At 49.1% G+C, this 142990-nt stretch overlaps 1 protein-coding gene and 1 long non-coding RNA gene across 5 annotated transcripts; both read right to left on the reverse strand.

Annotated features, from left to right (window-relative positions):
* Positions 1–16247: 16247 nt before the first annotated feature.
* CSF1 (colony stimulating factor 1) lies at positions 16248–64019 on the reverse strand. Of its 4 annotated transcripts, XM_012468086.3 has the most exons (10): positions 36514–38631; positions 36083–36309; positions 32765–32887; positions 31470–31532; positions 29728–29898; positions 25163–25310; positions 23003–24006; positions 22361–22413; positions 21978–22036; positions 16248–18377 (listed from the first exon to the last, which is right to left on the reverse strand). In XM_012468086.3, the coding sequence occupies exons 2-9, from the start codon at positions 36119–36121 to the stop codon at positions 21991–21993; spliced, it is 1647 nt and encodes a 548-aa protein (XP_012323509.2). In that variant the 5' UTR covers positions 36122–36309; positions 36514–38631; the 3' UTR covers positions 16248–18377; positions 21978–21990. The 4 variants fall into 4 exon arrangements, with proteins under 4 accessions (XP_012323509.2, XP_012323507.2, XP_012323508.2 ...); XM_012468084.2 differs by lacking the exons at positions 36083–36309; positions 36514–38631 and adding an exon at positions 63711–64019; XM_012468085.2 differs by lacking the exon at positions 36514–38631 and having other exon boundaries at positions 36083–36443.
* Positions 64020–80784: 16765 nt separating this feature from the next.
* Positions 80785–85574, reverse strand: LOC105727870 (uncharacterized). Its single transcript, XR_001109876.2, has 3 exons — positions 85477–85574; positions 83521–83824; positions 80785–83059 (listed from the first exon to the last, which is right to left on the reverse strand). It is a non-coding gene; the product is annotated as an uncharacterized LOC105727870 (long non-coding RNA).
* Positions 85575–142990: the final 57416 nt, after the last annotated feature.

Consider the following 142990-nt stretch of genomic DNA (forward strand, 5'->3'; position numbering starts at 1 on the left):
GCCACAGGATGCCTGAAAGTTCTAAACATGACACATGGCCAGACGAAAAGGAGCTATAATTTATTTGTCCAACTTATAATGCAGGTAAACAGGAAGATGAGATGTTTTCACCTACCTGCATACCAGTCTGCCTGGCTTTGTATTCTTTTTTGGGGAGGTGGGGGATGAAGTCTCACTCTGTCACCCAGGTTCAAGTGCAGTGGCACAATCTTGGCTGACTGCAACCTCCATCTCCTGGGTTCAAGCAATTCTCCTGGTCAGCCTCTCAAGTGGCTGGGATTACAGGTGTGCACCACTATGCCCAGCTAATTTTGTATTTTTAGTAGAGATGGGGTTTCTCCATGTTGGTCAGGCTGGTCTCAAATTCCTGACCTCAAGTGATCCTCCTGCCTCGGCCTCCCAAAATGCTGGGATTACAGGCATGAGCCACCACACCCAGCCCTGGCTTTGAATTCTGACTCCACCATTTATTAGCTGTGTGACCTCAGGCAAGTCACTTACACACCTGAGGCTCAGTTTAACAACAGCACCTTCCTGTTAGGGGTGCAGTGAAGTTTAGGTGCGACAAAGCAGGGAAAGCTCCCACACTGGGACTCTCATTAACTGCAAGCTCCTGTCATTATTTTGCACTCGGCGTATCTTGCCACGCAGCAAAGTGCCTGGGAGCGCAGCTAAGAGAATAAGAAAGCTTGGATCAGGTCGGAGCGTCAGGAATTTATAACCAAGAGTTACTGAACCCTGTGAGTATCCGGGAGGAGGAAGAAAGAAAGCCTTCTAGTCATTTACACTGGAGATGCTGGGTTGGCGTGGGGAGGTCGGATGCTCTAAGCCATCAGGTCTCAGATGGGCTACCAGCCAGGTTTCTCCCCTCACCAGAGGCCCTCTCACAATCAGTCTCAGGGCCCTGGCTAGAGGCAGTTCTCCTTGAATTGCTTCGAGTGAGGCAGGACTGGTCACTGGGATCACTTGGCACTAGACCACAGGTGCCTTAAAGACCCCACTGTGTGGAGATAGATTCCACATCCAAGAATTTAGGAAATAGTGCTTTCTTCTTCTTCTTCCTTCTTCTCAACTAATTGCCTGCCCGTTAGTTGAGAGTGGGTAGTATCAAAATTAAATCCTGATGTATGTGCATTTTTCCTGGGAAAAGTGATGGCCTTAGCTGGCTGAGGCAGCGGATGGACAGGCAAGTGCAGGGACTAAGTGAAGGGGTCTGGAGGAGGGAAGAAATGTCTTCAGGGCATTTTTAGGAAGCTTTGCTGTACAATGTGTTGGGTAACCTTCTCCTCTATGTCCCAAGATAATTTTGCTGAAGACTGACATTTATTGTGAGGCTTTTTAAAAAGCGTTAACTTTAGACTTCTTTGGAATGTTGTATTGTGATGTGTCTTAAGGCAGAAGCAATAGAAGTCCATATGTATGGGATTGTTTATTCACACAATCTTTTTTTTTTTTTTTTTTTTTTTTTTGAGATGGAGTTTCGCTCTTGTTACCCAGGCTGGAGTGCAATGGCGCAATCTCAGCTCACCGCAACCTCTGCCTCCTGAGTTCAGGCAATTCTCCTGCCTCAGCCTCCTGAGTAGCTGGGATTACAGGCACGCACCACCATGCCCAGCTAATTTTTAGTATTTTTAGTAGAGACGGGGTTTCACCATGTTGACCAGGATGGTCTCGATCTCTTGACCTCGTGATCCACCCGCCTCGGCCTCCCAAACACAATCATTTTTATTAAGCACCTACTGTATCTGAGGAGTCATGTCAGGAGATGGGAATATAGAGGTCGATAAGGCACAGTCTTTGTCCTCAAGTTGCTCACAGTGTCCTGGAGATGCAGATAAATATACAAATAATAGGTAAACTGTGGGTATAATGATAATTGCGGTGGGCTGAATAATGTCTCTCCCAAAGAGTTCCAGGTCCTCGTCTCTGGAACCTGGAAATGCCATCTTACCCAGGTGGGCCCTAAATGTGATCAGAAGAGTCCTCATAACAGGAAAGCAGAGGGAGATCTGCCCGCAGAAGAGAAGATGATGTGGTGACGGAAGCTGCCATTGGTGTGATGGGTATTGAAGATGGAGGAAGCTGGCACACCCCAAGGAATGCAGAGAGCCGCTAGAAGCTGAAAGTCAAGGAAACGGATTCTCCTTGGGAAAGTCTGGAAGGAACCAGCCCCACCCACACCTTGGCTCTGGCCCACTGAGACTGATTTCAGACTTCTGGCCTCCAGATCTTTAACAGAATACATTGAATAAATTTGTGGGTGGTTTTTTGGTTTGTTTTTGTGACAGAGTCTTGCTCTGTCACCCAGGCTGGAGTGCAGTGGTGCCATCTCGGCTCACTACACCCTCTGCCTCCCAGGTTCAAGCGATTCTTCTGCCTCAGTCTCCCAAGTAGCTGGGATTACAGGTGTGAGTCACCACGCCTGACTAATTTTTGGTAGAGACAAGGTTTCACTATGTTGGCCGGGCTGTTCTCTAACGGCTGACCTCAAGTGATCCACCCATCTTGGCTCACAGAGTGCTGGGATTACAGGCATGAGTCACCACACCTGACCAAATTTGTGTGTGTGTGTTTTTGTTTTTTTTTTTCTGAGACAGAGTTTTGCTCTATCTCCCAGGCTGGAGTGTAATGGTACAATCTCAGCTCACTGCAACCTCCACCTCCTGTGTTCAAGCGATTTTCCTGCCTCAGCCTCCCAAGTAGCTGGGATTACAGGCACCTGCCACCTCACCCAGCTAATTTTTGTATTATTTAGTAGAGATGGGGTTTTGCCATGTTGGCCAGGCTGGTCTTGAACTCCTGACCTCAGGCGATCCACCCTCCTCAGCCTCCCAAAGCACTAGGATTACAGGAGTGAGCCACCACACCCGGCCAATTTGTGTTGTTTTAAGTGACTGAGTTTGCAGCAATTAGTTACACTGGCAATAGGAAACTAATACATCAGTGTTTCATGAAATAAGAGGCACAGAATGGAATGGACATCCTAATTGCCGTGTTGATGTGCAGCTCATCCAGGTGTCAGAAGGTGTCAGAAGGGAATTCAGAGAAGTGGTGTATTGACTCCTGCCATGAGGGAAGTTGAGAAGGACGTTAAGACCATCTTCACCTAGCACTGTGAGGTGTGGAGATGTAAAGGGATTGTCTGGGGTCATACATGTTCATTTACTGAGCATCTGCTCTGAACCTGTGTTGGTTTTGATGGGATGGGAAAATAATTAAGGCAGGGTTCTTGCCCTCAGGGAACTTACAGTTGAGCAGGGGAGACTTGGCATAAAAGCTCTGGGTTGTCATGACTTTGGGCCAGTTATTTAACCTCTTTAGGTTTAGGGCCTTCTGTGCAAACCATAGAAAGAGCTGCTTCACCAGATGTGAGGACCAAGCAATAAAATATATGCCAACTTTCTTTGTAATCTTTAAGGCATTACAGAAATAAAAGGCGTTATTGTAATTAGGTATAACAAGACACACACCTAAGTAGCTTGAGGCACATGAGAAAGACATAAATGCCATAGTGGAGATTCAGATGGAATGACACAGAAGAGATTAACTCAGCCAGCAGGATCAGGACAGCTTTCTAGAGGAAAATCGTTTTAGCAGGTTGTGGTGGGACAGGAAGTAGACGCATCTCAAGGGGAGCAAGAGTCCAAGGAAGGGCAAGGAGGGAACATTTACAAGGTGTGAATGTGAGTGGCTGGAGATGAGGTTAAATGGTTAAATGGTAGATTGGGCCTTGATTGTGAAGGGATTACCTGCGTCCTTTGTGGGTGACTTGAACCTCTGAATGATGAGGGATTACAGTGGTGTGGAAGTTGGCACCTTCATAGGGCTAAATCTTAACTTCTCCATAAGCCCTTCTTAATCCTGCTTCCACCACCTCATCCCAGCTCCTCATTAAGGTGCCCAGAACAGAACCCGGGTTGTGTGGTTCCGGTCAGTACTCCTTTCTCCATCAATTCTGTTTCAACACCAGGCAGAGATAGGAGCTCAAACTTATTCATGTTTTTCCCTTTAAAAAATACTGTTGAAGTTTTTTGTTTTGTTGTTGTTGTTGTTGTTTAGAAAATTGCTCATTGTTGGCCAGGTGTAGTGGCTCACACCTGCAATACCAGCACTTTGGGAGGCCGAGGCAGGTGAATCATCTGAGGTCAGGAGTTCAAGACCAGCCTGGCCAACATGGTGAAACCCTGTCTCTACTAAAAATACAAAAATTAGCCAGGTGTGGTGGTGAGCACCTGTAATCTCAGCTACTTTGGAGGCTGAGGCAGGAGAATCGCTTGAACCCAGGAGGTGAAGGTTGCAGTGAGCCAAGACCACACCATTGCACTCAAGCATGGGCAACAAGAGTGAAACTCCATCTCAAAAAAAAGAAAAAGAAAATTGCTCATTGTTAAATCATGCAAAGGATGAAGACAAAAGTCTCTGGGAGAGATGAACATTCATTGTGAGTCAAAAAGCCAAATGCTGTTTAAAGTACGTTGTACTTGGACCTCTGCTGATATTCTCATATCAAATAACATTGTGCTGAAAAATTGGTGGAGAATATTTGCACTAGAACAAAAATTCTGGTTCAGAGTTTGGTTCCCGGTTAAAAAATAAAAAAGGGAAATAATCGGTCTGGAAGTTGTATTCGTCTTCTCCTTTCATTCTGTTCTTTCGAGCTCCACAGACATTAACTGAGCGACTTCTCTCCGCTGGTCTGTGTGCTGGGTCGTGGGTAGGCCCTGTGAATGGAGTTCAAGTCTGGTGATGACGGGGTGTCACAGGACATTCATCTACTTCAGTATTTGAACTTAATTCAAAGAGCTATGACTTTTAAGGAAGACTCTAAAGCCCATTTAAAATTTTTCCTCCTCTGAGTATTCTTTCCTGATAATTTGCTAGACAGACTGTCTCTCTCTTTTCCCGTCCCTCGGCCTCTCTCCCTTCTCCATGCCCTTTCTTATAGGTAGGAGTGATCTTTTATTTTACATCTCCCAGGACAGTTAAGATTTCAAATATCCTACCCCACAATCCCTACATTACAATGAAATGCAAATATTTTGACAACCAAGCAACAGCTTCTGAAATACCTGTGTCCCCTAAATAAAAAAAACAACAACTTGCATGGTGCTATTTTCCAGGACAGTTTAGAGGTAAGAACTATATTATCATCATCCCCAATTTACAGATGAGGAAACTGAGTCACAGAGAGATTAAATTATTTACCCAAGGTCACTTTGGTCAGATCTTGTGGCTCAATTTTTGGCTCAGAAAATATGGTCCACAGGGCCGGGCATGGTGGCTCATGCCTGTAATCCCAGCACTTTGGAAGGCCAAGATGGGTGGTTCATGAAGTCAAGAGATAGAGACCATCTTGGCCAACATGTTGAAACCCCAACTCTACTAAAAATGCAAAAATTAGCTGGACATGGTGGCACGCACCGGTAGTCCCAGCTACTTGGGAGGCTGAGGCCGGAGAATCGCTTGAACCCAGGAGGCAGAGGTTGCAGCGAACCGAGATAGCACCATTGCACTCCAGCCTGGTGACAGAGCAAGACTCCGTCTCAAAAAATATATGGTCCACAGAACTGCCTATCGTCTCTCTTTCAGTCCTGAGGCATACAAACTTTCTTTCTTCCCTGGACTTGTCTGAAAGCTTTGAATGTACAGAACATAGAAGGTAAAAGCTGTCTACAAAAAATTGTAGTGACATGGAAAAATGTTCATGATTATGACATTATGTAAAAAATCAACATAATACTATACATTAATTATGACATCAACTATGTAAAAATGTAAATATACTATTAAAATACTGGAAGGAAATACCACAGAATGCTGACAGTAGTTATCCCTGGGTGGTCGGTTAAGAGTGATTTTATTTTTTTGAGCCAGAGTCTGGCTCTGTCACCCAGGCTGGAGAGCAGTGGCACAATCTTGGTTCACTGCAACTTCCACCTCCTGGGTTCAAATGATTCCTGTGCCTCAGCCTCCCAAGAAGTAGTTGGGATTATAGGTGTGCACCACCACACCCAGCTTATTTTTGTATTTTTAGTAGAGACAGGGTTTCACCACGTTGGCCAGGCTGGTCTCCAATTCCTGACCTCAGGTGATCCACCTGCCTTGGCCTCCCAAAGTGCTGGGATTACAGGTATGAGCCTCCAAACCCAGCCAAGAGTGATTTCTATATTCCTATTCCAAGAGTGATTGTATTTTCCTATTTATCTATTATCAGCTCATGGTACTTTATAAAAGGAAAAAAATGTTTTAAAATAAATCATCCACTTAAAGGAAGACATGAACACCATAGAAGAGACTGGCTGACTGAATGGTCGTCCTCGTGATCTGTGTTCTCCCAAGGGTGGAGCTGCATGATGAGTAGATTTGTGTATGTGACACATTGCTGCATTTAGATGGTCTATATGTGGGGATGTAGATTTAAATTATGACTTATGAATGAGGAAACAAAAAATGTCTCTTCTTCATAGAGTTTAAATGGTCTATGGACTTTGGAGGAAACCAGTCTGGGAAAGATTCAAGTATTAGAGCTGGAAAGGGGCTTCAGAGACCCTAAAATCTAATCGTATTTTCTTACAGATCAGTATCTGATGCCTGCTTTGTTCAGGGTATTGATGTAAGTTAACACAGACCAGGAAGGAGAAGAAGTTTGAAAGCAGAAATGGAAACCTTGTATCTTCCTCTGTCCTGGTCAAATTTCAAGCTGGCCTTGCTGTCCTGGTGGAAGGACCCTTGGACATGCCTCCCATGGCTGCTACACTAGTCTAGCCCTCCCAGAGATCTTTGCTGCTGGAGAGATCACGCCTCTGTGGCTGTGTGAGTGATTTGGTCTAATGGTGAATGATTTGATGGAGGGTACAGGGCAGTGAGACTGGGCTTTCTGAAGACTCAAACCTACCGGCCAGACCAGCTAAACCAAAGGATCTTCTTTCCTGGCCTTCCTAATGAACTCTTCTCCACTCTCGCCAGGCTCCCATGACAGCACACTAATTTTTGTGACCAAAAAAACCATTCAGAGTCATCAAACAACCAGTGACCACTCAGCAACAGACTAGCAATTTCTTCTATGGCCACACTGTTTAGTATGTTTAGATCTTGCCTCAAGGTAGCATTTTGCCATTCTGTGGGTCAGCAGTCCCCAGCCTTTTTGGCACCAGGGACTAGTTTTGCAGAAGACAATTTTTCCGTGAACCAGGGAGTGGGGGATGGTTTCAGGATGATTCAAGTGCATTACATGTATTGTGCATTTTATTTATATTATTATTAAATTGTAATATATAATTGTACAACTCACCATAATGTAGAAGGAGTGGGAGCCCTGAGCTTGTTTTCCTGCAACTAGACAGTCCCATCCGGGGGTGATGGGAGACAGTGACTGATCATCAGGCATTAGATTTTCATAAGAAGTGTACAACCTAGATCCCTCACATGTGCAATTCACAATAGGGTTCATGCTTCCATGAGAATTTAATGCCACTGCTGGATCCGACAGGAGACAGAGCTCAGGTGGTAATGCCAGCAATAGGGAACAGCTGTAAATAGAGATGAGGCTTTGTTCGCTGGCCGACCACTCACTTCCTGCTGTGTGGCCTGGTTCCTAACAGTCTATGGACTGGTACCAGTTCCTGGCCTTGCTGTGGATGACTTCAGAAAAATCACAACTTCATTACAAAAATACAAACTTTATAAAATAATTTTTCATATTACAAAAGTAATATAAATGTATTATTAAAAATTGGAAAATGTAGAAGGAATAAAGAAATTAAATCACCCATAATTCCAATCCTTTGTAATAGCCTCCATTAACACAGTTGTTTTTCCTTGCAATGAATGGTTCCTTCTAATCTGTTTTCTATGTGCAGATAAAATGATTTATCTTTTTTTTTTTAAACAGTCTTGCTCTGTTGCCTAGATTGGAGTGCAGTGGTGTGATGTTGGCTCACTGCAGCCTCCACCTCACAGGTTCAAGTGATTCTGATGCCTCAGCCTCCCAAATAGCTGGGATTACAGATGTGCACCACCATGCCTGGCTAATTTTTGTATTTTTAGTAGAGACTGGGTTTCGCCATGTTGGCCAAGCTGGTCTCAAACTTGTGGTCTCAAGTAATCTACCCACCTTGGCCTCCCAAAGTGCTGGAATTACAGGCATGAGTCACTGCGCCCAGCCCCATATGTATTTTTTATTCTCATTTATTCCTTAATATTAGATGATTAGCATTTCCTATATCACTCAATATTCTTTAAAAACTGTGACCAGTAATGATTGCATAAAATTCCACTGTAAATGATAAACTATCATTATGTGACTGTTCTCCTAGTATCACACATTTAAGCTGTTTCCAAGTTCAAAGGTAAAGATACCATGAGGGCAAAAGGAGACAACTGGTTCTAGATACCTTCTGACCAAAGTATACAGCAGCACCTATGAAGTATTCTTATAAAAAAAACTGATCCACAACCTGATTAAATCGAGATTGAACTTCCAAATTTGTAGAAAATATAGGTGACAGAGGAACATGTTAGTGACACTTTGATGCTGCAACCAGAAAAATTTAGATTCTGGGAAACTCTATAGGACAAATAAACAAGTTTTTCATCAGATAAACTGCTGAGGGAAAGAGATGAGGAGAGAGGGACCTATAGAGGAAAAGCATTAAGAGACATATTGACTAATTGCAATGTATGAATATTGGGTCCATATTCAAATAAAGCTCTAAAAAAAATGGAGACAAATTAGAGAAATCGAAGTACTAACTCAGATATTTGATGACATTAAGAGATTATTACTTTTTAGTAATGAGTATTGCAGTTATGTTTTTAAAAACAAATATTTGACTTTTAAAGATTCATACTGAAAATGTTATGTTTGAAAAAGCATACGTGGGATTTGTTTTAAAATAATGGAGTAGGGGCAGGGAATAGTGTGTGGTAATACAGATGGATGAATATTGGCTGTAATTGTTCAATACAGTTGAACAGTTGATGAGTACATGGGGTTTCATTTTACTATCTGTTTACTTTGGTGCTTTTTTAAATTGAGACAGGATCTTGCTTTGTTGCCCAAGCTGAAGTGCAGTAGCATGGTCTCAGCTCACTCCTGGGCTCAAACGATCCTCCTGCCTCAGCCCCCCGAGTTGCTGGTACTACAGGCACACACCACTACACCCGGATAATTTTGGTATATTTTGTAGAGGGACACTTCATCATGTCACCCAGGCTGGTCTCGAACTCCTGGACTCAAGCAGTCTACCTGCCTAAGCCTCCCAAAGTGCTGGGATTACAGGCATGAGCCACTGTGCCCAGCCGGTACACATTTTATATTTGCCATAATTAAAACTTAGAAAAGAAACAAAGGAAAAGCAAGTCAGCATCTCTGACAGCATGTGCTGAGCTGAGCTGTGGAAGAAAGAGTCCTGAGTAAAATAGACCTCACTTTAATCCCAACTCTCACACTGGCTGTGTGCCCTTGAGCTATTTACCTAACCTCTTAGAGCCTCAGAGCCCTCACTTCTAAAACTGATCATAAAGCCTGCCTCACCAGGTCCTTGTGAGGAGAAAACATGACACTTTCTGGGAAAGGGCGTGGAAAACTAAGGAATGCTGGATATTTTATGTTAAAGTGTGAGCAGCGCGTAGGCCTGAGGAACCAAGAGGATGCGCACACTTCCCCTCCTCAGGGAGTTCAGGCGCCCCATTTTTTTTGCTGGTTGCTTGAGAGTGAAGTTTTCATTGAAAAATACTCTGGTGCACCATTTTAATTTTCTTATCGTTTCTGTCATTTCTTTTATTGTATATTTTTGAGTTGTTTTCCCAGTGGTCGCCCTGAGGATTACCATTAAAAACAATCTAGTTCAAATTAATAGCAATTTAATTGTGATGGTACACAAAACTTTGCTCCTATTCATCTCTGACCTCCCCCTCCTTTATGCTGCTACTATCACAAATTATATCTTTATACATTTCTCCCATTGACATAGATTTATCATTAATGCTTTATGATTTTTTAAAAAAAATCAAATAGGAAAAAATACATTTATACTGTCTTTTATGTTCACCTACATAGTTACCTTTACTGGTGGTTTTATTTCTTTGTGTGGATTCAAGTTACCATCTAGTGTATTTTCAAGTTCTCCAGAAGGACCTCCTTGGTATTTCTTTTAGATTAAATTTGCTTGGTGACAAACTCTCTCAATTTTTGTTTATCCAGAAATGTCTTAATTCCTCCAACATTTTTGAAGAATAGTTTTGCCGGATGTAGAATTTTTGATTGGTATTTTTTCCTTCAACGCTTTGCCTATGCCATCTCACTGTCTTCTAGCCTCTCTGGTCTCTGAAGGAAAATCAGCTGCGAGCCTTATTGAGCATTCTTTACACTGGATGAATTAATTTTATCTGGCTGCTTTCAAGAATCCCTCTTTGATGATGGTCACCAGAGGCTGTGAAGGGTAGTCAGGACAGGAGTGAACAGGGATGGGTAGTGGGTACAAAAATGTAGTTAGACATAGAATCAATAAGATCTAGTATTTGACAGCACAAAGGGATGACTGCAGTCAGCAATATATAGTACATTAAAAAATAACAAAAAGAGTATAATTGGAATGTTTGTAACAAAAAGAAATGATAAACACTTGAGGTGATGGATATCCCATTTACTCTGATGTGATCATTATGCATTGTGTTCCTGTTTCAAAATATCTCATGTATCCCATAAATATATACACTTACTATGTATCCATACACATTAAAAATGTTTTTTAAAGTCCCTCTTTGTCTTTTGAAAGTTTGATTATTATGTGTCTGTGTTTCTCTTTGAGTTGATCCCACTTAGAGTACATGGAGCTTCTAGGATGTGTAGATTAATATCTTTCATTAAATTTGGAATGTTTTCTTCAAATATCCTTTTTTTTTTTTTTTTTTTGAGATGGAGTTTTGCTCTTTCCCCCAGGCTGGAGTGCAGTAGAGCTCACTGCAACCTCCGCCCTTCAGGTTCAAGCGATTCTTCTGCCTTAGCCTCCCAAGTAGCTAGAATTTTATCACAGCCCAGGTGAGGGCCCTGCTTCCACCGCTGAGATTCTTCAGCCCCTAGTCTTGGGTCTGTCTCCCCAGAATCACTAGAGCATATTAAGCTGCAGATGTCACACTTGGTGGTCCTGATCCAGCCTTGTCGATGCAACCCCAGCCCAGGCCTGGACAACCTCCCCTAGAGATCTGGCTAGCTGTGGGAAAGCAAATTTCTAGCCCTTTCTTCTGGGAAAGTCATAATCAGGCAAAATAAGAATGATGCAGCTGGGCACAGTGGCTCACACCTGTAATCCCAGAACTTTGGGAGGCCGAGATGGGGGGATCACCTGAGGTCTGGAGTTCGAGACCAGGCTGGCCAACATGGTGAAACCCTGTCTCTACTAAAAATACAAAAATTAGCCAGATGTGGTGGCACGCACCTGTAATCCCAACTACTCAGGAGGCTGAGGCGGGACATAGCTTGAACTCAGGAGGCAGAAGTTACAGTGAGCCAAGATCATGCCACTGCTCTCCAGCCTGGGTGACAGAGTGAGATTCCATCTCAAAAAAAAAAGAAAGAAATAAAGAAAAGAAAAAGAATGATGTCAAAGCCTGCTGCCAGCTGGAGTGATCAATGCTCAGATGTTACCTGGGCCAATAATTAACCAGGGGCTTGGGATATGCCCAAAGAGTGAGCAGGAAGAAAACACATGGGTCACAAAGAACTCAAGCCAAGAGAAACCAGAAGGAGGGACTGACAGTCAAGTGAGGCCTTTCTCAGAGGCCCGGGCAGTGGACACACCACCCAGGAGAGGTTCATCTTTCTTTCCTGCTGGATTTAGGCAGAGCAGCAAGACTGAGAAAATAGGAGTCTGTCATAGGCACCTTTTGCCCAGTTTCAGACTACACAATCCATTTGAGGGGAAGAAGAAGGAGAATTCTAAGGCCCTGGGGACAAAGCCCACCAAGCTGGCACAAGCTATCCACTTGTGCAAGAAGCATTTGTTAAATGTCTGCTAGAGTGTGATATTATGATGTTGTATTTGAAAACAGCCAGATCTGGCTTTAAATTCAGGCATTGCTACTTGCCAGAAGTCGTGGCCTTGGCTGAGTTAAGTTTCTCTAAGCCTTAGTTTCTACATCTATAGACGAGGATATTAGCACCTAGCTTACAGGGCTATGTGGACTAGAATAAGACTGCATTTGTATAGAGTGCCTCACACATACCAGTAAATAGTAAATAGCCTTCCATTCGATCTTGTTGACAGTGCTGGACAAGGAAGAGAAACAGACCGTGCCTCACTGCTTGTAACCCTTACATCACTTCCTTTGTCTTAATCTCCCTGAAGGCCTGCAGAGTCCAGCGTCCCTGGGTCAGCTTCCCTATCAGGTAGCTTCCTAATTCTGTTCATACTTTATGACTAGATATTTATTTGTGTGATTGTTTTACTAATACCCGTCTCTTTCACTGACTTTGATTTACCATTTTGTCCTCAGTGTGTAGCGATCAATGGGGAAACAAATGAATAAATAAGGATGAGGCTCCTGGCTTCACAGACCGCACTAGATGCACACACATGAAGAGGACACAATAGCAGAGTGGCTGGGGGAAGGTGTCCAAGACCTCAGAGCAGGGGCGGGGCCTGTGGACCAGAGAGGTTCGAGTCCAAGTAGCCCTCCTCCAGGAATTCACTCGCCAACTCCCTGACCCAGCCTTCTCCACTGCCCCAATCCATAACTTCTGACTCAGCCGCCCAGTCGGTGAGCTGAGGCAGTGTGGACTCTAGATGGGGCCATAGGGGTCCACCTGTTGGCTTTCCTGTGGTGCAGCCGCTTCACCATGGGGCTTTCCAAGCTGGTGTGGTCCACCTTGCTCCCTCAGCAGTCCCAGCATTCAGGAGCAGAGGCTGGTCACCCCCGTACTCCTCCTAGAGCCTGAAAAGGGAAACCAGCAAACAAAAGTGCCGCTCTGGCAGAGGAGGCCTTCACTGGCACAGGGGACACGCGCTCACTGGGAAATGTGGCCTTTTTCCTTCAGGGCTGCCTGGTCACTGCCCTCACCAAATGACTTTAGTGCCTTATTCAAGGGGTCTTTGGACACTCACCCCGGACCCACATCTAGTCCTCCCACCAACCCCTTTCTTGCCACGGGCCACAGTCTGCACAAGGTTAACCTCAGGCTTCTTCCTGGTCGCCTCTGATTCACTTTCCTGTCTCTGGCCGGATAGTGGTTTGGGGGTTGGCTGTGGCCTCTGCTTATACAGTCCAAGCCAGAGTTCCTGACCCTGCTCACCGGTACCCGTAGCAACCCAAGGCCGCTTTCCACTCCAGTATTCTACCTGACTCTTCTCGTCGGCCAGAAATCCCTGAGCCACAGGATCTCTAACTCCTCATCCCTGTGGGAAGCACCCAGCTCTGCCACCTTCCTCTGAGAACAGTCAGGCCCTGGCAGCATGCTGGCCCCACAAGGCTTGCCCAGAGGGGAGCGATCTGTTTGGCTTAGGCACTGTGGGACCAGCTGGCAGGCACAGCCTCAGTACACACTTTATTCAGGGGCAGCCTTTTAGAGCCCACAAAGTGCTTTTGGGTTTGTCATTTCACTTGAACTGCAGTCTAGGTATACCTGGACTAGTTCTACAGATGAGGAGAAAGGTGAGGCTCAGAGACGTTAAATACTCAAGGTCAAACAGTAAGAGCCAATGAGAGATTCAAGCCAAGAACCTAAGTTCTGCTGTTTTTTGGTTTTTGGTTTTTTAGAGACAGGGTCTTGCTTCCTTTCCCAGGCTGGAGTGCAGTGGCACGATCAGGGCTGACTACAGCCTCAGCCTCCTGGCTCCAGCTCTCTTCCCACCTCAGTCTCCCACGTAGCTGGGACTACTGGTGTGTGCCACTGCATCTGGCTAATTATTTGTTTGTAGAAATGGGTCTCATTATGTTGGTCACGCTGATCTCAAACTCCCGCGCTCAAGTGATCCTCCCACCCCGGCCCCCTCAAAATGCTGGGGTTACAGGTGTGAGACACCATGCCCAACCAGTTCTGTGGTTCTCAATTCAAAGTGAATATTGCTCTCTAGGTATGATGCTTCCCAAGCAGCCCCTGCAACACATGAAGCCCAGGAAGGGCCTGCTGAGATTCTCAGGCCTTTCTGGGGGTTCTGGAAGGGCAGCTAAGGGGAAGGGGTTTTTTGCTCTCCCCATCACCAATCCTTGCTTAGAGACTTTGAAATGTACATTCCATTTACCATGGCCCAGTGATCAGATAGGGCTCTAACCTAGCGCCATCTCCGTCAGAAGCCAGGAAGACTCTTCTGCTGAGACTCCTTCTGCATGGCCATTGAACGGTAGTTTTTAGATACTAATCTCATTTGGTAACACCACTAGAAAAGGCAGCCCATTACGTCTGGTCAGAATTTGCATTACAATGCCTTTGTTCATGCTTTCAGTACTAACCTTTGGCACATAATTACTGAGCCCTACCATGTGCCAGATACTCTTAGGCACAAGGGCACTAGGCGCACATCCCCCTTGAATAAAAGGAGGGATGTAGCAGTGTCTGCCACTGACCATGGGCTGGTGGGACAGACAGACACACAGGCCCCAAATTCCAAATCTGTAGGAGCACAGGGGAGGAAGGAACTGAACCTGGGGAGGCCTCAGCAGCTCGAATCAGGCTGGGAAGGCTTCTCAGAGGAGGACTGTGTTTAGTTGGGCCTTGAAGGATAAAATGTAAGTTTCTTCAAAAATCTTTTCTGGGCTCTTTTGATAGAAAGGGAAGAGCCATCTTAAGGGATATGACAAGGGACAGGGTGGCAGGGGTGAGGCCACAGAAAGGGGTGACTGAGACACCTGAACACTTAGCCTCGGCCAGATTTGCTTGATGCCAATCTTGGCCCTGTAACCTTGGTTCCTAAGTCCAGGGACCTAATCTTTAGGACAGCGCTGTCCAGTAGCATTTCTGGGGTGATGCAAATGTTGCATTTCTATGCCGTCTAGCATGGGAGCCACATGTAGTTACTGAGGCCTCGAAATGTGGATAGTAGAGCTAAGGAACTGAATGTTTACTTTTACTTCATTCTAATTAATTTAAACTTAAATAGCCGCCCTACCTGACAGTGCAGTTATAGATACTTCTTACCCTGGATCACATTTGAATCACTTGAGATGTCTTTTAAAAGTTCTGGGTTGGGCGCGGTGGCTCATGGCTGTAATCTCAACACTTTGGGAGGCTGAGGCAGGCTGATCATGAGGTCAGGAGATTCAGACCATCCTGGCCAACATGCTGAAACCCCATCTCTACTAAAAAACAAAAAAGTTAGCAGGGCATGGTGGCACGTGCCTATAGTCCCAGCTACTCAGGAGGCTGAGGCAGGGAATCACTTGAACCTGGGAGGTGGAAGTTCCAGTGAGCCGAGATCACGCCACTGCACTCCAGCCTGGTGACAGAGCAAGATTCTGTCTCAAAATAGCCTGGCGCCTGAATCTCACTCCTAGGAGTCTGATTTTGTTGATCTAGGATGGGGCTTGGGGATCAGTATTTTTTTTTAAATAACCCAGGTGATGCTCCGGTAAGCCAGTATTGGGAAGCACTGATCTGAAGCTGTCCACCACACCCTCAGGGATGGGGAGGCCCCGTTGTCATAGCTTTGCCCCGATGTGTGTTCGGGCCTTCAACTGCTCTGGCCGGTCCTAACACCCCTCTCCCCATGGAAAGCCACATCCTCAGTCTCCTCTCCAGCTCCAGTAGGAAGGTCGAGCCCTAATGAGGGCCCTCACACAGACTCCTGGCTAGCACGGGAGAGCCCTGCTAGACACATTCACTTCCCAGCCTGGAGACAGGACTCATTCATCTGAGAGCCTGCAAGGACCTAGCCAGCTCCCTCTGCCCTGGCCAGCAGGGCTCAGCAGTCAAGGACCCTTATCCTCACAGGACCTGGGGTCCCTTGGGCAGAGCCCAACCAGTCATTTGCCCAGGCTGGGCTAGGCTGGGCTAGAGCAGGGGCTGGCGACCAGACCTGAGGTTTGGCCGCTTTCTTCCCGTTTTCCTGGGAGCAGATATGCAGATGGATGTGTTTGGGACAGCAATAATACAGGAGGTTTTGGTAACAAGACTGAAATTTGGAGATAATCCTCCTCCCCTGTGCACCGTGGAGTAAGGCTCTCTGAGCTGGGGTTCATCCAGCAACTGCTGCCTACCCACCCTGATTTTTGCCACCCACACCCCAAAAACAACTTTTCCAATGACTCACATGGCAGCTTGTGCACTTCTTTTATTATTAAATATATAAGCAGCTTTCTATTTTTTTAAATAGATATTTAAATGACTTTATATAAAATAATTCACCACTTCCAAGTATAAAAACAAAATCTCACAGTACGTGAGCCAATGTCCCCTCTTGGCTTCTCAGAGAACAGAAGGGGTTCCTGAGCAGGTAGCCTGGGGAGACACCAGAGGTGGCTATGGGGCTCCTCGTTCTCTGATGCCACCAAGAGCAAACAAAGAGCTTCTGCAGTGGGTTGGATTGCTTTTTTGGCCTTTAAAATATTGTATGTTTAAGGTAGAGGGATGAGGGAGGAGTGCCTTTTTTTGTTTTTTTCTTCCATTTAAAAATATGTGTTTTCTAGCATCAAATATAGAGGCTGTGACAAGAAGGCTATGTCCCATGTGCAAGTTCACTGCCTTCCCTCAGTTGTCAGCATCAGGGCAGGGGAGGTGGGGCCAGAAGACCCTCACCTTCCTGGGCAGGAAGGGAAGGTCATGGGCCCGGTGGAATGCCCAGGTAGGGCAGGGTCTCTCAGTGGAGGGCCCAGGGCAGCGGGAGAGAAGGCACACAGCAGTACAAAGGAACCAAGGGGCAACTGGCAGCCCTGTCACCCGTTGGCTAGATCTCAGAGCCACCACCATGGGCTGGCCACAAAGTGGAGGCTCTCCAAGCACAGGAAGCTGAGGCCTGGATCTCCTGGTTCCTCTCCCACCCTGGCTTTCCCCGTTAGACGTGACGGTAGAGGGGCTGGATGGGGGCTGAAGGTCATCACTGCCCACCGAGGTCAGGAAGCAAGAAGGGCGAGAAGAGGATGGGAGCTGGGTGCCATGCAGGTAGGGCCAGGATGCAGCCCAGCCCAGGGCTCCTGACAGGGACAACTTGCTCGGCCCCAGGCTCCTGTCGGCAGCAGGAAAGGACGCTGGGCTGGGAGTGCAGACCCTCCCCCAGCCTCAGGGGTATACCTATATTTCAAAGGCCATCTTTAGTCAGCACTCACCCTGCAGCCTCTCTGTCGGTGCCCTCCCCTCCCCGGCTCTCTCCCACCAGTCCCTTCCCTCTTGGGAATGTCAAAGTGCAAGATGCAGAATCCTGGGCAAACAACACAGCCTAAAGACCGGCTCTGGCTGGCAGCCCAGGGAGCTGTCCCACCCCACTCCACCCCGAGGAGTCAAAGGCCAGGTCAGGAGAAGGTCAGGGCGGAGGGGCTCCCCCAGTCGACTGGTGAGACCAGCTCAGTGCCGGAGACTGGGAAGAGGCTGGGGAGTGGAGGATGGATGGATGCTGGCTCATGGATAGATGGGGGCAGGCTTCAGCAGGCAGGTTCAGTGTTCACAGTGCAATGGCTTCCTTCATGAGGGGAGCCTCTGCTTGGCCTCCCAGAGAAGCTCTGGCAGGTGCTGGAGGGAGGAGATGCAGAGGCCAGGGCTTGATCCCCTCTTGGCATCTTTGGCAGGTCAGGCAGGTCCTGAGGGCAGGGCTGGCCTCCCCCTGCGCCTGGCAACCAATACAGGGCACTTAGGTGAGCTGAGGGTGTAGACCCCTCAGGCTGTCAGTGCAGACCGGCAGGTCCAGAGGCCTCCTCTTCCCGTCTCTCAGGCTGCACACCTTTACGGGAAATCAGGCTGACATGTCCCGCCCCGCGAACTTCAGAATCCTCTCTCTGGAGACAGGTTCCTGCCTGTCCAGGCCAGGATCCCTTGGCACTAGGCAGGCCCTCTGGGTGCAGGGTTCTTCCACTCCTCAGCGTCCACCATGCTGTCCCACAAGCCACAGGCTGGTGGGTCCCTGGCCCGGGTGCTGGCCTAGAGGGGAGTGAGGGGAGGGTGCAACCCCTGAGAGGAGAGGGTCCTGAGCTGGACCCGCCGGCTCAAGCCCATGGGAGCCTCCAGGGCCCACAATAAATAGTGGCAGCATGGGGAGCACCCTCTGGCCTCTCTCACTCAGTCAAGGGTCTGTGGGTTGAGGCAGAGGGGCCTCAGCCTGGCCACTCTGGTCCAGTCCTGGCAGGCAGGAGCTCTGATGGAGGGCAGACCACATTCCAGGAGGATGGCCAGGGAGAGGTGGTGGTGGATGCCCTGTAATGTCTCCTCCCATGGAGAGACTGTCCTGTGTGTGCAGCTGTGGGAGAGAAAGAAAGGCTAGTCAGCAGAGTGGGAGTGCGGGGAGGGTCACTGAGGACATGGGTTGGGAGGTGTGGCATTCCTGTGGGCTCCTGGCGGTGCTGCAGGCAGGACTTCCTTTCCTCCCTTCCCTGGCCTTTCCAGACGCCACAGACAGACCAGGCGGCTTTCTCTGGCACCAGCCCAGGCCTCTGGCCAGACTGGCCTCACCTCCTACCTCCTCTTGGGGAACCAGGGACCCCAGCGGAAGATAACAGAGCCCTGGGAGAGGTCTGGGCAGGGCTGGGAAGAGGGTTACTGCTCAAGAAGAGAGCTGTGACAAGGAGGGATGGGGCACTTGGACCCTCCTCAGGCAGAGTCATCTCATTGGCCTTGGTCCAGTGAGCGAAGGGTGATTCCTGCTAACACTAGCAAAGAAGAATCTTTCATTTCTACCTCCACACCATTCGTCAGAGAGGAGCATCACAGATGATGTCCAAGACAATAGGACGGAGCTAGTTGAAGAGGAAGAACAGGCCCAGAAGGAAAAGTCTAGAGATAGTGCTGGGACAAGGAAATCCCCACACTGCTGTTTGGCATGCTGACCCCTAAGCAACCCAGCCCCTCCTGGATGGGCCGAGGGCTTTGCCTCCTGCATCACCCATGGGAGTCAGGGCCTTGTCCTCTCCCCCTCCACACCCATCCTTGTCCTCTTGCCCAGCATCCTCAGGACGCTTTGTTCCCAGAGCAGAAATCCCCTGGATCCCGTCCAACAGTTTTTGACTTTGGACCTTGTGTGGAGCCTCCCTCCCAACATCCATAGGCCATACTGGGTAAGGAGGAAAGATGGAACCACAGCCTCTGGCTCCCTGCCCATTCCCATGCTCTGGAAGGAAAGAAGGGGAACCATAAACTGGACATGAGCCATTCTGGGTACAATCAGGACACAGGCCCTGCTAAGGCCCAGGAGGAGAGAAGGACCTGGTGGGCGAGTTCCAGCCTGTTGCCCCGTCTCCTAGCTGCTTAGGGATGAGGGGCTGCTGTCTGCAATTTCTGTGGCTCCAAGTCCCTATCTCAGTCTCTGCCTCTATGCTTCCCTCTCTCACTTCTCTCATCAGGGCAGCAGTCAGTCTAGGGGCTGGCACTCAATCTCTCCAAGACCACTGGTGCCTGGCCTGGAGACCACCTCAGGGCTGGACCTGCTGGGCCAAGTGGGGTCTGGATGTAGCCCCTGCCCTGGGTTCCCTCTCCAAGTGAAATATTGAGGAGAAGAAGAGGAAAACTTGGGACAGGCCTGAGAATAAGCAAGTGGGGAAAGGAGGGTGGGTGTGTAGAGGGATGGGACGGAGAGCCAAGACCATGGCGGGGGTCTGGGGGGATGGCGACCAGTGGGGAGGGTAGTGTGGCACTGAGCCACCAGCCACCAGTTCTGAGGAGGCCTGGGTCATTTCACAGTCTTTCCAGTGCCCCAGCTGACCCATTCACCCATCTTAGCCCACCCCACTGACAAGGCAGACCCCAGGATTCCAGATATGTTGTTACTGCTGGCTCTTGTCTAAATAGGTTCCCTGGTTTTGAGCATTTGCCAAATTCCCTGTCTCTCTAGAAGGGGCCCAGACCTGTCACTCCACACATGGGAGAGCCCTGTGGCACTGGCTTGCACTTGGTAAAGGTTGTGACTGGAAACTGGGCACCCCAGCTAGTCGGCCAACCAACCAGCCAGTCAGGCAATCAGCCGGTCAGTTGGTCAATGGGCTCCCCAAGCAACAGCTGGGCAGTTAGGCAGTTACCAGATAGTTGGTTGGTTAGTCAATCACCCAGCCAGCTGGTCAACCAGTCAGTCAGAGTCAGTCAGTTAGCTGGTTAACTGGTCAGCTAGAGACAGCTGGCTAGGGTCAGTCCGTGAGTCAGCCCTGAAGCACTCAGTCAATATTTATTGCTTGTTTGGCAAATATGGAAAGGGCTTCTCTGTAGTAGAACCCAGGATGGACAAAGAAACACAAAAAAAGTGGAAGATGGTCCCTGCCCTCAAGGGGCTTACAATCTTAGGGATGTGGAATGTACATACACACATAAAATAAGATTTAAAAAAATATGAACACAACATCCAAATAAGTGCAAATTAATATACTATTAGCCAAATACAAAAGGGCAGGAGGGGCATGACTTTTGAAAGGAGCAGTCACAAGTTGTGGAGAAGCCAGGAAGGCTTCCTGTTGGGTGGCTGTGGGCTTGGGTGGGAGGGGGAAGATGTGGGCCGGCTAGGGTTGGGGGCCAGGGGTGAAGAACAGTAGGGTCACAGCTACATCAACAACATGGGCAAGGAGAACGGCAGGCACTCATCAATGTGCAGGAGCCACAGTTGGGATGGCTATGAAGATGACAGAATTAGGATTTCAAACAGCTTCAATAGGCTAGGGTGATGGCAGAAGCCAACAAGGTGGCTTTAACAAAGGTGAAATAAACTGCACTTTGGTTAAAAAAGTTAAGTTGTCCAAGTACAGGGTAGAGAAGGTCTGGCTTGACAGAGGTTTATGGGACATGAAACTAGGGGTTTTAATAGACTACAAGCTCATCATATGACAACAGTACGATGCAGTTGTTAAGAAAAAAACTAACGCAATGTTAATCTGCACGAATAGAAGAATACTGTCCGTATCAAGGAAGGTAAGAGTCCCACTGTACTCTGAGCTGGTCAGACAACATCTGGAGTACTGTGTCCAGGGCTGGGCGCCACATTTTCAGAGGGACATTGACAAACGAGTGTGTCCAGGATGGTGAGGGGTCTGAAAACCATATCATATAAGGAACGTTTGAGGGACTTGGCTACACTTAGCTTAGAGAATTCTCAAAGGGGACACGGATACCTGACTTGAAATATCTGAGGGCTTTCATGAGAAAGGAGGGAAGACCAGTGTGGAGGGGGCAGAGAAGCCAGTTTTGCCTCGAATGAGGAAGGTGTTTCTCCCAGTCTGACTGGAAGATGGCATGGGCTGTGGCTAGCACGGAGTTGGTCTGGAACTGGGAGAGTGTGACAGGCAGCTGGCTGGCTCCCTGTCGGGAGAGGGGCAGCCCCTTTGGGGTGACCCAGGGCCAAATGACCCGAGAGCCCTTCCAAGATTCAGGTTCTATGTCAACATGATCCTAAAAGCAAGGAAGCAGGACTGACCTTGGCTTGGGAGGAGGACCAGATGGGGGAGTGATCTGGCAAGCCGCTGCTGTCAGAGGGACTTGGCAGCCAAGCTAAGAACATAGGGCTTGCAGTGGCTGCCATGCAGAGCTACTGAAGATTCCCCAGGAGGGTAAATACCTCATAAAGGCCACATTTGAAGAGGGAGGTGTGGTTGCTCTGGGGTTAACGGTGGCAGCAACACCAGAAACCCAGTGCAGAGGTAACAGTCTCTGGCCTCAGCGGGGTGGATGGAATGGAGGGGCAGAGGAATAGCTGAGGACCTGGAAAGGAGAGGTGGCTGGACCTAGCTGGAAAGGGAAGTGGATCGCCCAGAGGAAAGGGAGTCAATGTAGGGGCCTCAGGGGAATTGGTGTCACCAACAGGTGAGGGTGACTGGAAAAGGGTATAGCTAAGTTTTAGGAGTGGAGATCAAAATCAGAATCTTACCTTAGAGTTCCCTCTACACTGGCAGTTCCACCTGTCTGTCTTCATCCTGAGTCAGGGGGCTGCAGGCAGAGCACAGGTCTGGCATTAGACATCAGCAGAAGCAGGGGAGTAAGGGCACCCGGGACCCTATAGTTTACCCCTAAGCCCCACACATGCTCTAGGCCCTCTCAGATTGAAAAGACCCAGAACTGCCTAACTCTAAGGAGAAATCAGGAAAAAGCCCAGATATCTGGGAAAGGAGGGAGCCCTTCTTCTCTACCCAAATCCTGTTCCGGAGCTCCGTTTCCTCAGAGCCAGTGGGAGAGCCCCACCACCACCAAGAGGGGAAACAGATCCCAAGCCAGGTCCCCAGTGCCTTCCAGAGTCCCACTGCAAGCTCTCACCTGCCCTCTGGCTGCTCCAAGGGAGAATCCACTCTCTGAGACTCTAGACGGCTCTGAGGACAGCAAAGAGCACCTCACTGAGGAGTTGGGGAAGGATGGAGATGGGGGTGGCCCCATCCCCAGTAAGGGCTGCCCCAGGTATTAATGAGAGAGTTGCAAGAGTCCTCCCAGCTACCTGAAAGTGGGGACCAGTCAGAGGCCCTAGGGAGATCTCTGAGGTCTCTCTGCTGACGGTGCCCCTCTCCTCTCCCCATGCCCTTGCAGGCTGTTTCCTCTGGGTCCTCCTGCCCCAGGCTCTGCAGAACTCCCACTGTGGGCCCACCCTGACACATTCACACAGCATTGCTCTCCTCCTCCAGCTCCCTGACTGTCTGGTTGTCATCCTGCTGTCCGCCCAAGAATATTCCCTCCCACTCCCTGCTGCTCCAGCCCCTTCCCGTTGACCTTATAGCTTAGCCTTCCCAATTCTCAAAGCAGCCCTCTGTTCCCACCTCTCATCCTCTCTGCTGAGCCAGGCCCTATCTCGCTGCATCTGAAGAGCCCAGGCCACACCCGAGCTGTCCCCCCCCCGACCAGCACCCCCACCAGGCTCTGCCCCTGCCCTAAGGGACCACCTCTTCTTCCTCATGGAGATCTGCTCACCCGCCACCTCCGCCTGTAGAACAAGAGGCCGCCGACAGCCAGCAAGACCAAGGTGACGCTGGGCACCAGCGGGCCGCAGACAGACTTCAGGAGCTGCAGGCTGGAGGATTCCTCATCGCCTGTGTCAGTCAAAGGAACGGAGTTAAAACGGGCCAGGGACCTGGCTGCCCCGTCACTTGCTGGTCCTCCTTCCAGCTCTGCCGGGCTCCTCCGATCCCTGGTGCTCCTCCTGCTCTCCAGCCCCTTAAGGGACAGCACGCTGCCCCAGGGGTGTTTTCTGGAAAGCTGTGGCTGAGCAGAAAGGGTAGAGGGGTTGCTGGAGCCTTGGGGGCGTGGTGATGAAATCCTGGGAGAGCCTGGCTCCGGGGGGTCTCTGAGCAGGGAAGATGGACGGTCTGTCTTCTGGGGGGTGTGATTCCAGTCCTGGTCAGTGGGCCTCACAGGGTTCACTCTGGGCAAGGCGGTACCAGTTACGTCTGCCAGCTGTTGGCCGTTTGCTGATGCAGGGAGTGGAGAAGATGCTGAGAAGAAGTTGCTGGGTCTGGAGGGCTCTGCCTGCATGCTGCCCCCTACTGGCCTGGAGGGGGAAAGCTCTGTCCCTTGGGGGACGGGACTCTCACTGGCCTCTCCAGAGGCTTCTTCTGGGGCCCAGTTAGTACCCAATGCAGAGTCAAGAATATCCTCCATCCCGGGGTTGAAGGCCCCGACAGAGGGGTCAGGCTGTGGTGAACCACTGATGGTCCCGTCCTTGACAACTGGGGTCTCTGGCGGCTCAAGGCTCTGGCAGGTGTTCCTGGGTGGTCGCTCCTTGGCACTGTCTGGGTCCACTGTGTGCAGGGGCTGCTTGCCAGGCAAGTGGGAGCTGCCCTCAGAGTCATCCCAGGTCAAGCCAGCCATAGGGGCCGTGGAGGGGGCGAGGGGCTGATGAGGGGAGACAGAGGTCGGGTCACTGCTAGGGATGGCTTTGGGGTACAGGCAGTTGCAATCAGGCTTGGTCACCACATCTGAAAGAACCATAGAGAGGGAGAGAGAAAGATGGGGAGAAGATAGAGTCACTAGCATCCAGCACAGCTTTCCCAGAGAGGGGCAAGAGGGGGATATGAGTCTGGGGAGCCTCATCTCCTAGCTCAGCCCTTGGGCTGAGAAGTGGATGGGACTAGAGTGGGTGCTCATGACACAGGGAAGGTGCCGTATGCAGGGTCTCATGGGCAGAGACAAAGAGCAAGGTTGAGATGCACACACTGGGGGTGGGGGAGAAGGAAGACAAGAGAACAGACCACGCCGGGGTTCCCGCCGGCCACAGGCCAAGCTAGGAGTGAGCAGCAGCCCGGCCAGGAGGCTGAACAGTTGCCTTCCTGACCAACATAAGACAACCTCAAGCCCCAAAGACACTGGTGTCATGCATAGCCAGGAGCCACACAGCCACAGCCACAGGCAGGAACGTGATAGGGCTAGAATGCAGCCAAGGCTTGAGGCCTTGGAATTGAAGCAACGAGACTGGACTTGGCCACTGGCAAGTTGCAGGGCGCTAGACCCTGCCTTGGGAAGCAAGGTTGAAGGTAGAAGGGCACATGTGTTGCGGGACGCAGAGACGAGGACATGCAGTGTACACATGTATGCAGCTGAGCCAGCCCTGGGAGTTCGAATGATGCTCAGACTTCAAATCCAGCCTTGTCCCTTGAGGGAACGCCCAAGGCATCCTGGGGACTTCTGGAGCCAGGGTGTCCCGGTGATTCTCAGCAGAGCTCCTGGTGCAAGGGCCCTGACTCCCAGATGGGTGTCAGCTGTCTCCACAGAACCCCCCACACGTTCAGCCAGCCTGCAGAACCAGTGGGGAAAGCTTCCATACCGACAGGGCTCCCAAGACAGGTTCCCATTTCCACTCCCTAATCTCAAGGCACCAGCATGCTCCTTCTTGACACCGCCACATGCAGACATATTGTAGGTGTACATGCACACACATGCCAGAAAACACATGTGCCCAGGACCAGAGGTACATGAAGCCACATATGTACACGGAACAAGCACATTCATGCACACAGGGACACGAGTAGAAGCCAGGCTGCCTCCCCAGGGGTCCCTCCAACTTCACATCTCGCCTCCCAGTCCCCGTCCTATATGCACCACCCCCACACACTTGCCGGCGCCTTCCATGCTTACCTTGGTTGAAGCATTCAGCAAAGCTATCATTGCAGTTCTTGCTGAAAATATTCCAGTCCTCATCAAGAAGATTCTTTATTTCATTAAAGACATTCCTGACCTTCTCCAGCAACTGGAGAGGTGTCTCATAGAAAGTTCGGACGCAGGCCTGGAAGGAGATCAGGGCCCCCTTTCGTGAGCATGACCATTGGCCCCACGTCTCCATCTTGTCTGCCAAATTCCCTTGGCCTTTCTCACATCCGTCTTCTTTTTCCCTTCTGTTTCCTCCCTCCCCTTTCCCGTTTGCAGCAGATCGAGTACTGAGGTTATGAGATATGTCGTTCATTCACAGACCCATTCAACACATGTTTATGTGCCAGGCATATGGTAATTACCTGGGAATCATGCAATTAACAAGAGAGAGGTGGTTCCTGGCTGAGTTGGACACTGAGTCCAGCAGGGACTAAACACATTCTTACAAGTGCAGTGAGTCCTATGAAAAAGTACTGGGCCGTCCGATGGTGTGCAACAAGGGGAACTAAACAGGTCCAGGGAGAATTTCCCCCAGGAATCAACTAAAAGATGAGCGAGAAAGAGATGGGATTGGAGAGAGCTGTCCAGCCTGCAAGAGCTGAACGTGCAAAAGTCCTGAGGCAAGAAAGTGCAGGAAAAGTCCACAGACTAAGAGAAAGCTGTCATGACTGCAGCACTGCTCCACCAAGGAGGAGCGTGACAAGAGATTTAAGTGGAGAGAAGTTAGCAAGGGCAGGTCTTGAGGGCCTCATGGGCCAAGCCCAGGTATTTTAGTATTGTCCACAGAGCAAAGGGAAAACACCTGAAGGGGTGTTAGGGAGGTGGGCAGTGGCATGATAAGAGTTAAGTTTGAGAAAAATCATCTAGCTGTAGCGTGGCAAAGGAAACAGGGCAGCCGCCAGGGATGTGGGTCCTTTGCTGGCCTTGGTGTGTCTTGGAGGGAGGGCTGAGGAGGTCCCAGCCCTGTCTTCTGTGCTGCGCAAGAGACCCAGGCTTCCTACACTCGCCAGAGCTCTGAGAAGCTGCACCATCCTGGGTCTTCTCCCACCTCTCAAGCTGCCCCTTTTGTCTCCTTACCAAGCTCCCCTTCTCCTGATGTCCAAATGCTGCCATCCCTCAGGGCTCACTCCCAGGCCCACCTCTCCTTTCATACCAGGCCATGCCACCCATGCCCACAGCTTCATCCAGGGCCTAACTGCCACAGAATCACAAATACCAAGTTTTCCCTTAAACTGAGCTTCACAGGGGAGAACCATGGGCTTCACTAGGCTGTGAAGTCCTTGAAGGCATCACTGCATACCCCTGACCTGTGCAGTCGGTCCTTAAGAAATGTTCACCAGATAGATGTATGAATGACAAGACTGGGCTCAGCTCCATCACTCACCAGCTAGGTGCCAGTGACCAAATAAGCTAGCCAGTTTGGGCTAATTTTCTCATCTGTAAATTCAAAACAATAACTTCTGCCAGGCTCTCCCCAGGGCTGCCGTAAGGAAGGTGAGTTGGCTCTCTTGCCTCTTCCGTCATAAACCTGCCTCCCTCCCAGCTCACCTCATACTTCACAGAGAACACAGGAGTCCTCCGACAGAAAGCCCTCCCTCATACCCACCTGTCTCAAGGGAGGATGTGCCTTTCATCCTCAGGAGCTCCAAATCCCTCCCTCCGTCTTCTAGGGAGACTTCCTGGGGGCTAGCTCCTCCAGCTTCACCTGCCTCTCCCTCCTGGAGCCTGTCCCTCAGCATTCACACCTGCCCTCCCTCCTGGAGCCTGCACCTCAGCATTCACACCTGTCTACGGGTGAATATCCAAGTGGACAGCTGCTTAAGATGCAGATTCCTGGGGTCACTCTGTTTTGTTTTGTTTTGTTTTGTCTTGTTTTGTTTTTGAGACAGAGCCTCCCTCTTGTTGGCTAGGCTGGAGTGTAGCGGCACAATCTCAGCTCACTGCAAACTCCACTTCCTGGGTTCAAGCGATTCTCCTGCCTCAGCCTCCTGAGTAGCTGGGATTACAGGCATGTGCCACCATGCCCGGCTAATTTTAGTATTTTTAATAGAGACGGGGTTTCACCATGTTGACCAGACTGGTTTTAAACTCGACCTCAGGTGATCCACCTGCCTCGGCCTCCCAAAGTGCTGGAATTACAGGCGTGAGCCACCGTGGCCAGCCCTACAGCCTCTCTTAATTCAGTGCACCAGACTCTCTAGGGTTGTGTACTGGGAATATGTATTTCAACATATTCCCCAAGTGATTCTTAGGAATCCTAATGTTGGAAAACTGCAGATTTAATATCTCTCTTATTAAAATTTTTTACCTGGCCAGGCACAGTAACTCACATCAGTAATCCCAGCGCTTTGGCAAAGGCAGAGAGATTACTTGAGCCTGGGAGTTTGAGACCAGCCTGGGCAACATGGCAAAACACTATCTCTACAAAAAATAGCTAGACATAGTGGGGTGTGCCTGTTGTCCCAGCTACTAAGGAGACTGAGGTCAGAGGATCAATTGAGCCTGGGAGGTTGAGACTGCAGTGAGTCATGATTGTGCCTCTGAACTTCAGCCTGGGTGACAGAATGAGACCCTGTCTCAAAAAAAAATTCTTCAATCACACACTCCCTTTAGCTGCATCTTGTTTTCTGCCCCCATTCAGATTCAAGTTCTTCCACAGCGGTGCCTCTACTTCCTCTCTTTCTATTCAAGATGATCCGGCACCTGTGACACATTGCCAAGTCCGATGGTCAATTCCAGCCCTCACCTTGCTTGAGTTCTCAGCCCTTCTTTATGAAGTCCCATCACTCTTTCCATGCCGGAACCCAGTGTCCCGACTCTGCACTCTCCTTCTTTCCCTCCCAACTTTAGGCTGCTCCTTGCCGGGTCCCCATCCTCCGCCTGCCCTCCAAATGCTGGGTTCCTGGGCCTGCTTCTCTTCTCACAGCGGGCAGTGCTGTCCAGCCCCATGGCTTCACAGAGGAGCCACACGCCCATGCCTCGGAGATCTGTGCATCGCCAGTCACACTCAAGGCCCACATGTCTGGCAGCCTGCTCGATGTCTTCACTCACCATCTCATGAGCACCTCACGTCTGCTGTGCCCCAGACTGAACTCCCGTCTTGCCTCAAATCTGCTCTGCCCACGGATCGTCCCCATGTCAGCATCATTGGAATATTCAGGTGCTCAAGACAAAAACCATCCTTGGCTCTTCCTTTCCCTCAGCCTCTCACATCCACTGCACATACCAAGTCTTGTTGATTCTGCCTCCAAACGCATGTCCAGTCCATTTGCCTCCACCTTCGCTGTATCACCCTGGTCCAAGTCGCCAATATGTCTGGCCTAGACTCCCACCTTCTGCTGGTCTCCCAGCCTCCCTTCCTGCCATGGTTTATCCTCCACACAGCAACCAGGTCAGTCTTATAACCTGAAATTAAGCCACGTGCCTGTTCACAATGGCTTCCCTCACACTTAAGACAAAACCCCACACCTCTAAGACCACAAATGATCTGGCTCCTGCCTTCTCTCCTCTCCCTCCTTCACTTCCCACACTCTGGCCATGCTGATAACCCTTTGGGTCCCTGAATGTGCACTTTCCTGTTTGATCATCTTAGGGTTTTGTGCATAGCTTTTCCTGTTCCAGAATGTTCTTCTAGCCTTGTTGCTTTCAACTCTTACTCATCTTTGGAGCTCAGATTAATATTTGCTGACTCAGAAGCCTTCCTTGTCTGTTTCCCCAACTCCGTGGAAGTCCGTCTTCTTGGGAGACTTGCTGGAGGTTAGCTCCTCCAGCTTCACCCGCCCTCCCTCCTGGAGCCTGCCCCTCAGCATTCACATCTGTCTACGGGTCAATATCCAAGGAGGTCATAACCATCAGTGGGACAGCTGTTTAAGATGCAGATTCCCCGTTGCTTTCCCTGAACCCTGCAAAGCCTTCCTTGTCTCTTCTTCCTCAACTCCATGGAAGTCCGAGTTCCCGTTGCGCTCCCTGAGCCCTACAAGGTTCTTGTTCCCAGCTCGCTCCTCCACCTCCTTCCGGTCGTCTCATCCCTGGTTTACTCTTCTCCAACGCGGTTACTGCCATGCTACATATTGTATATTTTACTTACATATTTTGTTAACTGTCTCACCAGCACTACCACCACCCCCAAATGTAAGCTCCAGGAATGTAGGGATTTTTGTCTGTTTTGATCACAGCTGTTTCCTGGTGTCTAGAACAGTATCTGGTACACGATAGGCACTCAATAACTGCTTGCTGTTGGAATGAACAGTCCTTACAGTTTGCAATTCTATTTACTGGTGTCATGGTTTGTTTAACAGCTGCCAACCTCACTTGACTACAAGCTACATGAGGCGACACCATGTATTTGTTGCTCACGATGACATCGTCAGGATCCAGCATGATGCCTCGTGCCTCCTGCCCGGTAAAGGTTGGTGGGATGACACATGAATGAGAGTGAGCAAGCAATGGTGTGAGGCGAGGTGAGCAAACGTACTCTGTGCCTGTGGATGGAGCGGTGCCTCCACAGCCGCCTTTGCCCTCACTCAGTGCTCTTGGCCCCAGGGCTCTCCTACCTTGTCATGCTCCTCATAATCCGTGGTAAAGCAGCTGTTCAGCCTCAAAGAGAGTTCCTGCAGCTGCACGACGGCGATGGCATTGGGGGTGTTGTCTCTGAAGCGCATGGTGTCCTCCATTATGTCTTGTATCAGGAGAAATGCCTTCTTAAGGTAGCATACCTGATCTTTCTGAAAAACAGCAAGCTGGGCTTATGGCCTGGCCACTGTGGCCTGGGAACCCCCAACCCCAGGTAGATGGAAGGCTGCAGCTTGCCTTCCTCCTGCCCCCAGGGGCGGGACCTCACCACACCAGCAACAAGGAGAATGCCGCCCTCGGCTTGCCCATCCCTCTGTCTTTGGGATCTAGCACTGTTGAAGATTGGGCTAGAGTGAAGGAAATGTGGACTCTGATTACAGAGTTCTCTGGGTTTCTAGAATATGAGGCTTTAATCAGAATGGATGTACATAGGGAAGGTGGACTCCAGGGAACCCCCCCACCCCACATTTTTTTTGTCCCCTCTTGGCTTGCTTTCACAAGTCTTTTACCATATGGCCCCTTCAAATCCTCTGGGGCAGAGGGGTGCTGAAGATTATCTCATGGTCCAAAGAATAACCTCTGTGTTTTGTCTCCCTAAAGAGCTGGTGATTGCCTTGAAGACAGACTCTGCTTTGGCTCTCTACCCCCAGCACCCAGTCCAGTAGGTTCCCAGAGAATGCTAGTCTTAACTAGCATTATGAGTGTTAGAGCAAGCGAGTGAGTGAATAAAATACTGAGGTTATTGTTTGGACCATGAGGTGTTCTCCAGTCCTAACAGAAGTGCATGTGGGTCTGGTGTGTGGAAGCTCAGAGACAGGGGCAACTTCTGGGTACCACAGCAGTTTTGTATGAGGCATAAAGATGAATAGATGTGGAATAACGATGAGGGGGCAGTTGGAAAGGCATAAGTCTTTGGGAAGAGCTTGTGCAAAGGATGCGAGGCAGGAAGGAGCAGGGAATGGGGAGGTGGTGGACAGGTTTGTGTGGTGGAGAATGGCTAGGCCTGGTGTAACCCAGACTAGACAACCTTGGCTTTCTTCTGGAGTGATGGGGGCCCTGATGTTTTTGGGAGAGGGAGGTAAAGGCAGCAGGTTGTGGTTTCAGAAAATTCCCCCTAGTGGTGAGATGAGGAGTGAACTGGAAGCAGGGAGACCAGTTAAGAGGCTCCTGAAATTGTCTAATCAACTGATTGAGGGGTGAAGGTGGGGACGGAGGAGGCAGAACCACCAACACTTGGTGGCTGGTTAGGTGTGGGGCAAGTCCAGGAAGGGCTGGACTACCTCCCTGCCTGCTGATTGGCCTGGCGAAGAGAAGTGACATCCTTAAGTGAAGCATGAGACCTGGAAGAAGTATTGATTTGCCTCAGGCCCTACAGCCAACCTGTCTCGATTCACATCAGGCCTCTACCACCTGCTAGCTATGCTCTTTCACCTCTCTGTGGGTAATAAACGGTATTTGTGTACCGCATCGTGGCACTGTCAGGACTAAATCAGAAAAGTGCTTGGCATCTAGTGAGCACTTGTTATGTATCAGGCCAGGAGAAGGGAATGGCAGGGGACTTGAGCCCTGGATCCCGGCACCCCAGAACTGAACACCCACAGATCCTCACACTCTCACCCTTTCCAGCTCTAGGCATTCTGCTGCTTTCATGCTCCCACACACACCACACCCTGAGAGGTACATGCAGGCTGGTGCATGGATTCTGTAAACAGCCATCACTTACCAACTGTTCCTGGTCTACAAACTGAAAGACAATTTGGCATGAGGTCTCCATCTGACTGTCAATCTGCAAGAGAGAGCAGGCCAGCGATTGCAGGATGTCTATAGCTTGACTCAGCTTTCGTCAGAATGGGACCTTAGCTTCTGGGTGGATTAGGGTTTCAACACCATCCCTGCTAACCACATGTGGAAAGACAGAGACAAGTCTAGAAGACCAGTGCCTTCCAGAAGCCCGGGGGAAGGCTGTAGAAAAACAAGTCTCCTCCTTCCACCTATCACCCCAGGAAATCTGACAAATGCCAGTTTGTTTTAAGAAAGAAATGTCTATAGGAGAATACAGGATATAATCTTCCCTGGGAGGTAGTGAGCTCCCTGTCATGGCAGGAATTCAAGCAGAGGCTGGATAAGCTCTGGGGGCTGAACAGCTGTAGGGGTTGGAGCTGGATGCCCTTAAAGCCCTCTTTAGCCCCAGAGCAGTAGTTCTGTGTTTTAAGCCTCAGAGAATGCGGGGCTCTTGGTCTCCCTTAGGTTGCTATAGCAACTACGTGCAGGAGAAGTAGTGCTGGGGCAAGAGAGGCAGAAGGCACAGCCCACAGAAGCTCAGGCCCTGGAGCTGGCCTTAGCCAGTGATGCCCCACCCTGCCTGCCTGGCCAGAGGGATAGTAAATTCCCACTGAGCAGGACAGCAGCCATGACAGCAACCTCTGTCTGCCTGGCTGGACCATGTATGAGCCTGATTAGAATGAGATATGGGCTCCTTCATGGCCCAGATGAGCAGACCATCCCAGCCTCAGGGCATGGGCAAGAGCCAGGGAAGTGAGGGTGGAAGACTGGGAGTTAGGCGAGAGACTCTTCTCCAAATCTGGGTGGGGCTCTGATGCCAGACTGGCGCCACATATGAGCGTCCAGGAGCTGGATGCAACATCTGGACACAGCAGGCTGACTGGGCTAGCTTCCCAGAGGAGGCATCCCATTGAGGGACAGCAGACCTCAGAAGCCTTTTCAGAGTCAGCGGTTGATGTTCCTGGGCAATAACTAATCCAGGCAAGCAGATGGAAGCCCACCCCATTCACTGCCTGCAGGGGAGTCAGAGAGGGCTTCAGGGGTGGGGAGACCAGAGGTCCTAACTTTGGGAAGGTTAGTGGAAGGTATCACCAGTGGAGCTAGTGGGAACCACAAGCAATGTCCTGCACTGGCCTACGTTCCTGCCTGCAACCCCTCTCTTTGACCTGCTCCCTGGCTCCTGCCTCCATTTCCCCAGTGGGGAGATGGTAGAATAAAGCATGGCCACACACTCACCAGCTGCTGCAGAGACTGCAGGTGTCCACTCCCAATCATGTGGCTACAGTACTCCGACACCTCCTCGGTGATACTCCTGCTCGCCAGGAGGCAGACCAACAACAGCAGGGAGCCCAGCCATGTCTATGACAGAGAGGGTATCATTTCTCCCCAGCTCTCACTCTCCCCAGTTAAGCCCCATGCCCTGCTCAGAGCAGAAAAAACAAAGGCCTCATACCTACAATGCTACAAGCTCTGCCCCTCACCCCAGGATAGAGCATCCCCCAAATCCAGCTTTCCCAGGATTTCTAACAGTCACAGCACAACCTTGTTCTCCCATGAGAACAACCCAAATGTCATCTTCTCCAAGAAGCCTTCCCGGATTAAACCAAACCTAACTACACGTTGAACTAATAGTGACACAGATGGTGTGCCTACCAGTTTAAATTTTAATTACACAGGAAGCTCGAGGGGAGGACTTGCATCTACCCATTTTTTCCGTCTCTGCAACATCAACACTGAGCCAAGCACTTTTTGAACTGCCCTCAAGTTCACGTTCAGGTACCCGCTTTCAGATGGCAAGCCAGAGACAGCTCCCCTGGGCTCAGTACTTCCTTCCACCTGGTTTCATGCAGATCTGGCTTTGCCACTGGAAAAACTGTGGGATCAAACTCAGTCTCACTGGGATCAAACTGATCTCTTGTCAGAGACCTCTTGGAGCCCTGGGTGTGTGTTTCAAAAGGAGCCCAACTGATTAATCAGAGGCACCAGTGCCAGTTCTGGGCCATCCCTTGCTTGGCACCCTGTTTGAGCACCATCAGGCTTTTCCTCCAGCCAGCTACCTCTTATGATGGCAGGGAAGTTTTCTGAGACCCCTCTCCTCTCCAAGGACCCACCTGGCCCAGTAGTTGCTCATCCCCAGAGTGATGGGACTGGCTCCTGACGCTCTGTCTTTTCCCTTCCTTCTTCTCTTCCTCCTCTTAAATGAGGTCTCCTCATCCCTATCCCTGGCCCTACATCTCTCCTTCTTCAGCCAAAAGCAGAGGGACTCGGGCTTTCTTTCTTCAGCTTGAGGTTGCCTCCTGAGAGCTCTCAAGCCTCCTGGAAGCTAATGCCCCCAGATTCAGGGAAATGATGGCGGGGTGGGGTGAGGCTTGACACTTTCCTGGACTATGGGCTTTGCCTCAATAATCCAGATGATGAGACAAATACTGCAGATTAGTAGCTCACTGGAAAAACACAAGAACGCTATGAAACAGCCCACAACAATGTGCTAAGCTACGTATCACTAAAAGTCCAAATGCTGGCCAGCTGTTATGAGGAGGAGAGCCCAGCTCTGGCTGGGCTATCAGGGAGACTGCAGAGAGCAGGGACCTCAGTGAGGCCTTGAAAGATGGGGAGAAGCTGATGGCAGGAGAGGGGTGGGAGGCATGGAAGGAAGAGGCACAGGTTGGTTTAATACCAGTCAACACAGGGACTGTGAGGTCCTGGCTGATCTGAGGGAGGGAAAGTGTGGAAGAGGGGGAGGACAGTCATGGGGGCTGGGGGACTTCAGGCTCAGTTGGGGAGGTTGCCCTGGGTGGGAACAATGGCCCAGGTTCTCAGAAACCTTAGGTTCGGGAATGATTGGATGAAACTGGGCCACTAGGGTACATCTGCCCCAGGCTGGCTGCCACTGAGGCTCTGGAGTGAATGGTATGGACGAAAGGGACTGCTTGGGAAGACAGTCTCCCTGGAGGCACTTCCAGACACTGATGCTTGAGGATAGCAAGGTGAGGGCAATGCTTAACCCCAAGGGCTGTCTGGTTTTGGTGATATTTCAGGCGTCAGTGTGGGGAGAGCGCAGCCACCACATGAGAGGCTGACTTTGAGGGTGGTCAGTGGGGATCCCCCTGGACCTGGGGCCTCCACTCTGCCTCCAGAGGATCTGGACAGGCAGCGGGGGAGTTAAAATTTGGCTTGCATCTGGCTGAGCAGGCTGTCCTCTGACTGCCTCTTCCTCCCATCCCTAGCCCTGGCCTCTGCCTGGGGAGCAGCCCTCTAAAGGAATCTCTGCTGCAGGTTCAGAGTTGCTAGGACACCTCAGCCCAGCTGTCCAGCCTCCTCTGCCACCCATCCTGTTCCATTGCATCTTACCCCGAAGCAAGGCCTCTGGAGAGACCTGGCAGGACCCAGCCCTTGGACCTCCCCTGTCTAAACACAGCCCCCTTGTCTTCCTCTTCTTTCCTCATGGTCTCCCCTTCAGCCCTGAAGCTTTGCTTTGCTGCCTATGGCTAACCCTTCTCCTTCCCCTCTCAGCCCTGTCTCCCCTCTCTCAGTGGGGCGCAGTCCCCTGTGGACCCACTCTTCCCTTTCTCACCTCACCTGCAACACTTTCTCCTCTACCCGCAAATAATTCTCTGCTCTTTCCCCCCCCAGGTTTCTCCTCTCATTTTCTTCCAGGGCTCCCCAGAAGCAAACCCATTTTGAGCCCGCTGGCTGGTCTTTCACAGTGCCACCCTCACTTTCTATGGCTGTAGCTGCTACTGACACAGTTGGGACAGGGCATCCCCTGTGCAGTCAGGAGCAGACCCCACCCCTGGCCACAGCTCTGCAGCACCAAACCCTCTCTCCACCTTCCTCCAGCACAACAGACCACCACAAAGCCCAGGATCTCCCCAGCCTGCTGAAACCAGAATTTGCAAGAAAAAGGGATTCTGAGCTAGCCCCAAGTAACCCCAGGGGGGCTGTTTGCCGGCTGTTGCAGCAGCCCCCTCACCAACCTCCAAACAGCCACCCAGGTCACCTGCCTGTGGGCTGGAACAAGCAGTGGTTTGCCCCTCTCCATCCCTCTGCCAGCAAGGCCCTGACATTCTGTAAGCTGGTTGACCCCTTGAACTTTCCCCGTCCAGAATTACCCACTCCCCAGCAGGGGCTTGGAAGCACGTGTGTGGCCGATGAGGAAGGTGCCCACGGAGGAAGGCACACACTCAGTGCACAGCCACTCCGCCCCCGCCTTGGTGGTGGTGGGTAGGGAGAGAGGCAGGACATCCTGGCTGAGTGAGGCCTCCTGCCTGCGGGTGGCTCAGTGTTCCCCTCCATGCAATGAGGGTGAGCAGCCCTCCCTTTCCCGGGGAAGTAGTCCAGCAGTCCCGGGTGCAGCTGCCGGGACGCCACGAGCCTCCGCCCAGGCGCCAGGGGCCCAGTCCGTGCGCATAGGCGGTTCGTCCGCGGCAGGAACGCTGAGCCAGTGTAGCCGGTGAGCCCAGGCTCTCAGCTCCAAGATGCCGCTCCCCGCCACCCGGCCGCCAAGCCCCCGCCCCAGCCTGTCCAGGGCCCTGCGCCGCAGCAGCCGCTTACCGTGGGAGGGCAGTGCCCGGCGGCACCCGGCGCGGTCATACGGACAGCTGGGTCCCGGCCGGGCACCTCGTTGCCCTCGCTCGCTCGCTGGCCGCTGCCGAGTGGGCGCCCCGGCCGAGGGCCGCGCCGCTGTCCAGGGATGCGGAGAGAGGCTGCCGCGTGGAGAGGACCCAGGCAAACTTTCACTTTCCTCGGGCCGAACTTTACTAGCCAGCTCTCGGCACAGCCTTTTAAGTCAGCCGTGGGGGCATGTGGTTTATGGGAAATCACCCTGGTCAGGCGCCAGCGCACACACACACACGGACCGACACAGACACACACACGCACTGACACAGACACACATACTCCAGAGGCCCACTCAGCAGCCACCCCCACCTTCCCCCCTTCCCCCCACCCGCCGGCCAGGCCGGCTCGCGAGTCTCCCCAGTCACCGTCTGTCTTCTGCGCTGCCTTTCCGAGCCTTCAGCAAAAGAGCGCGGGCTCCACCGCGTCCCCACCCTGCCTTCCCCGCGCCTTCCGCGGACCCAGCGTTTCCTTCCGCGCTCTCCAGGAGACCCGGTGCTGGCGCGCTATGACTGTCCCGAGGGACTTTCCCTCCAGGCCTGAAAATCCCTAAATCTTAGCAGAAAATGGACTGAGAGCAGGGAAAAGAACTGGGAAGGGAAGGAAATCCTTCGAAGACGCCCTCACCCCATTCTTGGAGCGCCGAAAGAAGTCCAGCGTTACTAGCTCCTTCGTGGAGCCTGACTCAGCAGGTTTGCAGGCAGACCCCATCTTCCTCTGCGAGCAGCCTGCCCAGCATCCCCCAAGCAGCCTGCCCAGCCTCTAGTCCCATTATGAGAGGGAGGCCAGCTACCTGGCCAGGAAGGGAGCAGCTGTGTCCTGTGACAGCAAGCTGGGGGGTGCTTCCCTGAGTGCCACCAGACACTTCAAGGCACCTGACCTGTGGATAATGAAAATGCTGGCTGGTACCCATACTCCCTCCCGAAGGCAAAATCCAACTTAGATTGGAAAAGTCCTGCACCTGGGCCCTGGACTTCCCTGGATGTGGTTTGGAAATGCACTTGCTGAGGTGATTAATCACGTTTTGTCTCTGCATGAGAATGAGTCTAAGTGAGGACTAGTGGGATGAGCCAATTAATTATAATGTCAACTTCAGGAGCTTTTTCTTTCTTCAATTCATTATGACTCAATTCCTCTGTGAGGCTGCCCCCTTCCACCCCCTGGGAAATAAAGAATATGTGGCCTGCTCTTGAAGAGGGGTCTTTTGTCGGTCACACTACACATCCCTCACTCCAGTCCTAGGCAATAATTTTACACCCGAATGCCTTTGCTCACACTGGTCCCTCTGTTTGGAATAGTCCTTTCTCCATATGGCTGAAGACAAACTCCTCATCCTTTAAGACTGAAATTGCATCTCATCCTCCAACCGCCTTCCCCGGGTGCCAGAAGCCCAGTCCATGCGCAAAGGCAGTTCGTCCATGGCGGGGACGAACCTTAAAGGAGAGGTTGTGGCTCTGCGTGATGTGGACATGTTTTGTCACCAGACACAGGGAAATTGAGGCTGGAAAAGCTGATGGCTAGCCTGAGGTGACTCACCTGAGTCTCCTCTGCTTGCTCCTGCCCTGGGGCTGATGTTCTTCCCTCCACTCTCCTCAAGCCCCCAGCCCCACTGCGACTCGCCTAGCAGAGCAAAGGGTCCTTTTCCTGTGTTCCCACTGGAGTTGGCTCATTCTTCAGTGGTGGCTCTGATAAGTCATTCTCCACAGTACTTTTTGAAGTGTTTAAGGTGGTATGGTACCAGTGGTTACATTCTATACCCACCCTCGACTGAGACTTCCTCCAGGTGGTACCCATGCTCAGTCACCTCTGGATCAGTGGTACCTAGCACATAATAGGTACCCAGTTAATGATGATTGAGTTGAATGAGGCTATTAGAGAATATTTAGTTCATTTGACAAATATGTGCTAAGTGCCTACCAGATGCTAGGCAGTGTGCTGAGCCCTGGTGCTGACATGGTCACTGTACAATAATGATTTAAGATAACATGTTGACACTGCAGTTCTTAAGACTGATAAAAGGTTAGAGGAAGTAACCTGAGAAAGATACACCGCAGACTTGTTGAGAAAGGAGTCCGGTTTTACTTGCTCCCTCCTTCACCAACACAGCCCTGGCCCAGGCTCACTGAGGCTGGCATTTGAACTTCACTCAGCCTCTGGAGGAGCACAATCATTCTCCGCACTGGTGCAAGGCTTGAGGTCCTCAGTCCCTCCACTGATATTCTTTGCATACCCTGGTTTAAACCTGACTCCACTACTTACAAGTGATTTGACCTTGGTAGCTCTGCCAAGTCATTTGCTGTGTGACACTGAACAAACTTCTCTCAGTTCCCATGTCTATAAAACGGAGATGTAAATTTCTCTCTCTCACCAAGGTGTGATGAGTATTGAATAAGACAATGCCTGTGAAGTATTCAGCACAGGGCCTGAAGACAGTAAGGGCTATTGCTGTTACTATCTGTTTACTCACATGGGTTCTAAAGCAGTGACACCACAATGGTGCAGTGAACTTGGTAGTCCCAAGGCCAGATTTTAGTCCCAGCTCTGCCATTCATTTGCTGTGTGACTTTGGACAAATCCCTGAGCCTTTTGAGCCTCTCTTTCCTCATTTGTACAGTGGCAATTTTAAGACCTTCCCCAAGGAGTGGTCCTGAGGTCAAATGGGCTGACATATGGGAATCCCTAAGGCAATGAGCAACGCAGAGTAGGGATTCAGCTATGAAAGAGCTCTTTGGAAGTGTAGGCTGTGGGGCTCGGGAAGGCTCTGCCTTCACCTTGTTGCAGAGGGATGCGCAAGATCCTTGAAAACCACAACTCCGCAGTGAGACTTGCAGCTGTCTCTTCTCTGTTACCTTAAAGCTTAAAAGGAGAGATTGTGGATCTGCTTGATGTGGACACATTTCCAACACAGGGAAACTGAGGCTGGAAAAGCTGATGGCTAGCCTGAGGTGACTCACCTGAGTCTCCTCTGCTCGCTCCTGCCCTGGGGCTGATGTTCTTCCCTCCACACTCAGCAATCCCCCAGCCCCACTGCGTCTGCCTGGCCAGCTGGGAGACTTGTGGCTGGCAGGTCCTGGCTGCATGTTAGGGCCAAGCCAGCAGGATGGTTTCTGTCTGCACATGGTATCTGAAGAGCACATATCATCTTAGCTCTTCACATCCATGGGCAAGAAGTGATGGGACCACAGAAATAGATATTTCACCACATGTTACCTCAGATGAAGAAATGGAGACCCAGACATGATAAGCCACCTCCTCCAGAGTCACACGTGAATTGGCAGAGTTGAGGGTGGGGACCTCCAGAACGAGTCCTGGAGTGAGAGGACTCGGCTCTGCGTGCTCACCCCGGGCAGCTTAGCTGCTGGCCTCCCTGCTGACTACCAGTGGAGTCATGTCCCAGGCCACCTTCTGGGGCAGGAATTGGAAGGAAGCATCTGAGATTTGGGGTTTCGATTTCTTAATGTAGCATCATCAAGAAAGTGGTGCTCAGCTGACCCCTGGGGAGGGTGGAAGGGAGCATGAGAGAGACGCTATTTGCCAGAGGAGTGAACCACTGGAGGAGGAGAGAGACTGAACAGAGGGAAATGGAGATGGATGGCAGGAAGTGGGAGGAAGCCTCATTTGCTGGTTGTCCAAATATTATTTCCTTCAAACTATTTGACAGCCAATTTCCCCTGAGATCTTCTCTAGGAAATTGCCTGTTATCACAAATAGCTTGCTCTCTTCCTTTCTCTTGCTTTCCTTGTTTCTGTTTCCCTTTATGCATGCATTCCTCCCTTCCTCCTTCCTTTCTGTTTTCTTTTGTTCTCCCTTTCATTCTTCATTTCTTTGTCTTTCTCCTTCCTTCTTTCTCTCTTCCTTTCTTTCTCCCTTCCTTTTCTCCTTTCTTCCCTCCTGTCTCTCTTTCTTCCACCTAAGTGACCTTGTGACTCTTTAGGAAGTAGACTGGGGGTGGACAGCAGCTACTTTGGAAACTGGGGCTGCTTTCTTGTCCCGGTGCTACAGAAAGGGTCAGATTGTAGGACTCCTGGCTGGCCAGGTTTGGGAATGGGACATCAGACCAGAGGGTCCCATCTCCCAGCCACGCATCTATGTCCTTCGCACTGCAGCCTGCCCGTTCAGTCATGTCTCCTCCCACTTTCAAGGTGAGGGGTGCAGCATGAAGGGTGGTCAAGCAGCCACCACGGAGGGATCTTAGACTGACTGTCCCATCAATTAAATGGGAACAGCAGCTCCGACCTGCCAGCTTCCTAGGGCTGTTATGAAGCCTTTGTGTTTGGCAAACTACCGAGAGCCGAGCTTCGGTACTTTGGAACTATTGATATTTGTTGAGACCACCACCCCATCCTATGGCCGGAGGAAAGTCAGTCCCCCTTGTCCCAGAGTCACAGAAGTACATGCTGGCTTCAGGACTTGTGCCACCCTGGAGGGCAGGCACTGCTGCAATGCAAGACTGTATCAGCAGCCTGTCCACTTTCCTCTCCCGGAGCTGCCTGCCACAGCCAGGCCTGGCACCGTCTCCTGGACCTCAGCAGGAGCGGTTCTTAGGATGCTCTCATGAACTCCTCAGAGCTGATAAATCGAACCCAGAAATTGACAATTTATCCATTGTGAATTCTGGCTTCGCAAGTGCCCTCCCTAACCTCTAAAGTCACAACCCCTGAGCTGAGGACCCTTCTAGAATGAAAGTTTCCAACCTTCATCGGAAAAAGAGAATCACAAAAAGGATGATGTGTCAGCTGGTGCCCAAGCAACACAGTAAGCCCACTTCCTATCTTCACCCTGTGTGACTTCAGAGCAAGCAAGGGAGAGAATTACCTAGAAACAGGAAGTGAGAACCTACACCATCTGTAGTCAGCTGTTAGTGCAATAGACATTTTTAGTGCCAGCTGCATGCCAGGCCTATGCTTGTCCATACTTTGTTGAATTACATGGCCTCCCTCCTCACAGACTGCCAGGGACAGACACATCAAGGAGCAGTGAGTGTGACAGTGAAGAAATGTTCCAGTGCCCCAAAGGCCCAGATTAGCTTGACTTCAGAAGTCACCTGAAGGAAATCAGAAACCTGGAGTGGAGAAGAGATTGGGAATTAGAAGAAATCAGGTCCCAGATACAGCCAGAGAGACAGACCCTCTATTCCATGTGTGTATGTGATTTAAGGCTGCTCCTTGTCTTAGTTCTCTATGTTGGTTTGCCCAGTGTCAGCTGGGAGGTCCAAGGTGATGCTTGGATGCTCTGTATGGAGGCCAGGCTGGGCAGAGATGGGGGAGGCCCAGAGCAGGAGAGTAAGAGGGGAGAGGACACCTTCCTAAGGTTGCCGCATGTGAGGGAAGGAAAGGCATGGGTGACTCCAACTACAACCTACAATACTCACTCATTTCTGTGGCTGCCCTGAGCCCCAGGCCAGGAGCTCAGCCCCTGTACCTAACCTTTTTGTGCCTCAGTTTCCTCATAATGGTGCCTTAATCACAGGGTTGGTATAAGGATCTGTTAGGTGATTATGTATAAAATGCATAGAACATTGCTTAGAGTATAGCAGGTGCTAGATAAGGGGTAGAGTGGTCATTGTTGAAGGGCGAGTGAAGCCGGGAGAGCGCTGCATTCATTGTTCTGTCAATGGCACCTCAGGTGTCATTAAAGGCCGACTCCAGAGTGGCTGTGCTAATGCCTCAGTCAGGGAACAGTGGCAGTATGGGGTGGGGGTGGCGGGTGGCATATGACCAAGGCTGGTTCCACTCAGGAAAGCCCCTTCTGGATCTTGTCATGGGGAGAGCCCCTGCCCTGGGGCTGGGAGGATGTGGGGGTGGGCTTAATTCCAGAGCCCAGAGGAGTGGGCAGGGCTTGTGCTCCCACTTCTTGGTCCAGAACTCTCTCAGAGTCACTGACAGGAGCAGGAATGCAGTGTTCCTCCAGGAGCTCCTCCCTTCCCCTGACCACGATTGGCTCACATAACCCGCAACCGCCAATTGGTCCGTTCACTAGAAAGCCTGTTTGCTGGAGCCCAGGCAGAGCGCTCTGCCCCTCCCACTCCCCCCACCCGCCAGCACCAGCGCTGGGCTGTGGGTCCCCAGAGCAGATGGTCACTTGGCCTGGAGCAGCCTCCTCTTCTGTCCTCCATGGGCAGGCATGTGGGGAAGAGTCAAGGCAGGGCCATCCATGGCAGGGCGCCCGGGTGCTCTATGGGGCTGTTAGTCGAGAATTCTGCCTGTCAGTGTGCAGCTCTTTGCTAGAAGCAGCTGAGGGGCCAACACTAGATGATCCAGTCCTTGCCAAAGTGTAGCAGAAGAAATGCAGAATTTGGCTTCAGCTCAGATCTTTTTTGGATATATCATTTACCAACAGGGACCTTTGGCAATTTGCTTGAACCCTCCAAGCCTCAGTTCTCTCATCTGTAAAATGGGGATTATCATAATTTTGGCCTCTCATGAGTAGTGACAGAATCAAATTAGACATTTACTAGAAAATGCTCTGAATCTAAGAAGTAATCTTAGAAGACTCATGCAGTGTTGGCTATCGTTAGTGAAGGACTTTGGGGCTGAAATCGGATCATCTACATTCAGTTATCAGATCGCTACTTTCTAGCTTCGTGACCAGGGGCAATGTAGGAACCTTTTATGAGCCTCAATTTCCTCATCTACTAAATGGAAATCATAGTACCGTCTCAGAGTGTTACAAAAAGTCAACAGAGTATATAACCAGGCCCTTGTATATAACCAGAGTGGGTGCTGAGTGACTATTAGCTACAATTACTTATAGAAGTAACAGGAATGATATGACCAGAAGGAGCTCACCATAGAAAGCAAACCAGGTTCACATGCATCTTATTTTCTGCTCAGCTGTAGCTCCCCATGCTGTAACCACTCAATAAATATTTGCTGATTGATTGAGGATGATTGATCCTGGACTCCAGTCCCAACATTCCTGAAAACTGCCTGGCCCTGGGCCTTTTGGAATAGAGATGGAACAGCCTGGCATAGAGTCTCTCTCTCTCCTCCCTTCACCCCTGATTAGGTCAAATATTTGCTTCCCTTGAAGCTCATAAAGTTATTTCATTAAATTGTGTTTTTAGTTATGCAAAAACAGGGTCACGCCAAGGCTATTTTACTGCGAAGAAAGCAGAGAACCATAGAAAATATATTTTTAGATCATGACAATAGAAGTCATACTCCAGTTCTTCCCTGAATTAAAAAGAAATCATGGAGCACACGCCTAATTCTTTAAGCCAACTTAAAAGAAGGATTGGCCGGGCGCAGTGGCTCACGCCTGTGATCAGCACTGTGAGGGGCCGAGGCGGATGGATCACCTGAGGTCGGGAGTTCGAGACCAGCCTGATCAACATGGAGAAACCCTGTCTCTACTAAAAATACAAAAAGTAGCTGGGCTTGGTGGCACATGCCTGTAATCCCAGCTACTCGGGAGGCTGAGGCAGGAGAAACACTTGAACCCAGGATGCAGAGGTTGCAGTGAGCCGAGATCGCACCATTGTACTCCAGCCTGGGCAACAAGAGCAAAAATCCGTCTCAAAAAAAAAAAAAAAAGGCTCTTCCAAGAGCTGAGTTTGGGGGAAACTGGACTATGGGCTCACATCTTCTTGGACACTGTGCCCCTAAGGAGTTTTACTGCTTTTTGCAGGTGGGAGCCAGAGGAAAATTGAGCATATGCCTCTGGAATCACTAGCACTTCTCCCTGCATTCCTTAACTTGCTCATTTAATGAACATCTACTGAGCACCTACCTAGGCACTAGGGCTAAAATTATTGACCAGGACCACCTTTTACTCCCAGGAAGGTCACAGTCTCTTGGGAGGAGGAGACCCTTGCGTTGCATTGAGAGCAAAAGTGCACCTCATGCAGAAGTGGGGAAGGAGCATTCCAGAGAGAGGGAACAGCATGCACAAAGCTCAGGAGAGGTGAGGGCAGGGTAGTGGTTTCTGGGTAGTATAATTACTCAGGAATGATTGGAGCTGGGGAGGAAGACTAGAGGAAGTGAGAGAGAGGCCAGACCGATCTCATTTACTGGGTGTCTGTAGGTCATACACGTGACAATTTGCCCTTACATTGAGGACCACTGAGGATGCTAGGAGATGATAGCATTAGATCCATCCATTCAGTGAATGTTTTCCAAGCCTAGGACACTGTCTGATGGGGTCCGTGAAGAGGCACATCCGGTGCCACCTGGACTTGTCCTTAGCAAATGCAGCATCTCATTAGGAAGTGAGGGCTTGGGGGAGTGCCAGAGACTTACACAGGTTTATCAGCTAAAGGGAAGGAACCCACAGAGGAGAAGCTAAGGAGATGGAGATACAGGGCCACTGAAGGAGCAGGGTCCTGTGGATAGGTAGGGGCGAGATCAAGGACGTGAGGAGAGGGTCTGTGCGGTCAGAGAAAGGGACATTTTGCCTTTGAGGTCCAAGATGTGGGTTTGGCAGAAGGAACAGACCTCAGGAGACTAAGTGCTGTAGAGAGAGAGAAGTTCAGGTGATCAGTGGTGGGTCCAGGTGAAGAAAGAAGGAGGGGCCAGGAAACACTCACTGTCTCATTCAACAAACAAGATAAATGCTCACTGAGCACCCAGCGGGGAGCAGGGGCAATTAGGAACCAGACTGCCATGGTTCCCACCCCCAGGAGCTCATGATCTCCTGCCATCTCTGCTTGCCCCTCCCATGTCTTCTTGTTGGAATCCCCCTGTACTCATCTTTAGGGCCCATCTGAAATGTCCTCACACCTTGGGAAGCCTTCCCTCTTGCTCTCAACAGGAAGGCTTCCTCCCTTCTCTGGCCCCATGGTACTTTGGTCTCTGTGTCTCTCTTGTGTTGATGTGCATTTCTCACCCTTGATCCTACTAAACTGTGAGAGTAGAGACAGCTTTTATCTCCCACAGAACCCATGTATACTAGGTGCTCAAGGAAGCTTTGTTGAATGGATGAATGAATGAGTGAATGAATGGATTTTAGGGAATCCAGGTCATTCCCCCTGTTGGAGGTCACCTTTTTCCCACCCCTGTTTCTGAGCTAAGCATCACCCCTTCATCCCGCTGTGCCCTGTCCCAGTGCTGGCTGCTGGGTCACATGCTTGTCATGGGCCCTCTGCACTCGGGTGAGGTCATGGGTTCTGGCAGGATGCCAGAGTTCCTGCAGGTCAGAACTCGCTCTGTCAGTGTAACCCAGGTGCTAGCAGAACCTGGGGTGTTTGTCCAGGCTCTCCAAAGGCTGCAGAGACCTGCGCGCATACAGTTTGCTGGGGCACCTGTCAGGCCTTCCTCGCTGTCCGTCTGTCCTTGCTCTGCTCCAGCCCTTGTGTGGCATAGCAGTCCTGCCGGTGAACATTGTCCTCCCAGGTATGGCCTCACCTAGTGCTGACAGTGCTCCACACACACAGCGTAAATGCTAGCACCCTTGACTGATGCCAAGGCCTTCCTCAGGTTGGTCCCAACCTTCTGCTTCCGTCTTGTATTCCATTATACACCCCTATGCCTAACAAAAATGGGATAGCCATCTACCAGATAAATCCTTGTTAAATGTTTTCTATGCACCTGGCTCAAGGTTAAGTGCTGGGATTTCCGAAGTAGAAGATGGCCTACTGTCAGTGAGCTCACGGTCCAGCAGGCTGGAGGGGTGAGGCTGGAAGCAGCCGGTGACAGCATCCCATTGTTAAGACTATCGGGAAGGAAGCCCAGATTGCTGTGGGAGCCTCATGGAGAAGGTCCAGGGTCAGGTGCAGTTTTCAGGCGTGACGACAGGTGAGCCAAGAAAAGGAGAGAAGGGCGGGTCAGGGAAGGAGGTCCCAGGCAGAGGGAGCAGCAAGGGCAAAGGGGAGAGGGGGGTCTGGCTCAATGTGGTGAGTGTGAGTGGCAGAGACTTGGAGGGGAAGAAGGCTGGCAAGGCTGGCAGAGGCAGAGCCACAGAGGTGTCACTGTGCCTCCATCCCCACCTGTGGAAATAAACCCCCTCAACGGCCTCTCAGCTGCTCTCTCCACCAAAAAGAGTTCCATTTCCCCAACCCACATGGTCTCATCCTCCTCAGAACCCCGATGGCCCTTTACATCCATCTCCTAACCCTTGTCCCTGTGCCAGCTTATTTTCAGCTTCCATCTGTGCCTGCCCTACACCTGTACCTGCCTAGAGCAGAGACATGGCATTTCAATATCCTGCACAAATACTGAGTCAGCATCTACCCTGGGCTAGGTCTTGGTCCTGGAACAGAGCAGAGAGTGAGACAGGCGAATTGAAGTACCTCAGTCCCCACCCAGATGACCCTGTTCCTCTCAGGCTCCCCAGTGAATCATCAGGCAGTTGCTCCATAAGCAAGGAATCTGGTCAAAAGGAGGGCCATCGTGTCGTGACACTTACTGTGTGACTTTTGGCAAACTGTAGAACCTGTCTGATGGGGATAGAAGTAACCCCTCCCTCAGGGCCTTGTCATGAGTAAATGTGATAGCAAATGTGAAGGCTTGGTAAACTTTAGAGCAGCCTCCAAAGGCCAGAAGCTTCGGGGCGGGGATGCCTTTCTACTGCTTCTCACCAGCGCACACCTCCCAGGACCTGCCTCCATGGCGGAGCATCTCAGACCAGGCCTCTGCACCAGGACGGGGCTGACCTGCTCAGCTCAGTTCACTGCACCTTCTAGCTGCTTGTCCCATCCTCCCCAACACCTACCTTCTTTTTTTTATTTTTCTTTCTACATTTCTTATCAGTAAGGAAAAGCTTATAGCACTTCTAGGAGGCCTCATGTGTACAGCTGTGATTTTCAAGACTGCAATTTTTCTTCTGATTCTAGAGGATTTATTTCTTGTTATTTTTTTTAACCTCTGAGTTGAACTGCATCCAAATTTCAACATCAGAGGAATGGGAAGTTCTCAAACATGTTTAAACTGTGGAGCCCATAGAAGCCAGATCATTCTTTTCTGGAACTACAAAAAAAAAAACTTTGTTTTTTGAGATGGAGTCTTGCTCTGTTGCCCAGGGTGCAGTGCAGTAGCACGATCTCAGCTCACTACAACCTCTGCCTCTGGGGTTCAAGCAATTATCCTGCCTCAGCCTCTGGAGTTGCTGGGACTACAGGCGTGAGCCAACACTCCCAGCTAATTTTTGTATTTTTAGTAGGGATGGGGTTTCACCATGTTGGCCAGGATGATCTTGAACTCCTGACCTCGTGATCCACCCACCTCAGGCTCCCAAAGTGCTGGGATTACAGATGTGAGCCACCTCACCCGACCTCTTGTTAAATAACAGTGTGTTCAACCTTTAATTAACCTTACCTGTGCTAAATTGGAGCCACTGGATCCTTGTGCTTGCTATGGTTTTAACATGTCCCTCAAAAGTTCATGTGTTAGAAACTTAATCCCCAATATGACCATGCTGGGAGGTGGGGCCTACTAAAAGGTGATTGGGACATGAGGGGCAGTCCTCATGAATGGATTAATGCTATCATGAGAGTGTGCTGTCACCCATCAAGTCTGGCCCCTGATGCTTCTCTGTGTGTGTCTCACGTGCTTGCTTGCCCTTCTACTGCATTATAACACAGCAAGAAGACCCTAGCCAGATGCCAGGCAGATACTGGGGCCATGCCTTGGACTTCCCTGCTTCCAGAAATGGGGAAATAAATTTCTTCTCTTTATAAATTACCCAGTCTCAAGTGTTCTGTTAGAGCCACAGAAAATAGACTAAGACAATTCTCATGTAGACAACTCGTAGCAGGGCTCAAAGGTTTAAGGAAAATGTTGAGACCTCAAATCCTAAGTAAGGAATAGTCTACACTCAATCTTCAGACTGCGAAGGTTGGGGATGTTTATGTATATTTGGGGGTAGGACTCCAGCTCTAGGAAACAGAACTTGAGAGCTCTGGCTCCTGGAATCAGGCCAAGCCTCAAAAACAATAACCTGTCCCTCAGGGCTCTGCTGGGCTCCCAGCTTTCCTTTCTGCTGTGCTGCTCCCCGATGCTGATGGCCAGCCCATCCCTCTCGCCCCACCTACCACCCCCTGATCACTCTTAGAAAGGGAACGAAGCTGGTAACTGACTAGTAACATGGGCTGGAGCAAGACTGCCTGGATTCAACTCTAGCCGCTGTACTTACTAGCTGTGTAACCTTGGACAAGCCCTCTGTGCCTCAGTTGCCTTATCTGTAAAATGGAGATAATAACAGCACTGACCTTGATGGTACTGGTGAGGATTAACTAAGTTACAACAGGGGTCTACAGATCTTTCCTGCAAAGGGCCAGATAGTAAATATTTTTAGTGTGCACCATTACGTACCCCTATGCCTGACAAAAATCGGATAGTCATCCACTGGATAGATCTTTTTTTTTTCTTTTTTTTTTTTTGAGGCAGAGTCTTGCTCTGTTGCCCAGACTGGAGTGAAGCGGCACGATCTCTGCTCACTTCAGCCTCCACCTCCCAGGTTCAAGCAATTCTCACAGCTCAGTTTCCCAGGTAGCTGGGACTACAGGCACCCGCATCATACCCAGCTACTTTTTGTATTTTTAGTAGAGATGGGGTTTCACCATGTTGGCCAGGCTGGTCACGAACTCCTGACCTCAAATGATCCTCGTGACTCAGCCTCCCAAAGTGCTGGGATTACAGGCATGAGCCACTGTGCCTGGCCGATAAGTCTTTATTTAATGCTTACTATGTGCCTGGCTCAAGGTTAAGTGCTGGGATTTCCAAAGTAGAAGACAGCCTACTGTCAGTGAGCTCACAGTCTAGCAGAGCTGGAAGGGGTGAGCCTGGTAAGCAGCAAGTGACGGCATCTCAATGTTAGTGCTACGGGGGAGAAAGTCCAGGTCGCTCTGGGAACCTCATGGAGAAGGTCCAAGGTCAGGCGCAGTTTTCAGGGCCGATGGCAGCTGAGCTGAAAGGAGAGAAGAGCAGGGCAGGGAAGGGGGTCCCAGGCAGAGGGAGCAGCAAGGGCAAAGCGGAGAGCGGAGACAGGCTCCGTATGGTGAGTGTGAGTGGCAGAGGGTTGGCGGGTAAGAAAAAGCTTCTAGCACTTCTAGGAGGCCTCAGACTCTGTCACAACTACTCTGCTATTGTACCATGAAAGCAGCCATGGACAATACATATGCGATGGGCATGTGTTCCGATAAAATGTATTTATAAAAACAGATAGGGAGCTGGATTTGCCCTGAGGCCTATAATTCACTGACCCATGAGTTAATATGTGAAATAAGTGCTTGTCATGCAGTAACACTCAACAAATGTTAGCAATTACTATTCATTCGTGAATCAACTAAATATTTGAGCACCTACTCTATGCCAGGCCCTGTTGTGAGTGCTGGGGCCATAGCCAGGAACACAGACAAGGTTCCTGCCCTCGAGGAGCTTCCATTCTAGATGGGGGAGACAAAAATAAACAAGGAAACGAGAAAAGACCAGGTCGTGGTAAGTGCTCTCTCAAAACTAAAGCAGGGACTGTCATAGTGATGTCAGGATGAACTACATCAGTGTGGTGGCCAGCAAAGGCCTCTTGGAGGATGTAACCTTCAAGCCAAGACCAGCATGATGAGGCGCCAGCTCTGAAGCAACGGAAAGAGCAGGACAAACAGCCCAGGCGCCCACTTCTGCTCTGTCCTTAGCCCGGAGAACCAGAGGCAGTGTCTGCCATGCTGGGAGGGCCAGGAGGAGAGGGGGACAGCAAAGAGAGGACAGAAAGGAACACCTCGTGGGATCTGGCGACTCTGGGTGCTGCGCCGGCTGTGGGAGGGGGTGTTTCTCCTCATCCTTTTGATCCTCAGCCCATCTCCCAGGATACATCCCTTTTCTCAACATCCCGACCCTCAGCCTGGCACCCCTCTCTCCTTTCTGCTGCATTCCCCTCACTGACTGGCTGAAAGCCCTCAGCCTAGGCATGGCAACACCTCTGCTTCTCACATCTGTCTCTGAGTCCCGGGTTTGTTCGAGCCGGTTTACCCACTACTTAAAGCCAGAGGTGCCACCCAGCAGGTGAGTAGGAGGCTCTGCAGCTACTTCCTCCTGTACAGGGGGTGTTTGGAATCCCATACACAGAGAATGAGGCGGGCTTCACCGGAGCAACTCCCAGACACAGGTTTGCTTCCCTTGTTCTCCGATTCAATGCTTCCTAAGCTCTTTTTTGACTGAGCAAGCACCTTTGTGCATTTGGTTTCTGGTCCCTGCAGATATTGCAAGCCCCTCTCTTTCCTGCCCTCCACCCCCAGTCTCAGCCTTCTCTTATTAGTTGAACATTCTGGCTCACACAGAATTCTGCAGGATGGCCTAACCTGGGAACCGGACCGCACTGGTGATGTTGCTCTTCTACAGAGAACAAATCCTCAACTCCAGCAGCTTCTGGAGCTGGAGGCAGCCTGCCGACCTTCCTACCGCAGCAGTTTCCCACTCGAAGCTTCTACACCAGAGGGCCACCTTTCCTGACCTGGCCCCAGGCTCTAGTTATACCCTTCTGGGTAGCGCTTCATCCCTCCTTCAAATCTCACTTCCTTTAGACACCTTCCCAGACTGTGTCCCCAACTCAGATGCCCCCTGGTTCCAGCATCTCCCTCCAGATGCGAACCTCAGAACCAGCTCTGATTGGCAGGTCCTTCTCACCCCGACCTGTGTGGCACAGGGCGCTGAAATGGCACCTCCTCGCTCTGTGTCCCTCACATCTCCTCAGCTGGCTGTGAGAGGGTTTCCAGGGCTGCCTGACTCATCAACGACTGACATTGTCAGGCTGGCTGTCACGTGGCTAGGTGGGTCCCATGGGTGGGTGGGCAGCATGGAGGGGCCAGTGTGTCCTCCAGCCCATTTGGGAGGCCTCCCCCGCCCCAACTCTTTGTTGTCCTGCGTTGCTATCTTGGTACCCAGGAAGCCTGCTGAAGAAGGGAAAGTCTGACCCTTCTTCCTGTCAACAATGACTTTCTGCTTGGAGCTGACCCCTTTGGGGTGAGTCACCAGGAAGGGCAATCCGCCTCTGCTGATGGGAGGAGGAAGCCGGGGAGGGGAGGCTCAGTGTCTGGGGTCACTGAAGTTTGTGGCTACACCAGGGTCTTCCTGCAGAAGGGGCTCAGAATAGGCTGCCTGCTGACCCCAAAAGTGGGGGATGGTCTCCAAATCCCTCCCCTCACCCTCCCATCCTGCTGTTTCACCTGCAGTCACATCAGATTGATGTCCTTAAACACAGCTGTGACCATGTCACATCTCAATTATAATCTTCAGAGGCTCCTTGTTTCCTCCAGAATAAAGTCCAAATGCCCTTGCTCGGCCCCAAGCTCCTCTCTGACCTCATCACCCTTCTGCTCTGTCAGGCTGGCGTCCTTTGCTCCTGAATGTGACACAGCACACACGGCCATCTCCACACTTCTGCCTTCGCCACGCCTTTCTCCATCGTCCCCCTCCCCTTGCCCTTTCTTTTCCAGATGTACCATTTCCATTTTCGTTCCCACATCACCCTTCCATCTATTCAAAAAGTATTTATTGAGCACCTTCTGTGTGCCAAATTTAATGCTCTGAACTGAAGTTTCTACCTCCAATGAGCTAGACAAGTACTCATAGGCCTGCCAGGCTTGCAGAAGGTAAGAGACATACTCAGACACTTGCAAAGTAGCACCTGGGAGGGACATCTCACCCATGTTGAGATCACAGATGGCTGGAGGAGGTTGCACCCCTGATGATTTCCTGGGGAGTGAGCAGGAGGTAGGTGGGTAAGGTAACCAGGTCTGGAAGCTGGAGGTAAGAATGTGTGGACCAGAGGAACCAGAAAATAGGAAGGCCTCAGTCAAAAGTCAGTGCATTCTAGGAACTGAAAATTGGTCACAAGATTTGGAGTAGAGGGTGTGAGGTGGGTGGTGAGAGGAGGCGGGGAGTGACCCAGTGGCCCCTCACAGTTTGGTCTTTATCCTAAGAGCCGTCAGAAGCCAGTGAACGGTTTATAGCAAAAGTTCGCACTGTGCGAATTTATACCTTGGAAAGTCCAGTGTGACTGGAATGGGGACCGCAGATTGGAGGAGGTGAGCTGCAGGTGGGGAGACTTTAGATGGGGACAGTTTCCACAGTCTGGGCCGAGATCATAGTGGCGTGAGTCGTGTCCCCCTCACCCTGCAGCCACATTCCCCTTCTTTACAAGCTCACTTCCCACCCGGGGCCTTTGCTTTTGCTCTTTCCTCTGCCTGAAACACTCTGTCCCCTGACACTCACATGGTTTGTGCATCCAAATAATCCAGGCTTTTGTCTGGAGCAGTCCCTGACCCCTGTCACTCTCACTGTGCTTACTTTGCTTTAATTTCCATCTTGGCCTATATCACTCCCCAGCGGATATGTCATAGGTTGTGCATGTGTTTTTCTATCTCCATCACTAGCATGAGACCTCCTTCAGGGGAGGGGTTTGGTCTGCCTGCTTCGCCTTCACTTTGGAGGTGCCTGAGGCATGCCCAGAGTAGACACCCAGTCGACACTGGTGACAGGATGCAGCTGGGAGCATCTGACTCACCTGAAGCACCATGGTTGCCCCTGGGACAGGGAACAGGTTGGTGGGGGCAACAGCAGAACCGCAGGCAGAGTGGGAGGGGTGTGGGACAGAGCCCAAGGTCTGCAACACCTCTGCCTCAGGTAGAGGAGAGGAGCCCCCAGAGGAGGAAAGAAAGGATGGTCAAAGAGTGGACCTTATATGGGTGTTCGTGCTTTGTGCCCCGATGGGAGCTTTAGGCTGTGTGGTGCAGCACTGCGGTGCCAGGGAGTGGAGATTCCCAACAGGAGCAGCGGGCCAAGAGCAGGTAAGCTTCAGAAAGCTCGGGGCTGCCAAAGACCCTGGGGTAGGCAGCTTTCGGAGGGAGGGAGTGCAGGGACAGGAGCTTGGCGGAGGAGAGACAGAAGAGGGGGAGCGCTGTCGCGAATGATGACCATGGCCTCTTCACTGCTCTCCTGGCCCTGCTTTGGCAGCACACTCTCCATGCAGAGTCATCTTTTAAAAGCATAAATCAGATCATCTCACTCTCTTGTTCAAAACCATTACTTCGAATAAAACGCAAGCTCCCTAAAGTGGCAAACAAGACCCTGGGGGACCTGGCCCTACCTTGTCCTCTGACCTCATCTCCCCAGAACCACATCCTGCTCACTCTGCTCCTGCTCCTCGGACTCCCTGCCAGTCCCTGAGCAAGTGGGTCCCTGTTCCCAGCACTGGCTCATGTTGCTCCCTCTGCCTGGAAGTTCCTCCCTTCCAGGACGTTGCCACCTGGCCCTCCCCCTCACCACATTCAGGCCTCTGTTCAAATGTCACCTCCTCAGATGCTTCTCCACCTGGAGGATCTTAAGATGGAACTCTCCACCTTCTGCCGCCTTAGTTTATTTTTCTGCATGGCAGACATTTATATTTATCATGTATTACATGTTTGCTTATTTGCTGGCTTACTTCTTGTTCATCTTCCCTACTTAAGTGTGAGCTCCAGGAGGACGGGGGTTTTGTCTGCTTTGTTCATTCTCCATTCTTAGCCCACAGCCCAGCCCACAGCACATGCTGAGCACACAGTAAATGTGCTCAATGGATGTTTGCCTAATGAACAACACTCTCTGAAGCAAATGTGCAGAGCCTAACATACAATGGCTCAGCACCACAGCTCTGCAAAGGGACATCCCCGTTTTACAGAGGAGCAAGCCTGGACTTGGAGCAGCTGAGTAACTGGGCCACAGACAGAGCTCACTGGACTGCAGGCTATGAGCACAGACCAGCTTTTCTCATCCAACTCAGGCACCCCCTCAGAAAGGAACAGTCTAGGCCCTCCTTCCACCTTCTCCTAGACTCGGTGGGGAGACAGAAGACAATGAGGGGAACAAAGAAGTGCAGGGAGGAACGCTGGGAGGAGAGGGGGAGGAGGAGCCCCGAGGAAGAGCCGGCTGCCGGAGGACAGGATGTCTGTCTTGGATCCTGCCGAGGCCTGAGGGAAGAGGCTGCTCAGTGAGTGAGACCTGAGTGCCCTACATCCCGAGCTAAAGGGCACCTTGGATGCCAAAGCCCACTTCTACCTTCAGGGGCCGAGCAGGGACTTGCCTCAGGACGGGAGGGCCATGGCTAAGGGAGTCCTGACCCTCTGGAAACTTCCCCCTTTCCACCTCCCCACCACCCACTGCAAGCTGCTGGGAATTCCCCACTTCCTGGTGGGAACTGCAAGGCCCTGGGGAGACTTGCCTTAGCCCTGGAATTTAGGACACTTTCCTGCTTTTATGAAAATATCTTCACCCTCTGCATACCAACCCCTCCCAAACACAAATTGGTGGGGGTGGGGCGGAGGAAGGGGGTTCCATTGGAGAACCCTCCCTTACCACCCAGCCCAGGCGCAAACTAGTTTTTCCCAGGGCTCAGAAGCTGCCTGTCAGCTTCTTGTTTAGGGATTACACTGAGGGAATAGGGTCCCCCCGTCCTTTATTTGAGATGAGTGTCTTCATGGCTGACACCACGACTGCTGAATCCGCAGCCTCCAAACCCATGCTGGGGTCCAATCCCCAGCCAGGGCAGGAGGCGTTCTGCTGGTGCCTCTCCGCGTGGCTCTACGCTGTCCTGGTGAGTCACTCCAGCCTGGTCCCTAGAGCTCTTGCCCCTGTCTCTTCTTGCTGGAAGTGTCCCTTCCCTGTCCCTTTCCTGGCAGTGTGTAGGAAAGAATGATGGACAACAGACCTAGGCTGGGAGGTCTTGTCGATCAGCCAGCCTCAGAGAGCCCAGCCGGGATGAGCATCGACTTGCTGGCATCTGGGGTCAAGACAGCAGTCACATGAGTCGTGCGCACTTGTCTAGTCTGGGACACATCCCAGCCAACTGTTTGCTCATGGGTCCCCAGAGCACCTGCTACTTCCAGGAAGCTCTCTCTTAACTCATTTCAGCAAACGCCCAACCTGCCAAGGCTTCACTACAAGGCACTGGAAGGGAGAGATTAAAAGAATGGAGAAGACACAGCTCCTCCCTTCCAGGAGTCTGGAGACCCATCCTAACAATCATCACATACTGTGCTTTAAGACGTGCTAGGCTCTGGACTAAGGTGCGGGGACTCAGCGATAAGTAAAACACTTCTCTGAACTCCAGAAATTTAGATTGTACCTGGGAAGAGACAGCTACAATAAACTGGTAATTCACTGGTAATTCCACTATGTGGTGGAATTACCTGAAAAGCCAGGCAGCTCCTCCCTCCAGCCTCAGCTGAGATGTCACCTTCCCCTAGGAAGTCTTGCCTAACCCTCATCTGGGTAGACGTCCTCCAAGCATCACCGCATGTACCACTGAGCTGTGTCATTGCCCGGAGCCTAGCAGCAGCCCCCGTGCCCCCATCCCGCTGCCACCAGAACATGAGCACCTTGAAGGCAGGGATTGGCCTTCTGCTTTGTGTCCTCCGAGTCTCACACAACTAAATATATTTATAGATAAGCGCTACACGAATGACTTCTAAACAGTTGACTCCGATACAAGGCTGACAATGTATGCTAAATAGAGATTTGACAACATGCTGGCTTTCTTGTAGAGAAAGGGCTGATGAATTCTGAAGAATGAGGATAGAAAAGGCCCCAGAGAGGTGTGATTGCGGCTAAGCCCTACGGGATGAACAGGCTCTTGGCAGCAAGAGAAACAGGAGGGCATGAGTCAGGAACATACATGGCTTGTTACAGCTAACATACAAAAGCCTGTAGGGACTGGGAGTGTCTGGAGGAGATGTGGGTGGCCGGTGAGGAGGAGTCTTGGTACCGTGCTAAGCAAGGAGTCTCGTCTGTTCTGTAGACACAGAGACCCTCGGAGAAAGTTCCAGGCCGGGAGTCATCTAACCTGAACCGCATTTTGCAGAGGCTCTGCTGATGGCTGTGGGAAGGGTATATTTTGGAGAGTGCATTTCTAGGAGTGTCCTCTCCTTGGCCTCTGTCCCCAGGAAGTGGGAGCTGGGGAAAGTTGGGGGGAAAGGGTGGAGCGGATAAATCAGTTAGGAAGAATGGAATGTTAGGAGACTGATGGCAATAGCATGGATCAGAACAGGCACAGTGGGAAGAGAAAGAGGCAGAGTTGGTGACCAAATGGACATGGGAGTAAGACTGAATTATCCATGCAGAGTGTCTGAGAAGAGCAGGCTCCAGGAGTCGGGGAAGGGGAGGAGGGTTTCCATTCTGGGCTGCCACTGGCATGTGAGTAGGGGAAGAATCTTACATTTTCTCAATCCTGATTCATCTTGATAACAAGCAATGAGAGGATTCTGAGGAATCCATTTTGTTCAAAGCTTATACCAGTGACAAAACCTCTTCCTATTATGGAAATATCTCACAGAGCCCTCCTGGTTTTAACTACAACCACCCCACACACACCCACCATCATAGCAACCAATGTGACTGAGACACAGTGGGGTGTTGCCAGGAGAGGTAAGATGTGGAGGGCACAGGGAGCCCCTGCCATCATCGGGATGACTTTATGTCCGTGAGAGTGGCAGCCCACACCCTAGCCTCTGAGCTGCTGGCTTTCCCCATCTCTGACAACCTTCTGTCCCACTGTGACTTGGCCACCCACTCCAATCACCACTCCCTGGACTTAGTCACCGTCCAGAACTCCCTCACCACTGAAATCACTAATCCTGATGCCTTCTCTATCCTCTCAGCTTCTCCACTCAATCTCTTTGTCTACACCTGACCTCTGCCCCCATCAGGTGCCCCGTCCACAGACCCCTTTGTTTTCTTTCAGTTCAGCAGCCCGCTTCTTCCTGCACTCTCTTTTCTCACAGCTAAGAGGCACAGCTCAGAGTTTTATTCATTCTCCCCTATAACATAAACTCCCCCTTGTTGCACCACGTGCCAAAATTCCACCGGTTGATGAAGCAGCTGTCCTTTCCTCTGAACTGTGCTGGCATGACAGGTGATTCTGCAGGACGAGACCACGGCAGCAAGCTGGCCAGGTCCTCCAGCGCTATGACCACCAAGCGCAGCTGGGTCGTCAGCGCTACCTGCTGTGCATTTTCTAGTCCTGGAAAAACCACCGTAGTAGACTGCATCCCTGTCCTCAAACCTTCCACATGTTTACTTCCATCTGAATTCTCAGCAGATGTTATCACTCACTCCTTCCAAAGATGAAACAGAAGGCGTGAGGCAGTGGGTCTTGGGCCATCCTGCCGCTTCTCCTATTCGCCGGCGACACTGGTCCCCTCCACTTTGCCTCCTGATTTAATTGGAAGGCATGCAGTCCTCTAACCTGGCCACTTAGCTTTTGGATCCCAACCCTTGCTGCCATCTCAAGGATGTTGCCTATCCCCTCTTTTCCTTTATCTTCAACCTCTCCCCGTTTACTCTCAGCTCCCCATCATTTAAACACATTCAAGTCTCTAATGTTAAATCAGATCCTCCCTTGATTCTATCTCTTCCTCCAAGGATTACCCTCCCCTTCCTAGGAAAACATCTCAAATACTTTCCGCTTCCTCAACTCGCTGTGATAGATTTTTCCTCCCTCACAAAACATAAATTAACTGCACCCAAACCTCTAATGACCTTCTCCATACATTCAGTGAACACTTCAGCCCTGGTGTGTCTGATTTTTCCACTGAGAGTCACTTCTTCTTTCTCCTACCCTTGGCTTCCGTGACACTTTCCTGTTTGTCCTCCTCTACCCAAACTCTAAGTATTGGAGTTACCGAGACCTCCCTAGGCCTGTCTCCTCTATGTATTGCCCCTAAGCCACGCCCTGCACTCCCAATGCTTCAAGTGCTGCTCTAGGCTGGCAGCTGTGAAGCACACCCGTCTGTCTGGACTGCTCCAGAGCTTCAAATCCATGGGTTCAATTGCCCATAGGGTTGTCAGATTTAGTGAATAAAAACACAGGATGCCCAGATAAATTTAATTTTGGATAAACAATAGATGCTTTTTTTTTTTTTTTTTTTCTGAGACAGAGTCTTGCTCTGTCACCCAGGCTGGAGTACAGTGGTGTGATCTCGGCTCACTGCAACCTCCGCCTCCCAGGTTCAAGTGGTTCTCTTGCCAAAGCCTCCTGAGTAGCTGGGATTACAGTCACCTGCCACTGCGCCTGGCTATTTTTTGTATTTTTAGTAGAGATGGAGTTTCACCATCTTGGCCAGGCTGGTCTCGAACTCCTGACCTCATGATCCACCCCAACCTCGGCCTCCCAAAGTGCTGGGATTACAGGCGTGAGCCACCATGCCTGGCCACAATAGATGCTTTTTTAGTATGAATATGCCCCATGTAATAGGACAGATTTATACTAAAACATGATCTGTTGTTTATCTAAAATTCAGATGTAACTGAGAATCCTTGTTTGATCTGGCAATGCTGCATGACTTGACGCCTTTATTTGAGGCCCCACCAGCAGCTCCACTCAGTATATCCACAGCTGACTTCCCATGGGACAAACTCAATCATCCATTTCATTTGCGTTGGACAAATGAAAAATGCTGGGTTGACCTTGACTCCTCTGCTCTTCTTTAGCTCCCAAATCCTCTAAAATATCCCTAAAATCTGACCTCTTCTCTCCAGCAACTGCCATCATTCTAGTCAAGACCACCCCATCTTTTACCTGTCACAGAGTCCTTGCTGGTCTCTAGTACATGATTGCCACAAACAGCCCAATGGTCTTATTTAAATTCATATTTTAGCATGGCTGCTACTGGTTTAAATTCGGAAATCCGAAATCCTTACGAGGGTCCCAATATCCTGCCTAATGCAGCCCTTGCTCACCTCTCCCTCCTGTTTCTGGGCCATTCTTCCCCTTTCTCAATGCTGCACAGCCACACTGAGCTTCTTTCAGTTCCTCGAAAGTGCCGCCCTGGCCCTGGGTCTTCCTGCATGCTGCTCCCGCTGCCTGGAACAATCCTCTCCTCCTCTCCCTCCTTTCCTCTTAGCTGATGATAATCCTTTAGGTCTCAGGCCCTGTCCTTTGCTCTCCTCCAATCCTATTTTTCCCTTGTGGAACACTTGTCACCTTCTCATGGCCTGGCCAACCCCTGGTTCTCTGTTAGACTGTGGGGCTCACAAGAGCAGGACTTTGTTTTCTCCCTGGTTTCCTCAGCCCCTAGCATAGTCACTGGCACAGACAAGGAGCTCAATTCACACTTCAAGGATAAATAAGGGAGTAGCCTTTCTCCTCATGCAGCCGTGGAGGTCCCCTCTTATCTTCCTGTGAACTCTCAGTGCAGAGCATTCGTCAAAACTGAACATTTTCAAATAGATTTAGAATTTACGCATCAAATGATGTGCCCAAGTTGGGTGTCAATCCTACAGGCCCAACACCAATCATTCAGCCAGGGTTATCTGAATCCCAAATGTCAACAGGGGAGAGCAGAAGGCGGAGTGGCCAGAGACAAGAGGGAGGGATGGCAGCCTCCTGCGGGGAGATGGCAGGGCTGAAGCTGGGGAGCAGAAGTGAAGGTACAGCAACCCAGACAGCTGCATCTCCAGGCCTGGCTACTGAAGAGTGGCCTCCAGCTAGGCTCTCCCATGTCCCGTGGAAGGCACCTCCACAATGGGTGTATTGAGCTTAGGGATGGTGGAGAGCGACAAGTTGCACCTATTCAGCAGGCTGTTACAAACGAGGGCCTGGAATTGAAGGACTGATCAGGCTGAAGGTGTAGATTTGGGATTCGCCATCAAGCAAGTGACCATCAGAGCTGCGTGAGCGGTGAGAGTCCCTAAGGAGAGCATGGGGTTATCCCAGCAGAAGGTACTCATGATAAAACTTTGGGGACCTGATTTAAGGGGTTTAGGAAGAAGAATAAACTAAAACAGAAGTGAGGAAAGGAGAACTGGAGCCCTTGAGGGAGAACCATGAAGGTGCAAAGGCCGGAAGTCAAGGGAGTAACGTTTAAAGAAGTGAAGGTTGAGCAACAGGGTCAGCTGCCCCAGAGGGGGTGAACGCTGAGAAGTAGTGCCCGGGGTTGGAAAACAGGACGTCAGTCATGACCTTTGAAGAGAAAAATTAGCTCATCTCTCCAGTCCAGCTCCTTCTACCTTCCCTCTGATAGCCCCTCTGTGGGCAGGGGCCGTGCATCCCCTCCCTGCCCATTTCTACAAGTGGAAGAACTGTTTCTGATTTGGGGAATAGTCAGGAAGACAAAGTCAATTCCATTCAAGCAAGGTCATGGCCTATATATCCAGTTTCCAGAACCCAAGACTGTGATGAGGACGGCGGGTCTGGTCCCCACCCTTCGGAGGCTTACGGGCTACTGGGGTCTCCAGGCACTGCTGCTGCTCAGTCTTGCCCTTCTTAGACCAGGGTTCTTCCTAGCTGATCCCTGGGTCCTGAGGGCTCCTGCAGGCTGCATCCTTCTCTGTGCCCCTCTTGCCATCACCCACACTTCTGCCTGGAGTTTGCTTCCCACCTCTTCCTGCTTTGATCCCTAGATCCTGCCTTCAGAGAGGTCCCCCAGTCTCTCCAAATTCATTCTACCTCCCAGGTCAAGCCTAGAACGTGCTTTACTCACATCTTCTTCAGGGAAACACACAGCAAAACAAGCAGAACATGCCCACCCCAGAGAGGTAGCGATGAAGCCTGACACCCATCCAAAGCTCCTGCAGCTAGATACAGCTCGCGGCCCTGATCCTGACACCTCCCAGGGGCCTCAGTGACCCATGGATTTGTTCCTGAGGGTAAAGCCCCTTTCTCTTCTCCACTGTAACTCAACTCCTCCGAGTGGCCCCCTCATCTCCAGTGGGTACCCTGTTCCTTGGAGTCCTCATGCATAGGGGAACCCCATTCCTCAGAGCTTCAGAGTCATCCAGGAATGTCCCACAGGAGGTATTTTCTCCTAAAAGGATGCAAGACAGATTAATCTTTTATCATACTATTTTGTAAATATCACTTTATCTTAACACTTTCATGCTCAAAGCCTGTGGCCTGGAAACTGGTGAGGGGAGAGCCTTCTTCACTGGTGCTTCAGTCCCTCGGTGTAGGCTCAGAGGGAGAAAGTGCCTTCCTTTGAGAGGAGAGTCTACCTGTCTATCTGCCTCGGTGCTCCCAGGACACCCTCCTGGACTCTCAGCATAGGAAGAATGAGAGTTTGGACAGCAAGGAGAGAGGGTGTCAGGAAGTAAAGAATGAGCTTAGAAGATCTTTCCGTCCTGCCTTAGCTCCTGCGTGGCCAACTCCAGACTGCACAAGATTAGATATTAACTCAGCGGCTGAATGCTCAAGGCCCTTCTGAATGCCTGGCCCCAACCTGTTGCTCAGGGGTCAGGAGGCTTGAGTTCCCATACTCCTGCCAATAACTTGACATACCTGGGGCAAGTTCTTTTCTCCCTAGCGTTAGACTCCTCGAGTTGAAACAAGGAAACTAGATTCCACAGCCCATTCCTGCTCGGTCATCCTGCAACTCGATGAGTTTGCTTTTCTCCTTTCCTCCATGGCACAAACGTTCTTTCTCCTTTCCCCCGTGGCCTGATCCATTTTCCTATGCATTCTCAACGCTCTGGACCACCGGGACAGATAGCCTGATTCCCACTCGTCAGTTCTGATGGATTGGCAATGGCTACAGTGAGTCAGAGGGAAAAAGTGCATCCACAGTGTCTGCCATGCACAGGAGCTAGAAGAGGGCTGGCGCGTGCCATAGATATGCCCGCATCTTACAGCCCCCACCCTTGGACTCAGGCAATTTCCCCCTTCTGGAATGCTATTCTTTCTTCTCCACCTGTCCACATCCTTTCACAGTTCAGACTCTTCAAGAAGCTGAGGTATCTCCCAGCACTCGGAAGCATCTTTCTCCCCTGAACTTTTTAAAGGTAGTGACTTTTGAAGGACGTGGTTTGTTTCTAGTTTGAGAGATTGTGACTAGAACTGCTATAAACAAACAGAATAAATAATAAACAAAGCAAAACAAAGAAGGCCATGATGCTTCTGCTCATTGGACTTTGACCCCAGGCTGCCTTGTGGGGTTAAGCTTGTTCAGGTGAGGATCTGTATTCCCTCCCTAACGAGACAGTGAACTTGCAGGCAGCAAGGCCTGGCTTGCCCCACTATCTCCCATTGATGTAGCCCGGGGCTAGGCACGGAGCTGGCACTCAGAAGGGATGACTTAATAGAAAACTTGTGTAGACACACGAAGGCCCCCCGAGTCCGATCCTGGCCCCTAGAGACTGACCGTTGGGCTGCCTGAGCTCAATCGACAGAGCAGAGAAGGTCCAACGGGCTTGGTCAGGCGTGAGATCTAGAGCTGCTGGTTTCCCTAGAAGTCAGTTTCAAAATTGGGGAGGAGCTTTTGGATGAGAAGAGGTGGGGAAGTTCCAACTGTGGGGAAAGTGTGAAGGTTCAGAAGTGGGAACCAAAGAATCTGCTCTGGGAAAGTCACTGGAGAGCTGTTCTAACGCTTTCCCTTCTTCCTACAGGAGGCTGCTTGTTGCATTTCGCCAAGTTGCTCTCTGCTTTTTCCTGCCTGCGTGCCATCTTTCTACAAACCACCAGCGCTGGCCGCCCCGCACAGCGGTAATCAGCCTGTCAGTCAATAAACTTAAGACACTGGTGGCGTGCTGGGGTTGGTGGCCAGCAGTGAGGGCTATAAATTCAAGATGAGAATTGAGATGTTGCCAAAGCTTCATAGAGTCCCTGATTTACTAGGAAATTGTTCCCTAGCCTCCACTGCTGGCCCTGTTATGCAAGGGGCTCTGTGCGGGCTGGTGGGGACGGTTGAAGGAAAGACAAAAAATAAAAGACCAGAAGCCGGTGTTTCGGCACAGTGGATAGGACATCCCCACCCCATTGCCTTTGGTCACCTGTGGGCTGCTATTTAGCCTGTCTTAACCACGGTCCGATTCGCATGTGCTTGCTTACTTTCTCCAACTATTTTACAGACCCCTTGAAGGCAGACACTGGCTCATATTTCTGGTGTCTGCCTCCACCACCCCATTCCAGGGCTCTAGCACCACGTTGGGCTCAGGGGAAAGCTGACTGATTAACTGGCTGAATGGGGAGGAGGAGGGGTTAATTAATCCTAGAAAGAAGGCCTCCCAGAAAAGTACCCCCTGCCTGCTCCCTGAGAGCGGAGAACCTCCCCTTGGCACCCTCTGCCAGCCCAGGGCCTCCTGAGCCTGATCCTGCCACTGTGGGCTCTAGGCTGGGCCTTCCTCCTTCAGCCTCTGGGGAGAGGTTGCTGGCCTGCAGTTCTGAATATTTCAGTTGGCTCCGTGTGCGGGGCCTGCTCCAAGGCCAATCTGAATGAATTTGGCTACCTCCCTGTTTTACAAGTCCCGTTCCTAAGCTGGAGCCTACAAACATCTCCCCGCCTTCCTGCACAACGCGTGGCTCTATTTCCTCGGAGACAAGAGAGTCTGAACCGTCCTGAGCCCGTTTCTTCTTCAGGCCTTGGCTCGTCTCTTCTCTCGCTAAGGATTTGCTGGGCCCTGCCCCTGGGCGTGGGTGGGGCAGCAGTAAGAGAACAGCAAAGGAGGACCTCTGCTCTCCTGGAGCTCCCAGCTCATTATGGGGACCAGAACACAAGGCTCATTGCGAAACCCGTCGAGGCCACGTTTGCTTGATAAGCACCACATGTGTGGAGGGACAGCTCATCCCAGCCCAGCTCGGGCTCTCCTGGGTGGACTGGGGTCTGGGAGGAACCCACAGAAAAAATGGGAAGAGGGTACTTCCAAGAGCATGGAGAGCCAGCTCAGCTACTCACCAGCTGTGCGACTTTGGGCAAATTACCGAACATCTCCGGAGTTAGGTTCTTGATCCACACACCGACGCTGCCTGATATTCTAGGATTCTGATGGGACATGGCACAGAGCTGCATCCTCATTGCTACACGGCTTTGAGAACCCGCTGGGCTTGAGGCAGAGGCGCAAGCCAACAGGGAAGGGCCTGGGGCCTGTGATCCTAAGCACAGCTTCTCGTGATCCCTAGGTGAGAGGGGTCACACCTGAGAGACCGTGGGGCCAGAACCGAATCCTTGAGTCTGGAGATCAGGTGCCTCAGGCCTGGGCTTCAACTCACCCCTGTCCCGGCTTCCCTGGGTCCACGGCTGCAGTGAGCAAGATAAAAAGAACCCCAGATGGGGGGCGGGGCAGAAGCCATATCAGCACCAACCAGGGCAAACAAAGATGAGCTGTCTTCGAGGCTTGAAGTGGTTCCTTTCAAACAGTATTTGAGTTTCCACTGTTTCCCGCCTCCTGGCCAACAGAGGCTATCTGTGCACCCACCCTGCCCCCTCTCGGGCTCCATCTCTGGCCTCCACTGGGGCCTTCTGCAGGTATGAGTCCCTCGCTTCTCTGCAGCGGCTCTCAGACATGGAATCTGAGGAGAGGCAGCATCCAGACACATGGTCAGTGTGGTTAGAAGGGAATTTAGAAGGGGGATACTCTGGCCGTGGAGATACCCAGCAACATAGTAAGTAGAGAAGGTCTGTGCCTGTCACAACCCAGATCGCTGACTCTGATCACAGCTCAGCATACCCCTCCCCTTCCAAACTTCAGGGCCAAGGCACAGAGGGGGCCCTCGTCAGTACCCGTTAGTCCTGGAAATTTAGGGCTCCAAGAACCTCTGAATTGGACTCTTGAGATCCTGAAGCCTTGAGCCCAGGACAGCTCATCTCCCTGACATTGATAACATCAGGGGCAGGCTCTATGCAATGCATCCCTCCATGAGGTCAGTCAACCCCTTTCTAGCAGTTCCTTCTTTTGGGATAAGCATCGTCTTATAGGACCTCATCATGCAGGCAGCTGCATCAGTCCCAACCGCCAAACAAGCCAGGAGAAACTGGCTCAAAAGCTGAGTAGGAGTACAGGGCCTCAGAAAAGGGGAGACACTCTGGGGTAGGGGTTCAGCATCTGGGCCAGTAAAGGCATCCAGTCCCCAGCTGGCTGCAAGTGAGCCCTGGGAGGCCGGTCCTGGACTTTGGAGCAGCAGCTGAGGAGTGGGATTAGGAGAGAATGAATCTAAGAATATCAGTGGAGATAGATGTCACCCCATTCAGCCGCAGGACCACCTCCTAAGAAGAGGGATGCCCTTTCCTGACCCACATGCCCAGTCCTTGTCTACTCTCTGTCCCAAAGGATGAGGGAGTCAGAAAAATTCCAAAGATATGTTGGCACAACATACACACCATGGAATATTATGCAGCCATCAAAAACGATGAGTTTGCATCATTTGTAGGGACATAGATGAACCTGGAAACCATCATTCTCAGCAAACTGACACAAGAACAGAAAATCAAACACCGCATGTTCTCACTCATAGGCGGGTGTTGAACAATGAGAACACATGGACACAGGGAGGGGAGCATCACACACTGGGGTCTGTTGGGGGGAAATAGGGGAGGGACAGCGGGGGGTGGGGAGTTGGGGAGAGATAGCAAGGGGAGAAATGCCAGATATAGGTGAAGGGGAGGAAGGCAGCAAATCACACTGCCACATTTGCACCTATGCAACAATCTTGCATGTTCTTCACATGTACCCCACCTAAAATGCAATTAAAAAAAAGATATGTCACCACAACTCCCCCACTTCCCATCCTCAGCCTTCCCTGCGGGCTTCTCCACATCCTAGGGCTGGCTAAGAGGCTCCAGCGAGGGCGAGACCTCTTGTAAGAAAGCCGAGTTGACCCAGAATTGTTCCTCAGCAGACTTGTGACTTAGTCAGGAGGAGGTGCAGAGGAGCCTGAGTTATGGGTGCCAGAAACATCAAAAACCCGGGGTCCTGGGGGCCTTGAAGTCAGATAGTCAGGGTACAGTCAGGGTCCTCCAGCTGTGTGGCCCCTTAACCTCTCTGAACTTCGTTTTGTCCTGACCTCACAGTTATGCATATTAAAGCAGGCACTGTGTGTGAGAGCCTGGCATAGAGCAAGTGCTTATTCATGTTTAAAGCCTCCTCCCTGTGACTCGGGCAGGTGGCAGGGCTGTATCCCCAACTCCTCAGCACAACTTAGAAGCCCAGAAACACATCCAGGAACCCCTAGCCTGGGCTCGGTGCTAAGTCAGCTCTTAGCAGCCTGGTGCTAAAACTGGCACAGGACCAGGTCCTGGGTGGGCAGAGGTCAGACCCCTGAACACCACCGTGCTGTGCCTGTCATGCTGTGCTGTGGATGTCCACTCTTCCAAGCCACCCTCCCCGCCATACACACACAAGCATTGCCTCCATGTCTGAGTAAGTCAGTTTCACATCCTCAATCCCACACATTTCTCCTCTAAACTGGAAATACGGTGGTCTAGAAGAGCAAAATCAATCTTGTGGGTGGGTGAGCAATGCCTCCAGCTTAGGCACTGGAATGGTGGGAGGGTGGCTAACTGTATTTACAAGAATCCCGGATTTTTACTGCTACAGCAGCTGAGCTGCCTGTGTTCCCTCCACCTGTTGCCCCTGACTCATGGCCCACCTGTCTGCCCAAGGCCTCTGAGGAAGTCCCCAGGCATCCTAGTCCTGGCCTTCCTCTACTTAATTTCAGATATCCAAATAAGGAGTTTTAAAGGGCATCTGAGAGAAGCCTCAGGACGTTGGGGACAACATCAGGCCTTGAGAGCTTTGCAGCTTTGAGACAGCTTGCTGTAGGGTAAAAAGGGAGTGAAGTAAAAAGGTCAGGTGAGGCAAGGGAACTGGTGTCCCGAGTCCTGGGGACAGGTTATACACATCTGCTTGGTGGGGCCACACCAGCCTGTGGCATCTGAGCCTCACCACTTATGTGCTAGGTGACCTTGGTCAGCTCGTTACCCTCTCTGAGCTGAAGGGACAAATTCCTACCTCAGGGGGTTGTGAGGATTGAATGGGATCAGGGTGCAAAGCGATGGACCTAGGCCCTGGCCCAGAGTCGGCAGTCAGTAGCTAGAACAACATGCATGACCTAAGCTAATGGCAACTCCATCTTTCCACTACTCAGGCCAAAAACCGTGGAATCATCCTTGACTCCTCTCTCTCTCACATCCCACACCAAAACCATCAGCAAAAGCTGTCATCTCTCCCTACGGCCAGGACCCCACCTGCTCTCACCATCTCCTTTGCTCTGCCTGGGTCCACGCCACCATTGTCCCTCACCGAGGTTATGGCTGCAGCGTCCTGGCGTGTCTCCCAATGACCCCTCGATCTTTTCTTAGCACAGCAGTCGGAGGGATCAGACTCTCCATGGTTCCCTATTTCACCCAAGTTCACGCAATGGCCAGAAAGGCAGCTCATGATCTGCCCCTTGTGCTAACTGCCCTGACCTCTACTCCCACCACGCTTCCCTGGCTCCTCCGCCCCAGCCTCTCTGCCCTCCTCCTGGATCTCAGCACACCGGCATAGGCTCCCCTTGCTTGGGGCGCACGCCCCTGTTACCTGTGACTCAATCTCCCCTTTATATGATACACATCTTGACCGCTGCCCACCCCTAGCCCAGATCGCCCTCACTCCTTTACCTACTTCACAGGTCCTTTTTTTTTTTGAAACAGAGTCTCACTCTGTCGCCCAGGCTAGAGTGCAGTGGTGCAACCTTGGCTCACTGCAACCTCCACCTCCCAGGTTCAAATAATTCTCCTGCCTAAGCCTCCCAAGTAGCTGGGATTACAGGTGCCTGCCACCACACCTGGCTAGTAGAAACGGAGTTTCATCCTATTGGCCAGGCTGGTCTTGAACTCCTGACCTCAAGGGATCCACCCATCTTGGCCTCCCAAAGTGCTGGGATTACAGGCTTGAGCCTCCGCGCCCGGCCTGCTGCACAGGTCCTTTTGCTCACAGCACTTAGCACATTCTAGTCTCCCATGTAACATGTTGATTTAATCCTTGTTTTTGTTCCCTGATGTATCCTACACACTTAGAACTCAAAAAATGTTTGTGTGTGAGTGATATAATCTCACAACAATCCTATGAGGTTGTTAAGTCAGCCTACGTATTTTAATGATAGAACCCCCAGGTTTTCCATGCTTAAGCTGTGATTCTCTCCAAGTGAATGGGGTGACGGTCGGGGTGACGATGAAAACGATGGCCCCTAGATCTGCCCAGCCCCTTCCCCTTTATGAATGCTCCACCCAGCATACTGAGCACTTTAAACACTCTGGCACACACGGAGATGCGAACTCATTCCTTTGGCTCCCCTCTGCACAGCTGAGGCCAGCTAGAACTTTCTTGAGCTTTTCCTACTTCCCACTAAGGGAGGAAATCGGGGAAATTAACACAGAGAACATAAGAATCATAAAAACTGTCTGGCTTACAAAGTGCAGGATTCTTACAAAGCAGAGGGGACTGCTTTGTTTCCAGTACCTTCTGAGGTGGCTGTGTTCCTACCTCAAGGTCCTGGCACGACTCTCTAGGTGCCTGGCCTGTGCCTTCCTGGAACCCAAGCTCCCACCTTCTACCTGCCTCCCACATTCCCCATCCTGCCTGTGTAGCTGGAAACCTTACCCTGCTGTTACCTAGTCATGACTAGAGAAGCTCACTTCTCTGGGACGGTTCCCTCTTCTGTAAAATGGGAAGGGTAGTGCTGGTGGGAGGTACAGATGAAATAACGGGTCTGACGGGCTTTGGAAACTTTCAAACCTTACACAAAGCTAAGATAAACTGGAGGTGTGCAGGTGGGGTCAGGACCTGCCCCAGAGCCAGGAATGCTGATGTAGCCATTATCTGCAAAATTCACCCTTGCAGGGGCAGGACCCCTTGTCTGGTCAGAATCCCTTGCCTGGGAACTTGCAATCTGATAACAGACAAAGGAGATTTGCTTTCAGTTAAACAGTGACCCTTTGGTCTCCCACTCACCTGGTTGTAGATGAGGCAGAAACTGGGGTAGCTGGAACACAGAGGGAAACTGAGGCCCCCAGTGTGGCCTTGCTTGGAGGTACCACCAAATCTGGTACAAGATCCCAGAAGAATTTCTGGGTACAGTGGTGCACATCTGTAGTTCCAGCTACACAGGAGGCTGAGGTGGGAGGATCACGTGAGCCAAGAGTTCCAAGTCCAGCATGGGCAGCATAGTGAGACCTGACTCTTAAGAAGAGAAAATCCGGAGGAGTGCGTGTCCTGGCAGGAGTGCCTTGAGCAGCAGAATCCTTATACTTTCTTAAGAAACTTTGCTTGGCATAATGCAATCCATAAAGCACCTACTATGTGTCAAGAACTACTATTGGTATTGGGGATACAGCAGTGAACAAGATGGACTCCTGCCCTCATGGCGCATACCACCTGTGGGTGAGACAGACATTAAGCAAATACACAAATTATTATCATCAATAACAGAGGCAAGGACTTAGATGGAGAGGCATAGGGTACCATAAGAATGTCTAATAGAGGAACTTGACATTGTGAAGGATGTGTCAAGAAGTCTTCCCGGAGGAGGTGCCATTTGAGCTGAGAACTTGTTGCAGGGCACTGTTTGATTATTTCTAGCAAGTCAAAACTAGGTTCCTCACACGGCCTCCAGGAGGCTAGATGCAGAATGTGGCCCCAAGACCCTAGGCCAGGGCCCAGATAGAGAATAAGACCTGGCAGTGATGGGGCAGGGAGGTCCTGAGGGGTGCAGCCTGAGCTTGGGCTCTGACCCCACTCGTCCTCCAGCATACCCGTGTGCACACCCGAGCCAGCCTGTGAAGGGAAAGATCCTGGCTGCTCAGCCACCCACGGACACAGCTGGGCAGGGCCCCATGACCTCACTGTAATAGTGTCCTACAGCCTGGCCAGCAGGAGGAGAAAACAAACACTGAAAAGTCCCCCAGTGCTCCCTGATGTCGGTTCAGGAAGATTCAGGCACTACAGGCTCCAGGCCCCGGGCTGCAGGCAGCATGCCCTACTCGGGAGGCCTGAACGGAATTTGAAAGTACTTATTTCTCACTGAAAAATTCCAAAGATTGCTCAACATTCCTTTTACCCCAGGAGCTGGGGTTTGGCAGGAGACGCTGAGAGCCGGCAGGAATGGGAGGCTGTGGGCCTGCCGCATGGCTCAGCACTGTCAGGGAATAGCTCCTCTGCCCTGCTCCCTGGGGGCTTAGGGTGGGGGACAGGGGTTGCAGGGGGCTGTCAAGACCCTCCCTCACCCAACGCAGGGGCTCTGAGTGTGGGGCGATTTTGGTGGAGCTGGAAGGAAGCTGGGGAAATCTCCTGGCTTCTGCAAAGGAGAAATGCTGTTCCTGCCCCTTGAAAGAGCTGCCATATTCCCAAGAGGGCTGGGGACTGGGACCCCAGGTTCTCTGGCTCTGGTATGAAGGCCTGTTTTCCCAGCTCTCAGGAGCCACAGCGGGAGTCGCTCACTGAGAGGACTTTCTGTGGTTACCAGGGAGAGGAGCTCCCTCTTCCCAGCTCTCTGCTTGAGGAGCCTGGCTCAAATGCCTCCTCCTCCAGGCAGCCCGGTCCCTACCTGGACTGAAATCCTCCTCCTAACACATGATGTTTCGTAGCATAGTTATGGCTGTACCATGTCTGCTCTACCCTACTAAGGAGAAAAGGGGAAGGCAGTCACCTTTTTGGTTCGCGTCTGTATAATTCTGCAGGGTCCACCTGGCACAGAGACGTGTGTACCAAGGTGTTTACCAAAGCATTGCTTACAGCCAGGGAAAATGGCAAGTTATCTAAATGTTCAAGAGTAAGAGTTTGATTAAATCAGTTAGAGTGTACTCGTATGTGAGAATGCTAAGCGGCCATCAGCAATTCCATTCTCAATAGTATTTAAAGGAATGGGAGAATATTAAAATCAATAAACTTCCATTACACAGAAGGAACATTTCAGTGTTTCCTTTATTTATTATTTTTTATGTAGATAGACAAATACGATAAAACCCAACCAAAACACGATCTGTGTTGGGGATAAAAATTAATGTGTGTTAAGTGTGGGTTTGTATGATGGTGAGAGTAATAGAAAACGCATCTGACGCAAGGGGGAGTCTATATTGTCACAACAAGCACAAGATAAAGATGTTGAAAATTGTACCACACTCAGGACTCTGTATGATGAACTAAGAAAAGCCCCATGTGGTCATGAGTCAGTCACTGTCTAATCTCACCCACCTGATCCACAGAAAGGAAGAGCATTTGGCTGGCCAGAGAACAAAGATGGGAGAATTGAAGACTATTGATCATTCCATTTTTGAATAATCGTCGAGTTGGACATATATTTTTAATGAAATTGGAACCATATTGTTTATATGTTTCATATCCTTTCATATTTAACATTGTATCTTAAGCCACACTTCATCCTATTAAATACTGTTTTAAAACGTGACAGTATTTAAACATCCTGTTTTTTTTTTCTTTGTTCTTATCTTTGGTTTCCCCTACTCCTTATTCATAGGGTAGTACAATTGTTGAGTCAAAAGATATAAATATTTTAAGATCACTGAAACATATTTCCAGATTTCCCTGCAGAAAAGTGTTTGCAGTTTGCACTCAGCAGCAAATGAGAGTCGCCTGCAGCCCTGTCAGTAGGCAGATTTCTCATTGTTAAAGTCTGAGTGGATGGATTTGAGAGAGATTTTTAAAAGGTAGAATTGTGGAATTTGGCAGCTGCTTGTGGGTATGGCAATTCTCCTGCGTCAGCCTCCCGAGTAGCTAGGATGACAGGTGTGCACCACCACGCCCGGCTAATTTTTGTATTTTTAGTAGAGACAGGGCTTCACCATGTTGACCATGCTGGTCTCAAACTCCTAACATCGGGTGATCCTCCCACCTTGGCCTCCCAAAGTGCTGGGATTGCAGGCATGAGCCACCATGCCTGGCCTCTCTTCTTTTGTCTTTTGAGGATTCTAAACCGGCTTAGTTTACAACCATTTTCATCTTGCTCTGCTACTTTCTTTTCATCTGGAGGGAGTTTGTTCCCTGCTGACTGCTTTTGTTGGCAGCCTTTCTTCATATGAGTTTTCCTGTTTCCTACCCATGGCAATGTTTAGCTTCTTTTGAAACGTGGCAGCATTGTTTTATTTTCCTCTTTTTCACTGGGGAGGCAGCTTAGAGTGATGGTGAAGAGCACAGGTTCAGGGGTCGTGCTGCCAGGGCTCACATCTCCATGATTTAATAGCTGCACAGCCCTGGGCAGCCTTCTTCAGTTCTCTGAGCTTCCATTTCCTCATGTGGACACTGGGGGATAGTAATAGCACCTACCTAATGGGAGAGTTTTTGGGAGAGTTGAATGAGCTAACACATATAAAGCACATAGACCATGCCTAGCACATAGTGAGTGTTTAATAAGTGTTGGGATAATTTCTACGTATTTGAAGAAAATAAATGAGTTTGGTGGGCATGAAAGTGGTGTCAGCATTAACTTAGAGGGTCATTTGATGGCAAGTCCATGTTTAGGATTCTTGGCTGTGTTGGCAAGTCTTCTTGTGGCTCCTCAGGATCTTGCCCTCATTAGTGATGTGATTATTACAACCACCAACCACTCCAATACACCTCATGCACAATGCTGGTGGGAAACGTGGTAACCATTGTAAATGCTACCATTTGAATTGGATTACAAGGAAGCAACATTCAATGAACACTGGTCCAATATTTAAACCACATCCAGCTGCATAGGGACAGGGAGGTCAGGGCTGTGACTGATTAGTGTCACTGCATCCTTGGCAAGGAGTGAGTTTTCTGGTTGGCCAGTCTGGCTCTCCAGGTTTTGCCTGTAAGGAACATTTCCTTTGCCCATATCCACAAGACCCCTCGTGAGCATGGGAGTACGAAGGATCCCCCTGCTGGAGGCTGTAGCGACTCACACATCACTTCCGGTTGGTCTTGTACCTGCAGATTACCTCACAATAGAGTTTCCCCAAATTGTTGAATTATAGAAATCTCCTAGGAAATTTGGTGAAAATACAGATTACAAGAATCCCAAGGAATTCTTATTGTCAGGAAAGTTTAGAAAATAACCACCTTAGTGGTTGAGCAGTCATACACCTTCATTTGGCAAACTTGTGCTTTTTCAGCACTCATTAAACCTTGCGTCATTGTACTGTGAGTTTCACTCTTGGAGGTCTCTATGACTAATAACCATCTCCAGAAACGTTGAACGTATGAGAGGTATGCTGGCCCTTGCCCATGTGGCTCCAGTCTCTTACCTGCAGCTCTGGAGGCTCTGCCCATCCCCAAGGGCTCAGCAGGAAACTGGGGAGGAAAGGCAGTCTGCCATAGGGACTTTCACGTTATATTGTGGTGGGGTGGGGAGAGGTTGGCAAATTCCTTGTTGGGCAAGGAGGGCACAATATGACACACTTGGCTGGTTATAGTTCTTTCCGGGTATCACCACTTCAATTTTCAGGATCCTACAGTTTCTTAATCAGTGCAGAATCTTTAGTGTGGGAAGAGAATTGGATTTTTCCTGTTGGACAAAGGCCATGATAATAAACAAAGGGCGTGACTTGGCCATTTGGGACTTCCAGCCACCAACAGAAAGAAAGACCTCTCTTAAAGTTGCATCTCTCTGCCCGGGGTGTCTTGACTGCCTGCTTCTTCTGGGTCTTCTCTTTCTCTCACTCATAGTATTCTGCCAAAGGCTGCAGGAAATCACCAATGTTCTATTAGCCTGGTATTTTCATACCAGGTCTCCTAAAGCATAAGCCTGCATAGCACGTGCTCTGAGTCCCAAGAAACACTGGAAAGTGGTCTAACTCCTTGATAACATAAAATTAGGGAATGCAATCTTCCCAGGCTAGGATCTGGGGATACTCTCAGCTGCGTGCTCTCACAAACCAACCTTAATTTAGCCATTTGGAGCTTGTCAATTTTCACATCCTAGTTCAAGTTCCAATTTCTGCACTAAGATTTGTTTAGTAGTCTTAGTAGTGAGTGACAGAAACACAGCTCAAACTGATTTTAGCCAAATAGACATTTGTTGGAAGGATCATGTGGCTGAGAGAAGAACAGAGTGCAGCTGGCCCCAGTGACCAAAGGTGATCACAGAGACTTTCTCTCCAGCCCTCATCCTTGCTCCCTCTCACACTGGTGTCATTCTCTCACACAGGGTTGGTGCAGATGGCAGGAGAATGCCTCTGGCGGCTTCTGTGACTCACCAACAGAGAAGGAGGAGGCTTGTTCTCTCTAATCATAACATTTTAAATCACTAAGACAGACTGAATGGCTTAGTTTAGCTCAGTTATTCAGCTCTATTTTGGACCACATGTTTTAAAGGAGGTGAAGGAGCATTTCCCAGAAGAAGGGTATCCAAACAACAAAATGTGACAGAACAGAACGGTAGAATTGTTCTACCCAAAAATTTTAAAAATGTAAATTGAAATGACAAGCACCATTGTGATGAAATGGCCGGACACAGTGGCTCACGCCCGTAATCTCAGTACTTTGGGAGGCCAAGACGGGCGGATCACTTGAGGTCAGGAGTTTGAGCGCAGCCTGGTCAACATGGTAAAATCCCATCTCTACTAAAATTCAAAGAAATTAACTGGGCATGGTGGTGGTACACCTGTAATCCCGGCTACTTAAGATGCAGAGGCAGGAGAATTGCTTGAATCTGGGAGGTGGAGGTTGCAGTGAGCCAAGATCACACCACTGCATTCTAGCCTGGGCAACAGAGCAAGACTCCAACTTGGGAAAAAAAAAAAAAGAAAACACTGGAATGAAATGAAAATACCCAATACTGGTATATTATTTTCTATTGCTGCAGTAACAAATGACTACAAATTTGGTGGCTTAAAACAGCACAAATTTATTCTTTTAAAACAACACAAAGTTCTGTAGTCAAAAGTCCAACAGGCATCTCCCTGGACTAAGATCAAGGGGTTGGCAGGGCTGTGTTCCGTTCTGGAGGCCATAGGGGAGAATCCTTTTCCTTGCCTTTTCCAGTTTCTAGAAGTCTCCCAGGTTCCTTGGCTTATGGCCCCTTTCTCCATCTTCAAAACCAGCAACACAAGGCCAAGCCTTTCTCGCATGGGTGTCTCTCTGGTCCTCTCGAGACTCCCTCTTCCACTTTTAAAGACCATTGTGATCACACTGGGCCCATCAAGACCATCCAGGATAATGTCCCATCTCAAGGCCAGTAGATTAGCAATCTTTTTTTTGAGACTGAGTCTCACTCTGTCACCCAGGCTGGAATGCAAGGGCGCAATCTCGGCTCACTGCAACCTCCGCCTCCCAGGTTCAAGTGATTACAGGCGCGTGCCACCGCACCCAGCTAATTTTTGTATTTTTAGTAGAAAGGGGGTTTCAACATCTTGGCCAGGCTGGTCTCGAACTCCTGACCTTGTGATCCACCGGCCTCGGCCTCCCAAAGTGCTGGGATTACAGGCATGAACCACCGCGCCCGGCCGATTAGCAATCTTAATATCCCTTTTCCATGAAAGACAATCCATTCATAGGTTCTGGAGATTAGGACATGGACATCTTTGGGGGGAGGAACAATTAATTTAACCATAACTGGTAAGAGTACAGTGAGTACATCCTCTCAAATTCTTTTGGTAAAGTTGTAAAATTTCATAAAATTGGCCTGTCATGGTGGCTCACGCCTGCAGTCCCAGCACTTTGGGAGGCCAAGGCAGGTGTATCAAGAGGTCAGGAGTTGAAGACCAGCCTGACCAACATGGCGAAATCCTATCTCTACTAAAAATGCAAAAATTGGCCAGGACTGGTGGTGCGTGCCTGTAATCCCAGCTGCTCAGGAGGCTGAGATAGGAGAACCTGGAAGGCAGAAGGTTGTGGTGAGCTGAGATCGTGCCACTGCACTCCAGCCTGGCAGCAGAGTGAGACTCTGTCTAAAAAAAAAAAAAAAATTCATAAAATTTCTGGAAAGCCAGCTAGCAGTTTGGTAAAATAGGCCTTAAAATGTTAATATTTGTTCAGCCAACAATTCTAACAATCTGTCCTTAAAAAATGTTAAATGCATGGAAGATAGTGAGTTATGCACCAAAATGTTCATCACCACTTTACTTATATCACAAAGAACTTGAAATAACCTTAATGTCCAGTGGCAGTAAGGCTAAATTAACCGTATTATATCCATGTAAGGAAATATTATGTTGATAGTAAAAAAGTATGCTTATGAGAAGCTTTTGATGAAATGAAAATATTGTGTATGCCCTAATGTTAAGTAAAAAGGAGTATATCTATATTTACCAATTTGCTGTGAACCTAAAACAGCCCTAAAAAGTAAAGTGTAGGCTGGGCATGGTGGCTCATGCCTGTAATCCCAGCACTTTGGGAGGCCGAGGTGGGCAGATCACGAGGTCAAGAGATCAAGACCGTCCTGGCCAACATGGTGAAACCCCATCTCTACTAAAACTACAAAAATTGCTGGGCTTGGTGGCACATGCCTGTAATCCCAGCTACTTGGAAGGCTGAGTCAGGAGAATTGCTGGAACCCGGGAGGCGGAGGTTGCAGTGAGCCGAGATTGTGCTACTGCACTCCAGCCTGGTGACAGAGCGAGACTCCATCTCAAAAATAAACAAATAAATAAATAAAGTGTAATCTTTTTTAAAGAAACAACATAAGAATGTTTAATTTGCTTTATGAACTCAACTCTCCAAAAGTAGAAGAAATAAGAGGAACTCCTTTGTTGGATCTAATGTTAAAAACGTGTCAATATTGGTTTATGATGTAGAAGTGACTAGAGCTTGGGAGAAAGTAATGGCTTTGTGGAGCTCTTTAGGGTGCAGAAGGGACCTGTTCATTTCACTCGAGGAAAGCACATTTCAACAAGTTGGGAAATCTGCATGAGTCAAAAACATTAAAGGAGAATAGGGCTAAAGAGGGACAGAAATTTCCAAGAAATAAAATGCTCATTATGTAATCACAAATGAACCAAGGAAACACGCTGGACCCCACCTTCTTCCTCATTTCCCTTTTCATCCCCCTCTAAGTTCTGTCCAATTTAAATCCAAATTTCCACCCACTCTTCTTCAGACTACTTTTATTTTTCACCTGGGCTATCATATCAGGTTCCCAACTGGCCTCCCCATATCAACTCTGGCCCCTTTCAGGGTTCAAGGCATTCTCCACCCTCCACACTATACCCACAGTGATTATTTTGAAATATAAATCTGATTCCAATCCCATCATTTCTATCCTACCGCCCCACCCTTAGAACCACTCACCAGCTCCCTAGCACCTCCAGGATAAAGAAAAACAGTTTTAACAGCCTACAAGACCCTGCCGAGTCTGGGCATCACCTGTCTCTCCAGAGCCATCAAGCTCCATCTTACTCTCTTTACTCCATCCGTAATGGCCTTCTGTAGTCCCACACAATCACCAAATGTTCCAGTGACACAGGGCCTTTGGATATGCAAGTCTCTTCCCGGAAGGCTCCTTCTCTTCCCCCATCTGCCCCCCATAACCCTTTTTAAAAATCAATAGACTATTTTTTTTTTTACAGTAGTTTCAGATTCATAGCAAAATTGAGCAGAAAGCATGAAGAGTTCCCATATACCCTGTCCCACCCCCACCCCCAACCCCATATGCACACAGCCTCCTCCACCCTCAATATCATGGAACAGTGTGGGACGTTTGCTACAACTGATGAACTGACATAGATGCGGCATTATCACCCAAAGGCCATAGCTTACATTATGGTTCATTCTTTGTGTTGCACATTCAATGGGTTTACACAAATGTGTAATGATTGATACCCACCCTTACTGTTTCATCACCCTAAAAATCCCTTGATCTTTAATTTCCTAGTGACTATGATGTTGAGCACCTGCTCACATGCTTACTTGCCATCTATGTATCTACTTTGGTGAAGTGTCTGTTCAGATCTTTTGCTCATTTCTAAATTGAATTGTTTCCTTCCTTTTTGACCTTAGTTAATCCTTCCTACTCATCTTTTAGATCTCAGTGATCCCTTTCTTGCATCTTTAACTAGATTTAAGAAAGAAAAAAAACTCCTTATAAACTCTTAGCTATGTGCCTCTGTGCCTCTTCACAGTTGTTGAGCTGTAATTTTATATTTATTTGTGTAATTATTTGAATAGTGTCTGTTTCTTTGAGTTTGTAAGAGCAATCACCATATCTGCTTTTGTTCCCTGGTATATCAGTAGTTCCTAGTACTGTACCCAACACATAGTAGGGGTTCCACAAACATAGAACAAGGAATAATTAATAACTTCATTGAGAAGGAGGATGGACTGAGGCCAGAGAAGTCACCTGAAGAAACCACCTCAAATACACGGTGAGCTCAGAATTTCAAAGAGCAAGTACAGCAGTAGGAAGGCGCAGAGGACCAAAAAGAAATGTCCAAAGCAGAACCAGTCCACAAGACCGGGGTCAGGAATACTCACATGTAAAATGAGCCGAGGCTTAAACAAATGACAGAAACCAGAAACCCTGTTTCAGAAAATCATTCAGGGCAAGACAAACAACTGGGAAGATCCAGGCCCCACACTTAATGGAGGAGGTGAATTTTTCAATGCAGAATGTTTTTCTCCCTCAAGAAGAGTAATTCTCCAACCGGAAAATGTAAAGGCAAATTCCAGAAGAAGAACATGGAGTGCAGCAGTGAGGAGGTGGTGGGAGCATCTGGACACATTCAAGTTTTGGTTTTAGAAATCGCAACGGAACTCGAGGATGTGATTGCAGAAATACTGTCCGCGATTTCTGAGAAATTTGGGAAAGGAGCCAACAGCAGGGAAGTGTGAAATGTTTGTCAGTTTTCAAAAAGGAAGAATGTGCAAATGGGGTACATTCAACGACCTCTGACTTCCGAACAACATTAATTTGTGGTACAGATGTGGACTAGATTTGTAATGGAGTGCCTAGAAAGTGGAATTTTACATCTTTCTGCCTCCATGAACTGCCACTTAAAAGTTGCCAGCTTGCTTCTCTTGCTAGAGGAGGCAGCCAGTCTTCTTAGAGAGAGTGTTTGTTCCTAGAAGAATCATGTGAATGGTCTCCTTCAGTTATATAAATGTGGGCAGTTAGGCAACCATCATCCTGAGAAGAGGATATAACTGGACATTTTTTCTCTACTGTGTGGCTTGACTAAGGCTGTTCTCCATATTTCTTGGTGTGAAGAGCTCGTTGCCGAAGCATTTGGGCAAATTTATACAGGAGCACATCTTCTGGGAGAAGATGGATCCAAACTTCTCCCTTCTCATTTGAGGCAAAATGTAACCAGATCTCTGATGGGCTGACATGGTCACACCTGAAACCATGGATGAGTTCCATCTGAAATGACCAAGAACCAACCCCACCCCCACTGTGCCCACTCAAATGGAAGAGGAGGTGTGAAACGATGTCCTGATTGTCCTCTGTCATGGTGCGTGGCTGAGGCAGATGCACCCCCGCAGCCCAGCTGCCCCAGCAGAGGGGTGTCTGTGTGTAGCAGGCCACATGTGGTGCATTTTTGTTTAAGTGTGACACTGGGGGAGGACTCAATGCAGCTTGTGTCAATAACCGGACTATTCATGTGATAGGACTTTGGCAGGGCTGGTTTACAAGATATAGGTCACAGAGACCCGCCTGATAAAACAGAATGTGATAAAAAAGCCAGCCAAAACCCACCAAACCAAGATGGCAACAAAAGTGACCTCTGGTGGTCCTCACTGCTCATTATACACTAATTATAATACATTACCATGCCACAAGACACTCCCATCAGCACCACAACAGTTTATAAATACCATGGCAACCTCTGGAAGTTACCCTATTATACGGTCTAAAAAGAGAGGGAACCTTCAGTTCCGGGAAGTCTCCACCCCTTTCCTAGAAAACTCACAAATAATCCACCCATATTTAGCATGTAATCAAGAAATAACCGTAAGTATAGCCAGCCAGCAGCTCACTAGGGCTGCTCTGCCTACGGAGTATCCCCCCTTTTATTCCTTTACTTTCTTAATAAACTTGCTTTCACTTTGCTTGCTCGCTCTTGAATTCCTTCTTGTGCAAAGCCAAGAACCCACGTGGCCTCCCAAGCTGAGCCTTAATTTTGGGGTTCACTCTGTGACATTAGCAGCGATGCATCAGGAGCTGGGGTGGGAGTGGAGGAGTTCTGGCTTCAACAGTGACAGAGATGGCAACATCAGAGAGAGCCTGGGTTCCCTTGGTCAAACACTGCATAATCCAAGAAATGGACAGGCAGCAAGGAGAGAGAGGCTTTTGCTCATAAAGAAAAGAACTTACAGTTGAGGAATGTGAGTCCTTTTAAATCATCAGTCCCAGAAAGACATTAAAATGAGAAAGCAATCACATTCTACTTCCCCCTTGAGCTATGTATTCATCTCTTGAAACTGCTTTTTTTTTTTAATTGCCACAAGTAGCTATAAATTAACCCAATAATGTGCACTTGGACACTATATTGCTTAACAATGTATAGCAAATCACTATTCAGTGTTACTTTGTGTGGTTTTATTTGTTTGTCTGTTTGTTTGTTTGTTTGTTTGTTGAGACAGAGTTTTGCTTTTGTTGCCCAGGCTGGAGGGCAATGGCGCGATCTCGGCTCACTGCAACCTCCACCTCCCGGGTTCAAGCAATTCTCCTGCCTCAGCCTCCCGAGTGGCTGGGATTACAGGTGCCCACTACCACATACAGCTGGTTTTTGTATTTTTAGTAGAGACTAGGTTTCACCATATTGGCCAGGCTGGTCTCCTGACCTCAGGTGATCTGCCCGCCTCAAGCCTCCCAAAGTGCTAGAATTACAGACGTGAGCCACCATGCCTGGCCCAATGTTACTTTGGTAAACCAATGAGAATTCCTGACAAACAACTTTGTATCAGCCCACTGCCTGTCCCCACTTTCTGCCTTTAAAAATTCACTTGTGGCCGGGTATGGTGGCTCACGTCAGTAATCCCAGCACTTTGGGAGGCCAAGGTGGGTAAATCACAAGGCCAGGAGTTTGAGACCAGCCTGGCCAACATGGTGAAACCCTGTCTCTACTACAAATAAAAAATAAAAAAAATTGGCTGGGCATAGTGGCAGGCGCCTGTAATTCCAGTTACTCAGGAGGCTGAGGCAGGAGAATCACTTGAACCCAAGAGGTATAGCTTGCAGTCAGCCAAGATTGCACCACTGCACTCCAGCCTGGGCAATAGAGTGAGACTCCATCTCAAAATAAATCTACTTGTAACTGCTACCGATCAGAGCGTGTGTTCAGGGCAACTTGAATCTTTGCTGCCTGGTTGCAATTCTCAAGTTTGGCCCAAATAAACTCCTTACATTAATTTTGCCTCAGCTTCTTCCTTTTAGGTTGACACTTACTTGGTGTACTGGGCTGAATGGCAACCCACGACCGCAAATCCATATCTACCTGGAACCTGAGAATGTGACCTTATTTGAAAGTAGGGTCTTTGTAGATGTAATTAGTTAAGATGAGGTTCTATTGGATTTGGGTGGGCCCTAAATCTAATGTGACTGGTATCCATACAAGAAGAGGGGAGGACACACAGAGATTCACACGGGAAGGAAGTCCAGGTGACCCTGGAGGCAGGGACTGGAGTGACGCACCTGCAAGCCAAGGAATGCCAAGGGTTGCCAGCCAGAAGGAATAACCCCACCAACACCTAGATTTCAGACTTCTGGCCCCTGAACTGCAAGACATGACATTTCTGTTGTTTTTAGCCACTGATTTATGGTACTTTGTTCCAGCAGCCTGGTAACAAATTGATTTGGAGATGTGGGGATTTAAGAGATTAATCTAGAAAATAAGAAATTAGAATCTTACTGGAATCCCAAGCTGGTAAGGCAAGTTACACTAGTTACAGATTTTTAAACAGATGTCTTATCTGCTCTGATGAACTAACAAAATGCTGAAATGACGTAATATTTTTGTGGATAAGCTAGCAAAATGTGGGTTCGATGATGGTACAAGTTGAGGGTTTTCAGCTAGTTTAACACCCGATTGGATTGACTGAATGATACTGGTGCACAGGAAGATTGCATGCCTCTGTCCTTTATAGTTACTTGGCTAATACTTTGAATATGTTTTTATCAAATACATGAGCAACGCAAAGTTGGCAAGGATGACTAATGATATAAATGACAGATGCCACATTCAAATTAGTCAGCATAGCTAGAATGATGAACCAAAAGCCCCAGGATGAAATTTTATGGGAAAAAATGAAAAACTAAACCTTCAGGTTCAGAAAACTACTTTCAAGAATGAACTGAAGGACTTGGATGAGAGCAAGTCACATGGGGAAATTTCTGGAGATTGATAGTTGACACTAGCTTAATAGGCAATAGCACTATGACTTGATCTCTCAAAAAGGTAACTGAATTTTAGAGCACATTGATACCGTACCGATATTAACTAACTCATCAATCCAGTTTCTTCCCAATAGATTAAAGTGATTTCAAAATAGGTAATTGAAATGTTTACTGGGGCAAATGTTCAGCATCTATCAAATACGGAATGAGCAGCCTCAAGATTCCAAACTGTTCCTTCTAACTGGTGCCCTTCCTCACAGAAGGAGCTAAGTATGTACCAGGCCAAGGACTCCAAGAAGCAGAAACAGATCAGGCTGGAGCTGTGGACATAGCCATTGGCCTACAACAGACTTCACAGGCTGCAGCAGCACTTGGTACCCTGCCCAGGCACTCCTTCACTTCTGCCTTCAGCATTTCACACACAGGTCTCTTGCAGGCCACACCAACTCCACACTATACAGAGAAAGGAATTCTGGGAATGGTAGTTCCAGTTTAGCAAAATTGACACCATGTAAATCCAATACATCTGAAAGATTATTTTTTAACTTAAAAAAACTTTTCATTTTGAAATAATAGTCAATTTCCAAAAAAAACTGCAAAAAGAGTTCCTGTATGCCCTTCACTGAGCATTCCTGAAGGTTAACATCTCACATAACCATATATTATTACCAAAATCAGGAAATTGACATTGATACTGTTAACTAATTTACAGATCCTATTCAAGTTAAGTTAATTGCCCCACTAATCTCCCTTTTCTGATACAGAAAATCCAACCCAGGCTTCTATGTAGCATTTAGTTGCCATGTCTCCCTAGTCGTCTCCATTCTGGGACAGTCCTCAGTCTTCTGAAAAACTTTTTAAGAGTAAAAAACCAGAAAATGATGTCCAGAATGGTGAAGGCCTGGAAAGCAAGTGCCCCGAGGAAATGCTGCTGGAACTGGAGCTATCAGCCTGGAGAGAAGTCTCAGGGGATGCATTAGTCGTCTTCAAAGTTGTCTTCAACACTAAAGGATCTTCCTGCAGAAGTTGGAATAGTCTTATTCTGTGTTGCCCCATGGGGTGGAAATAGAATTAGCATATTCTGTGGAGTAGGTGTTCTATAGGTGGAATTACTACTTGGAAGAGTTCGACTTGTCACTATGCAGAACACTCTGTCAGTTAGAATTAACTGTACCGTAGGCTGGGGTGACAGCAAACAGAGCTGGATGAGACCAAACAGATAGGCCTGAGTAACAAGAAGCCAGATGGAGGCAGGTGCGGGGGGGAGAGGGTGGTGGCAGGAGCAGATATAGAGAAGGGCAGCTGGCCTGGGCCCACATGACTTAGGGATATTGCATTCAGGAGGAGAGCAAAATGGACAGAGACTTGATTGGCAGGCCCAAGGGAGAAAGTTGGTGAGACAGCAGCAGGAACAGAGGACACCTCCATCCAAATAGGTTTGCTACCAAATTCTATTAGTAGACAATCTGAGCCATTACCTGCAGCCCTACCCGAGGACAGTTCATTTAGTTTGTCCACTCTTGAAAGGTCTCTTTTGAAAGGACCTGTCATGAGAGAGAGGGTGATCTGGAGAGACAGAAATTGCCTTTGGTCTGGGAGTTCTGTGTTGGGAGCAGAGGAACAGCAGTACCTCTTAGGGGGTACTGAGGCATGCTGGGAGCTGGAAAGGAGCCAAATCCTTGGCATGGCTTAAGTCTGGGCAGTCCTTGTAGCTGAAGGTTTGGCCAGGATCCTTCAAAGTGATGATATCCATCTGAAGCTCATGTCACCACTGACAGACAACTAAATGGCAGTGAGGAAAAGCAATTAGCCAAAGCATACGTAAAGAAAGATCTTAGTGACATTTCTACTTTCAAAGTCAGTCAATAATTGGGATTTCTGGTCCAGCAAATATTTAGTTCAACAAAATCGTCATGAGTAAGTAGCTAACAACTGTATCACAATGCAATACTGTCATTACCATGGTCTCATCCATCTGTCTGGTCGCAGACTCACATATCTGTGTGTCCATCTTGCCTTTAGTCCATCCATCATCTGTCCCTTCACCCATCCAGTCACACTTCTCCATCAAGCAAACATTGATTAATTTAGCTATGGTCGGCTGGGTGAGGTGGGCACGCCTGTAATCCCAGCACTTTGGGAGGCTGAGGCAGGCAGATCACTTGAGGCCAGAAGTTCAAGACCATCCTAGCCAACATGGCAAAGCTCCATGTCTACTAAAAATACAAAAAATTAGCCAGATGTGGTGGTGCACACTTGTAATCCCAGCTACTCAGGAGGCTGAGGTACAAGAATCACTTGGACCCGGGGATGCAGTGAGCCGAGAGCATGCCACCGGACTCCAGCATGGGCAACAGAGCGAGACTCTGCCTTGAAAAAAAAAAAATTTAGCTATGATCCAGTGGATGGTGGAGGAGCAAAGGTAACAAAACAATGAAGCTGTCAGTGGATAAAACCCAGACTTAAGCCAAGGAAATTTAGATTTCCCTTTAAAATTCATCCAACTGAGCAATTTGTTTTTCTTTTTCTTTTTTTTTTTTTTGAGAAGGAGTTTCGCTCTTGTTGCCCAGGCTGGAGTGCAATGGCGCGATCTTGGCTCACCGCAACCTCCACCTCCTGGGTTCAGGCAATTCTCCTGCCTCAGCCTCCTGAGTAGCTGGGATTACAGGCACACGCCACCATGCCCAGCTAATTTTTTGTATTTTTAGTAGAGTCGGGGTTTCACCATGTTGATCAGGATGGTCTCGATCTCTTGACCTCGTGATCCACCCGCCTCGGCCTCCCACAGTGCTGGGATTACAGGTGTGAGCCACCACACCCAGTCCCATTTTTCTTTTCTTTTTTTTTTTTTTTTTTTTTTTGTTGGAGAGAGAGTCTTGGAGAGTCTTGTTCTTTCACCCAGGCTGGAGTGCAGTGGCACGATTGTGGCTCACTGCAGCCTCAACTTCCTGGGCTCAAACGATCCTCCAGCCTCAACCTCCTGAGTAGCTGGGACCTCAGGCATATGCCACCATACTCAGCTAATTTTTTACTTTTTGTAGAGACTGGGTCTTACTATGTTGCCCAGGCTGGTCTCAAACTCCTGGTCTCAAGCAATCCTCCTACTTTGGCCTCTAAAAGCGTTGGGATTACAAGTGTGAGCCACCACACCCAGACTAGCAATTTCTATACATGATTCAAAGTGATTTATAGGCAGTAAGTAAAAGTTATTTGAATTTCCACAGCAGGTTCAGATTGTTTGTGACTCATGAGAAATTCTTGGAATTGAAATCAGATTCAATAAAAGTCCATCAACTAGGAAGAGAGGGATCAATACCTATTCCCTCCCTCTTTCCAACTCAAGATTATGGGAATCTCTCTGATGAGCTGACGTGGTCCCTGCTGAGGACCACTGGTGGGAAAGGCCACCAAGAACCACCAAGGGAGAAACTTACCAGAGGGGACGTGGACTGAGAAGAGGTAACTTGACTGCCACCTCCTGACCCAGCTGCTCTGGCAGGGAGTCCAAGTGTGGGAGTCCAAGTGTGGAGCTTTCTTGGCTGCGTATGACACTGGAGTATGGGAGTTTTCTTCCTCGACACATCACCAAGGCCCGCCCAGGGGCCTGAATTATCAGTGCCATTGCAGCCGCGAGCTGGGTGAGGCTGCCTGTGGTCAACGATCACAGTCATCAAAGGACCTGAGTTCCAGGCACTGCTCTGTCACTCAGTGGCCACCTGACTTAGCTCAGGTTCCCAGCCATGAATTGAGGACATTACAATTTCCTTCTCACCAGAATCCTAAAGGCTAAATTGAGAAGATACTGCCAGATGTGGAGGTGTCAGAACCTTGGCATCGTGAAGTGGTGGACTCGCGGGTTTGTAAAAAGAATTTACTGACAACAGGAGATGTTTGAAAAGCCAGGTTTATTAGAAGGAACTCTGCAGAAGAGCGCAGCAGGGCACCTCAGGGAGAGGGCTGAGCTTGGATTTTTGAGGTGGATTTTGCCTTAGGAGTACTTATGGACCTTAAGGCAGGAGCTTGAGGGTAATTTGAACCATACTGGCCATGAAAGTCATGATAAATGATTACATCTGGAGACATTTTGGTGCTGTGGGTTGCACAGTGAGTTTTGGCATGGCATTCTGGAGAGGTATAAAAATTTGAGCTATGTATAAATTTGGCGGGGAAAAGAAATCTGGAACCAGATGTTTGCTTTAGATAACACAAAAGTCTAATAACTTCTAATTTCCCCAGATGAGGAGCTGTGCCTCTGGATGGCCTGTTTGATGGTCACCAGGTGGTCTTTGCACCCTTCTAAATCCCTCAGATAAGAAGTTTTTGTCTCCAGGGCCTGTTCATCGATCACTGGATGATTTTTGCTCTCCTCAGATACCTGGAAGTGTGTTTCAGGAACCAGCTCCAGCCAGCTTTTTCCCATCCTTAGATGGCTAGTCAACCATCACCTCCTACTGATTGGCGCTTTGATCTTGGATGAGAGAAATTGCTGACAAAATATAAATCATCAGTCATTTTGCCCTACTTTGAACAGTAATATTCTTTGATTTCTTTTTCTCTTTTTACCTAACATTTCCGAGTTTAAATCTGCTATAAAACATGGGTAACAGAATGTATCTCATTGAGTTACTGTAAAAATTAAATGAGATATTAAGTGCCTACTGAAAGGCAAGGTTTGGTATAGGCTTGGGATGAGAAATCAATTCCTGCTTCATTGCTCCTTGGATCTATAGCTTTAATGAGTACGTGAAGAGTAGATACTCAAAAATAGTTAATCAAGCTGGGCGTGGTGGCTTAAGCTGTAATCCCAGCACTTTGGGAGGCCGAGGCGGGTGGATCACGAGGTCAAGAGATTGAGACCATCCTGGTCAACATGGTGAAACCCTGTCTCTACTAAAAATACAAAAAAAAATTAGCTGGGCATAGTGGCGCATGCCTGTAATCCCAGCTACTCAGGAGGCTAAGGCAGGAGAATTGCCTGAACCCAGGAGGTGGAGGTTGCGGTGAGCCAAGATCGCGCCATTGCACTCCAGCCTGGGTAACAAGAGCGAAACTCCTTCTCAAAAAAAAAAAAAAAAATAGTTAATCATAGCTAAAAATTATTGAGCACTTACTTTAGGTCAGGCATAGTGTTATATACCCTTTTTATATTAATTTGTTTAATCCTCATAACAGACCTATGGCTTGTGTACAAATACAATTCCCATTATACAGAAAGAAAATAGGAGCACAGAGAAGTTAAGTAGCTTGCCCAAGATCACACAGCTGGTAAACAGTAGAGCCAGTACATGAACCCACACATTCCACTCCCAGAGCCCTTGCTCCTAAGTGCTGTACAACACTGCATCGTTACTGAGGCAGAAACACAAATTCAGTCCCAATTCAGCTTGAAAGTAGCTAATGGTAATGAGATACAGGTTACCTCTAATTTGTGGGAAACTTGGCCAGATGGGGCTTAGTTTCATCCGCTTTTCTCTGCCTTTCTAAGTCATCTCAACGACGTGTTTCAGTCTGTCTCCCTATATTTCTTTATGCTGCTCACCTCAAGTCACAGGCAATTTGATATTTTATGTTTTAATACTGCTAAATGGTCAAGAGTTTGAGAGAAAGAGAGAGCAACAAGATTAACACAGTATTATGTGTCATAAATGGATAGTAGCCTGGATCTAGCTAGACATTAAAAAATTAGGCCAAATAGGAATGGGGAGAAAAGAGAGATCCTCTTTTGAGCAACATGATTAGAAACTAATTGCCCCTTGTAAAGCACAGTACAAAAGAAGAATTTCCCATATCAAAGAAGCTGGGAAATGATACCCTGTGGCCCCAGATGATCAGAAGGAAACAGAAAGAGATGTAAGTCCATCAGTACCGAGGTGGAGGATGCCAAAAGTGAGCGACACGTAAGTAGCCAGGAAACAGGAGTCACCATGTCAACCCACCATGCTGGGTAAAAATGGCCCAGAAATACAAGGGAAGGGGAAGCCCAGCCAAGGATTTGGGATGGGCAGGATTCTACTTGGAGGGCTCTTTGTCTAGTGTAGCAGACAGGAAGGATTCCAGCTGTCATAAAAACAGAAGTGAACTATGCCCCATTTATTCTCTGAGCACTGACCATGCATCTGCCTCCTTGGTGAATGCCAAGATGCACAGATGAACAAAAGCTCTCACCTACCTTTCCAAGTTCACAATCTCCCAGGGCAGATGGCCCAGCAAGGGTATGGTTGCCATGCTGTGTAATGATTGCTTTTATTGGACTTGGGGTAAGAGGAGCAAAGAGGAAGCAGGTCCAGGTACAGAGACGATATATCTGAGCTGCAGCTTAGAGAATAACAAGGTGTTTTCTATGTGGATGGCACTGAAGTTTTCTTATTCCTATCAGAGGAGACCTCATTTGGAAAGACACTAGAATCCCAACTGGTTTGGCATGTTGGGGAAAGTATGTTGGGAACATGCGATGGAGGGCTGGGGGGTTGTGCTGAGTCAAATCAAGACGTTAGTTTATCCTGAAGGCACCACTCACCTCTGACAGTTGCTGAGGTCACGGAGTCTTGCCTGCTGGGGTACCACACCCCCACGGCAGTACGTTCCAAACTACAAGTCACAACCCATTGGATAATGAAATCAATTTTATGTCTGAAAACTAGAATTTTTTGAAAATAGCAAAATAGACTAGAAAGAACAATGCCTTTCAAAGGATCAGTTGTAGAGGATCTACTTTTTGTTTTTCAGACGAGTCTCACTCTGTTGCCCAGACTGGAGTATAGTGGCACGATCTCTTCTCACTCTGACCTCTGTGTCCTGGGGGTTCAAGTGATTCTCCTACCTCAGCCTCCCAAGTAGCTGGGATTACAGGAGCATGCCACTAGGCCCGGCTAGTTTTTGTATTTTTAATAGAGATGGGGTTCCACCATGCTGGCCAGGCTGGTTGCAAAGGGATCTGCTTTTTTTGTTTAGTTCCAACCCGTCATGAATGGATACTTTTGCAAAATGCAATAAAACAATAAAAATGAATTACTAGAAAAAGGATCATGCTCATAGATGTCATACTACTGTCAACTTACTACAAACGCCTAAAATACTCTATTTTTAACAACTTTATTGAGATATAATTCACCCATTTAAAGTGTACAATTCAATGGTGCTTAGTATATTCACAGAGCACCAAAATCTATCTTAGAACATTTCCATCCCTCCTAAAAGAAACCTTCTACCCGTTAGCAGGTAATACCATTTCCCTCAGACTCTCATTACCCCAGCCCTAGGAAACTACCAAACTACATTCTATCTCCATAAATGTGTCTATTCTGGACATTTCAGATAAATGGAATCATACACCATGCCATTGTGAGAAGCAGAAAAGTTCCTTTTTAAAGTTTCCTTTCTTGTTAAAAAGTAAGTGTGCTAATAGCTTTGTTAAGCCCTATCCTATGTAGCTGTTAGGCATGCCATGCTTACAGGCACATAGTACATTCTATGTCCTTGTACTTTAACCAAGATATCTGTACTGGACGTGCTCACAGGCATGCCCCAGCTCTCCATTGCTTTTACCTGTTTAGAAAAGTTTTAAGTCATTAGTCAGTCGGGTTTTAGTTTAAATTGTGAGATCTGGCTCCAGTCGATGGAAATCAAACACAGCAGTAAGAACCACCCCAAATGCGTAAGAAATAAACTTGTGTGTATTCCTTTGTTCTTTGCACTCTTGTGGCAAGATGGCTAGTGAGAGTACCCTTCCTACAGTCCAGGAAGTAAAAAATTGAATTGTTGAAAAATCCTTTGTCTCAGTGCTAATTTTTCTTTGCGGCACCGAGCATCTATTTCCAACATCTATTTCCAACACAGGCTTTTGTGACCGGCTTCTTTTTCAGCATAATGTTTCAGGGTTCATCCGTATGTGTCAGTACTTCATTTCTTTTTATTGCCAAATAATATTCTATTTTGTGGATATACCACATTTTGTTTATCCATCCATCTGTTGATGGACATTTGGATTGTTTTCCCTTTGGGACTATTATAAATAATGCTGCTATGAGCATTCATGTGTAAGCTGTTAGGTAGACACCCAGGAATGGAATTGCTGGGTCATATGGTAACTCTGTTTATCTTGTTGAGGAACTGCCAGACTGTTTTCCACAGGAGCTGCACCTCTTTCCATTCCCACTAGCAGTGCATGAGGCTTCCAATTTCTTGATATCCTCAGCAACACTTATGATTATCTGTCTTTTTTATTATAGCCACCCTAATGGGTGTGAAGTGCTATTTCATTGTAGTGTTGCATTTCCCTAATGGCTAATGTGTTGACATCTTTTCATGTGCAAAACACTTTAATTTCTCTGATTTTCTGCACTCATCTCCTCCCTGTCTGGTGACAAGCAGTTCAGGGACCACAGTTTGAGTAGCGCTGGCCTGGAAAATATGAGTGCATCCCTTGGAGTGAGGTTAAGTGTTGTTTCATGGAATTTTTGCTTCACCTAGATACATATGTTTATATATTCAGGACTGTGATATAAAATTTATTTGTATTGCTTACTGTTTGTAAACCCCTAGCCTGAAGATTTCCTGCCATTCATTCTCACTCAAAATAGAACAGGTCATCCTTGAAGAGGGACATTGTCCTTCTAAACATACCTATGGCAGGAAAGAGTCTATGGCCAAGTGCCACTATCTCACCCCTGGGAAAATCTGACTGGCTGTTCCAAAATATGAAGCTAATTTAAAAAGGGCTTAAGTCCCAAACCACTTTAGTCAATAAAATAGTCTCCCTATTTTGAACTCAGTAAAACATTTTAAGAATTTTCTTAATACTTTCATTGTGTAACCACCCAAGGGGTTCACCTTGCCCGCTGCCTAGACAGAGCCAGTTCATCAAGACAGGGGACAGAGCCAACTGTGTGGGAGACTAGAGTTGTTTTATTACTCAAATCAGTCTCCCGGAGCATTTGGGGAGCAGAGTTTTTAAGGATAACTTGGTGGGTTGGGGGAAGCCAGTGAGCCAGGAGTGCTGATTGGTCAGAGATGAAATCTTAGGGAGTTGGAGCTGTCTTCGTGCGCTAAGTCAGTTCCTGGGTAGCGGGGCCACAAGACCAGATGAGCCAGTTTATTGGAGTGAGCTTATCCAGTAAGTGCAGGATCTGATCTTAGGAGCAGTTCAGGGAGGGTCAGAATCCAGCTGCATGACTCCTAAACCATAATTTCTAATCTTGATCAGTCAAGTTAGATCTCTTTCACTGTCTCAGTCATAATTTTGCAAAGGCAGTTTCAACCCTTCCCTTTGGGTTTTATAATGCCTTCATCTTAAGATGTAGGCTATGAAGATGGGAAAAGGCCGTTGATCACTCTGGCTTCCTCTTGCAGACAGGGGACGGAGTGGGAATAGGAGTGAACCCCAAGGTGAGAAGACTGGAACTGCTTTGCACCTGTCTGAGTGCACTCATGCAGGCCTGGCTGGGCGTTCATGGCTTGCACGGCACAAACATTAGTACTCTCATCTATAGTTTTACCACAGTCTTTACATGAAACAGCCTACTATAAGATAAATAACGAGTCCTAGGATGATGAGTACAATTCCCAATTTTAAAAGCAAAGATTTGAAAGCATTTGTTTGAGGACTTCTAGCCCACAGAGGATTTCGAATTTAATCAAAACTGCAAGAAAAAACCTCAAGGGCCAGGTGTGGTGGCTCAAGCCTGTAATCCCAGAACTCTGGGGGGCCGAGGCAGGAGGATCACCAGAGGTCAGGAGTTCAAGACCAGCCTGGCCAACATGGTGAAACCCCATCGCTACTAAAAATACAAAAATTAGCCAGGCATGGTAGTGCATGCCTATAATCCCAGCTACCTGGAAGTCTGAGGCAGGAGAATCACTTAAATCCAGGAGTCGGAGGTTGCAGCGAGTCGAGATTATACCATTGCTCTCCATCCAGCCTGGGTGACAGAGTGAGACTCTGTCTCAAAAAAAAATTTTTTTTTTAAATAAAAAACCCTCAAGAACAGCAAACAACAGTGTGCTATAGTTTTTCTTTTGAAGCATAATTTTTCTCTCTCTAGTCCCCATTTTTATTAAAAACAAATCATGATAGAATTGATTTATTTACAAAATAAACTTTAGTCTTACTGTATTTGGCCTAATTATTTGCATAAAGTAAAGCAAGAATAATTATTTTTCACTTAGGTTTTTTTTGTTCCATGAAGAATCTCAGCTAAGACTTTTTAAAAGCTGAGCCCAGCCATGGGTTTGTACCGTCAAATACCTATGAGTTGGGCAAATTCATCTCCTCTTGAGGTCCCAAGATAACTTGGGGCTCCTGAACCTGTTTGAAAGTGAAATTCCTTACTTACCACAGGTCAGGAACCTTTTACAGGGATTCTGTGTGGACAAGGTATGAGGCCAGATTCCCCAACAGGCTTTAATTGGCTCTATAGGACAACTTTGATTCTTTAAAGGAAGCATACCATTCCAGTCAAAGCTTCAGTAAAATAACCGATTTCTCCAACTTTGTTCTGTTACAAAAGAAAACAAATTTGTATTGCACTTATGCTATACTGCCATAAATTGAGAATATTCACAAATAGTTTCCAAATTCTGGAGAAATCAGGTAGAGAGGAACTAATAGGCTCCAAATTTTATTCACAGGAGGGTATTTTATTCGCTTGTTAAAAGTTGCAAATAGCTCTAAAGAAATAAGGTCTCTTGACTCTCAAAATAAAAGGTTTAGCAATGTTTAACACATTAACTCTCATGAGAATCCTAGAAGTTTGATTTTTTCCTGTATTCCAATAGCATAATTTTTAAAGTTATCTGAGACCTGCACTTAGAGTCCTATATTTGATTACAAACTGCCTTTTAAAAAGGACCAAAGCAAGACAAAATGTCTGTGGATGACAGAAGTCTATAGCCCCTATTAAAGCTACAATTGACTAGGAATTTTGGTCACTTCTGTGGCATACAACAATTTTATATAACAATTATAATTATTAATGTTTCCTAAATTATATCAACATTATAGAAGTTTCCCATAATTTTGGAACACATACTAATAACATATTTACACAAATACAGTCCAAAGTGAAACAAACACCTTTCACTCTTCTATTTGAAAGCTTTTCCTCTATTCTAATGTCACAATCTCCAGAGTTATTTATCAGAATCCTGCATTTAAGAGCACCTGTTAAATTTTAAAGCTGATTATAAAAGCATCTTTTAAAGAGGACCAAAACAAGACAACAATTACCTGTGAATGACAAAAACATTTTAGGGCAGCCGCTGTTGACAAGGAAATTTACCTCTGTGACACACAGTCCTTTAACATAATAATTATAATTATTACTAATAATATAGACTAAGTCATATAAGAATTATAGGAGTTTTACATAATTTTAGAACATATACTGATAACACATTTACACAAATATAGACCAAAGAAAGCCAAACCCCATTTCATATTTGACAATGCTCCCTGTATGATTTTTGTACCAAATAAGCCAAATGTGATTTTTGGACTTTAGAGGACCTAATACCTAAAATGTTAGGTTAGAAAGAGACATAATTTATAATTTGATTTTGGAAAGTTTGTCAAATATCAAAGGTTTACAACACTGGATATCACAAAATGTAATCCCAAGTCACCATAACTTATTCATTTGGCCAAAATAACTCCGAAACAATTTTTTAAAAAGAAAAACCTTTACTCTGATAGAGAAGAGGTAGCTTTTTAAACAAGACCCAGTGAAGATAGCATAAGGTCAACTGAATCTGTCTCTTACCTCGCTCCTACTTTTTTTCCTGCCATTTACCCAAAGGAGAAAACAAAACCCTTTTATTATCTTTTAACATTACATGAAAATTATCTTCAAAAGAGAAAACCAAATTTCATGTTTGCATTAGTGCATCTTTAATGTTAAAGCTAGTTTTTTAGATAAAATTTTATATCTCTATCCAGTTTTAATTAGTTTCACCATAAGGTAAGATTTTCATAAACTTTTTAGAATCCTTTACAATTTTCCATCAAACAGCAGATCAATTTTCTAAGAAAACTCTGTTATTTGGACACATGGGCCCAGATTCTGGCCCCACATCGTATGATTTTAATGTTTTAACCTACAGAAAAAAGCTAAATAATTTATTTTAAATCTCAACCAACTTGTTTATACCCACAGAATTTTACAAGATCAACCCTTTACAAACCCTTTTCACTTTACTTAAACCTTCAGTTTTGTTCCATTACTCTTTTAGGTTAAGACCATCTTTAAAACCTCTGAACTACATAAAATTACATTTCCTTTTACAAAAACTATATTCCCGTGCCTTCTTATAATCTTTTACCAAAAACACATTTCCTACACACCTTGTATACAAAACTATTTCTCCAGTGGTCTTGACTCATGTTACAATGTTAACTCTTAGCAACTTTTATTGTTAGTGAAGAACCTGATAAGTAAGTGATTTTAATTACGTACTAGAGGTGGAGCCTAGGGCATCAGAAATAAACGAAGATAAGGTCTGACTCCTTTTAGCATAGTTAGTGCGCATGGATCTCCATATGCTCCCAGGTCTTATCTATAATCTAATGCTCCAAAGTAGGTAAATCGAACAATTTTCTTTTCTTTTCTTTTCTTTTCTTTTTTTTGAGACGAAGTCTCACTCTGTCACCCAGGCTGGAGTGCAATGGTGCAATCTCGTCTCACAGCAACCTCTGCCTCCTGGGTTCAAGCAATTCTCCTGCCTCAGCCTCCCAAGTAGCTGGGATTACAGGCTCCTGCCACCAAGCCCAGCTAAGTTTAATATTTTTAGTAGAGATAGGGTTTCACTATGTTGGTCAGGCTGGTCTCGAACTCATGACCTCAAGCGATCCACCAGCCTCAGCCTCCCAAAGTGCTGGGATCACAGGCGTGAGCCACCACGCATGGCCTATCAAACAATTTTCAAAAGTCAAAGAAACAGTTTAACCTTAAAGTATTTAGAAAATCTGGTATCTGACCTTAATTTAGACCAAATGTCTACATTTTCAAGACATTTTATTTTACCAATAATCTTTAAAACTGTCTTTATTTCCAAAAGATTACTAAAGTCTTGAGAACAAAAAGGCATTAAAGTTTCTATTTTTCTGACAAAATATTTGATTTAAGCACTTATTTTTCTAAGTCAATTAATCAGAGCTCTTTTATATATAAACATACAACACATGTAAATACACAGACAGACAGAAGATTGAGCACTTGTAAGATTTTCATTTGCCAGTTTCTTAATCAGATGACTGGCTTCAGGGTGGAACCCTTGGAGGAACAGGACAGGGAAAGCATGCGTGTCCAGGGCCAAATAAGCAGCAAATGAGCAGCTGAAGGCAAAGACAGATCCCCAAAATTAAGGGTGCCATTTTATACTGGATCCTGGATCCCCAAAGGAGGGAAATACTACAGGAGAAGACAGTGCAGCGCTTCTACTCTGCATTTCGTTGCAAGGCAACCCAAAGCCAGTCAGCTGATTTCGTAATCAGCCCATCCTTCATGGGAGTCTCATCTCCCAGTGAGGGCCGGGGATGCTTCCTTATCTTCCAGGTGGCCAAGAGCATGCTTCTCTGATCCAAGTGTGCAGAGTCAAGTATCCTTCCATAGCTACTATTAGCCATCCCTTAAAGTATATTTCCTACCTAGTTATTACAAAGCTCTCTCATAATGTGAAGTAATTTCTGGTACCCCCAAAACTCAAAACTGTCAGATAACACAATGCAAAACAGAACAGAGCCTTTGATTTTGAGAGGGATCTATCCACTTTTAATTCCTGGAGTTTCATGAGAAAAAAAGAGGTTAATTTTCCAAAGCAGGGCCTGTGGTGCCTCCTCTGTTTTTCCTAATAAGTCCCAGGCTACCAGAAGTAGGCCCTTTCGTGTGTGCATTAAGAGTGGTAAGACAAAGATATGAAGAAAAATAATGCAGTCAACTGAGAAGAAAAAAATCTTTTTTCCAGAAAAGCAATTTCCAAGAAGAGAAAAACAACGGCCTTTTAAATACATCTATAGCTTGTTTATCTACTTTTAATTAAGTTGGCTTTTAACCATAGTGTTCTTTAAAAAAGAAATCCTAGCTTGGCACAGTGGCTCACGCCTGTAATCCCAGCACTTTGGGAGACCAATGCAGGTGGATCACAAGGTCAGGAGTTCGAGACCAGCCTGACCAACCTGGTGAAACCCTGTCTCTACCAAAAATTCAAAAAATAGCCAGGTGTGGTGGCAGGCTCCTGTAATCCCAGCTACTCAGGAGGCTGAGACAGGAGAATCACTTGAACCCAGGAGGCAGAGGTTGCAGTGAGCCGAGATCACACCACTGCACTCCAGCCTGAGCAAAAGACCAAGACTCCATTTCAAAAAAAAAAAAAAAAGAAAAAGAAATCTTTTTAAATCTCTTATTACCCGACTTTAGCTATGCCAAGTGGCCAATAAATACTTCTAGCTTCTGAATTTTACCAAACATAACTTCCTAGGTGCTTCAAAGACATGGTAAGCAGTTTCTTTTTTTTTTTTTTTTAATAAGATTTAGAATCTCCCCAAGATAGTTCAGAGAAAGAAAAATTCAAGAGAGAAAATCAGAAGCTATCTAGGAGGGAAAAAAAAACCTCTAAAGGCAAAGTTGCACAAATAACAAACCAGAAATGAATCATTTCAGAAGCCAACAACTGAACCCAGACCAAAGCTAAAGCTAAAGGCTTAGCCACTGAGCTATACAGCATTGAGCAGTTTCTACTGCTTTTCCCAGAAGGAGTCGAGAGAAGCCAATTTCAAGCTTGCAAGGTTTTAACTGTTCAAGAAAAAATTTTAGGACTATGACATGAACCCCAAAATTCCTGTCCTTTGGATGGTGGAAACCAAAAGACAGTGTCCCCACACGGTCACAAGGTGAAGCTCTTGAGGACTCAAAATAAGACAGAGGAATTTCATACAGTATTGGTTTCAGGGACCTGTAACAAAGTTTGTAACTGACCAGCCTGCCGAGCTGACTTGAAAAGCGGGCTTATAGGGGTCCTAAACCCATATTCCATCTGGTCATACCCCTCTCTCCATTACAGAACACACACAGAAAGACAAATTCTTAGCACAAAGTACGCCAGATTTGCTACAGCCTAAGACTAGTCTCACAAATCCTTTTTTCGATTAATCAAACACTTGCAGGGTAGACAAATAGTTTATTTACTGTTTATCCAGACAGAGAAAGACAGGCAGACCAGAAACTTGGCCGGTAAGAATTTCTTACCCCTTTTGCTGGCATTCCAGGTTTCTGGGTTCCCTTTCTCTACAGCTTCCAGAAGAACGGAGTGGCTTTCGATGACCCTGCTCACTTCTGCTATAGCTGTGGGGTTCAAGCCACTGTACAAGAGAAAATCACCCTTTAGATAAGATTCTCAATTTGCAAGATGCTGCCCTACAGGCTGCACGGGGAACAAAAATAACATTTTCCATCCCAGCAAAATACAAATAACAAAACAGACATTAGTCACCTTGTTCAGCATCCGATATCAGCTTGGCAAAGCTCAAGCTTTTTCCCGTTGGCCCCTGAGGTCTTTGGTCCACTCCAGGAGGGGACAGATGACTTTCGAATGGTAACTCACAACGGGGTCTCTGGGCAAGGGGAAGAGCAGATATTCGCCCCCTGAGACAGGCCTGTTGAGCCTTCTTTAGAGCTCATCAAATGTGACCAGACGAATAGGGAGGGTTCTCTGAGTTAGGCCTGCTGTACTTCCATCAGCAACCCCACCCCTCTGAGATCCCTTCCACATATACAAACACACGCAAAGACAGAAGACCTTCTAAATCAGATCCCTAATCAAGAACTGCAAGAGTATCAGTTCCAAACTATCCTCCTTCCTCTATCCTATTTTCCTTCTGAGAAGCCTCCTTGAAATCTTCCTGATTGAAGACAAGTCTCTCAAACCAGGACTCTTCCTACTAGACCTTCAGAGCTGTGTGACTAGTTAGAAAGCCAACCGAGACACTCCAGGAGCTAAACGGACACCCCGCAATGAGGCTACACAGACACCCCATGGTGGAGCTACAGACACCCCACAATGATGCTACAGACACCCACCAAAGGGCTACAGAACCAGTCAGGAGAAGGAAGAAAGCGTTGGCAGCACCTAGGATACTCACCAATCCAGATACCCCACCATGGAGCTACAGACAGATACCCTGTGATAGGACTACAGTTAAGGGGTGTCTCCCCAGGACTATTTCTCCATTGCAATTAAATCCATGCACATTGGGTGGGCAGTGCCCTGCCAGTAAAGAAATACCAGAGTCAGCCCCCAGTCCAAGAGAACTAGGCCACCACTTGGGCTGGCTTCTGGATCTGTCGCTGGAGGAGTAGGCCACTGAACCATGGTCAGGTAGCCACAGGGCAATCCCAGATGAACCCCCAAATTTTAACCACCCAAGGGGTTCACCTTGCCCACTGCCTAGACAGAGAGATTCATCGAGATGGGAATTGCAATAGAAAAAGGATAATTCGCTGGGCGCGGTGGCTCATGCCTGTAATCCCAGCACTTTGGGAGGCCGAGGCGGGTGGATCACGAGGTCAAGAGATCGAGACCATCCTGGTCAACGTGGTGAAACCCCGTCTCTACTAAAAATACAAAAAATTAGCTGGGCACGGTGGCGCGTGCCTGTAATCCCAGCTACTCAGGAGGCTGAGGCAGGAGAATTGCCTGAACCCAGGAGGCGGAGGTTGCGGTGAGCCGAGATCGCGCCATTGCACTCCAGCCTGGGTAACAAGAGCGAAACTCCGTCTCCAAAAAAAAAAAGAAAAAGGATAATTCCTGCAGAGCCGGCTATGCCGGAGACCCGAGTTTTATTATTACTCAAATCAGTCTCCCTGAGCATTCGGGTAGCAGAGTTTTTAAGGATAGCTTGGTGGTCAGGGGAAGCCAATAAGCCAGGAGGGCTGATTGATCAGATATGATATCATAGGGAGTCGGAGCTGTCTTCTTGCACTGAGTCAGTTCCTGGGTAGGGGCCACAAGATCAGATGGGCCAGTTTACTGATCTGGGTGGTGCCAGCTGATGCATCAAGTGCAGGGTCTGCAAAATATCTCAAGCACTGATCTTAGGAGCAGTTTGAGGAGGGTCAGAATCTTGTAGCCTCCAGCTGTATGACTCCTAAACCGTAATTTCTAATCTTGTGGCTAAAGTTAGTCCTATAAAGGCAGTCTAGTCCGCATGCAAGAAGGAGGCCTGCTTTGGGAAAGGGCTGTTACCATCTTTGTTTAAACTATAAAATAAGTTTCTCCCAAAGTTAGTTCAGCCTACGCCCAGCCTAAAAGGGCAGCTTGGAGGTTGGAAGCAAGATGGAATCAGTTAAGTAGATCTCTTTCACTGTCTCAGTCATAATTTTGCAAAGGCGGTTTCAATTGCATTTAAATGCTCTGTTAATTTGATAAAAGTTTTTAAAACCTGACATTATTTCATGAAAATATGATTGCTTTACAGAGTTAGTTTGCTCTGAGGTATACCCCAAGGCTGGTTATGCCTGGGTCTACCCTCAGTGGAGGCGTATGTATACACTGCACTTCAATGTGTGGCCATATCTTTATGCATATGTGTACACATGTGCAAATGTCTTTGCTTTAAAAGACGATGCCGCTCACCCTTGTTCACTGCAGCATTACTTACAATAGCCAAGAAGTAGAAGCAATCCAAATGTGCATTGAAAGAAGAATGGATAAAGCAAAAGTGGCGTGTACATGCAATGGAATATTATTCTGTCTTTAAAAAGGAAGAAATCCAGGTATGGTGGGTGCATCCCTGTAGTCCTAGCTACTAGGGAGGCTGAGGTATCCTGTTATACACTACAACATGGGGGATATTAAGCTAAGTGAAATAAACCAGTGTCAAAAAGACAAATACTGTATGATTCCACCTAGATGAGGCATCTAAACTAGTTAAACTCAGGCTGGGCACGGTGGCTCATGCCTGTGATCCCAGCACTGTGGGAGGCCAAAGGGGGCGGATTGCTTGAGCCCAGGAGTTTGAGACCAACCTGGCCAACATGGTGAAACGCCGTCTCTACAAAAAAAAAAAAAAAGTCAAAAAATCATCCAGGTATGGTGGTCCACCCCTGTAGTCCTAGATACTAGGAAGGCTGAGGTGGGAGGATCACCTGAACCCAGGAAGCAGAGACTGCAGTGAGCCATGACTGCACCCAGCCTGGGTGACAAGTGAGACCCTGTCTCCAAATAATAATAATAATAAAAGTAGTCAAACTCATTGAAACAGAAGATAGAATGGTGGTTGCCAGAAGCTAAAGGGAGGAAGAATTGGGGAATTTTTATTCAAGGGGTATGGAGTCTCAGTTTTGCAAGATGAAAAAGTTCTACAGAGTTCTAGAGTAGACAGATCTAACAACCTGTATGTTTAAAAATTGTTGAGTAAATTTTATGCTATGTGTTTTTTTACCATAACTTAAAATAAAATTGAATTTTAAAAAAGATGATGCTACTTGGAAGCCACACCATTTAATAGTCAGAAATTGGGTACTGGGCCAGGCATAGTGGCTCACACCTATGATCCCAGCACTTTGGGAGACTGAGGCGGACAGATCTCCCAAGGTCAGGAGTTTGAGACCAGCCTGGCTAATGTGGCAAAACCCCGCCTCTACTGAAAATACAAAAATTAGCTGGGTGTGGTGGCGGGCACCTATAATCCCAGCTACTTGGGGGTCTGACACACGAGAATCGCTTGAACCTGGGAGGCATATGTTCCAGTGAGCCGAGATCACGCCACTGCACTCCAGCCTGGCTGACAGAGCAAGACTCTGTCTCAGAAAAAAATCAATAAAAGAAATTGGGTGCTGGATCTGACAGAACTGAATAGAAATCCCTAATCCTCTTCTACAGAGCTGTGTGACCTAAGCAAGCAATAACTCCCCCTGAAGGGCAAGTGCCTTCAACTGCAAAGCAGCTAAGTTCTTAGTGCCAATCAGGGGGCTCATATAAGAGTGCCTGGAAGGAATTCGGAGAAATCCAAAAAGCTGTGTCTTCCAGCTGCGGTATGCAACCCACAGTCCCTTTGCATTGCACTCCCATCTGTGCGCCTGTCCTCGGTCGTCTGGTCTGTGGAGCCAGTTTGCAGAGCTGCCTGGCCATGCTCCCTGTGCAATCACAGTGAGCCCCTCTCTGAGGAAACAGCTCCTTGCCATCTAAGTTACAACCTCCGAAGACAACTTTCTGCTCTTTGAGAAATTCTCTGAAGCTCATGGGCTCAAGCCTTGGGGCTCCTCATGAAAGTTTTTTATCAGCTTAGCTTGGCTTCCAGCTAGAGACAAAACTGTGGGATTTCAGGTTGTTTCTGGAGAACCAGCGGGGACTTTCTGTGCCCAGAAAAACTCCCCAGCCAGTAAACTTGTCCCTTGGCTCGACACTTGGCTCTCTCTTAAAATACACACATTCCTGAGATCATACTAATACGCTTACAATTAAATAAGTTCATAGTTTCCTAAGGGCTTTTATATGCAGAATACGCACCCAACCTGATCACAGACTGTGAGGTAGGGATATGATCTCTGCTTTTACAGATAAAAATTTAAATGAGCGTGTATCATGCTGGTCACTGTTCTAGGCTCTTTTTCCCAAGTAATCTTCCCCCATTTAGGCCCAGGGAGGCCTCAGAGCCTGGTCTTTGGGGCTCTTTCCAGAACACCTCAGCTGCCTTCTGAATTATTTTCACCTCAGGCCCCTTCCAGAGAGGAGATGCTTCTTAGGAAAGAGCATAGCAGGAGGCTTCCTAAAAGACACAGGCCTGCCGAACAGGGGCGTGTGCAGTTAGGGTGGCAATGAGGGAACCACAGGAAGGGGGAACCCAGGACTGCAGTGATCTCAACTCTGGGTCAGCCTGCCCTGCCCAAGTTCCCTGGGCTCTCTCAATCTCTCTCTTCAACCCCTCCCAGGCCTTGCCCTCCCCTCCCCCCACCACCCCACCCCCCACACCAATGTAGTGGACAGGATCACTGGCTGGGGAGTGAGACAGATCTGGGTCCAGGTCTCTGCTAAGCTCAGCTTCCCTATCATCAATGCAATAGTGTAATAAGAGTGCCTAACCCTTAAGTGGCTCTGAGGATTCAGAGAAATATGTCCATGAAGCGCTCAGCACCATTCCAGGTACATGGTAAGAACTCAGTACACGCTGCTCTGGTGGCTTAGGCCCCTCCCTCCATGGCCAACTCCATCCTCACCTCCAGTCCCACCACCCGTCCCTCTCCGTTTCCTCTTTTCTTACCTAATCCTGCTCCAGTCAAATCTCTACCCTTGAAAAAGCCCCAGAAAGTTGCATAAAAACCAGAGAGACAGCAGGGACAGGAGAAGAATGAGGCAGCAACTGAGTCCCCACCATCTCCTATTCCTCATGGAGGGCAGGCTGACCCCTCAGCCTCAGGGATCAAATCCAAACGCTCTCCTTCCTGTTTACTGTATCAGCAGCCCTGGCATTTAACTTGGCCCAAGAGAGAGGCGCTGTGGTTCGGCTCAGTCCTGAAGAGCAGCAAAGGGCCTGGGCTGCGAAAGCCACTGGTCCAGGTCCTTGTATGCTGGCCCATCCTGCAGACAGACTCAGGGCAGAGAAGACTTGGAGCCAGCAGGCAGGCAGGCCTTGCTGGGCTCAGACCACCGAAAGAGTATTCTGCACAAGCTCAGTCTGATGGGCACCCTCCTGCGAGTGACATCCCAGAGGCTGTCCTCAGTCCTTAGAAGTCTTACCTCTCTCCCTAGCCCCCTACCCCAGAGTCCCATCACCCTGGAATTTTCTCATCCTGTGGGAGAGTGTCCTACCATGGCTGTCTTGCTGTCGTTCTTGAGACACTCACATTCTACCCACTTTAGGCCTTTTCACCAATTCTAAAGATGGACTATAAGGATGGAAAGACCATGGACTTTGGAGCCAGCACACTTGGATTCGAGCCTGAGCCACATTACGCATGTACTAAACATTCCTTACCCACTTGCAACCTCAGTCTCCTCACATCTAAAGTCAGTATAACAGGCCGGGCACAGTGGCTCACATGCCTCTAATCCCAGCACTTTGGGAGGCCAAGATGGGCAGATCACTTGAGGTCAGGAGTTCAAGACCAGCCTGGCCAACATGATGAAACACTGTCTTTATTAAAAACACAAAAATTAGCTGGGCATGGTGGCATGCACTTGTAATCCCAGCTACTCAGGAGGCTGAGGTGGGAGGATCACTTAAGCCTGGGAGTGGGAGGTTGCAGTGAGTCAAGATCATGCCACTGTACTCTAGCCTGGGTGACAGAGTGAGACCCTGTCTCAAAAAAAAAAAAAAATTAAAAATAAAGTGATTATAACACTTTCTCTGTAAGGTTACAGTGGGAATTAAATGAGATGACTTATGAAAGTACCTACCCACTGTGTACATATAAAGGTGTTGATAAATATTGCTCACTCTTGCTTCTCCTGGAAGGAGGGTCCTAGCCTGTAGCTTAGTCAACCCGCCAATGAGGGCCCTGTTCCTTTCAGAGTGCTATTTGGTGCCGTAGAAATGATTAGCAGAATAAAGAAATATTGCTTCTGCTCTGGAAAAATTCCCAAATGATGAGGAAAACTGTAATTCACACGCTCTATAGCAAACCAAGATGGTGCCATTGCACCTTCTTTGGGTCCCACATGTTGGGCAGCCTTCGTGGCTGTGCCTGGGCCCCCAGCACAGCTGCAGTGAGTTTCCTTCTGATAAGAAGTGGAAGCTGCAGCACTCATTTAGGGCACGCTGTCTGTTTATTCAGGAAAAACTCCCCGCATTGGCCTTTTAATTACAGAAAGGTAAACCAAAGGCCCTGTCCTGAAATGGACTGTGATTTTTAGAAGATTCTGGCTGTGTGTGTTGAAGGCAGAGTTGCTCTCTGTAAAACAGTCTGCTGTGGACAAACGGTGCTCCTGCAAGGGGAGGGACAAGGCTCATGATGGGGTGTTGCCATATTTCTTTCCATTTGCCACTAGCCCAAGCCTGGGACCCCTATTGTTAGTGATATAAGGGCCAGACACTGATGGCTACTTTGTGAGAGGCTTTATGAGACTCTGGCCACAATCACAGCCACTGAGGGACACAGGTGATAAAGTGAGGTAGCAAGTGAAACACCAGTACCTCTGATAGCAGTGATTGCTGCCTCTTTTCCCCTAGTAGATTCTGTGAGAAGTCATCACTGGCACACAGGAAAGCTTTTGATAGCAGATTAGCTAAGAAAGCAGACACAGGGCCAGGCGCGGTGGCTCATTCCTGTAATCCCAGCACTTAGGGAGGCCGAGGCGGGTGGATCACGAGGTCAAGAGATCGAGACCATCCTGGTCAACATGGTGAAACCCCGTCTCTACTAAAAATACAAAAAATTAGCTGGACATGGTGGCGCGTGCCTGTAGTCCCAGCTACTCAGGAGGCTGAGGCAGGAGAATTGCCTGAACCCAGGAGGCAGAAGTTGCAGTGAGCCGAGATCGCGCCATTGCACTCCAGCCTAGGTAACAAGAGCGAAACTCCGTCTCAAAAAAAAAAAAAGAAAGCAGACACAGAAGCCAAACTGCCCAGGTCCTGGGCAAGCCACTGCACTTCCTGCGCTTTGGTTTCCCTGTTTACAAAATGAAGACAGTAGTAGCGGAAGAGAACCCAGTGATGCATATGGAGTGCTTAAGACAGAGCCTGGCATGGGTTGAGTTCTACATAAATGTCGGTTGTTATTTTTCAGCTACCCAGAAGACTCTAGCTAGATTTTCCTTCCAGTGAATTCTCTTGGGTTTTCTAGGTATGCAATTGTCATATCCTCACTGAATATTTAAAATCTGCCGGTTCTTTCCCCTGTAATCCTACTATTTCTGTTTCCTGCATTATCTCATTGGGTATACTGCAGGCTTTTTTGGGGTTCATTGGAATAGGGAAAACCATGTTGGATTTTCAATCTGCTTTGGAAAGGATGGATGTGAGATGAGAGTGGCCCAAAGCAGAGTGATGGGGAGGAAGTTGTTGCGTAATTTAGGTGTGATGTGAAGACTTGGCTGTGGATAACACCTTGAAGACAGGAAAGAGGGGTTCTATATAAGAGGCGCCTTGGAATAGAGTTGACTGAACTTGTCATGATACTGATCATAAAAATAGAATGTAACACCAACCATCAAAACAATTCCATTATAATGTATTTATCTGAAAAGGAAGGAAAGAAGGGGAAAATTTCATAATCTCAGTTTATGGTTAGTTTTGAAACACTAGATTCAGGAGAAGTTTGCAAATGCTTTCATTATTTCCACAGTTTGACACAATTTGACTCTTTCTTTCTTTCTTTCCTTTTCCAGACAGAGTCTTGCACTGTTGCCCAGGCTGGAGTGCAGTGGCCTGATCTCGGCTCACTGCAGCCTCCACCTCCTGAGTTCCAGTGTTTCTCCTGTCTCAGCCTCTTAGGTACCTGAGATTACAGGCGCCTGCCACCACGCCCGGCTAATTTTTGTATTTTTAGTAGAGACAGGGTTTTGCCATGTTGGCCAGGTTGGTCTCGAACTCCTGACCTCAGGTGATCCACCCGCCTCGGTCTCCCAAAGTGCTGGGATTTCTTAAATACTTTACAATTGGTTCAAAAATGATTCTAGTTTACAAAGTTACCTAATCTATTTGGCCTCATTTAGTCCTCACAAAATCCTCTAGGTAGCTATATTAATAACTGAAGCACTGGATGTGAGGCACAGTGACACAGCAGTTAAAAGCGTGGCTCTGGAGACAGACTGCCTGGATTTCAAAGCTGGCTCTGACACTTACTAACTGTGTGACCTTTGTCAAGTCGCATAACCTCTCTCTGCCTGTTTCTGCATCTATAAAATTGAGGTAATGATAGACTTCCCATCACGGGGTTGTTTAGCAGTATGTTAAGTAACTATAAGAGTTAGCTGTTATTATGAATGTCTAGGAACCTTACGGCTTGCAAAGCCCTTACCTCACCTTCTTGGATATTCCTATGCCCTTGCAATTCACACTGCAGTTACACCAGGGGCTGTCTTGTTACCTGTGTACCTGATGAACCTGTCTCGCCCTGGAAACCCTGTTTCAGTCAACGTAGTGATGTGCCCCTGGGTGCACGAGGTGGAAGGGAGAGGTGCAGACCTGGCTGAGTTGCCCTGCCAAGCACTGGAGGCATGACACGAGCTTAGTTCCCCATGCCCTAGGGGTCCATGGCAGCCCCTCTGAGTGCAGCCCTTCTGAGTAGAGTGGTCATATAATTTACGGTGCTATTAGATCATTAGAGCAAGAGGCAAAAGCCAGACCTGCACTGGGCAGCCAGGATGTCTGACCTATGGCAGACCTGTTTATCCTCATCCTCACGAAGTCTGGTCTCCTGTGGCATATGAGCCTAACCCTCCCTCCCTGCCCTGCTACAGCAAGCGGCTCTTCTACTTCGCACGAGCACACACACATGGGATGCCATGGGGCCTGTTTTCCTTGGTCACCCCTGCTAAGACACGCACCGAGGAAGGAAAGCAATGAGGACACAGAAGGCAGAGGTCCGTAAGCACACGCTGGGCGAGGCAGCAGTTCTGAGGAGCAATTTGCAGGGGTGCTTGTGAGGAGGAGGAGGGTGTGGTGGGGAAGAGACGTTACAGTGTGCCTGCGTGTAGGGCAAATGCAGAGCCGGGCTAGGCCCTTGGCGGGGCTGGAGCAACTGTTTGGCTGCAGTGGAAAATCCCAACCAGAGGCAAGAATTCCATTCAACAAATGTTTGTGGCACCTACTCAGTGCAAAGGAGAGGGCCAGGCTGAGTCACTGAGCGCAGCCCAGTCCTGGCATCACAGTGTTGTGGACAGAGGGACCTCCAAGACCACCGGAGCAGACGAGGGGCTTAGAGAGGGCGCAGGAGCCGGGCCAGGGCTGAGGACCTCTAGGCCCCGAGTGAAGCTTCAGTCCTGTGGAGACCAGAGTTCAGCAGCCAGCTGGGGCCCCACCCTCTAGCCAAGAACTGCTGAGTCACAGACCACTGGGGACACTGCCCAGGCTGAGCCAGGGTGACCTTGTGGGTCAGACGGAGTTGGAGTTGCTGCCATGACAATGTATGGGTGGGCAGGCCAGAACAGAGGCATCCACAGGCCCATGGAGCTAAAAAGCCCTTCCCTCCTCCCACTCTGCGCTTGCCTTCTCAGGTGGCCCCAAAGTTGAAGATGCTGAGAATAGCGGGTGTGTGGTTGTGCGGGTGAAGGCAGCAGACTTCCTTGCTGAGATCAGGGACCTCTGTCCACCTGACTCTTCTATTTTTCACTCTGTCCTTTTCTCTACATCCTCCTGTTCTGTGTCCAGCCTCACTCACCTGCTGCCTGAGTGCTCTGTTTTGCCACAGGGTCCCTGTCCCACGGTGGGTCTGCTGGCCCTACCCTCTCCCGCCTCACTGTCCAGCCTCAAGGTTCAATTCAGGCTGTGGACCCCTTGTCTCTAAGCTCTCCACAGCAGGCCCCAAGACCTTGGGTGGCAGCAGCCAGTCCTAAACACAATAACCCCATAGAGCGTAGGGGAAAGGTGAGAAAACATCACCCTCTGATGACTGGGTGAGAGCAGCCTTCTGTGGCCATTCCCCAGGAAATGGTGCCCCAAAAAGGTCAACACAGAAGTAGCTGCTGCTAAGGTGCTACCCCAGTGATGCCTCAAGTTTGCAGAGCTGTTTACAGCTTGCAAAGCACGGTCACAACTGCTTACAGAAACCCCGGAGTCACAGCGATCCCACTGCAGAGAAGAAGGCTCAGGGGTATTCAGCGACCAGCTCAAGCTCAGCAGCTGCTAAGCCACGGAAACTGACTTGAACGCAGGCTTTCCTGATGCCAGGTCCGACATTCTTTATGCTAAAGCAAGATCCGCCCTCCTTCTTCACCCAACGTGGACTGGCAAACCCTGCAGAGGCCAGGCTGGCCTCCCATCTGGGCGACCATGCTGATTATTGTCACAGCGCCCACCACTTTCTGCAGGTCCTTTCTCCCTCATGCCTCCTTCAGTTGCCCCGGCCCTGGGATGCTGCCTGACCTGTGTCCACACTGTCCTTACCCATTCTCCTCTAACAGCCAGTCACTCCTCCTCCTTCAAGTGCCACCTCCTCTGTGAAGCCTTCCCTGTCATGCCCCAGCACAGCCAAGCCCTCTCTCTGCGCCCCTACATCTTTCTGTCCTTGGACCTCTGCATGCAACGGCACTGACCTGATAAATGGCAATTAACTATGTATGTGTCAGTGTCCCAGCCCCAGACCCCAGAGCACGCTCCTCTTTCTCCAGAGTGGTTGTCAAATGAAGAAACAAATGTAAGTCCAAAGAGTCTGCTCTCGTGTCACCAAGGAGCTTGCATCAGGAGGGCACCCTGTTATCTTGAGAAACTGGAGAAGCTGAGGCCAGGAGCATGACTTCACAGGCCGTTGAGCCACCCAAGGGTCACACATCCTCCTTATTTTTGGCCATTCCCCGTGAGGGCATTACTCAGCAAGCCCTCAGCTCCACCCACTCCTCATTACCTTATTCAAAGAAGGGACAGCTCATGGAGTCATCTTTCCTGCCTGCCTCTGTGCTTTTTTTCCACTGTCCGTGGAGTCTCCCCAGAAGCACCTGCTCCCGCAGTCCTGGCCCTGTCCCCCTGCCCTAGAGAGGCTGCCTGGGGTTTTCCCTCAGACCTCCCATCACCCTTGGATTGGACGGGGGGAGCTGCCATGTCTGAACCAGTGACTCACCCTCTGATCTTTGAGGCCCTGCATTTGGTGAGGACAGTGGTGCCAGAAGTCTCCTGACCTCCCTCTCCTGAGTCAAGGGCTGACACCCCCAGCCTCCCTTCTGTACAGCCATCCCGCCCACCCCCACATGGACCCTCAGCGCACAGCTCCAGGAAGTCCCAAGAGAAGGCTAGCCGATCTTGGAGTCCAGACCTTCTGAGTGTCGGAGCTGTGGTCTGAGAAGCCTCGACAGCCCCCACCTGCCCAGTCATGGCTCCCACCCTGGGCCCTCGGGATGCTTCGCATTCTACCGTTGTTCATTCCTCTGATGATGCCCAGAGCTTCAGGGGTAGGTCAGCTAATCTGGGTTGGTTATTAACATCCCTCTGAGGAACCAGCTGGCAGAGATGGGTCTGCTAGGGAGGGCAGGCCTGGAGAAGGGCACTGGCTTCTGGGCAGGGGGCATCAGGACCAAGCGTGACCCTGGATTCTCAGGCTGGGAGAGCTGGAAGCCAAGGATATGATCAGCTCAGGGAAGAAGGGAACAAGTTCAACTGCCTCCCAGTCCTGCCTTGGGTCACCCCGGGTACTAGGGCCCAGAGCGGGAGGGCTGAGGAAGGGGCTGGGCATAAAGGGATTAGCCTGGGCTGCCCAGCCTCTGTGCAGAGAAGAGGCTCCGAATCCCTCTCTGGCTGTAAGTAGCCAGGAACTAAATTTGCCCTTCTGGGTGTAAGTAGAGGCAGAAACTAAGGCCAGCCTGGACTTCTCAACCCACAGCCTCCCCAGGGTATCCTCCTCCTGCTCCTTCACACCCCCACTCTTCTCTGAATCCTTGCCCCAATCCCAGGAAGCCAGCAATGCTGGCAGGGGGCACAGGCCACTGACTCATCAGCATGAACGATAGCCTCCTCAACCACACTCACACCAGCACATGTGTTTCTCTTGCGCCTGCTCAGTTCTCCAGCCCGATGGGGCCCTGCCCCAGCTGAGAGGAAGATGATCAGTCCGGCCTCGGCGAGGACTGTTGCACCACTGGTCCCCGTCGCACAGGGCGCTCATCGCAGAGCTCCGCCACAGCGTGCGTGGGTGCTGCACTCCACCGGGGCCTCCTAACTGCTCTCCCACACCACTCCTGAGATCAGGATGGGCTTGTTCAAAAGCAAGTATGGCCACGTTACTCTCCTGCTCAAAGACCTTCGACGGCTCCCTGCTGCCCTAGCATGAAGGACTTGCCCTGCAAGCTGGTACTAAGATGGTCAGGATGTGACCTTTCCCTCCCGCAAACCTGCCCTCTCACTTTTCCCCAGCTCCAACCACCCAGCATGCAGTCATCCCTCAGAATCTGTTGGATATTGGTTCCAAACCCTGCCATAGATACCCAAATCCACGGACGCTCAGGTTCCTGATATAAAATGGTGCAGTATTTGCATGTGACCTATAAACATTCTCTCATAAACTTTAAATTATCTCTAGATTACTTACAATAACTAATACAATACAAATGCTCTATAGATCATTGTTATAATTTCTTGTTTAGGGAATAGTGACCAAAAAAAAACAAGTCCCTACATGTTCAGTACAGACACAATTTTTTCCACAGTATTTTTGATACGCAGTTGGTTGAATCCACAGGTGCGGAACCCACGGCCATGGAGGGCCTCCTGCCAAAAAATTTTCCCCAAAGGGTCTGGTCTGATGCCCTGCCTTTGCTCATACCATTCCCACACCTGGGGATACCTTGTCCTTCATTCCTGATCCAGAATCCCCTACATCCTTCAGGGATCTGCTCTCTAGGCTTTCCCTGACCTTCCAGCAAGGTAAGATGTTTCTTACCACTCCCTCAAAGGGCAGGGACCACTCTTAGTTAGGCAGGAACCCTGCAGCCCAGCAGTTACAGGCTGCAGAATCCCCACAGACCACCAACCTGCTATTGGTGGCCCTAGTATGAGGTGGCAGGGATAAGGCTAAGGGAAGTCATGAGGCCTTAATGGTTGAGTGGCCACAGGACCTAAATGTCCTGAGGATTCAACTCCTCCAAAAAAAAAAAAAAACAGATCATGTCTGATCACTCTCAATAGCTGTACCCCTGACCAATGCCACTCTCCCCACCCATCCCTGCCCTGGCTGGGGACACTAAGCTACCCGGAGACTCCAGCCTGGGGTGAAGACCTCTCCTATGCCTACCCCCAAGACTTTCTCCAAAGCTCGCCTACTCCTCCACCTGTCCCATTCAAGGGCAAGAAGGAGGCCCAGGCAGAAGGCAAAGAGGGACATCCCTGGCTCCCCGTGCACTGAGGCTTGCAGCTCCGGGAGGAGCCCTGGGGATTGAGGGTGAGAAAAGCAGCCCAATGACCTCTAGAGCCAAGAAGGAGAAAGACCACCCAAAATATATAGTGAGGGTAGAGGAGAAGGTAGGAGGGAATGAGTGAGGCAGTCGTGCTAAGAATGGGGACTGTGGAGTCAAACTCCGCTGATTCAACTCCTGACACTGGCCCTGGGTGAGACCTTCTTTCTAAGCCCTGGTCTCCTTGTGGGTGAAATGGGCTGACGATGGTGCCTGTAAAGTGCTCAGCACAGAGCCTGGCAGAGGGAAGTTCTCAGCAAATGGCAGCCACTGCTACCAGGACTGGGGAAAATGGCGCCAGCCTGGGAGACTCCCTTCCCATCTCCAGGCTGCAGCCACCCAGGCTGTATGACAAGATGGGCCCGCCCGCCTCCTGGGGCTGCAGCAGGAATCGGGGGATTCATGGGCAGAAGAGGTCCCCACAGTCACACTCAGCCTCTGCGCCCAGGCCACCAGGCCCAGAAAGCACATGCCTGCTCCCAGCTCCTGATCAGCCACAGAGCCACAGGGAAGAGGGAAGGCAGGGCCATGGGGCCATGTAACCTGGCTACTGGCTTGTCCCTTTGGAAGCCCTCCACACTGCCCAGCTGCAGGCTCTGACCGTTGACTTTCCCCTCCTGCCTGGCCCTATCCTCCCTCTCCTTTGCATCTCCGGAAGTTGGTCCCTTTCTCTGCTGAGAGTAATTGCCCGTTTTACTTCCTTCTACTGGCGAGGCTGGTGACTGTGGGGTGGCTTGATGTCTCATGGTGTTACTTGCAAAGGCTACAGTGTTCCATGACCATTTGGATTCGTCAGAGCCATTGTCTGGGGCTCAGGGAGTGGCTCTATCCTATGCATCTTCTCCACACCCCACTCTACTCCCACAAATGGGCCTCACAGCAGAAGGAGTCAGGACGGACTGACGGCCAGTGCAAGGTTGAACACTCAGTAGATTTACACTGGAGGTGCAGCTCATCCACTTACAGCTGGGTGACGTCTGTAGAGATGAGGTGTCCCCTCCAGGTTGGATGTGACTATGCTTTGCCAACAGCAAGGAGGCATGTGAATGGGAGGCACATCTGTCACCCTTTGGAGTGGCTGTTAGGAGACCTGAAAAGGAGAAGGGGGTCTGTCCTCTCTGTGCTCAGAACCAGCTGAGACGGGGCTGCTGAGCCTGCCTAAAGGGACAAAACAGAGCCAGGCAGCAGGGGAGGCAGCGCCTAGACAGAGGTCACAAACACCGGAAGTGCTTGTCCCCAGCAGCAGAGTCGAGGAGATACAATCTTTTCATTACATGCTCAGGCCTCCTGGGCTGCGGGCCAGGGTACACCCAGCCCTCAGCTTCCTCTCCGGGCCCAGCAAGCCCAGCAGGGACACTGCCTCCCTTTGCCCTGACCCTGTCTGGGATAAGAGGAGTTCTGGGACCCCAGAACAGAGGCAAGGAGGCAGCAGACCCAGCTGGCTGAACTTGGAGCTGCCATCTCTGGGGTGGGGGGTGAGGGCAGAGCAATGAGGCCCAGACTAGTTCGGGACTCCCCCACAACATGCCCCCTCGGGCTCTGCCAAGACCAGGGTGGGGCTGAGGATGGGAGGAGCATCAGTCCTGCCCCCGGGACACCCAACCCTCTGGTCCAGGTTCTCTGAAGGCAGGGCTCAGTGAGCTCATGGGCCTGCCGTACTCAGCCCTGCATAAGACAACAGGGAGCGGCGGGCTCTGTGGGTGAACTGGAGAGTGGAGCTTATCCTCTCCCCAAAAAGACACTCAGAATTTTTTTTTAAGTGTGCTACTTTTCCTGGACCAAGAAAATGTGTCTGCCTGTCCAGGTGAGAGCTGCCAGTCTGCAATCTCTTCACCTGGTTTCCTTTGACCTCTGGAAGATCCCAGCGTCCACACCCCCAGCACCATCTGAGTCCAGGTGAGCAGGGGCCACTCTCTGATGGGTCCCATAGGCCAGGGCTGCACCCCTCCAAGAAGGGGCTTTCCATGCGATGTTCCTCTAAGGCTCACGACTCTGAGCTGAGTGTTTTAACCCCTATTTGTTAGTGAGGGAAGAGAGGCCAGCACAGTGCCAAGACCACAGGAGTTGCAGAACGTGAGTGTTGGATCTGGCTGCTTGTGGCAGAGGAAATGCAGCTAATCAACTTGGATTTGCAGAGCAGTTACGGGTTTTAGAGAGGGATTTCATGTATCAAAGTGCATCCAATCCCTTGGCTTACAGAGGGGAAGTCTGGGACACAGAGAGACTGATACCTCACCTCAAACCTAGGAGAACGGGGACCAGAAGTCAGGTCTCTTCACTCCAGCTTCTAGGTTCTGTTCATCTAAGATGCCAGGCCAGCTCTGAGCAGGCACAGACAGCATGGGCACCTGTTCGTTTCACATCAGGGCCCTGGGGGAGGCCACTCATCCTCCTCCTCCCCTTTCCCACAGGCCCTTCCCATGAGGAGAGGGAAGGAGGCTGCTCCCCTTCTAGACTCAGCGCCCAGGACCAGCCTCGGCTCTCGTGGGCTATTTATCCACACACTGCCCAGGAGCAGAATGGAACCAGCTTTGCCCCACAGCCAGGCCTGAGGACTTTACATAGCTTTCTCTGGGACACCCATCTGACGTCTGTGCCCAGAATCTGAAGGATCTTTCTCCACGCTGCTGACAGTCACAGGCTTCGCAAAGACCCCAGCAGGAAGAGAATATGGAAGGTGCTAAGGCAGGCAATTGCAGCCCTGACCTCAAAGGAGCTCAAGGGCCTGCCTAGAGCTGCCCAGAACAGCTCGTGTTGCACAGAGAAAAGGCTTCCCCATCCTTCCTCCAGCCAGCCAGTACATCGCAGGAGGTAAGAGCTCAGATCCCGGAGCCCTTCAGGCTGGGTTCAAACCCCAGCTCAGCCACTTGGTAGCCATGTGCCCTTGGACATGTCTTCACCTCTGCGCCTTTGTCGTCTCATCTGTACAGTGAGGCCAATAATAATATCTACCCTGTAGGATAGTCGTGAGCAGTGCATGGGTTAACATACATTCCGTGCTTGGGATGGTGCCATTATAACAGCAACATAAGTAATTGAACCAAGAGAGACTATGGACATCAGTCAAAGCAGAAACCTAACATGCTCAGGGAGGGTAAAGGACTGTCACCCTCTACAGGCAGGTGGCTCACCAAGGGGATTACATCAGGTGGAAATTGCCATTAATAGCAGTTCCCTCTTGGGCCAGACACAAGCCTACGGAGCACGAGGAAGTGAGAAATGTTACTATTGCAGGAGTGAGAAATACTAATACTGGGCAGAATTCCATTTTTAGAAGCTGGGAAGTTATTTGGAGCTGAGGGTTGGTGTTTCCATTTTTTTTAATAGCCTCTGCACTCTAACAATACTCAGGGCAAGAACCGCTCTGAGGAGAAACCAGGGCATAGTGGGCAGTTCTACCAGCCTCTGGTGGGGAGGGCACCCCTCCCCGCCAGCCGGGCCTAGTGGAGAGCAAGGGTGGACTCCACGCCCTCACACACCTCCTCACAAGTGCCAGAGCTCGTTAGATGAGCCCTTCTCAAGGGTGTCTAGAGAAAGCAGCCTCATTTCTTTACACCCTGGGCAGCTTCGAGCGAGGAAGGCAGGCTCACAGGAAAGAGCATGCTGAACAGCTGCACTTTCTACAGCTATGTCAGGTTCCTCTGGCTGCCGTCACAGATCATTATGAATTTAGTTGCTTATAACAACAGAGATGGATTCCCTCATAGTTCTGGAGGGCAGAAAAGTTCAAAATTGGTATCACTGGGCCAAAATCCAGGTGTCAGTCAGGCTGCACTCCCTCTGGAGGCGTCATGGGAGAATCTATGCCAGACCTCTTCCAGCTTCTGGTGGCTGCCAGCATTCCCTGGCTTGTGGTCACATCACTCCAGTCTCTGCTTCTGCAGTCTCATGGCCCTCTCCTCTTCTTTTGTGACAAATCTCCCTCTGCCTCTCTCTTAAGGGTATCTATGATTGCATTTAGGCCCTACTAGGATAGTAGAAAAGTATCTGCCTGTCTCATCCTTAACTTAATCACATCAGCTATGATCCTTTTTTCCATATAAAATAACATTTACTGATACCAAGGGATTAGGATCCAATGTCTTTAGGGATTATGATTCAGCCTACTACCCAAGCTGATGTCGTCCTCTAACAAAGCTGACCAGCGGCTCACCGCTCCACCTTTGGCATCCTGGCCCAGTGGCTTTTCACCACCTGGCACCGTACACCAGGCTCAGGATGACTGGGCATGCAGCCCTGCCCCTGAGGCCCAACCCATCGTGGAGTTGTCCGTCACAGACCCACAAACAGGCCAAGCAGGGCTGGAGTTTCCCGGAGCTGCGGGGGTGTTGAACGACACACTCAGGCTGTGGCAGCTCCCTCGAGGCCTCCAGTTACTGTCATAGAAGGAAATAGGGAGCTACAGACCAGAGGCCACCAGTGTAAACATTTTCTTTAAAAAAAACTCTTCTGTTACACTATACAAATTCAATAAAGGAGGGCAAAAAATAGAAAATGCAAAATCTTCAGAATTCTAGTACCCAGAGATCATTTTAAAATTTGTTGTGCAAGCAACCTTCCTTCTAGAACCTTTTCTATTCAGATAGAACTGTATACTTACAATTTTAAAAGCAAAAGTGGGATTATATACTACACATTCTGTTCTTCAACCTAGTTTTTCAATAAATGATTTACTCTGGGCACTTTTCATGGCAGTACAGAGAGCATTTCTTCCATCTTTCTAAAGGCTGCAGAGGACCCCCTCTCCCCCCACCATGTGGATGGACCACGATTAAGTTACCCTGCTGATAGGCATTTGAGTCGTTTCTAGTTTTGTAGCTGAAACTAACACAGTCAGATAATTCAGGGAGAGACTAATATCTGACTTGTTCACATTGTTATAGGAGGCTCACACAGACAAGGAGGCATTTCCCTCTTACCTCCATATACCGCCTCAACATTATCCCAAAGCAATCAAGTCAGGGCTTCCCTTGCTCCCAAGAAGAACTGACAAAATGTTGTTCTCCGAGGCAGAGCCTCACCGAGACAAAGAACCAGATTGTCTGCAAGGAGGGGGTCTTTGTGGGGAGGCTTACCCTGCAGGTACACAAACATCTCCTCTCAAACTGGCTCAGATACAGAGAGTGTATTGTCTCCAGCAACAGAAAAGCCCAGAGTCTAGGTGGGATTCAGGTATGGTTTGATCTAGAGGCTTACAACATCATCTGGCTTTAGTTCATTTCTCTGTGATTCACTTGGCTCAGGCTTGCTCCATAGATTAGCCTCAACCTCAAGCTCATTTTTATTCTTGTAGAAAAAGAGTTAGAGCAGTTCAGATCACATGACTATCTATGATAACTATAGGAGAAGAAGATCTCTGTCCTAATACTTCCGACAGAACTGCACCGTGATGGGAACAGCTTAGGCCATGTGCCCGCCACTGAACCAACAGCTGTGGTGGGAGGATGAGATGTTCTGACAGTTAGTCTAGGGCACGTGCTCCCCTCTGGAGTTGAGGTACAGATGGCTTTCCCAAAGTCAGAGAGATTTATTTATTTTCCAGCAAAAAGTGAGCTGTCAGAGGAGGGGAAATGGGGATTTAGGAGAGGTTTTTTTTGTTTTGTTTTGCTTTGTTTTGTTTTTGTGTTTGTTTTGAGACAGAGTTTCACTCTTGTTGGCCAGGCTGGAGTGCAGTGGCGCGATCTCAGCTCACTGCAACCTCCGCCCCCCCAGGTTCAAGTGATTCTCCTGCCTCAGCCTCTCTAGTAGCTAGGATTACAGGCATGCATCACCATACCTGGCTAATTTTGTATTTTTAGTGGAGACGGGGTTTCTCCATGTTGGTCAGGCTGGTCTTGAACTCCCGACCTCAGGTGATCCGCCTGCCTTAGCCTCCCAAAGTGCTGGGATTACAGGCTTGAGCCACCGCGTCAAGCCTATGAGAGCTTTTAAGGGTGTATGGGCTTAGAGAGAAATAAGTGAGTTTATGGGACTGTATAAACACCACACCCCAGGTGCCTATAGAATCCCAAGGGGATGAAAACAAAACACTACCCTATGGAGGAACAAATTCACACTGACTCCCCAAGAATGCACCATGAGCACCCTGGTGTGTGGGGTTCAGCCTTATCCTAGAATAAACTCCTAGAAATGGAATTGCTGAGTCAAAGGACTTGCATGTTTCAAACTTTAATAGATATTACAAAACTACCCTCCAAAAAGATTTCCACCAATTTTTCCTTCCAACTCTACAGCCTATGAAAATGCCCATTAACCCACATCTTGTCAGTACTAAATATTATTCATCTTTTAGCTGAACATGGTGGCTCACATCTGTAATCCCAACACTTCTTGGGAGGCTGAGGCGGGCAGATCACTTGAGGTCCAGAGTCCTTTACCAGCCTAGCCAACATAGTGAAATCCTGCCTCTACTGAAAATACAAAAAATTAGCTGGGTGTGGTGGCACATGCCTGTAATCCCAGCTACTTGGGAGGCTGAGGCAGGAGAATCACTTGAACCCAGGAGGCAGAGGTTACAGTGAGTTGAGATCATCCCACTGCACTGCAGCCTGGGTGACAGAGCGAGACTCTGCCCCAAAAAGAAAAAAAAAATACATACATATATATTTCATCTTTTTAATGTTTGCCATCCTGATAGATTTAATTTGATTTTTTTAAGCTGTGGGGGAGGGTGAACATCTTTTCACACATTTAGAAGCTAGTTATAATACTCTTTCTATAGAGTATTTGCTCCTGGCTTTTTTTTTTTTTTTTTCATTTTTCTGTTGAGTTGTTTATCTTTTTCTTGTTGGTATGGAAAAGCTCTTTGTAGCTTAGAGATACAAACCCTTTTTTTTTTTATCTGTTGCAAGTATTTTCCCCAGCTTGTCCTTTATGCTTTGACTTTGTAGATAGAGCTTTTGTTGTCCAGAGTGTTACAAATTTTATGTAGTTAAATGTATTAGGCTTTTCTGAGTTTCTGCTTAGAAAAGTCTTCCCCACCCTAAAATAAAAAATAGTCACTCCTGTTTTCTTTCATGTCTTCTGTAGTTTCTTTTTATATTGAAATATTTTATCTACCTGGAATTTATTTTATTATATTACAGATGTGAGGCAGGGATGACTTAGCTGTTTTTTTGTTTTGTTTCGTTTTGTTTTGTTTGTTTTTCAAACAGACAGCCACTTAGGATGTAGGGACTATTTTTTTTTTCTTTGAGACGGAGTCTCGCTCTTTCGCCCAGGCTGTAGTCCATGCAACCACCAACCCTGAATTCCAGCGATTCTCCTGCCTCAGCCTCCCAAGTAGCTGGGATTACAGGCACCCACCAACACGCCTGGTTAATTTTTGTATTTTTAGTAGGGACAGGGTTTCAACCATGTTGGCCAGGTTGGTCTCGAACTCCTGACCTCAGGTGATTCACCGCCTTGGCCTGTTGAAGTGTTAGGATTACAGGCATGAGCCACTGCACCCAGCCGGATGTAGGGACTTTTGAGGTTCCAGAGCCTCTGCATCTTTCCTATGGTTCTGATTTTTGTTAGCATCTTGCTTCCAGGGAGGGATGAGAAGGAACTGGAAGGAAGGCTGGTGATTTCTGGGACAGCCAGGAAAGGAGGACCCAGTGAGAGTGGGACATACTCCTCAGACAACGTTAGGAGGATGGGTGCAGGGCCTAGAGGAGGGAATATAGGGGCTGAGCCCCTGCATCAAAGAAGGGAAGCAGGAAGATTCACCCTTCTCTTAGGAAGAGTCCAGGGAGCAAGAGAGCCATCGCACCCCATGACCCAATACGAGGGAGCGTTCTGTTCTTTACCGTCTGCATTCCAGTGTTACAGCCTAACTGGGTGGGTTCATTAGTGTCTGTTCCACAAGTTTTGTTTTGTTTTGTTTTGTTTTTTTTGAGACAGAGTTTCACTCTTGTTACCCAGGCTGGAGTGCAATGGCGTGATTTCGGCTCACTGCCACCTCTGCCTCCCAGGTTCAAGCGATTCTCCTGCCTCAGTCTCCCAGGTAGCTGGGATTACAGGCACAAGCCCCCACACCCGGCTAATTTTTGTACTTTTAGTAGAGATGGGGTTTTGCCACTTTGGCCAGGTTGGTTTTGAACCCCTGATCTCAGGTGATCCACCCACCTCAGCCTCCCAAAGTGCTGGGATTACAGATGTGAGCCACTGCGCCTGGCCGTTCCACAAGTATTTTTTGAGCATCGACTCTGAGCTCAAGAAGCATCCCTGCATCCTGGGTCTAGTCATAATGGAAGTTGAGACTGATGACCCTGAGACAAGAAGAATGCTGTGGGAAATCTGCCGTGCTGCAGGAGGCAGGAACTCATCATTTTAGAAGGACTTCCTTCAAACGTGCATTTCAAATTTTGTTCTTCAGATCTGAAAAAGTTATCACCCAACTCTGTTAGATAAAAGAAAATGGGTGGGCTCATTGGTGCTGTCATGGTGATGTGCTGAAAAAGAACCCTGGCCCGTGGGACTGGCTGTGTGCAAGAGTCCACTGGTGAGGCTGAGAACGTTGCACGCAAAGGTTCTTGACGTTCTTAATATTTGGTACTTTCACTCACTTTAAGTTTTTTGTTTTTTGTTTTTTTTCACCAATCTGATAAGCACAATTTTTAAAATGGCATTTCACTGTGACTCAGATTTTTTATTACTTGTTACGTATGTTCATCATCTTTTTATATGTATATCAGTCATCTGCATTTTTCAATAATATATTTCATGTCATGTCCTGTTTCTTAATGTTTTCGGAAGCAGCCTTGATATTCAGGTTTTATATATTTTGGTACTACAAAAATTCTTTTGTCTATGTGTTTTGCCTTTTTATTTTGTTTATGGTTTATCTAGTAATGAATAAATATTGAAAAGTTGTGCCATAAAAAAAAAATTCTTGATGTTCTTCAGCAAATCCCTAAAAATGCAGTATACAGAAAGTATACAGGACAGCTTACAAATGAGCAGCTGGTTAAAATGGTTAAATGGTTAAAGCAGAACCAGCTGTTAAAAAATTAGAAGACTGATTTCAATGTGGTCAGATAGAGGAGGTGATTCTTCAGGCTGAAAAAGAACGAAGGCTGGTGAAAAAATAATGCAGTGGAAACCATGGGAACTCTTGGCAGAAGAGTCTCCTCCCAATCAGTGGAAATGGCCACTGTAATCATTCAATTACTTTGGCGGGTGATGGAAAACTGGTGTAATTACGTGTTCTGGTCTATTAAAAGCACATCCATATAACTGACATTTTATAATCAAGAAAACCAATACAGAAAATATTTAGATGTTAAAATTGATTACGGCAACACAATCTTGTGAATCAGTTTTTGATTTGTAAATTATTCCCACAAATTATTTCAAAGATGATATTGCTTTGAACATAAAGCTTGTGGGAATATTTGAAAATGAATTAGAAAAATTCTTACAGATTGTCAATGCAGAGGCCAAAATAAAAAACAGAAGTGGTTTCTTTAGTGGTAACTTCAATATATTATTTAATTTTTTTATTATCCTGACAAAGAAAGGGCCCTTAATTATTATTACCCAAACAAATTTGTAAGTCACTGTTCGAAGTAAAGTAGTAAGAGTGGATATTTTCAAATGTGATAAAATAGCACAAGTGGCTGGTGATAAAATAGGAAATTATAGTTAACCTGGTTGGCTGTGATCTTATGTATAAAAGGAAAATTTAAATATATTATGAAATACAGATTACAAAAATCCATAATAAATGTCATTTTATTTTAGTCTTTATTTGAATTATTATTCCATTTACTCTGTTTTCATATAGTCTTTATTTTATCATATTTTGTTGTTACTCTATTATTTTTGGAAACCATCAAATTAGAATTCGTTGTACAGTTGAAGAAATTGATTTGGTACTTGAAAGAAAGATTTCTTGCACAGAGGTAGTTGGAAAAACTTTTCCTTTGTTTACCTTTAAGGAAGTTGGCTTTCTGGCCCTTCGCCTTTAATTTTCTTGATCAACCCAACTACATCAGGATAGGGGTAGAATTCTCATAATATGAGAGACATTAAGAGTTCCCGAAGTTTATCTGGCATATGGATAGGCTTATATTCAAAACTTCTTAGTCATGTGGCTATAAATTCAAAGTAGAATCACTACGTAGTTTTCATTAAGTTTCTGATATCAAAACAAGACAAATGCAGTTCAAGGAAAAAAGTTGATAAGCTTAAGGTTAAACAAAAGTAAAATGACTTTTCATGTGTTTTCACCTTTTCTTCCTACCTCCCTATCATTTCTAAATACCGTTTTAAATTGGACTCGCCATCTCTTACCTCCATAGATAGTACTTTTGTGGGTTGTGTGCTCGTGTGCATGCACACATTTGTATGTATTTGCATATTTTGCTATCTTGTGGCAAAAAAAACTTTCAGAATGAGAAAAAAAGGTATTTCTTCTTATTTCCAGTATATTTCTTCCCTCATAGAGCTGTAATATAAATGCTAACTAAATATTAAAGTTGATTGAGTTACTTCCTTTAAAGAAAAAAAAAAAGGCTCTATTGTTAACTGTCAGGCCCGCTGGTGCCTTCCCTGGGAAGGGCTCAGCCCCTTCTGGCTGGGTTGCCTGTAGAAGGTCACCACTGTTAGCAGCCATCCCAGCCCCCATAGCAAGGACTGGCCATCCAGGGCTCACAGAGCAGTTGATCCCAGCAGCTACCACAATAGCATGTGTATATCTCCGTCCCTACACGTCCACATTGCTCTGGAATCATCTTCTAGGTGATCTTTCCTACTTGAAGTCACCGTCATACATCCTGGTGTGGTAGGTGCTCCACAAAGTGCTAAGTGAATGAGTCAAGGACGGTAGACAGCAGGCTGTGGTGCTGGGGGTGCAGGGCTATTCCAGGCTGAGCCTAGCCGGGGTCCATGTGAGAGCAGAGGCCCAGGCCAGAGCTCACCCTGTAGGAGGAGCATAGCCCCTGATGGCTGCTTTAGGGAGTTTTCCAAGAGCAGAGGCTTTGCATACAGGGTTGACTGAAAAATGACCATCATCACTTGGTCCCATGCCCATAGCCCTCTATCCTCTGGATGAGTGACCTCCAGTGGGCAGCCCCCGATGGCGAGTGGGGGCTCAGAAGCCCCATCAATTGCAGGCCTTGTGTGTCACTCACCTGCCTGACATTCCCTGAGCCCTTCCCTGCTGACTCACTGTAGTTTTGGCTGGTCCAAGCTTCCTGCCAGCAGCCCAGCCAAGACCAGAGGAGAAGGAGGTTGGATGCCAAAGAGACTGCATCAGGACCCAGGAATGCTCTGCTGAGTGGGAGGAGGGGGGAATAACTTCCCTATTTCCACTGCTCTGAAAAAGCGGACTGTCTAATGGCTACTGGATGCCTCTGTCTCAGTCACAGCCAGGCCCTCACCAACCCCCATTCAGAGAACAAAGGCTCCCCAGGCCCTGACCCCCCTGCCTTGTCAAAGCACCATCCGTGGCCTATGACTGCCCATGCTTGCCTGAGACTGTACTGGTTGTGTGTGATTGCCTGTGACTGTGTGTTAGACGCCAATAGGCATGGTTGAATGTGATTGTGGTTGTGTAGAGTGGTGCGAGTCTGTGTGTGACTGCATGTGACTCAGAATCCCTGTGTGTAACTGTGTTCGGTTGTGATTGAGTGCAGCTGGATGGCTGAATCTGATTGCACCTGGTGCTGTGTGGTTTTGTGTGATCATATGTCATGGTCTGTTAGGCATGATCACCTGTGGTTATGTGTGTTCTAGTGGTTGTGTGCTGCTGAGTATGTGACGAAGCATGCCTGCGGGTGCATGTGGCTGTGGGTGGCTGTGTGAGGCTGGGTGGGGCTGTGTATGATTCTTCGGGACCATGCACACACCTGTCATCCCCCCACCCCCCACAGGACACAGGCTGCAGACCCCCGATCTTCTTGACCCAGGCCCAGACCCAAGAAGGTTGGGGTCTGCAGCCTGTGTCCTGTGGGGGTGACAGCCATGTGCACGCCTGCTGTGTGCATCCTCCTTTGCTAGGTTCTGCCCCTGAGGAGCCCAGCCCAGCTCCTGCTAACGAAAGGAGGTAGAGTCGGGCTGCAGTGTGCTCTTCCCCACCGTTACCAACCATGTTTAGAGTGTTTTCTTGGAAGCCAGTCTGGGATTTGGGGCAGTGCCAGCCTATCTGAGCACTTGCAGCAGCTGACTCCCAGGCTAACAAAGTCTCAGCCCCACCCTGACCCAGACCCAGGCTGCCTTCCACCCTGCAGGGCCACAGCCAGTGTCTTCCGGCCCTGGCCACCCGCTTCCACCCTCCCCATACTCATCTGGGTGCAAAAGGAACACAGGAGCCCAGCTCTGCTTCTTTTACAACCCTGAAGACATGCTTTGTGAGGGCTTTGCCACTAGCTCCTCAAGGGAAATCAGATGGGGTAACAAAAACATCCCTGGAAGGGACTGACAAGGTTTCAGACATGTACAGTCTCTTCCAGGCCTGGCCCTGGGCTGCTGCCTTGGGCTCTGTCCTCCACTCCTCCACCTAAGAAGGGAGGGTGAGCTTCCAGTCTGGCTGCCCCCAGCCCCTGGCCAGATGACCCCACCCACACGGGACCCTAGCTTCCTGCTGCCACCACTCCACCCACAGCTGAGGCAGGCCTTCTGCCTCTCTGAGGAGACTCCAACTCTCAGGCCATGGTCCCGCACAGAAGTGACAGGAAGGATCCCTCTGGTTTGTTTCCTCCAGATCAAAGTTGGGCAACAGCTGCCCAGATGTGTCAGCCTCTAACTGCTTCTGTCCCTGCCGGGAAAGAATACACTCAGGGTCTGGACCATCTGCCCCAGCTGGTTCTGCGCCAGGTTCGGGGTGAGGGATGTGGGACAGAGTCAGTAAGAGGCTGGAGCCAAGTTCTGGAAGGAAGGGTGGTGAAAAAGAGGACACTGTGGGTAGGAGTCAGAGCAGCCTATCTGAAGAACCCGGCTAGGGCCAAGGCAGGCACGCTCCACCACTGACACCAGTGGGCCCACGGACTTGGGCAGGAGGGAGTGTCATAGAGAGGGAATCCTGGACCAGTGGCTCAGGACACCTAAGCTCTGGTCAAAACTTTGCCACCCAGCAGCTGTGTGACCAGGGAAAGACGCTTTCCCTCTCTGGGCTTTGGTTTATCCACCTTGAAGACTGAAAAATGGTGGAAATGAAGGATGTAAAGTGCAGAGCCCAGTGGAACAAGTAGGCGCTCGATAAACACAACTCCTCACCTGCATCTTAAAGACAGTTGTTAGGCTCAAGTCTAAGGCCCTTCCCGGCCCAGAAGCTCTATATCTCTGAAAGAATCAGGCTTCTCTTCCCACATTAGAAGGGACAGGGCCCACAAGACCCAGATCCCATGGAGACTCTGCTCAGAGGATCAGGGTATGAGAGGAGTGGGAACAGAAAGAATGAAAGAAATCCTGGAGCGGGCCGGGGCTGGGAGTGTGGGTGGGCATGGCAGCAGGGCCGAGGCACTTCCCCCGGCAGGATCTGGACTCAGGGACCTGCCAAGGCTCTTCCTGCTCCTCCCAGCTGTCACCTAACTTGCCCATCCAACCCATGCCTGCTCCCTTTTCCCCACCAATCATCACTGTCCCCTCAGGCTGTAGCTCCCAACTCAATTAAATCATTTTAGGGGGTGCAATGACTCAACGCTATGGAGCAGCCAAGCTAAAGCCAGCATCCTAAGCTCAACAAGCTAAACACCAGAGGCTGCAAACATTAGTAAGATGGGTTCTTATCTTCCAAGAACATTTAATTAAAATGATAAGGACACCTGTTGATCACTCCGGTTAACACCACGTGGCAAATTCAACTGCCTTCAAGATCCAGCCACGTGATGAAAGTGACCGCAGCAGTGTGGTGGAAGCAATAGGGCGGGTGCAGCCTGAGGACAAGCTGTGAACCAACATTTCAAAGTGGGCCAAAGTAAAGACAGCTGCTTCTGCTGCCTTCTGAGACATTTCCTGAGTTCTTACTAAGTGCCAGGCATTCTTTCACTTAATCCTCTCCAGAAATCTATGAGGTGGAGATTAGCATTGTCAGATTCAGACTCTAGGCCCTAGAGCTCTAGAGTGACTCCAAGTTCACGCCTTTCTGTGATCCCCAACCCTCAGATAGGTCAGGACCTGTGAGTAGCTCCTAACCAAGGAAATACGGCAAAGGGAATGGAACCTCACTTCCATGATAATGTTATGTTATAAAAGACGTAGTTGAGCTTGCAAGGATGACATGCACATTCGTGAAGCATTCCATAAAAGACCTGGGCTTGGCCAGGCGTGGTGGCTCACACCTGTTATTAAGCACTTTGGGAGGCCGAGGCAGGCAGATCACCTGAGGTCGGGAGTTTGAGACCAGCCTGGCCAACATGGTGAAACCCCGTTTCTACCAAAAATACAAAAATTAGCTGAGCGTGGTGGTGGTGGGCCTGTAATCCCAGCTACTCAGGAGGCTGAGACAGGAGAATCACTTGAATCCAGGAAGCGGAGGTTGCAGTGAGCTGAGATCGAGCCATCGCACTCTAGCCTGGACGACAAGAGCAACACTCCGTCTAAAAAAAAAAAAAAAAAAAAGACATGGGCTTACTAGCAGACTGGTGCTAGACACTTTCCTCCTTGCTGAATTTGAAGAAGTGGCGATGATCTGAAGGGGCATACAGAGAGGCTTTGCGGTAAGGAACTACAGGCGGCCTCTAAGGCCTGAGAGCAGTCACCCCACCAACAGCCATCATGAAGATTTCAGTTCTACAACCACAGGGAGATGAATTCTGCCAACAACCTTCATGAGTCTGGAAGTGGATCCATATCCATCCCAAATCGAGCCTCCAGATGAACCAGTCCTGGCTGACACCTTCACTGCAGCCCTGCAGAGGACCCAGCTACGCCTAACAAATGTGTGCTGTTCTAAGCCCCTCAGTTTGTGATAATTTATCATGGAGCAATAGAAAACTAAGATAAGTACCATCTCCATCTTACAGATGAGACACGTAAAGCTCAGAGACTTTGACCAGAGTCACATGCTTACCAGGAGGCCCAGCAGGGACAGAGCCCAGTCTCCAGACTCGGCAGGCTGGGGTTCCTCTAGGACCGCAGCTGCAGAGCTGGTAACTGTTCTCTCAGTGGCCACCTAGACACAGGAAGAGTAACTGCACAGTATTGATTGAAATCCTTTTTTTCCATTTTAATTTAACAAACGTGTTGAGCCCTCTCTGTGTGCCCGGCACTGTGTCAGGTGTGAGGGATTCCAGGTTTTGGGGGTACAGTGGAGGACATGGACAACAGACAAGCCATGTCAGTGTGATAAGGGTTACAGCATGAGGAGAGACGGGATGTGCTGGGAACATGTCAGTGTGATAAGGGTTACAGCATGAGGAGAGACGGGATGTACTGGGAACATGTGATGGGGCAACCAGCCTCCGCCAGGGGCCAGGAGCAGCCTCCCGCAGGAAGTGACACACAGGCCCCTTAGGGTGGGCCTGGTGGAGAGCCAGCCCCTCTGAATAGCAAGTGAGTGAGTAGGTGAGTGCATGGGCTTTACTGGTGAAGGGTCCCCAGAGAAGAGGACTCTTCCAGCAATGTGAAATCACCCTGCTTCTGTGCGCTGACTTCCAGGACACCTGTCTCAGGGACCCAGGGCCTCTATGACTGCCCTATGATGCCTAAGATCTCAGAGCCCAATGCACACCACTTCCCGGATGCATCATGGGTGGCTGGGGTCGGGGAGCAGTGGTTTGGCTGTGACTCTCATCTTCCAAACATCCCCAGACATCTGGCAGGGGAAGAACTGTAGGTGGGGGTGGGAGACAAAGCAGAGAAATAGCGGGTACATGGATGAGGGTATGAGCAGAGCCAGAAAAAAGAGCAGGAATTAGAAGTGGGGAGCCTCCCATGGCCCAGCTGCAGTCTGTAGTGACTCGGAGACCCAGGACTCCTTGCTGATGAGCTGGCTGGATGGTATGGCTCATGCAGGGTCCCAGCAGGAAGCCGTCAACACACTCAACCTGGGGTATTTGAGGAGTGTTCAATAAAGAGACTATTGTCAAAGGTCTTGGAAAAGGATTGCAGGAACCTGAACCAAGAACATCAGACTTTTCTGCTGCTGGACCTGATGAGCCCAGCGGAGGTCACCAGACCTGCAGAGCTCTGGCGCGGAGTAGAGAGGGCTCCTGTCAGCAGCTGTGGCCTCCTGGAGGGATGCAGCCGGGCTGCGGCCACCCTGCAGGAGGTATAAGTTCCCTGACCTCACTCTCCTCTCTCCCTCCCATAAGCTGTCCGTGCTCCCCAGTGACCAAGGTTAAGGGCACCCATGGATGTAGTTCCCACAGTCCTAGGGGGCAGAGCAAGGTGGAGAAGTTGGCAGGCAGACTGGAAGAAGACACCCAATCCTGACTCAGTTTCCTTCTCCATACAAGAAGGTTGATGAGCATGCTTATGTTTTGGTTGTTGCAAATTTGAAAATCAATCATGTATCTAAGGGTCCCAGCCTGGAATCTGGCAGGCACAGGCTGGTTGCCAGCATTTGGTTTCCAAAAGTCAGCTGTAAGAACACAACATCGGGGCCACTGAGAAGCCCGTTGCCAGCCCCAGAAGCCCTGGGCAGCAGAACAGTCACTGACGAGAGGTTGGCTCAGGAGGTCTTAGAGCCCTTCCCAGGAATGGAACCCAGCAACCCTTTCTCCACACACTCGCTCACACCCCAATCCTGCAGCTGCGGGAGGGTGGGGTGCCTGACCTCTCAGGCCTGCTGGAGAGCAGCAGCCGCAGGCCTGTACGCAGCCAGCATTGGCCGTCAGGTGGCAGAGGGGCAGGCAGCTAGACTAGGAGGCCCAGCTCTGTCTAAAGTCTTGGGCCCACCTCGTGGGAAACTGGGCAGGGCCGAGTCCACTTCCCCCAGTGTGGGGCTCCTCCCATGCACCCTAGACAGTAGCATCTAGGTGGGAGGAAGCTCATGGCCCCACTGGGCTCCAGGACAGCTGGGCAGCCTGATTATTAGCAAGTAGCCGCCTGGCCCTGGATGTCCGCAGTCTAGGGCCCAAACATCCCAAGCCCTCAGCCTCTCCAGGCCCAGTCCCACCTCCTGCCCACCTGTGATAGTCATTCCCCTTCAGTGCCCATAACAAAGGCCCCTGGTGAGACCCACAGTCCTCTGCCCTTTTCTTTATCACTGGCATCACAAGTTCACAGGAAGAGGGTTTTCAAAGCAACAGAGTCAAGATTGAACTGCGGTCAAGGTTTTTCAAAAGAAAGGAAACCAAAACGGATCAAAGAACTGCAGGTGCAGCAGATCAAGCCCCTGCCTGTGACCTGTGCCGGGAAATGGGCCAGGGAAGGGTGTGAATGCATTGGGGGGGGTGGGGGGTGCAACACCTTCCAGTGATTTTCTGCTTTTCCAGCTCTCCAGGGCAAGGGCAGGGGAAGGGGCAGAGGGGTGAAGACCATGGCGAGTGGGAAGATTCAAATGTTTGGGAGCAGAACCACTGGGAGGCGTCTTCACTCAACCAAAATGCCCTGTGCTATGAAAGGAGGGCCGAGCACACAGGATCAGGGCTCAGTCAGAGGCCCACGAGGAGCACCTGCCTCCCTGACAGTCAGCTCCTCATCCTTTTCCTCGTGCCAATCCTCTGCCCAGGGAGGCCCTCTGCAATAAACCTGTCCGGCTCCACTCTCCCCTGGGCTGCCAGAGGTCTCTGTGGCCCTCATCTATAACTGGAGAAACAGGCTCTGAACTATTCACCCACCTCAGGTTTGCACTGAAATCCAGCCTCCATGCTGGATTGGTAAAGTGAGATTTTCTAAGCAACAATCTGTCTGTTTCTTACAGATTGACTGTAAGCTCCAAGACTAAGGTGCTTCCTGGAGCTCAAAATGAAAAACATGAAGTTCCTACACGTCCTATGAGACGATGATTAAATTTCTCGAGCTGCTTGTAAGAAAGTTATCTAGGTTGGACATGGTGGATCACACCTGTAATCCCAGCATTTTGGGAAGCCTAGGCAGGTGGATCACCTGAGCTCAGGAGTTTGAGACCAGCCTGGCCAACTTGGTGAAACCCCATGTCTACTAAAAATACAAAAATTAACTGGGTGTGGTGGCACACACCTGTAATCCCAGCTACTTGGGAGGCTGAGGCAAGAGAATCTCTTGAACCCAGGAGGCAGAGGTTGAAGAGAGGCAACCATTGCACTCCAGGCTGGGTGACAGAGTGAGATTCAAAAAAAAAAAAAAAAAAAAGGTTATCTGATGCATTTAGTATGGGTTATAAAGTTTTTTGTTTTATTGCCCTTATGTTCCTTTTGCTTCATTTTTTTCTGGTTTCTTTTAAATTTACTTTATCTTGTTAATTTACTTTATCTTGTTATGTTAAATAAATTTTTAAACTCTTTTTAAGTTGCAAAATGCAACAAATATTCAGAAAAGCATAGGGAATTATAGAATGAACATCTTTGTATCCACCAATTCTTTTTTTTTTTCCTTGAGACAGGATCTTGGTCTGCCATCTAGGCTGGAGGGCAGTGGCACAATCATAGCTCACTGCAGCCTCAAACTCCTGGGCTCAAGCAATCCCCCTGCCTCAGCCTCCTGAGTAACAGACACCTCAGGCGCATGCCACCACACTTGGCTAATTTTTACGTTTTTCTGTGGAGGCGGCGTCTCACCATGTTGCCCAGGCTGGCCTCGAACTCGAGGCTCAAGTAATCTTGCCACCTCGGCCTCCCAAAGTGTTGGGACTACAGGTATGAGCCAGTGCACCCAGCCCAGCTTTAGCAATTCTAATTCCTTGTTTTTTTATTGTAGTAAAATATACTAGCATAAAATTGACCATTTTCACTATTTCAATTTCTTTTTGAAACATAACCCATTGGAACTACAGCTAAAGGGTCCTATAATCTCTGTCCCATTCTCTTCTCTCCTTCCCTAGAGATAATCACTATTCTAAATTAGATTGCCTTATAAAACTGATTCCATGTACATTGTAAAACAACCCATACAGTAAAGAAAGACATAAAGCACAATGATAAAATTCTCCTGCTACCCCCAGCCTGAAACTCACTCCCCCTGAAGAAACCACTGTCAAAACTTTCTGTAACTCTTTCCAGGGATTGTTGTTTTATGTTTATGAATTGTATCATCTTGTTTTCTTTCTTAGCACAGATGGAACTCTGTTATCCACACTGCTCTCCAGCTTGACTTTTGTTTCCTGTTACCAGTGCCCCTTGCACATTTCTCCATGGACAGTTACTGAACCCACCTTATTCTTTTGAACAGCTGCATGGAATTCTACTTTATTTAATGTTTCCATGGATGGACATTTAGGTGGTTTCCAGTTACTTTGCTATTTTAAACAAGTATACACTGAACATTCCTTTTTTTTTTGAGACGGAGTTTCGCTCTGTCGCCCAGGCTGGAGTGCAGTGGAGCAATCTTGGCTCACTGCAAACTCCACCCTCTGAGTTCAAGTAATTCTCCTGCCTCAGCCTCCTGAGTAGCTGGGATTACATGCACACACCACCACGCCCAGCTAATTTTTGTATTTTTAGTAGAGACGGGATTTCACCATGTTGGCCAGGCTGGTCTTGAACTCCTGACCTCAGGTGATCCTCCTATCTCAGCCTCCCAAAGTGCTGGGATTACAGGCATGAGCCACCACACCTAGCCTGAACATTCTTGACACAGAGTTTTTGCTCACTTGTAGGAATACTGTGTATCTGTAGAATAAATACCTAGAAGAAAAGTTTCTGGATAAAAAGGTATTGAACATTTGACACCTCAAAAGCTATTGTCAAATCTAAAAATGATGAACTTAAACACCCACCGACAATGTCTGAGAGTTCCTATCTCCCCACATCCTCAAGAACATGTCTTTTCACACTACCACTGGCTTTTTATGTTCTGTAAACTGTCTGCTCACAAGTGACTCTTTGATCCATCTGGAATTAATTTTGGATGCAACATGAAATAGATGTTCTTTTCAATGAACATTTATTCATGTTTCCCACTCTGTAAATGATTGAATTAAGTGCCAAGACAAAGGGAAACACAGATCTCTCTCCATTCTTAACAGGCCAGAGGCTACCTCATTTTGCCTCTCCACTGAGAACTAGCCCACCCGAGGCTCAATGTTAAGAAATGGAACACAGGCTGGGCACAGTGGCTCATGTCCACAATCCCAGCACTTTGGGAGGCTGACGGGGGTGGATCACTTGAGGTCAGGAGTTGGAGACCAGCCTGGCCAATATGGTGAACTCCCATCTCTACTAAAAATACAAAAATTTGCCAGGCATGGTGGCAGGTGCTTGTAATCCCAGCTACTAGGGAGGCTGAGGCAGGAGAATCTCTTGAACCAGGGAGGAAGAGGTTGCAGTGAGCCGATATGGCGCCACTGCACTCCAGCCTGGACAACAAAGTGAGACTCTGTCTCAGAAAAAAGAAAAGGAACATTGTCTCTGCTCACCCCATCTTCATAACGGATGGGCTGCACACAGCTTCTCTGCGGCATCCAGTCAGTTCATGGTTCAACAGATACGCAGTAGCGGATACCGTCCTGGGATTTGGGTTTTTCCCCCAGGAGAAGTGTATTGTATGTGTGGGAAGAGTGAGACACATAGGCGTTCTGTGGCCAGAGAAGTGACTGTGGCAGATTGCTAACAGTCCACCAGAAGTGCAGTAACACTACCACAGCTCACTGCAATCTCCACCACCTGGGCTCAAGTGATCCTTCCAACCGCCTCAGCCTCCTGAGTAGCTGGGGCCACAGGTGCACCAGTGCATCTGGCTAATTTTTGAACAGATGGGGTCTCCCTATGTTGGTCAGCTGGTCTCAAACTCCTGGTCTCAAACAATTCTTCCACTTTGGCCTCCCAAAGTGCTGGGATTACAGGCATGATGAGCCACTGCACCCAGCCTCTTCTTCCCCTGTAATGGAGTTGAACCAGTCCAAGTAGGGACAGTATTTTCCAGTCCTGCGCATTTAGATGGCACCATATAACTACACTCTCACAGGTGGGATGTGAGTAAAACTGGCATGTGTCCCTCTGGGCTGCAGTGGTTTTAAAATATGACCACAAATTCTTCTACTCTCTTCCCATCAAGAGGTGGGGTTGGGGGGGTCTATGATCCCTCCACTTGAACCTGGGCAGTCTTCTGTCAAAGAATACCGTGGGAAGTAACGTGACTTCTGAGGCTTAGGACATAGAAGGTTATGTAGCTTCACCTTGTTCTCTGGGAACACTCACTCTTGGAGCCCTGAGCCACCATAAAAGAGGTCCATCTCCTTTGAGGCCACCATCGTGGAGAGGTCACATGTTGGTGCTCTGGTACAGGCTCAGCCAAGCCCAGTCTTCTAGTCACATGCCAGGTAAGCAAAGATGCCTCCAGACAGCTCAGCCCCCAACCATCTGAGTCTTCCCAGCTGAGGCCCAGACACTGCAGGGCAGAGACAAGCCATCCTCACTGTGTTCTGTCCAAATTCTCCAGAATTCCTTGCAGACTCACTGAATCTGTGAAGATAATGAACTGGTTGATGTTTTACGGCAGTAAATTTGGGTGGTTTGTTCTGTAATAGATCACCAGAAGGAAGCCATGACCCAGAAAACCAATTCCTCTTCCTGCTGGCGCCAAACCAGATGTGGCACTGACCCAGCCTCAAGTCCTACGGATGACAAGCCACTTCATGGAAGGATCTGCGTCCCTAAATAACCACAGGGAGCGCTGCCGCTTGCTGATGTGAAACATTTTGGAGGGTGACATATAAACATCTTTTTTGTTTGTTTGTTTGAGACAGAGTCTCACTCTGTAACCCAGGCTGGAGTGAAATAGCATGATCCCGGCTCACTGCAGCCTCCATCTCCTGGACTCAAGCGAGTCTCATGTCTCAACCTCCTGAGTAGCTCGGATTACAGGCTCCCGCCACCACACCCAGTTAATTTTTGTATTTTAACAGAGACAGGGTGTCATCATGTTGGCCAGGCTAGTCTTGAACTCCTAACCTCAGATGATCCACCTGCCTCGGCCTCCCAAAGTGCTGGGATTACAGGCATGAGCCACCACACCCAGCCCGCATACACATCTTTATTCCTGAGGCCAAACAAAACAAAAAAGGAGGAAGGTGGAGGCAAGGGGTTGCAACAACAGATTAAACAAACAGTTCGGTTGTTTAATAACAGTTGCGATCAGTTCTGAGCAGAGATATATAAGGAGCTGTAAAAATCATTGACAGAGGCTCTGACCCAAGCTGGGAGAACACGGAAGGTAACCCTGAGGAAGTAACGCTTGCTTGGAGACCAGAAGGGTGAGTAAACATTAAGTAGGATCGGAGAAAAGGAGAGAGCAAGAATGTTCTGGCATCAGAAAGGGACAGAGCATGTACAAATGCTCTGAGTCAGAAAGGAGGCACTGAATTTGAGAAACTGAAACACAACAAAACTCCGTGTGGACCTCATGGGCCGGGCCAAGGACTCCAGATACAATCACTAAGAAATGAGGATCCATTCCAGGAGATTGTCCGATCAGATAAGCCTTGGGAGGCTGTGAGGGGAAAAGGCCGGGCTGTCAGGAGGCTGCTGGACACTTACCTGGGTTGGGGCTATGGAGACAGAAGTGATAAAGTTCGAGAGATATTTGGAAGGTGGTTGATAAAATTTGTGGGGAAAGAGAAGCTTAAGAGACAAGGCAAGGATGAAACACTAGTGAGCTGATGTCTAGTCTATGAGTAAATTATGATGTTTTGGCCAGAGGAAATCAAGATGTGGCCAAGTTCAAAGGCAGCTCAGAGCACAGAAAGGGGATTGGGTTTGCTAGTGGGTGCCGTTGAGCATGTCACCTTCCACGTCTCTGTCTAGAATGTGAAAATAATCATGGCTCCATCTGTGACACAGGACTCTTTTAAGTATAAGGATGATGGCTGCATTCATTCACCCAAAAAACTTGTTGAGTAGTGCTTACAATCTACAATAAATAAGGTTGGCCAGACTCAGTGGCTCATGCCTGTAATCCCAGCACTTTGGGAGGCCAAGGTGGGTGGATCACTTGAGGTCAGGAGTTCGAGACCAGACTAGCCATCATGGCAAAACCCTGTCTCTACTAAAAATACAAAAATTAGCTGAGTGTGGTGGCTCATGCTTTTAGTCCCAGCTACTCAGGAGATGGAGGGACAAGAATCGCATGAACCCGGAAAGCAGAGGTTGCAGTCAGCAGAGACTGTGCCACTGCACTCCAGCCTGGGCAACAGAATAAGACTCTGTCTCAGAAAAAAAAAAAAAAAAAAAAAAAACTACAATAAATAAGGTTGATACTGAAGTATATAGTGTATTCATGAAAAGTGCTAAGGAGAAAAAATTAAGTGGGGGTGGCTAGAAGAAAGAGTACATTCTTAGGTCGGATGTTCGAGGTATATACTCACTAGCAGGATGGACTGAGGTTCTGTGGAAACTGAGGTTTATACAATGAAGCGATGTGAGACTGCTCCTTTATAAAAAGAAGACAAAAATATCTTACCTTTGCAAATTTTACAAAGATATGTGACCATCTGAATACATTTCCAGGGCCTTGGAAGAGGCCCCTGTGAGTGCGGGGCCCCAAGGCACAAACCTGCATATTTCTCCAGCGTCCACCTCTGCTCGGGAGCAATGGAGCTGCAAGGCAGGGCAGGGCCGGGGGCTGGGCTGTGGGTGTCACAATAAGAACCTATTTTCTGTGACTTAGAGCAAATTGTCCAATCACTCTGACCCTCAATTTCCTGATCTGTAAACAGGGACAACAGTATCACATCTCTCCAAGGTTTTAAGGAGTAAATAAGGGTGTGTACGTGCTCAGGTCATAGTAAAAAGTGGTAGCTATTTTTAAAACTTTTAATTCCTACCAAATACAGATAGAGAACCACAGTCTCAGTCTCTGCGAGGGACTCGCATAAAGAAGAACTCGAATAAAAAGGGAATTGCAAACCCTGACAGCAGGCAGGCCCCAGGCCGCCTGTGAGTGCTGGGCTCAGTGGCGCCAGATGTATACACTGTTGGCGTGGCCTCTGACATGTGGAATGGGTCTGTGGCAATAACCCTCACATGCTCCACTCTGGAACAGAATCTTATGGAGACCAAACATCCCGGAAAGGTCCAGCTGTCCCCATAGGCGTGGGTGTTTGCATGGAAAGAGCAGAACGAGCAGAGGCTGTGAGTCGGGAGGACCTAGATCAGCAGCCTGCCTCCGCCTCCGCCAGCCTGTGAGCACCTGTGAGCACAGCCAGTGACTCCCTGTCTGAGCGGCCGCCTCCTCACCGGCAGCCTGGCAAGACCCTGACACTGCTGCACAGGGGGCTGTGAGGATGTGATGAGGTGAAGTGCCAGGCACAAACAGAGTAAGATGAATCCTCCTCCCTTTCCTCCTCTTCCCCATCGGGCACTCTGGGGTCTGCAGCAAAAAGACCGAGCTATGATGCCCGGGGCACCGGCTGACTCTGGAAGTTCTCCTCCGGCCTGGGTGTGTGGCTGCTTTGGCAAATGCTCACTGGCAAAGAACACAGCTGGTTTGTCCCGCAGTGGGTGCCTGTGACGTTCAATGACCTAAAACAATTAAACCCATAATCAGAGCGCTTGGACTTGGCTCTGTGGGTTTGCCTACCCACGAGTCACAATCATCTTGCTGGGCTTATACGTCGGCCGTTAGCCCTCAAAGTCCTGTTGCTAAGAGATTATGAATCAAATGATGTTTCCAAAAAATAACCACTACAGGATGTTCCAGGAGAGAAGTGTAGTAACAGCCTAAACGGAACGGACCTGCTGTTACCGATAAAACCCTGTAGAGTTGAGGAGTTGGGTAGCTGAGGTAGCCTCGCCATACGCATCCCATGTAAAGTACTGGTTTGCCAAGGTTTTGAATATAACAAAATGGACTCAGTGATACCACTGTAACGGATGTAATCTAGTCTTCATAAATCCAAAGCTTCTTCAGTCAACCAAGATGTATTTGTTGGGGGTCTATTATTTGGTGCATGTTCACAACCATCTCAGCCAGGTTTAGTTGCAGGCAGTGACTAAGTCTAACATAGCTGTAACCACCCCGTCTGGCAGAGTGCCTGTCTGCAATAATTAAGTGATTTAACATAGCCATTCACAGACACCTCCATTATCGCTCTGTTGCTGAGGCAACAAGACCCAGTCAACTAACAGAAGCCAGGTTAGAGTAGGGCAGAGGGAAGTCAGCAAACCCGGCACTTGCAGAAAACTGGTTGTCATCTGGCGCCTAGAGTGGCTTTGCCTGTGGGATTTTCCTGCGAAGATGCAGCCATTCTGTTCTGTGTCTTCACCAAAGGCTGCTGGGTCATCCCCAGATGATCTTATCAGGCAGATGGATTAGTGCAAAGTAGCTGTCCCATAATCTGTTATGAAAGGAAATCCTGATCTCTGCTGGCCTCTCTCCAGACCTGGGAGCCCAGCCATGTGATACCAGCCTCTGATACTCCCTTCCTGCCCGGCCCTGGTCTCCTCCCCTCTCAACCCCTGCCACCCGCCTCTGCTTCCCATCTGCTCAGGCCCCCTGGCTGCAGCGGACTTAGGGTCTACATTTGATCTGAGAAAGTTTTTGTATCCTTCTCTCCCATTTTATAGGTGAGGGAACCAAGGTCCAAGGAGACAAAGCGAAGTGTCAAAGTCACACAGCTAGTAAGTCAGGAGACAGGCTCATGTCTTCTAGCCCCAAATCTTAGGACCTTCACTGCTCACCAGACCCAAGTACCCTATGATACGTTGTGCAGGAAACTGCTGGATGTTGCAATGCCTGCTAGAAAGGGTCAGCGTTTCCATGGGCTCAACCTGGTGACCCTCACTCACTGCGTGGCACCCAAGGGAGAAGGCAGAGCCACAGGAACTCTACCCTTTTTCCTTCCTCCAAGGGGTAGAGGATCAAGCAGAGCATTTACGATCCCAGCCTTGGAAATGTATTCTGCCACAACCAGAGTGAACGTGAACAAGCTGCTCACCCTCTGCGAGACAGTTTCCTCTGTAGAAAATGAGGGCAACACTAATACCTGCCCACCTGAAAAGGCTGCCCTGAGGAGCACCTAGGATGAGACAGGTACCAGCGGTCAGCAGGATGTGTGGGAAACAATGAACACTAGCAGCTGCACAAGATCCATTTTCACCGTCACCATCATCATCCACTTCTGCTCAGGACCTGGGGTGCAAGTAGGGCGAGAGCCTGTGTCGTGAGGGGCCTCTGGTGACAAAGAGACAGCTTTCCCAAGATTCCTGACATCGTTAATCCTTGGGAAGCTGGGCTGGGAGAAGCAGTTTTGTGGGTTCCGTGCCCATCTAAACACATGTGCTTCCAATTGGCTCTCCGGGAGTGGAATTCCCCAGGGCCTGGCCCAGGCCAGCTCCAGCCACTGCCCCATGCCCCCCCCAACACCCCATCTGGGCTCGCTTGGCAGGCCTGGGGGGTCTCGAAGGCTGGCTGCCTCCTCCCCCCAGTTATCAGTTCCAGCCTCAGGGCCCCTCCCAACTCTGTCTGAAAGTTGGTGGAGGGGGCCAGTTCTTGCCACTCTGAGAGTCTTAAAACTCCAGCCCAGAGAACTGTGTCTAAAAGAGGGCTAGGGGAGTGGGGGGGGAGGTGTGGGAGGGGGGAGATGGAGCTGAGGTGTGGGAGGGGGGAGATGGAGCTGAGATGGGGGGTCATTAATTCAGCAGCTCTGCCACTTGGCACCAGCCCCCAGGGCAGCGGCTCCAGTTGTCCTGTGGGGCCAGGACTCTGTTTCTGCCGAGTCATCCTTTCTTGTCCTCAGGGATCCTGGCCCCAAGCCTCATTCCTAGCGGGGTCTGAGTGCCGCAGAATAGGAAGCTTCCTTTCTCACCAGCCCCCAGCACTCCAGCCGCAGACAGCCTGGTCTCTCAGCAGCCTCTGCCATCAGGGACATGCTTCTCCAAGTTTGTCTGCTTTCCCCCAGACCCCCAGTCCACCTGGATCCAGAGTTCTGGGAGAGCTAAAAATACTACCCAGGGAGGTACGGGAGGCCAGACTGGGCCTAACAGAAAGGGGCCAGAGGGAGATTAAGGAACTATTTAAAATTTCTGCCTGCCCACGATGGTCCCTCCTGCAGTGGGGGTCCAGCAGCCCCATTGAAAAGGGCTGAATCTCAACCTCTCTGTATTGTGTGAAATGCCAGCGTCCCCAGCAAGGTAGCCGGACCTCCTGCAGAGCTCCTGTGTCAGGAACACGCTCAGAACACCTACTGTGTGCTAAGCACTGCTCTGGGCTCTGGCCTTACAGCAGAGGACAGGGCAGATGCAGCCCAGTCCCTGGCATTTCTCCCAACCTTTCCAGTCCCATCACCGCTGCCTCCACTCGTGGTCTCCTTCCGGACTGCCCAGGTTCAAATCTTGGCTCCCCTCTTCTAGCCATGTGATCTTGAGCAAGTTTCTCTACCTCTCTGTGCCTCCATTGCCTCGTCTGTAAAATGGGGTGAAGTAATGCCTACCTCATGGGAATGATGAGAGAAGTAAATGAGTTACTATGTGTAAAATGCTTAGAACGGTTTCCGGCACAGAGCTCAGTCCCCGCCTGTGTGTTCTGAACTCTGTGCCTGGGCTCAGCCTGCCCTCCTCCTGGAATGCCCTTCCCCTCTTCTGGAACCCATAAATCCAGCCTCTTCGCTGAGTTTCCAGGTGAAAAGACCATTAGGGGCAGGCCACAGTCAGCCCATGGCCTTGCTAGGGCCACCAACACTGGCTGAGTGTTTTCCTGTTTGCCAAGGGTTTTAAACAGTCCTGTGAGGTGGACAGGGAAGGGAGTTTGGGGAGGGAAAGACACCCACCTGAGCTTGCAGAACCAGCGAGTGTTGGCTCTGAGAGTGGAACTGGGGTCTTCTGACTGGAAGTAGCACCATCTCTGTCCCGCCTGGTGGCCTTGGTGCTAAGAAACCTTCAGACACCCTGAGGCTATCACCAGGGCCTCCAAAGCTAACCCAAGGCTCGCCACCCAGAAAATGGGGCCTTCCGGGCCCTGCAGAGATCCTGGCGTCAATTGAGCTTGTCTCAGAGCCAGCCGGGGCCCACGAAGGCCCCAGGACAGGGGGCGCTGGCTAGCAGAGGCCTGAGGAGGGCCTGCAGGAAGAGCTGAGCGGAAACTCTGAGCAATGCCGGCAGCCACAGGCCCGCGGGCTTCCCGCGCCCTCCACACAGGCTGCCCTGCCAACGTCAATGCGTTTGTGAAACCCTGCCAGGCAGGCAGTGGGAACTCAAGGGGCCCCAAGGGTTCACAGGCTGTGGTCACTCTGTTCCTCTGCAGCCCAGGAGAAGGTGGCTTTCTAAAGACTGCCATCCACACTGTAATGGGATCCAGCTGTGCTGAAGACAAGTACCTGGTGGAGGCCCCACGGTCACTTAGGTCTTGGGCCTCCAGATCCCATGGCTTCTCCCTGCAGGTCCATATCTCCTGGGGTCCCCACAGATCCAGGGAACCCCCAGACACAGCAGTAGAGTGCAACTTGTGGTTGAAGGACTTTGGAGTGAAAGATATGTGGATTATAAACCCAATCCACAGCTTGGCTAGCTGTGTGACTTTGGGAAAGTTGGTTAACTTCTCTGTGCCCCAGTTTTCTTACCTGTAAAATAGTGACAGAAAGTACCTACCTTGTCATGAAGATTAAATAAAGCAACGTAAATGGGAGATTTGGCACCATACTTGGCACATCATCAGCTTTTGATAAATAGGAACTGATGTTTTCATGACCACTGAGTGACAGCAGATGCTGGAGGCACAAATACTATTGCATTTCTTTGATTTGTGTAATTTTAATTAAAACCATCCAGACCTAATTTACTATACTTGGAAGAAAAACATACCTTCCTCTGGAAACTTCCTCTCCCTTCAAATTGTCCAAGAACCTCCAAGTCTTGTGTACACAAAAAAAGGGAGGTGGAGGCTCCAGCTTCTGCACCTCGGCCCAGAGAACCAGGACGCTGACCCATTCCCACTGAGGTGGCTCCTGTCGATAGCTGCTCCCACGTGATCACAAGGCAGAGTGTCCTGTGACAACCAGAACACCACACAGGCCACATGCATCCTCTGGGGGCTGACTTTAAGGATGGCCGAGGATGGCTGAGGGTTTGGGGCTTCTGGGACCACCCCTCACGGGCAGAATCTGAGTCCCTTTTCCTTCCCCAGGATCCATACCGGGGTTGGGGCTTCTTCTTTACAGACCGCAAAACACAAATGCCCTCCTTACTCCTCTGTGTCTGAAAGTCCCCAGAAAGCTGCTCCCCTCCACTATCCCCAGACCCACCCTCCTGTAAACCCCAGTGTTGAGTCACCTGACGGAGGACTACTAAGGTAACTCTTGCACAGAACTGAGAAAAAAATGGTCTACATGGGGCATCCTGCCATACTTTTTTCTTCTCAGTAACTAGACAGCAGGGAGAAGCGGAAGTCAAGCCAGCATCCAGTGGCAGAGCTGTTGCCTTTTCCTTTTATGCTCTAGGAACACCAGATGCAAGCAGGAAATGGGAGGGTTTCATTTCTGCAGCCCCAGGCGTCAGGCTTCTGAGCCCGAGCTCTCAGCCAGGATGTCTCTACAGCTCAATAAATACTTGCTGACTGACTGAGAGCAAAGCAGTCTCTCTGGTGGGGTGGGATAAGGCAGAGATGCTGGGATGGGCAGAGAAGGGGAAATAGACCAGGAAAATGGCCACTGGGGAGGCAGATAGGTCTGCAGAAGGGCTGGGAGCAGCCTTATAAGAGCAAAGGAAGGAGAGTGCAGTTCTAGCGTGGCCTGAGAGTAAGGGGCTGTGAGGGAAGTGGCTTCTAGGGTTGCTGCAGGACACCAGATGCCTCCAGATACACAGTGGGGGCCGGGGAGCAGGGGCCTCATGGATGCAGCAGCCCTGGAAGGGCAGGTGCGTGGGGAATGGTTCCCAGGGGTTCTCAAAGGCAAAAATCAAAATGGTAACTCCCTCTGCTAAGAGACCCCTGAGGATGCTTCAAACTGATTCAACAGCAAACACACTGCCCTTGACAATGTCCAGAGCCCAGGCTCCCACCACCCAGAGTCCGCTCCAGCAGTCTCTGGGCCCTATGCCAAGATGCCGGCCCCTGGAGGCACGGGCAGCCCGGAGCTGACTTGGGCTTCCTCAGGAGCAATGGGGACAGGGAGTGTCTGAGAGGCTCAGGAGCAACAGCCAGTGCCCCCTGCAGAGGACCACGGGGGGTCACATCCTTTGAAGCCTGATGACCTGGGCTCAGATTCCAGCTCTGCACCTACAGCCGTGTGACCAGGTGCCCTCTCCGAGCCTCAGTCACACACTTCCTTAACTGTTGGGCCTCATGGAGCTGCTCGTGGGGGTTAAATGGGAGGACATAAAGCACTTAGCGCAGAGCCCGGGGCACACTGAATGGGGTAATGGTGGCCTCCGTTAGCACTGTGCTGGTGCAGGTGTGCCTAGGAACTGGGCAAGGGTGACAGATACTCTTCTGACCTAGTTCCTTTCAAAGAACCTAATTGGTATCTCTCCCCTCAACAGGCAGTTGGATGGAGGAGGCTGGGCTCCAGCCCCGGAATGCGGGAGGTTTCTCACTGTGGTAGGGAAATTGCTGGGTTGGAGGTGTGGGCAGCCACAGTGACCGTCTCTCTGCAGGACGGATGCGGCTTTGCTGACAGAGAGTCTGCGGCCTGGACATGCCGGCGGTGCAGGTCTGAGGTCAGCACTGGGGAGCTGGGCTGGGCCCCACCAGGGTGCGACATCTGCTTTTAATCAGCTGCCCTTGTGCCCGGGAATGGGGTGGGGGCTGAGACTCCCCCAGCCCAGCTTCTCACCACACAGACTGGACACTGAGGGCAAAGGAGGCAGAAGAAGCTCTAGGGACCCAGGTCAAAGAGAAGGAGGGTTATTTTTGTTAAGCCACTTAAACTAAATCCTTCAATAGCTCTCTTTTGCAAGGCTATGCCCAGTCTGGCCAGTCAGCCCCCCAGCCTCCCCGACAGCACCCCAGCTTATTGGTTTGACCCTGTCACAAGCCTCTGGCTTGTCCCCCACTCCAGGGCTTTGCACTCATGCCCTGAGGGCCCCTGCCCTGCCCTGCGCAGGCTGACCCATCATCCTTCAGCTGAAATCCCACTTCCCAGGAAAGCCTCGGGACCCATGCTCCGTCCCTGTTAACAATCTTGTTGAGCACAGTTTGCTTTGCACCTGTGTGTTCATCTGCATGGCTTTCGAATGGCTGCCCCCCACACCCCACTCTAGACTGTAAGCCCCATGCAGGCAGGAGCTAAGGCTGTCTTCCTCAGTACAGTATCCCTAAAATTCAGAGCAGGGCCTCCCACAGAGTATGCTTTCAATAAATACTTGCTGAATAAATGAATGAATGACTCATGCCTCCAAATATTTCTAGTAGTTTCCTTCTGTAATCTTCAATAGTTTGAGCTCCACTAGATTCCTGCAGGATAGTCAGTGCTTACGCCCATTTGACAGGCCCAGGTGAGTTAATGAGCCTGGCTTCCAATCCATGCTGACTCATAATATTGGGCTACCTTTGTCTAGGAAAAGGAGGAGGGATAAACTGGGAGAAGAGAGACACGTGCCACAGAGTCAGAGACCAGAAAGAGGGGACCAGAGAGAGGCCAGCGGAGGGTGAGGGCACCGCAGGGCCACACGCCAGCAGCCAGGCCTATCACACCCCATGTCGGCCAGCACAGAATCACTCCCTATCCTGGAGGAAGTTCAGGAAAATGCCCACTGGAAATGTGCCCCAGCAACCCTCCTGATCCCTGCCAGTTCTCACACCCTACCCCTGAAATGGCCACGCACTAAGTGGGCTTGCAGTCAACCACCCCAGGGTCAAACCAATGCGCTGCCCCTGACAGCTAAGTAATCTCAGACAGTTTAGTCAACTCTCTGAGCTTCAGTCTCCTCTAACGTGACATAGCACCATAATAGAGCTGGCCTTTATGGGCAGTGGTGAAGCATCCATGAG

This window comes from Aotus nancymaae, unplaced genomic scaffold (assembly GCF_030222135.1).
Source record: "Aotus nancymaae isolate 86718 unplaced genomic scaffold, 86718_ANA_hifiasm-v0.15.2.pri h1tg000007l, whole genome shotgun sequence".
Lineage (NCBI taxonomy): Eukaryota > Metazoa > Chordata > Mammalia > Primates > Aotidae > Aotus > Aotus nancymaae.

Excerpts from the sequence above, each read along its gene's own strand:
- CSF1 (XM_012468084.2), bottom strand. The coding sequence starts at position 63,830 with ATGAGGATGCAGCTCTGTGCCATGTCCCATCAGAATCCTAGAATATCA. Across the intron at positions 22,414-23,002 it reads TCTACAGGCGGAGGTGGCGG|AGCCGTCTAGAGTCTCAGAG; the intron begins GTGAGCAGATCT and ends TGCTGTCCTCAG. Across the intron at positions 22,037-22,360 it reads TTGGAGCAGCCAGAGGGCAG|CCCCCTGACTCAGGATGAAG; the intron begins GTGAGAGCTTGC and ends CTCTGCCTGCAG.